At 30.3% G+C, this 144,179-nt stretch overlaps 6 protein-coding genes and 1 long non-coding RNA gene across 11 annotated transcripts; 4 read left to right on the forward strand and 3 right to left on the reverse strand.

The window, feature by feature from the left end:
* Positions 1–217: 217 nt before the first annotated feature.
* LOC119605854 (scoloptoxin SSD14) lies at positions 218–17,261 on the forward strand. The gene is made up of 11 exons (XM_037959177.1): positions 218–360; positions 418–1,433; positions 3,044–3,240; positions 3,296–3,817; positions 4,443–4,642; positions 13,748–13,865; positions 13,929–14,077; positions 14,148–14,355; positions 14,422–15,010; positions 15,073–15,260; positions 17,082–17,261. The coding sequence occupies exons 1-4, from the start codon at positions 288–290 to the stop codon at positions 3,804–3,806; spliced, it is 1,797 nt and encodes a 598-aa protein (XP_037815105.1). The 5' UTR covers positions 218–287; the 3' UTR covers positions 3,807–3,817; positions 4,443–4,642; positions 13,748–13,865; positions 13,929–14,077; positions 14,148–14,355; positions 14,422–15,010; positions 15,073–15,260; positions 17,082–17,261.
* Positions 4,515–17,186, forward strand: LOC119605848 (pickpocket protein 28-like). Its single transcript, XM_037959172.1, has 7 exons — positions 4,515–4,642; positions 13,748–13,865; positions 13,929–14,077; positions 14,148–14,355; positions 14,422–15,010; positions 15,073–15,134; positions 17,082–17,186. The coding sequence occupies exons 1-7, from the start codon at positions 4,515–4,517 to the stop codon at positions 17,184–17,186; spliced, it is 1,359 nt and encodes a 452-aa protein (XP_037815100.1).
* A 274-nt stretch (positions 17,262–17,535) lies between the features above and the next one.
* LOC119605843 (annexin B11) lies at positions 17,536–56,797 on the forward strand. Of its 4 annotated transcripts, none has more exons than XM_037959166.1 (8): positions 17,552–17,886; positions 46,718–46,793; positions 49,474–50,073; positions 53,962–54,102; positions 54,262–54,502; positions 54,569–54,798; positions 56,295–56,504; positions 56,578–56,797. In XM_037959166.1, exons 2-8 carry the CDS (start codon positions 46,782–46,784, stop codon positions 56,713–56,715), a joined length of 1,572 nt encoding a protein of 523 aa, XP_037815094.1. In that variant the 5' UTR covers positions 17,552–17,886; positions 46,718–46,781; the 3' UTR covers positions 56,716–56,797. The 4 variants fall into 4 exon arrangements, with proteins under 4 accessions (XP_037815096.1, XP_037815094.1, XP_037815093.1 ...); XM_037959165.1 differs by lacking the exon at positions 17,552–17,886 and adding an exon at positions 30,085–30,427; XM_037959168.1 differs by lacking the exon at positions 49,474–50,073 and having other exon boundaries at positions 17,536–17,886.
* On the reverse strand, positions 20,840–26,346 carry LOC119605849 (pickpocket protein 28-like). Its single transcript, XM_037959173.1, has 10 exons — positions 26,189–26,346; positions 25,924–26,124; positions 25,749–25,866; positions 25,541–25,689; positions 25,350–25,477; positions 22,118–22,206; positions 21,476–22,061; positions 21,262–21,417; positions 21,103–21,198; positions 20,840–20,859 (listed from the first exon to the last, which is right to left on the reverse strand). Exons 1-10 carry the CDS (start codon positions 26,344–26,346, stop codon positions 20,840–20,842), a joined length of 1,701 nt encoding a protein of 566 aa, XP_037815101.1.
* A 339-nt stretch (positions 56,798–57,136) lies between the features above and the next one.
* On the reverse strand, positions 57,137–74,374 carry LOC119605844 (TNF receptor-associated factor 3). 2 transcript variants are annotated; one of them, XM_037959170.1, is made up of 7 exons: positions 73,722–74,374; positions 61,482–61,892; positions 61,267–61,415; positions 60,932–61,212; positions 57,799–57,914; positions 57,557–57,739; positions 57,137–57,497 (listed from the first exon to the last, which is right to left on the reverse strand). In XM_037959170.1, the coding sequence occupies exons 1-7, from the start codon at positions 73,854–73,856 to the stop codon at positions 57,480–57,482; spliced, it is 1,293 nt and encodes a 430-aa protein (XP_037815098.1). In that variant the 5' UTR covers positions 73,857–74,374; the 3' UTR covers positions 57,137–57,479. The 2 variants fall into 2 exon arrangements, with proteins under 2 accessions (XP_037815098.1, XP_037815097.1); XM_037959169.1 differs by having other exon boundaries at positions 57,138–57,739.
* An 8,253-nt stretch (positions 74,375–82,627) lies between these two features.
* Positions 82,628–86,947, forward strand: LOC119605853. The gene is made up of 4 exons (XR_005231608.1): positions 82,628–82,749; positions 82,842–83,083; positions 86,629–86,709; positions 86,787–86,947. It is a non-coding gene; the product is annotated as an uncharacterized LOC119605853 (long non-coding RNA).
* Positions 86,948–119,419: 32,472 nt separating this feature from the next.
* On the reverse strand, positions 119,420–120,391 carry LOC119605852 (protamine-like). The gene is made up of 4 exons (XM_037959176.1): positions 120,273–120,391; positions 119,994–120,203; positions 119,628–119,832; positions 119,420–119,560 (listed from the first exon to the last, which is right to left on the reverse strand). Exons 1-3 carry the CDS (start codon positions 120,273–120,275, stop codon positions 119,635–119,637), a joined length of 411 nt encoding a protein of 136 aa, XP_037815104.1. The 5' UTR covers positions 120,276–120,391; the 3' UTR covers positions 119,420–119,560; positions 119,628–119,634.
* Between the last annotated feature and the right edge of the window lie 23,788 nt (positions 120,392–144,179).

Consider the following 144,179-nt stretch of genomic DNA (forward strand, 5'->3'; position numbering starts at 1 on the left):
CTATGACAACAACCCCTCAACGCTACAATGTTACCAGACAATAAATTATATTATGATTTCAAAAAGAGTTACTGTTGGTAACTCCGCAACTGCACACATCGGTAATGAATATCCGAAAATCGATTTTCTGTTAAAATACTGGCTCGGTCAACCAATAATAAAAACAAAACAAATACAATTATTTTCACAAATGCGCAGGCTTGGTTTCTTCAAGTGAAGAATACAGAAAAGGTATTTCTTCTTCACTACTAAAAGTTAAACATCGAAATAACAAATTTATTTCTAAAATGTGGTTAAAATTTTTACTGGGTTTAGTTTTAAGTTTAGCTTTTTATGTCTTTAATAATATACAAAAACAAGGTAAGATCTCAATTTATATCCCTCATTAAAATTAAAACATTAACAAAATATTTACAGCTTTTTTGAAAGATGAGCAGAAGAAATTTACCTTCCCCAAATCATCTGCCTTAATACCTCCAAATGTTGAAGTGCCACAACCACCTTCTGGCTCCATTTTACATGTATATGAAAAGGCGGCTGTATGTTCAGATAAAAATATCTGCAGCAATATAGGAAGTGTTATTCTACAACATAAAGGTAATGCCATTGATTCCGCAATTGCCACCCTATTGTGCAATGGTTTGGTTACCATGCAAAGTATGGGCTTAGGAGGTGGTGTTATAATGACATACTACAGACGTCAGGAAAAGAAAGCCATCTCTATAATAGGCAGAGAAAGAGCTCCTTTAAATATTAATTTGGAAAAGTTGAAGTCGCAATATAACGCCTCCACATTTGCTAAATCTGTATATTCCATAGCAGTGCCCGGAGAAGTGGCAGCATATTATGAGGCTCACCACCAATACGGTTCACTACCTTGGTCCTATCTCCTACAACCCACATTGGAGTTATGTTATCAAGGCTATCAACTTACACGTCATCAACGTGATGCTTTATTTTTAAATGAGGAAATGATTAGAAAAGATAAATTGTTAGCTGCAATGTTTGTGGATCCCAAGACTAATTTATTTTATAGAGAAGGTTATCATATAAGTATACCTCAAGAAGTTTGTGCCACTTATAAATTACTGCAAGAAGAAGGTCCTCTAACATTTTACAATGGTACACTGTCGTCTTTAATTGTAAAGGATTTAAGTGAAATGGGTTCTTGGATAAAATTAGAAGATTTAAAGAGTTTTAAAGCGGTTATAAAGGATTCAATTGCCCTGGACTTAGAGCCTTATTATGTGCATCTACCTCCAGCTCCTGCAAGTGGTCATGTTGTGGGTTTTATTATGCAAATTTTGCAGAAGTTTAAGGGTAAATTGTCGTCTGTTAAAGAATTTGGATCCTTGGAAGTTCATCGCATAGTGGAGGCTTTAAAGTTCGGTTTTGTCAAACGTTGGCATTACGATTCTGAGATGGATCAGGAGGTAAGTTGTAAGGATAAATAATAGTTTAGAGAACTGAACTAGAACTGAATTAGAACTGAACTAGAACTGAAGTAGAACTGAACTAGAACTGAACTAGAACTGAACTAGAACTGAACTAGAACTGAACTAGAACTGAACTAGAACTGAACTAGAACTGAACTAGAACTAGAACTGAACTAGAACTGAACTAGAACTGAACTAGAACTGAACTAGAACTGAACTAGAACTGAACTAGAACTGAACTAGAACTGAGCTAGAACTGAACTAGAACTGAACTAGAACTGAACTAGAACTGAACTAGAACTGAACTAGAACTGAACTAGAACTAGAACTGAACTAGAACTGAACTAGAACTGAACTAGAACTGAACTAGAACTAAACTAGAACTGAACTAGAACTGAACTAGAACTAAACTAGAACTGAACTAGAACTAAACTAGAACTGAACTAGAACTGAACTAGAACTAGAACTGAACTAGAACTGAACTAGAACTGAACTAGAACTGAACTTGAACTGAACTAGAACTGAACTAGAACTGAACTAGAACTGAACTAGAACTGAACTAGAACTGAACTAGAACTGAACTAGAACTGAACTAGAACTGAACTAGAACTGAACTAGAACTGAACTAGAACTGAACTAGAACTGAACTAGAACTGAACTAGAACTGAACTAGAACTGAACTAGAACTGAACTAGAACTGAACTAGAACTGAACTAGAACTGAACTAGAACTGAACTAGAACTGAACTAGAACTGAACTAGAACTGAACTGAACTAGAACTGAACTAGAACTGAACTAGAACTGAACTAGAACTAAACTAGAACTGAACTAGAACTACTGAACTAGAACTGAACTAGAACTGAACTAGAACTGAACTAGAACTGAACTAGAAGAACTGAACTAGAACTGAACTAGAACTGAACTAGAACTGAACTAGAACTGAACTAGAACTGAACTAGAACTGAACTAGAACTGAACTAGAACTGAACTAGAACTGAACTAGAACTGAACTAGAACTGAACTAGAACTGAACTAGAACTGAACTAGAACTGAACTAGAACTGAACTAGAACTGAACTAGAACTGAACTAGAACTGAACTAGAACTGAACTAGAACTGAACTAGAACTGAACTAGAACTGAACTAGAACTGAACTAGAACTGAACTAGAACTGAACTAGAACTGAACTAGAACTGAACTAGAACTGAACTAGAACTGAACTAGAAACTGAACTAGAACTGAACTAGAACTGAACTAGAACTGAACTAGAACTGAACTAGAACTGAACTAGAACTGAACTAGAACTGAACTAGAACTGAACTAGAACTGAACTAGAACTGAACTAGAACTGAACTAGAACTGAACTAGAACTGAACTAGAACTGAACTAGAACAGAACTAGAACTGAACTAGAACTGAACTAGAACTGAACTAGAACTGAACAAGAACTGAACTAGAACTGAACTAGAACTAGAACTGAACTGAACTAGAACTGAACTAGAACTAGAACGGAACTAGAACGGAACTAAAACTGAACTAGAACATAACTTGTTCTGAGCCTTATCAAATCCAAAGTGATATTTGTTCCGAATTTATTTTGCCATTGCAGGTGCTGGAAAATCTATTCCATTCAGATTCTATTAAAAACATAACCCTTTTAATAGATGATTTAAAAACATTTGAAGATCCCGAACATTATGGATCTACGGTTAAACTAACACCGACACCGGACCATGGTACCGCCCAAATTTCCGTATTAGCACCAAATGGTGATGCGGTTTCTGCAACCAGCTCAATAAATTATTAGTAAGTAAAAGCTTTTTACCAAAGGTATTTATGAAAACACCTCATTTACTTATAGCTTTGGAAGCGGGCGCATGGGTCCTCGCAGTGGTATACTTTTCAACAATGCCATATCCGATTTTACCATTGAGAATTTTGAAAATTATTTCAATCTACCCAATATTGAGGGCATAAATCAACTTAAAGCACAAAAACAGCCCATGTCTTCCATGGTTCCACTAATTGTTACTCATAAAGAGACGGGAGATGTAAGACTGGTAGTGGGTGCAGCCGGGGGCTCTCGTATTATATCTACTTTAGTGCAAATTTTGATACGAGTACTATGGCAGCAACAAAATATAAAACAAGCTATAGATGAACCACGTTTTCATCATCAGTTGGTGCCAAATATATTAGAATATGAATACGGAGTTTTTCAACAAGTTATAGGAGATTTAGAAGCAAGAGGTCATCAGACGGAAAGAATAAGACGAAAATGTACAGCCGTCTGTGGGGTGGAAAAAGTGGAAGAGGGCGTTGTACTGGCAAATGCTGATTATCGAAAAGAAGGAGGTGTTGATGGGTTTTAATAAGGTACAATGTAAGTGTTCAATTTTTTATAAAATGTTTACCTTTAATGAAAGTATGTATTATATGTAATTAATACATACAATACATTTCCGAGTATAACCGTTTAGAGCCTATAAATAGTGTTTAAATACAGGAAGACACTATTTAGGTTATTCACTTACATATCATTTAATATTTATGTAAATAATAATTATAACACAAGCGTCTTATAAAGTTTCACTAATTAATTAAAATAAACCTTACATAACTTGTATAAAACTCCTAATAAAAGTTAAACTAAACAGTTACTAATAGTTTTCCTTTAATCCTCAATCTTAAAACATTTCCTGAAAAAATGCATCGCAATAATTATATCAACAACTCTAATAAACAGCCAGGAGTTCTATGGCGTCTATTGGTGTACTATAGCGAGATAACTAATGAATTTCTTAGAAATACTGTATTGAATGGTTTAAAATATTTGTCTTTTAAATATTTAACCATATGGGAAAAGTAATTATTAGCATCTGCCGGATCTCCTGATTTCAACATATTTTGTGGCTTTTATAACTAATTCAAACAACCTACAAATCCGACTACTCCTTTAAAGAAATCAATTGCTACATTACTTTATTGATTTTCTTTTTCATTTACAGATTATTATTCCTTGGTTGCTTTATAGCTGCTTTGTATAATTCCCTCAATTTTGCTATAAATATTTGGGACAAATGGCAAACCTCACCGGTAATGACGGTTATGAGTCCTCAAACTTCATTTATAACAACGAACCTTTTCCGGCCATCACCATTTGTAATATGAATCAAGCGCAGTATAGCAAAGTCAAGAATTTCGATGTGTAAGTTCAATAAAATATTGTAAAAATTTTGATAAAAATTATAAAACAACCTCCAACTAAAAGTGAATAGAACTGAACTAGAACTGAACTAGAACTGAACTAGAACTAACTAGAACTGAACTAGAACTGAACTAGAACTGAACTAGAACTGAACTAGAACTGAACTAGAACTGAACTAGAACTGAACTAGAACTGAACTAGAACTGAACTAGAACTGAACTAGAACTGAAACTAGAACTGAACTAGAACTGAACTAGAACTGAACTAGAACTGAACTAGAACTGAACTAGAACTGAACTAGAACTGAACTAGACTGAACTAGAACTGAACTAGAACTGAACTAGAGCTGAACTAGAACTGAACTAGAACTGAACTAGAACTGAACTAGAACTACTGAACTGAACTAGAACTGAACTAGAACTGAACTAGAACTGAACTAGAACTGAACTAGAACTGAACTAGAACTGAACTAGAACTGAACTAGAACTGAAATAGAACTGAAACTAAAACTGAACTAGAACTGAACTAGAACTGAAATAGATCTGAACTAAAACTGAACTAGAACTGAACTAAAACTGAACTGAACTAGAACTGAACAGAACTGAACTAGAACTGAACTGACCTAGAACTGAACTAGAACTGAACTAGAACTGAAATAGATCTGAACTAGAACTGAACTAGACCTGAACTAGAACTAGAACTGAACTAGAACTGAACTAGAACTGAACTAGAACTGGACCAGAACTGAACTAGAACTGAACCAGAACTAGAACTGAACCAGAACTAGAACTGAACTAGAACTGAACTAGAACTGAACTAGAACTGAACTAGAACTGAACTAGAACTGAACTAGAACTGAACTAGAACTGAACTAGAACTGAACTAGAACTGAACTAGAACTGAACTAGAACTGAACTAGAACTGAACTAGAACTGAACTAGAACTGAACTAGAACTGAACTAGAACTGAACTAGAACTGAACTAGAACTGAACTAGAACTGAACTAGAACTGAACTAGAACTGAACTAGAATTGAACTAGAACTGAACTAGAACTGAACTAGAACACAACTGGAACAGAGTTAAAACTGAACTAGATTTTTATGTAAACATTTTCAATAAAATTATAATTTTATTTAAAATTTTTAATAACTCCTCATTTTTTATATGCAACATTTTAGATAAATTTTAATTCAATTTTTCTTTTTATGAAAAATCTGTAATAGTTTTTGTTTAATTATTCCATAATTATAAAAAAAATTTCGATAATATTTATTTTTATTATAATTTACTTTTGTGTATAAAATTATAATCAATGAAATTAATATCTCACCTATTCACCACTTGTTTCCGTTCTGTAAACAATTTAATTTTATATGTGTGTATGTGATATAATTTTTTTATTTCTCTTTTGTAGAGCTTTTGTAAAGATATGTGCTTTATTTCCTCTTTATATTTTTTTCAATGCACATAAAAGCTTATTAAACTTTATATTGCCTCTTTTTATTCTTTTTTCTAAAGCTTTTTCTTAAACCTTTTCTTTACTTGCATTCTTTTTATGTCTTTTTCGCTAGTTCCCTAAACAAGCGACCAACCAACCATACACATTCACATTCACACAAATATTTACACAAACTAACGAATGGCCAAACTAAAGTAACGCAACGAACGGCATAAAATTACATTCGTATTCAACAAAATTTAACTAATTTACTTGAAATTTTTTAACGATATTTTTGCACACGAATATTAAACAACATTTAAACTAAATAATTATGTAAAAATATTTGCAATTTCTTCACTTTTAATAGGACCTTTTAATTAATTAAACGAACGCGAATCACCAAACAACCGAACACTTCAGAAATTTCTAGAAAACTAAAAGCAAAATGCAAGTAATCGTTGTTGTTGTTGTTGTCGTTAGTACTCCGTTGCATAAAGTTATGTGCGTTTGTTGTTATTTTCGAAGAGGGAGTAAGTGGGATAACAATAACGTGCGTGAGTGGATTAAAAAGAAATAGATTAAAAAGAGAGAAGTGTGGGGTGGTATGGGGAGTAGTAAGAAATCTTTATTTAAAAGAGTAAAAGGGTCGTTAGTTTCGTGAAGGAAATGAGAGTGCACATATGCATGTAAGAAAAAGTTGTTAAAATAACAAAAGGAGTTAATTCTTTTTTTTGTGGATAAGAACAAGTGCAGGATAATTGAGTTAATATTTTCTTCCTGTTCATTTCTAATTAAGTTCTAGTTCAGTTCTGGTTCAGTTCTAATTTAGTTCTAGTTCAGTTCTAGTTTAGTTCCAGTTGAGTTCTAGTTTAGTTCTTGTTCAGTTCTAGTTCAGTTCTAGTTCAGTTTAGTTCTAGTGCAGTTCTAGTTCAGTTCTAGTTCAGTTCTAGTTTAGTTCTAGTTCAGTTCTAGTTCAGTTCTAGTTCAGTTCTAGTTCAGTTCTAGTTCAGTTCTAGTTCAGTTCTAGTTCAGTTCTAGTTCAGTTCTAGTTCAGTTCTAGTTCAGTTCTAGTTCAGTTCTAATTCAGTTCTAGTTCAGTTCTAGTTCAGTTCTAGTTCAGTTCTAGTTCAGTTCTAGTTCAGTTCTAGTTCAGTTCTAGTTCAGTTCTAGTTCAGTTCTAGTTCAGTTCTAGTTCAGTTCTAGTTCAGTTCTAGTTCAGTTCTAGTTCAGTTCTGGTTCAGTTCTAGTTCTAGTTCAGTTCTAGTTCAGTTCTAGTTCAGTTCTAGTTCAGTTCTAGTTCAGTTCTAGTTCAGTTCTAGTTCAGTTCTAGTTCAGTTCTAGTTCAGTTCTAGTTCAGTTCTAGTTCAGTTCTAGTTCAGTTCTAGTTCAGTTCTAGTTTCAGTTCTAGTTCAGTTCTAGTTCAGTTCTAGTTCAGTTCTAGTTCAGTTCTAGTTCAGTTCTAGTTCAGTTCTAGTTCAGTTCTAGTTCAGTTCTAGTTCAGTTCTAGCTTCAGTTCTAGTTCAGTTCTAGTTCAGTTCTAGTCAGTTCTAGTTCAGTTCTAGTTCAGTTTCTAGTTCAGTTCTAGTTCAGTTCTAGTTCAGTTCTAGTTCAGTTCTAGTTCAGTTCTAGTTCAGTTCTAGTTCAGTTCTAGTTCAGTTCTAGTCAGTTCTAGTTCAGTTCTAGTTCAGTTCTAGTTCAGTTTCTTCGTTCTAGTTCAGTTCTAGTTCAGTTCTAGTTCAGTTCTAGTTCAGTTCTAGTTCAGTTCTAGTTCAGTTCTAGTTCAGTTCTAGTTCTAGTTCAGTTCTAGTTCAGTTCTAGTTCAGTTCTAGTTCAGTTCTAGTTCAGTTCTAGTTCAGTTCTAGTTCAGTTCTAGTTCAGTTCTAGTTCAGTTCTAGTTCAGTTCTAGTTCAGTTCTAGTTCAGTTCTAGTTCAGTTCTAGTTCAGTTCTAGTTCAGTTCTAGTTCAGTTCTAGTTCAGTTCTAGTTCAGTTCTAGTTCAGTTCTAGTTCAGTTCTAGTTCAGTTCTAGTTCAGTTCTAGTTCAGTTCTAGTTCAGTTCTAGTTCAGTTCTAGTTCAGTTCTAGTTCAGTTCTAGTTCAGTTCTAGTTCAGTTCTAGTTCAGTTCTAGTTCAGTTCTAGTTCAGTTCTAGTTCAGTTCTAGTTCAGTTCTAGTTCAGTTCTAGTTCAGTTCTAGTTCAGTTCTAGTTCAGTTCTAGTTCAGTTCTAGTTCAGTTCTAGTTCAGTTCTAGTTCAGTTCTAGTTCAGTTCTAGTTCAGTTCTAGTTCAGTTCTAGTTCAGTTCTAGTTCAGTTCTAGTTCAGTTCTAGTTCAGTTCTAGTTCAGTTCTAGTTTAGTTCTAGTTCAGTTCTAGTTCAGTTCTAGTTCAGTTCTAGTTCAGTTCTAGTTCAGTTCTAGTTCAGCTCTAGTTCAGTTCCAGTTCTAATTCAGTTCTAGTTCATTTCTAGTTCAGTTCTAGTTCAGTTCTAGTTCAGTTCTAGTTCAGTTCTAGTTCAGTTCTAATTCAGTTCTAGTTCAGTTCTAGTTCAGTTCTAGTTCAGTTCTAGTTCAGTTCTAGTTCAGTTCTAGTTCAGTTCTAGTTCAGTTCTAGTTCAGTTCTAGTTCAGTTCTAGTTCAGTTCTAGTTCAGTTCTAGTTCAGTTCTAGTTCAGTTCTAGTTCAGTTCTAGTTCAGTTCTAGTTCAGTTCTAGTTCAGTTCTAGTTCAGTTCTAGTTCAGTTCTAGTTCAGTTCTAGTTCAGTTCTAGTTCAGTTCTAGTTCTAGTTCAGTTCTAGTTCAGTTCTAGTTGAGTTCTAGTTCAGTTCTAGTTCAGTTCTAGTTCAGTTCTAGTTCAGTTTTAGTTCAGTTCTAGTTCAGTTCTAGTTCTAGTTCAGTTCTAGTTCAGTTCTAGTTCAGTTCTAGTTCATTTCTAGTTCTAGTTCAGTTCTAGTTCATTTCTAGTTCTAGTTCAGTTCTAGTTCAGTTCTAGTTCAGTTCTAGTTCAGTTCTAGTTCAGTTCTAGTTCAGTTCTAGTTCAGTTCTAGTTCAGTTCTAGTTCAGTTCTAGTTCAGTTCTAGTTCAGTTCTAGTTCAGTTCTAGTTCAGTTCTAGTTCAGTTCTAGTTCAGTTCTAGTTCAGGTCTAGTTCAGTTCTAGTTCAGTTCTAGTTCAGTTCTAGTTCAGTTCCAGTTCAGTTCTAGTTCAGTTCTAGTTCAGTTTTAGTTCAGTTCTAGTTCAGTTCTAGTTCAGTTCTAGTTCAGTTTTTTGTTCAGTTCTAGTTCAGTTCTAATTCAGTTCTAGTTCAGTTCTAGTTCAGTTTGTTGTTCAGTTCTAGTTCAGTTTGTTGTTCAGTTCTAGTTCAGTTCTAGTTCAGTTATGGATCAAAAATTAGTTTTAGTAGAATATATACGTAGAATAGAACAAAAAAATTTATAGAAAATTTTCGATGTAAAGAAAAAATTTTAAAAATTATATAAAATTTCTATAAATTTTCTTTACATGATAACTAATTTTTTTAATAATTTATAATATTTATAACACAGAATTATGTATAATTAAAAATAATGTAAAATAAAAGAAATCAACCACTCACCTATTCACCACTTGTTTCCTTTTCTTGTAAACAATTTCATTTTATGTGATTTATTCTAAGAACATTTTTATTTCTCTTTCTCAAACCTTTTTTAGCGATTTGAACTTTATTTCCTCTTTTTATTTTTTCAATGCACATAAAAGCTTTATTAACTTTATTTTGACTCTTTTTGCACTTAAAGCCCTTTCTTAAACCTTTTCGTTACTTTCCTTCTTTTTATTTCTCTTTCGCTATTCCCCTAAACAGGCGACCAACCAACGAACCATACACATTCACACAAACAAACACTTTATATACAAACGAACAAATGGCCAAACTAAAGCAACATAACGAGTATTACCGACCGGCAAAAAATTGCAAATTTTATTCAACAGAATTTAACTAATTTACTTTACATATTTTAACGATATTTTTACACACGAATCTTAAACAGCATTTAAACTAAATAATTATGTAAAAATATTTGCAATTTATTAACTTTTAATAGGATTTATTAATTAATTAAACGAACGCGAATCACCGAACAACCGAACACTTCAGAAATTTAGAGAAAACTAAGCAAAATGCAAGTAATCGTTGTTGTTGTTGTTGTCGTTAGTACTCAGTTGCATAAAGTTATGTGTGTTTGTTGTTATTCTCGAAGAGGGAGTTAGTGGGATAACAAAACCTTGCGTGAGTGGATTAAAAAGAAAGAGATTAAAAAGAGAGAAGTGTGGGGTGGTATGGGGAGTAGTAAGAAATCTTTATTTAAAAGAGTAAAAGGGTCGTTAGTTTCGTGAAGGAAATGAGAGTGCAAATATGCATGTAAGAAAAAGTTGTTAAAATAATAAAAAGAGTTAATTCATTTTTTTTTTTTTTTGGTGGATAAGAACAAGTGCAGGGTAGTTGAATTAATATTTTCTTCCTGTTGAATTCTAATTAAGTTCTAGTTCAGTTCTGGTTCAGTTCTAGTTTAATTCTCGTTCAGTTCTAGTTCAGTTCAGTTCTAGTTCAGTTTTAGTTCAGTTCTAGTTCAGTTCTAGTTCAGTTCTAGTTCAGTTCTAGTGCAGTTCAAGTGCAGTTCAAGTTCAGTTCTAGTTCAGTTCTAGTTCAGTTCTAGTTCAGTTCTAGTTCAGTTCTAGTTCTGTTCTAGTGCAGTTCAAGTTCAGTTCTAGTTCAGTTCTAGTTCAGTTCTAGTTCAGTTCTAGTTCAGTTCTAGTTCAGTTCAAGTTCAGTTCTAGTTCAGTTCCAGTTCAGTTCAAGTTCAGTTCTAGTTCAGTTCTAGTGCAGTTCTAGTTCAGTTCCAGTTCAGTTCTAGTTCAGTTCTAGTTCAGTTCTAGTGCAGTTCTAGTTCAGTTCTAGTTCAGTTCAGTTCTAGTTCAGTTATTGATCAAAAATTTGTTTTAATAGAACAGATATGTAGAATAGAATAAAAAAATGTTATAGAAAATTTTCGATGTAAAGAAAAAAATTTTAAAAATTATATAAAATTTCTATAAATTTTCTTTTCATGATATCTAATTTTTTTATTAAATTATATATAACATATAATTAAAAATAATGTAAAATAAATGAAATCAACAACTCACCTATTCACCACTTGTTTCCTTTTCTTGTTAACAATTTAATTTGATATGTGATTTATTCTAACATTTTTATTTCTCTTTCTCAAAGCTTTTTTTAACGATTTGGACTTTATTTTTTTATTTTTTCAATGCACATAAAAGCTTTTTTAACTTTATTTTGACTCTTTTTGCACTTAAAGCCTTTTATTAAACCTTTTCGTTACTTTCATTCTTTTCATTTCTCTCCAACAATACACATTCACACAAACAAACACTTTATATACAAACGAACAAATGGCCAAACTAAAGCAACATAACGAGTATTACCGACCGGCAAAAACTTGCAAATTTTATTTAACAGAATTTAACTAATTTACTTGAAATTTTTTAACGATATTTTTACACACGAATATTAAACAACATTTAAACTAAATAATTATGTAAAAATATTTGCAATTTCTTCACTTTTGATAGGACCTTTTAATTAATTAAACGAACGCGAATCACCGAACACTTCAGAAATTTCTAGAAAACTAAAAGCAAAGTGCAAATAATCGTTGTTGTTGTTGTCGCTAGTACTCAGTTGCATATAGTTTTGTGTGTTTGTTGTTATTCTCGAAGAGGGAGTAAGTGGGATAACAATAACGTGCGTGAGTGGATTAAAAGGAATGAGATTAAGAAGTGAGTTGTGTGAGGTCATCCCAAAGAGCTTTAGAAAGCTTTATTTAAAAAAAGTAAAAAGTTCGTAAGTTTAGTGAAAGAACTCAAAGTGCAAATATGTATGTATTTATGTATGTTAGAAAAAGTTGTTAAAATAACAAAAGGAGTAAGTTAAATTTTTTGTGGAAACGTAAGAAGTGCAGGAAAGTTTAGTTAATATTTTGATAAAGTTCAATTCAAGTTCAGTTTTATATCGGCTTTAGATCAGTTCTAGTTCAGTTCTAGTTCAGATCTAGTTCAGTTCTAGTTTAGTTCTAGTTCAGTTCTAGTTCAGTTCTAGTTCAGTTCTAGTTCAGTTCTAGTTCAGTTCTAGTTCAGTTCTAGTTCAGTTCTAGTTCAGTTCTAGTTCAGTTCTAGTTCAGTTCTAGTTCAGTTCTAGTTCTAGTTCAGTTCTAGTTCAGTTCTAGTTCAGTTCTAGTTCAGTTCTAGTTCAGTTCTAGTTCAGTTCTAGTTCAGTTCTAGTTCAGTTCTAGTTCAGTTCTAGTTCAGTTCTAGTTCAGTTCTAGTTCAGTTCTAGTTCAGTTCTAGTTCAGTTCTAGTTCAGTTCTAGTTCAGTTCTAGTTCAGTTCTAGTTCAGTTCTAGTTCAGTTCTAGTTCTAGTTCAGTCTAGTTCAGTTCTACTTCAGTTCTAGTTCAGTTCTAGTTCAGTTCTAGTTCAGTTCTAGTTCAGTTCTAGTTCAGTTCTAATTCAGTTCTAATTCAGTTCTAATTCAGTTCTAGTCCAGTTCTAGTTCAGTTCTAGTTCAGTTCTTTTTCAGTTCTAGTTCAGTTCTAGTTCAGTTCTAGTTCAGATCTAGTTGAGTTCTAGTTCAGTTCTAGTTCAGTTCTAGTTCAGTTCTAGTTCAGTTCTAGTTCAGTTCTAGTTCAGTTCTAGTTCAGTTCTAGTTCAGTTCTAGTTCAGTTCTAGTTCAGTTCTAGTTCAGTTCTAGTTCAGTTCTAGTTCAGTTCTAGTTCAGTTCAGTTCTAGTTCAGTTCTAGTTCAGTTCTAGTTCAGTTCTAGTTCAGTTCTAGGTTCAGTTCTAGTTCAGTTCTAGTTCAGTTCTAGTTCAGTTCTAGTTCAGTTCTAGTTCAGTTCTAGTTCAGTTCTAGTTCAGTTCTAGTTCAGTTCTAGTTCAGTTCTAGTTCAGTTCTAGTTCAGTTCTAGTTCAGTTCTAGTTCAGTTCTAGTTCTAGTTCAGTTCTAGTTCAGTTCTAGATCAGTTCTAGTTCAGTTCTAGTTCAGTTCTAATTCAGTTCTAGTTCAGTTTTAGTTCAGTTCTGTTCTAGTTCAGTTCTTGTTTAGTTCTAGTTCAGTTCTAGTGCAGTTCTAGTTCAGTTCTAGTTCAGTTCTTGTTCAGTTCTAGTTCAGTTCTTGTTTAGTTCTAGTTCAGTTCTAGTTCAGTTCTAGTTCAGTTCTAGTTCAGTTCTAGTTCAGTTCTAATTCAGTTCTAATTCAGTTCTAGTTCAGTTCTAGTTCAGTTCTGTTCTAGTTCAGTTCTAGTTCATTTCTAGTTCAGTTCTAGTTCAGTTCTAGTTCAGTTCTAGTTCAGTTCTAGTTCAGTTCTAGTTCAGTTCTAGTTCAGTTCTAGTTCAGTTCTAATTCAGTTCTAGTTCAGTTCTAGTTCAGTTCTAGTTCAGTTCTAGTTCAGTTCTAGTTCAGTTCTAGTTCAGTTCTAGTTCAGTTTTAGTTCTAGTTTTGTTCCAGTTCAAGTCTAGTTTAGTTCAGTTCTATTTCTGTTCTTGTTCAGTTCGGTTTTAGTTTAGTTCTGAAGAATATTTCAACATTTTTAAATTCTTTAAATTTGTTTTAATCCATCTAATTATTTTCTCGCCTTGCAGTCAATCGTTGAATTATGCCATGCTGCAAAAACTATGCTTTCAAGAACTAAATTATTCTTCATTTGCCCACACGAAACCATTCCCTAAAGGCAACAGCTTTTCTAGATTTATTGTTAAGGTAAAATGCACTTAAGAAATTAATAAAAATAAAAATTTCATTATTTTATGCAATCAATTTCAGAATGGTCAACCTTGTGAACATATGGTGGTGTATTGTATATATGGAAACACTAAAAGAGTTTGTACTGACTTATTTCGGGAAGTTCTCTTAGATGAGGGTTTGTGCTGTTCCTTTAATATGGTTCATCCATTTATGCTGTATAAGGGAGAGTAAGCAAGGAAATCTTATAAGAATTTTTAGATCTAATTATTTTTTTTTTGGAATCTCCCATTAATATAGATATTATATGATACAAGATTATACCTCTTTTAATGGTCAGACTATACCTCTAGACTGGAGCCCCGGGAAAGGATATCCCAAAGAATTGCCTAATAGTTATTATCCTCGTGCCTCTTTAGGCGAGGGTATGTCTAATGGTTTGACAATAGTTCTTAATGGAGATATAGATAATTACTATTGTTCTTCAACAAATGGTCCAGGGTTTAAGGTCATTTGAAATTCAGGTGCTAAATATAAACTAGATATAAAATAATGTTTTTATATTTATCCTCAGGTCTCTTTTCACAATCCTATTGATACACCACATGTTAAGGAAACCGGTTTGTCCATTGCCCTGGGTTATCAGACCAATTTTCGTGTAACCTCTTTAAAAGAAGAAGCCGTTGAGGGTCTTCGTACATCTTCTAAACCCAAGGAGCGCCAATGCTACTATAGTGACGAGTATCCCCTGTATTATTTCCGCTATTATACCCGTCGCAATTGCGAAATGGAATGTGATGCCTTCTATATGTTGGAGGAATGTAACTGTATTCCATATCATATGCCTAAATTGTGGCAAAACGTTACCGAATGTAACGTTCGCCACTTCAATTGTGTGGTGGAAGCTGAAAAAGATTTCGTGGATCCTAAACGTTTAAAATGCAAAAGAAATTGTCTGGCCAGTTGTAATGATCTTTCCTATTTTCCAAAAGCTTTCTTTACACCTCTCGATAATGAAGGTTTTCAAGTTAGAAGTCCATTTTTTCGCAATATGTCTAAGGAAAGTCTTAATAATAATTTTGCCATGTTGAAAATCTTTTTCCCACAAAATTATTATCGAGGCAATATCAAAACTCCCTATATGGGTTTAACGGAATTTTTATGTGAGAAAGAGTTTATGTACTTTTTAGATGATTTTGTTTATTTTATGGATTTTCTTTTTCAGCACAAACTGGTGGTATTATGGGTCTTATGATGGGCTTTAGTATTATATCATTGGTGGAGATGGTATATTTTTTTGTTATTAAACCAATAATTTACGCTTGGAGGAAATTTTTCAATAAAAATATCGTAGATGTAATCGAGATAAAACCAGCTGATGATATGGAATATGAAATGCAAGAATATGGAAATGTAAGAAAACTTTTTAATTTAATGTTAAACTCATGAATTTGTCGATGGATAAGTTTTCTATAGAAAATTTGTCGATGGATAAGTTGTCTATAGAAAATTTGTCGATGGATAAGTTTTCTATAGAAAATTTGTCGATGGATAAGTTGTCTATAGAAAATTTGTCGATGGATAAGTTGTCTATAGAAAATTTGTCGATGGATAAGTTTTCTATAGAAAATTTGTCGATGGATAAGTTTTCTATAGAAAATTTGTCGATGGATAAGTTTTCTATAGAAAATTTGTCGATGGATAAGTTTTCTATAGAAAATTTGTCGATGGATAAGTTTTCTATAGAAAATTTGTCGATGGATAAGTTTTCTATAGAAAATTTGTCGATGGATAAGTTTTCTATAGAAAATTTGTCGATGGATAAGTTTTCTATAGAAAATTTGTCGATGGATAAGTTTTCTATAGAAAATTTGTCGATGGATAAGTTTTCTATAGAAAATTTGTCGATGGATAAGTTTTCTATAGAAAATTTGTCGATGGATAAGTTTTCTATAGAAAATTTGTCGATGGATAAGTTTTCTATAGAAAATTTGTCGATGGATAAGTTTTCTATAGAAAATTTGTCGATGGATAAGTTTTCTATAGAAAATTTGTCGATGGATAAGTTTTCTATAGAAAATTTGTCGATGGATAAGTTTTCTATAGAAAATTTGTCGATGGATAAGTTTTCTATAGAAAATTTGTCGATGGATAAGTTTTCTATAGAAAATTTGTCGATGGATAAGTTTTCTATAGAAAATTTATCGATGGATAAGTTTTCTATAGAAAATTTGTCGATGGATAAGTTTTCTATAGAAAATTTGTCGATGGATAAGTTTTCTATAGAAAATTTGTCGATGGATAAGTTTTCTATATAACATTTTTCGATGGATAAGTTTTCTATAGAAAATTTGTCGATGGATAAGTTTTCTATAGAAGATTTGTCGATGGATAAGTTTTCTATAGAAAATTTGTCGATGGATAAGTTTTCTATAGAAAATTTGTCGATGGATAAGTTTTCTATAGAAAATTTGTCGATGGATAAGTTTTCTATAGAAAATTTGTCGATGGCTAAGTTTTCTATAGAAAATTTGTCGTTGGATAAATTTTCTATAGAAAATTCGTAGAACAATAGGTTTTCTATAGAAAATTTGTCAATGGATAAGTTTTCTATAGAAAATTTGTCAATGGATAAGTTTTCTATAGAAAATTTGTCAATGGATAAGTTTTCTATAGAAAATTTGTCGATGGATAAGTTTTCTATAGAAAATTTGTCGATGGATAAGTTTTCTATAGAAAATTTGTCGATGGATAAGTTTTCTATAGAAAATTTGTCGATGGATAAGTTTTCTATAGAAAATTTGTCGATGGATAAGTTTTGTATAGAAAATTTGTCGATGGATAAGTTTTGTATAGAAAATTTGTCGATGGATAAGTTTTCTATAGAAAATTTGTCGATGGATAAGTTTTCTATAGAAAATTTGTCGATGGATAAGTTTTCTATAGAAAATTTGTCGATGGATAAGTTTTCTATAGAAAATTTGTCGATGGATAAGTTTTCTATAGAAAATTTGTAGATGGATTAGTTTTCTATAGAAAATTTGTCGATTGATAAGTTTTCTTTAGAAAATATGCCGATTGAAGAGTTTTCTTTAGTGAAAGTGTCGATTGAAAAGTTAGTTTTGTAAATCGATAAATTTTCTTTATAAAATTTGTGGATCGATAAATTTATAAAACTTATCATTCAATTAATTTTTGTAGAAAACCGAACAAATTTTTTTATTTTTTTTTCAGACCAACTCCAAATATCGCTATCCCGTAGCGCCACCGAATGTTTTATCTGGGACAAAGTTGCCGCCTTATACACAACATTTTGAACATCCAAATTATGTACCCTGAATAGAAATTATTTTTTGTGAAAAACATATGAAACTTAATGGAAATATTAAATAAATAGTGGAAAACTGTAAACATTAAGAAAACATATGAAATTTATTAAAAATTCAGATTATTTAGAAGATAATATCAGGAAAAAAATATTTTTAGTTCAATTATATATACCCCAAATTGCCCCAAAAGAGTACCAATTATATGGCTACTCTCTCACGGAGTGAGATTTTTATGTCAGCTCACGTTTGTATTTCCCCCATCCAAATTTTGTTTGGCCAGTGGCAACATTATCCAACACCAAACAACCTGTTGGATAGCCAGTAGAGTATCTTTTTCTCTCCCCGATATATTTCAATTCAGTCGTGTTTCTATACTTGTTGACGAAACAGCTACAATTTAGCGGCCGGTTTATTGACGTGACGAAAAGTCTATATAAAAAGTATAATTTTTACTTCACAATAAAGTGTGCTTTTGTGTTTTAATTAAAGTCAATTTATCTTTTACTAAAATAAATTTTCCCTAAAGAAAAATAAATAAAAGAAATTAAATATCTTTTCTTAATTGTAAGAAAATAATCTCTAATCCAAGTGAATAAATAGTGCGTATAAATTGTTACGGGCAAAAAGATTAAAATCAAGTGGGTGTTCAAATCTTACGTACATACGTCATACATAGTACATACACTTTCACCATCCAGTATTATTCAAAGGTAATATTATATTTGGAAAACTACCTATTGGGTACTATATGTTGTTGTATGCATTTGGAATGTTAATTTAAACCCAGTCGTGCTTTTTAAAGAGTCATGCAATTATTGGTTAAATCGTATTGAACTTGTGAAACGAGTGGTTTTAGGTAAAAAGCTAATGAAACGAGTAATAACTAATAGTGGTATTCAAGATTTGGAGTATAAATCGACAAATCCACCGACAAATTTTCTATAGAAAACTTATCCAATGACAAATTTTCTATAGAAAACTTATCCAATGACAAATTTTCTATAGAAAACTTATCCAATGACAAATTTTCTATAGAAAACTTATCCAACGACAAATTTTCTATAGAAAACTTATCCAACGACAAATTTTCTATAGAAAACTTATCCAACGACAAATTTTCTATAGAAAACTTATCCAACGACAAATTTTCTATAGAAAACTTATCCAACGACAAATTTTCTATAGAAAACTTATCCAACGACAAATTTTCTATAGAAAACTTATCCATCGACAAATTTTCTATAGAAAACTTATCCAACGACAAACTTTCTATAGAAAACTTATCCAACGACAAATTTTCTATAGAAAACTTATCCATCGACAAATTTTCTATAGAAAACTTATCCATCGACAAATTTTCTATAGAAAACTTATTGATCGTCAAATTTTCTATAGAAAACTTATTGATCGTCAAATTGTCTATAGAAAACTTATTGATCGACAAATTTTCTATAGAAAACTTATCCATCGAGAAATTTTCTATAGAAAACTTATTGATCGTCAAATTTTCTATAGAAAACTTATTAATCGTCAAATTTTCTATAGAAAACTTATTAATCGTCAAATTTTCTATAGAAAACTTATTGATCGACAAATTTTCTATAGAAAACTTATTGACCGACAAATTTTCTAAAGAAAACTTATTGATCGACAAATTTTCTATAGAAAACCTATCCATCGAGAAATTTTCTGTAGAAAACTTATCCATCGACAAATTTTCTACAGAAAACTTATTAATCTACCAATTTTCTTTAGAAAACTTATTGATCGACAAAATTTCTATAGGAAACTTATTGATCGACAAATTTTTTATAGAAAACTTATCCGTCGACAAATTTTCTACAGCAAACTTATTGATCTACCAATTTTCTTTAGATAACTTATACATCGAAAAATTTTCTATAGAAAACTTATTGATCGACAAATTTTCTATAGAAAACTAATCCAACGACAAATTTTTTATAGAAAACTAATCCAACGACAAATTTTCTATAGAAAACTTATCCAACGACAAATTTTCTATAGAAAACTTATCCAACGACAAACTTTCTATAGAAGACTTATCCAACGACAAATTTTCTATAGAAAACTTATCCAACGACAAACTTTCTATAGAAAACTTATCCATCGACAAATTTTCTATAGAAAACTTATTGATCGACAAATTTTCTATAGAAAACTAATCCAACGACAAATTTTTTATAGAAAACTAATCCAACGACAAATTTTCTATAGAAAACTTATCCAACGACAAACTTTCTATAGAAAACTTATCCAACGACAAATTTTCTATAGAAAACTTATCCAACGACAAATTTTCTATAGAAAACTTATCCAACGACAAATTTTCAATAGAAAACTTATCCAACGACAAACTTTCTATAGAAAACTTATCCAACGACAAATTTTCTATAGAAAACTTATCCAACGACAAACTTTCTATAGAAAACTTATCCAACGACAAATTTTCTATAGAAAACTTATCCAACGACAAACTTTCTATAGAAAACTTATCCAACGACAAATTTTCTATAGAAAACTTATCCAACGACAAACTTTCCATAGAAAACTTATCCAAATGTTCTGTAGAAAACATATCCAAATTTTCTATAGAAAAGTTATCCAACGACAAATTTTCTATAGAAAACTTATCCATCGACAAATTTTCTATAGAAAACTTATCCATCGACAAATTTTCTATAGAAAACTTATCCATCGACAAATTTTCTATAGAAAACTTATCCGTCGACAAATTTTCTATAGAAAACTTATCCATCGACAAATTTTCTATAGAAAACTTATCCATCGACAAATTTTCTATAGAAAACTTATCCATCGACAAATTTTCTATAGAAAACTTATCCATCGACAAATTTTCTATAGAAAACTTATCCATCGACAAATTTTCTATAGAAAACTTATCCGTCGACAAATTTTCTATAGAAAACTTATCCGTCGACAAATTTTCTATAGAAAACTTATCCATCGACAAATTTTCTATAGAAAACTTTTCCATCGACAAATTTTCTATAGAAAACTTATCCATCGACAAATTTTCTATAGAAAACTTATCCATCGAAAAATTTTCTATAGAAAACTTATCCATCGACAAATTTTCTATAGAAAACTTATTGATCGACAAATTTTTTATAGAAAACTTATTGATCGACAAATTTTTTATAGACAACTTATCAATCGACAAATTTTCTATAGAAAACTTATTGATCTACCAATTTTCTTTAGAAAACTTATCCATCGACCAATTTTCTATAGAAAACTTATTGAGCGACAAATTTTCTATAGAAAACTTATCCATCTATCGAGAAATTTTCTGTAGAAAACTTATCGATCGTGAAATTTTCTACAGAAATCTTATTGATCGTGAAATTTTCTATAGAAACCTCATCGATAGTTAAATTTTCTACAGAAAACTTATTGATAGTGAAATTAGCTATAAAACAACTCATCGATCGTGAAATTTTCAATAGAAAATTTATCGATCGAGAAATTTGTTATAGAAAACTCATCGATCGTGAAATTTTTTTTTTATGTGTGGGAAAAATATTGTTTTTATTTCTATTTATTATTAACTTTATTGGAATCTTAATGGGATGTGTTTAGAATAATTTTGTCTGAGTATTTTATATTTAATTACTCAATAATTTATGCAATTGCGTTAATGTCTAAAAATATATTTTTTTTAAATTAATAAGATTTGTGTAAATTATAATGCATGTCAAACAGATAGAAGATCTGTTCAGTAACAAAACTACTATAAATTATAACTTGTTGTGAATTGTTTAAAATTGTTAGTGCATTTAAAGCTTTTCCAATGATTTTTTTAATAATAATATAGATTTTTCTTTTAAATCTATATGGTGCTATTAAATTTTGAATTAAATTTTGCTTTTAATATTTGTCATTGCGATATTTTTTCAATTCATTACTATTCCAATTCATAACACGATTGTTTAAGTTTTTGCGGCGTTTAAATAACATTTGTTGATTTAAATTATTTTTTGCTGAAACCTGAAATTTTCATTAAAAAATAATAAAAATCCTTTAAATATTACCACTTTAAAAACTTACTACATTTTGAACATTATCCTTGCTCTCCAACAGCAAAGGATTTCTTCTCTTAAACATATCGAAAAAAGGTTTAAGGAATATAAAGTAAAACATCTCAGCTATAGAAATGACACTGAAACCCACCATTAAACTCATAACACCACCAGTTTGAGCTAATTAAATAAATTATAAAATCAATACTAAAACGATATTTTTTCCAAAAGAACTTACATAAGAATTCCGTAAATCCTGTATAGGGTACCTTAGTATTACCGCGAAAGAAGTTATCTCTATAATATATCTGCACGAGAGCTAAATTCTTATGCATTACTTCCTTAGAAATATTACGAAAAAAGGGATCTTGTAAATTAAAATCTCTAGAGGCCAAAGGTGTTACAAACATATCCGGGTAATAACTTAAATCATGGCAACCCGATAAACAATCTTCTTTACATTTTAAATTACTTGGATCCAAGATCAAACGTTCAGTTTCCACCACACAATCCATTTGATTGAGAAAACAGGTTGTGGCATTGGCATATATTTTCGGCATATGATAGGGTACACAATTGCAACGTCTAAACATTTGTTTTGAATCACACTCCATTTCACAATTACGTCTAGTATAGTACTTAAAATAGAGTAGATTCTTCTCACTCGAAAAGTAACACTGACGATCTTTGGGATTGGTACTGCGTAGCGAAGATAAAGATTCCATGCGTTTGGGATTAATACGTACACGGGTTTGATGACCCAACATTATAGGCAAACCGGTGTCTCTCATGTGGGGAGCATCGACGGGATTGTAGAGTAACATCTAAAAGGTTAAATTTTATTAAAATTATATATGTTTATTAATTCAACAAAAAGTACCTTAAATCCTGGTCCATTTGTTGAAGAACAATAGTACTCATCTAGTTCTGCATTCAACACCACTGTAAGCCCCATTGATACTCCGGAACCTAATGAATATATTTATAATTTGTTTAAAATTCAGTTCTAGTTCAGTGTTTGTTCAGTTCTAGCTCAGTTCTAGGTCAGTTCTAAATAAGTTCTAGCTCAGTTCAATTCAAGTTCAGTTCTAGTTCAGTTCTAGTACAGTTCTAGTTCAGTTCTAGTTCAGTTCTAGTTCAGTTCTAGTTAAGTTCTAGATCAGTTCTAGTTCAGTTCTAGTTCAGTTCTAGTCAGTTCTAGTTCAGTTCTAGTTCAGTTCTAGTTCAGTTCTAGTTCAGTTCTAGTTCAGTTCTAGTTCAGTTCTAGTTCAGTTCTAGTTCAGTTCTAGTTCAGTTCTAGTTCAGTTCTAGTTCAGTTCTAGTCAGTTCTAGTCCAGTTCTAGTTCAGTTTCTAGTTCAGTTCTAGTTCGGTTCTAGTTCGGTTCTAGTTCAGTTCTAGTACAGTTCTAGTTCAGTTCTAGTTCAGTTCTAGTTCAATTCTAGTTCAGTTCTAGTTCAGTTCTAGTTCAGTTCTAGTTCAGTTCTAGTTCAGTTCTAGTTCAGTTCTAGTTCAGTTCTAGTTCAGTTCTAGTTCAGTTCTAGTTCAGTTTTAGTTCAGTTCTAGTTCAGTTCTAGTTCAGTTCTAGTTCAGTTCTAGTTCAGTTCTAGTTCAGTTCTAGTTCAGTTCTAGTTCAGTTCTAGTTCAGTTCTAGTAGTTCAGTTCAGTTCTAGTTCAGTTCTAGTTCAGTTCTAGTTCAGTTCTAGTTCAGTTCTAGTTCAGTTCTAGTTCAGTTCTAGTTCAGTTCTAGTTCAGTTCTAGTTCAGTTCTAGTTCAGTTCTATTCAGTTCTAGTTCAGTTCTAGTTCAGTTCTAGTTCAGTTCTAGTTCAGTTCTAGTTCAGTTCTAGTTCAGTTCTAGTTCAGTTCTAGTTCAGTTCTAGTTCAGTTCTAGTTCAGTTCTATTTCAGTTCTAGTTCAGTTCTAGTTCAGTTCTAGTTCAGTTCTAGTTCAGTTCTAGTTCAGTTCTAGTTCAGTTCTAGTTCAGTTCTAGTTCAGTTCTAGTTCAGTTCTAGTTCAGTTCTAGTTCAGTTCTAGTTCAGTTCTAGTTCAGTTCTAGTTCAGTTCTAGTTCAGTTCTAGTTCAGTTCTAGTTCAGTTCTAGTTCAGTTCTAGTTCAGTTCTAGTTCAGTTCTAGTTCATTTCTAGTTCAGTTCTAGTTCAGTTCTAGTTCAGTTCTAGTTCAGTTCTAGTTCAGTTCTAGTTCAGTTCTAGTTCAATTCTAGTTCAGTTCTAGTTCAGTTCTAGTTCAGTTCTAGTTCAGTTCTAGTTCAGTTCTAGTTCAGTTCTAGTTCAGTTCTAGTTCAGTTCTAGTTCAGTTCTAGTTCAGTTCTAGTTCAGTTCTAGTTCAGTTCTAGTTCAGTTCTAGTTTTAGTTCAGTTCAGTTCTAGTTCTAGTTCAGTTCTAGTTCAGATCTAGTTCAGTTCTAGTTCAGTTCTAGTTCAGTTCTAGTTCAGTTTAGTTCAGTTCTAGTTCAGTTCTAGTTCAGTTCTAGTTCAGTTCTAGTTCAGTTCTAGTTCAGTTCTAGTTCAGTTCTAGTTCAGTTCTAGTTCAGTTCTAGTTCAGTTCTAGTTCAGTTCTAGTTCAGTTCTAGTTCAGTTCTAGTTCAGTTCTAGTTCAGTTCTAGTTCAGTTCTAGTTCAGTTCTAGTTCAGTTCTAGTTCAGTTCTAGTTCAGTTCTAGTTCAGTTCTAGTTCAGTTCTAGTTCAGTTCTAGTTCAGTTCTAGTTCAGTTCTAGTTCAGTTCTAGTTCAGTTCTAGTTCAGTTCTAGTTCAGTTCTAGTTCAGTTCTAGTTCAGTTCTAGTTCAGTTCTAGTTCAGTTCTAGTTCAGTTCTAGTTCAGTTCTAGTTCAGTTCTAGTTCAGTTCTAGTTCAGTTCTAGTTCAGTTCTAGTTCAGTTCTAGTTCAGTTCTAGTTCAGTTCTAGTTCAGTTCTAGTTCAGTTCTAGTTCAGTTCTAGTTCAGTTCTAGTTCAGTTCTAGTTCAGTTCTAGTTCAGTTCTAGTTCAGTTCTAGTTCAGTTCTAGTTCAGTTCTAGTTCAGTTCTAGTTCAGTTCTAGTTCAGTTCTAGTTCAGTTCTAGTTCAGTTCTAGTTCAGTTCTAGTTCAGTTCTAGTTCAGTTCTAGTTCAGTTCTAGTTCAGTTCTAGTTCAGTTCTAGTTCAGTTCTAGTTCTAGTTCAGTTCTAGTTCAGTTCTAGTTCAGTTCTAGTTCAGTTCTAGTTCAGTTCTAGTTCAGTTCTAGTTCAGTTCTAGTTCAGTTCTAGTTCAGTTCTAGTTCAGTTCTAGTTCAGTTCTAGTTCAGTTCTAGTTCAGTTCTAGTTCAGTTCAGTTCAGTTCTAGTTCAGTTCTAGTTTAGTTCTAGTTCAGTTCTAGTTCAGTTCTTGTTCAGTTCTAGTTCAGTTCTAGTTCAGTTCTAGTTCAGTTCTAGTTCAGTTCTAGTTCAGTTCTAGTTCAGTTCTAGTTCAGTTCTAGTTCAGTTCTAGTTCAGTTCTAGTTCAGTTCTAGTTCAGTTCTAGTTCAGTTCTAGTTCAGTTCTAGTTCAGTTCTAGTTCAGTTCTAGTTCAGTTCTAGTTCAGTTCTAGTTCAGTTCCATTTCAGTTCTAGTTGATTTCTAGTTCAGTTCTAGTTTAGTTCTAGTTTAGTTCTAGTTCAGTTCTAGTTCAGTTCTAGTTCAGTTCTAGTTCAGTGCTAGTTCAGTTCTAGTTCAGTTCTAGTTCAGTTCTAGTTCAGTTCTAGTTCAGTTCTAGTTCAGTTCTGGTTTAGTTCTAGTTCAGTTCTAGTTTAGTTCTAGTTCAGTTCTAGTTGACTTCTAGTTCAGTTCTAGTTTAGTTCTAGTTCAGTTCTAGTTCAGTTCTAGTTCAGTTCTAGTTCAGTTCTAGTTCAGTTCTAGTTTAGTTCTAGTTCAGTTCTAGTTCAGTTCTAGTTCAGTTCTAGTTCAGTTCTAGTTCAGTTCTAGTTCAGTTCAGTTCTAGTTGAGTTCTAGTTGAGTTCTAGTTGAGTTCTAGTTGAGTTCTAGTTCAGTTCTAATTCAGTTCTAGTTCAGTTTTAGTTCAGTTCTAGTTCAGTTCTTGTTCAGTTCAGGATCAGTTCTAGTTAAATTCTAGTTCAGTTCTAAATTTTACCTGCGGCTTTTCTGGGATAATAACTTTTTGGTAAATCATCACCATCCTCATAACCATCTTCTAAGTTCCAATTTACCGGAATACTGGTACGACCGTTAGAAGAAGTATAGTCTCGTATAAACTCATATCTATAACAGATACATTTATAGAAGTCGAAATACCTATCAGTAATTTTAAATTAAAATACTCACTCTCCTTTATACAGATAAAATGGATGTAACTGATTAAAGACACAACAAATACCCTCATCTAAGAGAATTTCCCGAAATAGATCGGTACAGGTTTCTTCATTCGGGCCAAATTTGCAATAAATAATCATGTCACTACAACTTTGGGTATTCTGAAATTTTAGAAATGAATTTAAATAATAATAATTGTTTGTTTCTGCCAATATATTACCTTTAAGATAAAACGCACCAAATTATCTCCTTTAAATCGGGGCTTAAAGTCCTTATAGCGTGAATAATTATAATGTTGAAAACAGATCTTCTGCAGCATGGCATAGTCCGGGGTGTCTCTAAAATAGCAATTTAATTATTTATATTTAAAAGCAAATTCGAAAATAACTACTTACGGTTCTATATCATCAACTCTACTGGCTAATGCCTGATTCATATTACAAAATGTTACGGCCGGAAATGGAACATCCTGTATAGAAGTGGCTTTGGAACTCATGCTTATAATAACCGGAGTATTTTGCCATTTTTGTAAAAAATATATAGCCATATATAAGCCAGCAGTAAATACAATAGAAAATGATATCAAATAATAACCCCTTAAAAACATCAAAATTAATTTCTCAAATTTTCAATTCATTTTAAAACTTTTGTACCACTTACCTTTCCCATATATTACGATGTACATCTATTATATATTTTAAGCCATTCAAAGAGGTTTCAATTAAAAATCTTTTCATATTTTCTTTAAAATATGTATGTAGGGGCAGCAGTTTTGACTTTGGTTTATGAATATAAGTTTTATTTGATTTCGCTTCCATTTTGTAGAGAGGTTTCCTATTATATATTTTCTAATCAATTGTTTTACGTTGAATGATTTTTTTTAAAGGATTTAATTGTTATTTATATGACAATGTTCTTAATGGTTAAATAGGGCGTGTTTCAAATTTCATTATATAAAGTATACTTTAATGATAGTTTTCTTCATCATTTAATGCTAATTAAAAATCGAACATTTACTTCCTTGAATATAATTAAATTCAACAGGAATCATATGCTAAAGGTTAAAAACATAAGGATATCATTGTCAGTACCACTAGATATGTCAGTGTGAATAAAAGAAGAAATTGACATGAGCCGAACAAGAACTAAAAAAAACACTACAATAGAACTGAACTAGAAATTAATTAGAACTAAACTAGAACTTAATTAAAACTGAACTAGAACTAAACTAGAACTGAACTAGAATTGAAATAGAACTGAACTAGAACTGAACTAGAACTGAATTAGAACTGAACTAGAACTGAACTAAAACTGAACTAAAACTGAACTAAAACTGAACTAGAACTGAACTAGAACCGAACTAGAACCGAACTAGAACTGAACTAGAAGTGAACTAGAACTGAACTAGAACTGAACTGGAACTGAACTAGAACTGAACTAGAACTGAACTAGAACTGAACTAGAACTGAACTAGAACTGAACTAGAACTGAACTAGAACTGAACTAGAACTGAACTAGAACTGAACTAGAACTGAACTAGAACTGAACTAGAACTGAACTAGAACTGAACTATGAACTAGAACTGAACTAGAACTGAACTAGAACTGAACTAGAACTGAACTAGAACTGAACTAGAACTGAACTAGAACTGAACTAAAACTAATCTAGAACTAGAACTGAACTAGAACTGATCTAGAACTGGACTAGAACTGAACTATAACTGAACTAGAACTGAACTAGAACTGAACTAGAACTGAACTAGAACTGAACTAGAACTGAACTAGAACTGAACTAGAACTGAACTAGAACTGAACTAGAACTGAACTAGAACTGACTAGAACTGAACTAGAACTGAACTAGAACTGAACTAGAACTGAACTAGAACTGAACTAGAACTGAACTAGAACTGAACTAGAACTGAACTAGAACTGAACTAGAACTGAACTAGAACTGAACTAAGAACTGAACTAGAACTGAATGAACTGAACTAGAACTGAACTAGAACTGAACTAGAACTGAACTAGAACTGAACTAGAACTGAACTAGAACTGAACTAGAAACTGAACTAGAACTGAACTAGAACTGAACTAGAACTAGAACTAGAACTGAACTAGAACTGAACTAGAACTGAACTAGAACTGAACTAGAAACTGAACTAGAACTGAACTAGAACTGAACTAGAACTGAACTAGAACTAACTAGAAACTGAACTAGAACTGAACTAGAACTGAACTAGAACTGACTAGAACTGAATAGAACTGAACTAGAACTGAACTAGAACTGAACTAGAACTGAACTAGAACTGAACTAGAACTGAACTAGAACTGACTAGAACTGAACTAGAACTGAACTAGAACTGAACTAGAACTGAACTAGAACTGAACTAGAACTGAAACTAGAACTGAACTAGAACTGAACTAGAACTGAACTAGAACTGAACTAGAACTGAACTAGAACTGAACTAGAACTGAACTAGAACTAAACTAGAACTGAACTAGAACTGAACTAGAACTGAACTAGAACAGAACTAGAACTGAACTAGAACTGAACTAGAACTGAACTAGAACTGAACTAGAACTGAACTAGAACTGAACTAGAACTGAACTAGAACTAAACTAGAACTGAACTAGAACTGAACTAGAACTGAACTAGAACTGAACTAGAACTGAACTAGAACTGAACTAGAACTGAACTAGAACTGAACTAGAACTGAACTAGAATTGAACTAGAACTGAACTAGAACTGAACTAGAACTGAACTAGAACTGAACTAGAACTGAACTAGAACTGAACTAGAACTGAACTAGAACTGAACTAGAACTGAACTAGAACTGAACTAGAACTGAACTAGAACTAGAACTGAACTAGAACTGAACTAGAACTGAACTAGAACTGAACTAGAACTGAACTAGAACTGAACTAGAACTGAACTAGAACTGAACTAGAACTGAACTAGAACTGAACTAGAACTTAACTAGAACTGAACTAGAACTGAACTAGAACTGAACTAGAACTGAACTAGAACTGAACTAGAACTGAACTAGAATTGAACTAGAACTGAACTAGAACTGAACTAGAACTGAACTAGAACTGAACTAGAACTGAACTGAACTGAACTAGAACTGAACTAGAACTTAACTAGAACTGAACTAGAACTGAACTAGAACTGAACTAGAACTGAACTAGAACTGAACTAGAACTGAACTAGAATTGAACTAGAACTGAACTAGAACTGAACTAGAACTGAACTAGAACTGAACTAGAACTGAACTAGAACTGAACTAGAACTGAACTAGAACTGAACTAGAACTGAACTAGAACTGAACTAGAACTGAACTAGAACTGAACTAGAACTGAACTAGAACTGAACTAGAACTGAACTAGAACTGAACTAGAACTGAACTAGAACTGAACTAGAACTGAACTAGAACTGAACTAGAACTGAACTAGAACTGAACTAGAACTGAACTAGAACTGAACCAGAACTGAACTAGAACTGAACTAGAACTGAACTAGAACTGAACTAGAACTGAACTAGAACTGAACTAGAACTGAACTAGAACTGAACTAGAACTAAACTAGAACTGAACTAGAACTGAACTAGAACTGAACTAGAACTGAACTAGAACTGAACTAGAACTGAACTAGAACTGAACTAGAACTGAACTAGAACTGAACTAGAACTGAACTAGAACTGAACTAGAACTGAACTAGAACTGAACTAGAACTGAACTAGAACTGAACTAGAACTGAACTGAACTGAACTAGAACTGATATAGAACTGAACTAGAACTGAACTAGAACTGAACAAGAACTGAACCAGAACTGAACTAGAACTGAACTAGAACTGAACTAGAACTGAACTAGAACTGAACTAGAACTGAACTAGAACTGAACTAGAACTGAACTAGAACTGAACTAGAACTGATATAGAACTGAACTAGAACTGAACTAGAACTGAACTAGAACTGAACTAGAACTGACTAGAACTGAACTAGAACTGAACTAGAACTGAACTAGAACTGAACTGGAACTGAACTAGAACTGAACTAGAACTAGAACTGAACTAGATCTGAACTAGAACTGAACTAAAACTGAACTAGAATGGAAAATTGTTTGTAAAAAATTCTGCATGGATGGGAAAAATAATAAAGTGTAAAAAATATTAATTTTGAATATTTTAAGTATTAATTTTTGAAAAAAACACGTCATGGTGTAGGGTATAAAATCTTCGGCACGGTCGAATATAGAACGCTTACTTGTTATTTACAGCATTTCTATTTAATGTTTGAACAAATGCCATTACGAATACTTTTGTTTTGAAATTGTCAAGTACTACTTTAATTTACAAACCCTGTTATGCTAATATACAACTCTTCATACTAACACAATACTAAATAGAAAGACAAACAAACAAACAATAACAACAAAAGAGATCATTGAGCTGTCTCTCCTCTCTCAAACAAACAAGCAACAACAAATTCATTCAACTATATAAAATCCCCAACCCAACCAAGTAAATCAAGAAAAAACAAGCTTTTTTTCAAATATTATTCAGTTGGCTTTTGCTCTTTGAATTGTACGTTTCGTGTTTTATTACGAGTACTTTTTTTACGCATTTTTTTTTGTGTAAGAGATAAAAAAAACCGGTAAACAAGTAAATAATATAAAAGATAAAAGAAAATAAGTGAAGTGAATAAAATAAATTAAACTAAAAGATTTATATTTACATATATATATCGCCAGTCTATTGTTAAATAATTACCCAGTAAATTCTACACGAAAAGTGTGAAAATTTTCAAAAGTGTAGCAGAAAAAAAAAGATAAAGAAAAATTTGTTTAGAAAAGTATAAAAATAAATTTTTCCATTAAAAAAAAACAAAAGCAACAACAAGTGCCAGTAAGTTGTATTGTTTCTTTTTTTCTATATAGAACGAAAAAATACGGGTTTTTATGGATTCTTTTCATTTTTGTTCTTTTTGGTTTATTTTACGTTTAATATGTTTACCCTGATAAATTATATATTTTTCATACAACTGACTTGAACTTTATGTTTGTTGTTTCATTATCTAGACAAAAGATTTTATTTTATAATAAATTCCTTTGTTAACTGGAACCATAAACAATCAAACTTTTAATAAACATGTGCAATTTTGAAAAAATTGAAAAATTCCAATACATATTAAGAAATTATACATAAATTTCAACATATTACGTCTGTATAAATTAACTACGTTGTACTACGTGTGTGTGTCTGTCTGTTATTCATAATATGGGTATGGGTACAATATGAATTGGTACACAGCCAATCTAATATCCATTTCTGTCTGTATACATATTATGAGTCATCATTTAATATTTATACTTCTGATGACAGTTAATCAAACATGCGAATTATACTCATACTACAGTTAGGAGTAATTAGTGGATGTCTAATATTACCGAGTTGTCCAATATGTAGGATTTAAGGTGATTTTTGTTAAACCCTTTTTGGTAGGAGAAAAAAGCAGTGTCTTAAAGCTCAGTTAGTTTTCACGTTCTGTTCCTTGACGGATCAGCTGATTCGTGTTTTTCATACAAAATCACAACGACAGCCTCAGGGACAATCTAACGACTTACACAGGTTTCCGTAAGCAAAATACAAATCAGCTGATTTATAACGAAACGAAACGTAGTTGGTTAACGTGATAGTTTATTGCAAACCCTAATAGGTCGTTAAGTGGTCTGGACCCAGTTAGTTCACCAAGGTTATATGTTCCCAGGAATTGATTTCTCTTAAAAGCTAGGGCAGTATTTCGAATTGCTTTACGTGAATCACTGTCTTGAGGCCAAACTTTATGTTAATCTTTATCAACCACAGGGTGAGGGAATCAACACAGATCCCTAAGCTAGTGGCAATTTTTATACTCACCATCAAAAAATATGTTTTTATCATTCCGTTTGTAACACATTGAAATATTCGTCTAAGAGCCATAAAAGTATATATATTCTGGGTCGATCTAGCCATGTCGATCCGTCTGTCTGCTAAAAAAACGATAGAGTCCAAATGGAAGTAGCTAGCGAGCTGAAATCTTACATAGATACTTCTAGTTCATGCATTTTGTTTGGTATTGAAAATGGGCGATATCGGTCCATGATTTCGCCTAGCCTCCACAAAAGGCCTCCTTCAGAAAATGACTTTGTCGCTCATAACTGGCTAAGTGAAACATCAATAGTGGTGAAATTCAGCATAAACATGTTTTATGGGGACTTCAATATCTTTGTAAAATTTTATAAGGATAGGACCATAATTGACCCTACCCCCATATAAAGTTCCCTTCAGTTAATTACTTCAACGCTCATAACTGTCTAAAATAAACATCTATAGCGGTGAAATTCGGCACAAACATGTTTTATGGGAACTTTAATCCCTTTGTAAACTGTTATAAGAATAGGACCATAATTGACCCTACCCCCTTTCAGAAAATGACTTTAATGCTCATATCTTACCTTAAGAAGCATATAAAGCAATAGAATTCGACATAAAAAAAAAAAGATTTATAGAAACAAAAATAATTTTCTTAAATTTTATGAGGATGGGTCAATAATTGACCCTAGCCCCCATATTAGGTCCTCTTCAGAAAATTACTTTAACGCTAATTACTGACTCAAAAATGTGAGTACAGTGGTAAAATTCTACATAAACAAGTTTTGTGCGAGCTAAAAGCTCTCTATCAAATTTTATAACGATCGGTTCTTAATAGACCCTTTCCCCCATATAAGGTCCTTTTCAGAAAATAACTATAACGCTCATTACTGGCTTAAAACTGCGAGTATAGCTATGAAATTTGACATAAACAAGTTTCATATGAGCCAAAGCCTCTCTACTAAATTTTATGAGGATCAGTCTATAATTGACCCTACCGCCATATAAGGTCCCTTTCAGAAAATGACTTTGACGCTCATTACTGACTCAAAATGCGATTACAGCAGTAAAATTCTATATAAACAAGTTTTGCAGAAAGCTCTTTATCAAATTTTATGAGGATCGGTCTATAATTAAGCCCACCCTTCATATAAGGTCACCCTCAGAAAGTGACTGTAACGCTCAAATACGACTACAGCGATGAAATTTCACATGAACAAGTTTTGTGTGAAACCACAGTAAAAAATGGCACCCCCAATAATCTTTACAAGATATAGTCTGAAACTCTACCCTGCGGGCCATCAATTCCCATGGTATCAGGTAAGATAAGCTCTCTAGTTCGACTGTGAATCAAATGATTCTAATTAATGGATAATTAACTAGATACTGGGAGCTTCTTTTTCCCCCATGGACAGCAATAATATTATACTGAGAGAAGATTCTTTAAGATAATATGCTAAGGCTCCTGCCTTAGATAGAAACCGCTATTGTCATTGGAACTGCATTGAAATTAGTTGACCTAAAGCCCAAGCCGACTGCATCCATTGTTCAGTTATTACTGTAACAAAATGCTTCATCTATTTAATACCAGATATGAATCTCCAGTTTGCAACCAACCAGGAGTATAGACTCTATACAAGTCTATCTGAACATCTGGTTTCTGATTCAACAGAGAGATAAATCTATTGCTATGGGTTGACTTGCAATTGCCTTTAAATGTCAACATTCTAATCTTTAGATTCCATTTTATATCTTATGCCATTGCTACCATAAATTACCCTTGAAGGTATAGGGTACCAGTTGATATATGTGTTTCTTATCGATAATAACTTCAAGATTGGTTCAGTAAGTATCAGATTTGCAAATCTCTTCAAGGATAACGATTGTCGGATTGTAAGGCTATGAATTCTTGGCCGGAATTGATATTTTTAAATTCATTATAAATTTATATTAAAGTTCAAATCGGGTATATAATGTAAGTGGAGGGTACATACGATTCGGCATAGTCAAATATATAATTCTCTCACATGATTCATAAATGATCTTGTTTAATGTGCACCTATAGTTCGATTTCTAAACATTTGTTTAAACAATTTTCAGGGTCAAATTTAGTTGTCTGAATTTGATCGTTACTCTTGTATGAGTATTTTTTAATCTAAAAATAATAAAAACATGCCTACATGTTTTATTAAATTTTTGTTTTATTTCTCCAGTTGTGGAATTTTTTTCTATTTATAATATTTCCTGATTATTATTGTTATTGTACTTCCCCATCATACTTCCCTCTCTATAGAGATGATTGATGTTTCGTGTTTGTCAGTAATTTGTAGTAGAGAGACGACTAATTATCGTATGAGTTTGAAATTTATTTACTTTTGTAATTTACAAACAATTCAGAGAAAGAATGCTATATATTTCCCCAGTTTAAAAATAAATGTATTGAAATTTTATAAAATTAAGGGTTATTGTGACTAAACTTGATCGAAATAAAATTGGGAGTAAATTATCTTTAGGGCTTAAAGTTTATTTTAAATCGCTAGAACTATTACAGGATCAAGCACCTAGATGAAGTCTTACCGCGACCATCGCATCGATCGGATTTATGTGTGTATGTAAGATATTAAGTTACAAACTGTTCGATCATTATTACGGAGGGAGAGAGAGACCTAGCTGAACGAAATGTTCACATCTTGAAGTCAGCTTATCGTCATAGATCACTTCTCGACCAAATTGTAGGCCATGAAAGTAAATCTCAAACTGTGCAGTTTGATCATGTTTAATTACTTGATCGGAATCTAGTATAAACTAAGAGATTAAATCTTAAACCGTAAAACTCGATCATGATTAGAAAGAAGAGAGAGAGAAATGATATACAGCTCTAGCTAAACAAAATTTAAACACCTTCAAATATGGATGAGACAAATATTCTTGATCATATCATAAACCACGAAAGTTAATCTAATATGATTGATCATGATAAAAGATCAAAATTGTATATTTCTTCGGCTCTAGCATGTAACGATCGGACTTCACTGTGTTGAACACAAAATTTACAAATCTTGGAATAGCTGCAGATCACTTCATGATCCGATTGTGAGTAAATCTCGAAAGCTTGGTTATGATTTAGAAGAGAGAAATTAAATAAAAATTGTCTCTTTCTTCGGCTGTAGCTTATCATGAATAAGAAATCATGGTCGGGCGGGTGGGAGAGTAAAATTTTCACATATTAGAAATGGACGCAAATCTTATCATGATCGTATTGTATGCCACGAATGTACCCAAATCTTAAACTGTGAAGCTTGATCATGTTTTTGAAGAGACGATCACTTGTAATTGTTTGATCGTAAAGTCGCGGAAGTATATCACAAACTGGAACATTTTTTCTTCGGCTCTTTATTAACAAAACATGATCTTGGAATAGTTGTAGATCACTTCTTGATCGGATTGTAAGCCACGATAGTACATCTCAAACTTTGAAGCTTAATCATGGTTAAGGAGAGGAAAATGGAGCAAAATTTTCTCTTTCTTCAGCCTTTGCTTAACATGATTAAGAAATCATGATCGGGCTTGACGGTGGAAGAGGAAAATTAACATATATTGGAAATGGTCGCAGATCTTATCATGATTGGATTGTATGACACGGAAGTAAATCTTAAACTGTGAAGCTTGATCGTGCTTATAGAGATGATCTCTTTTAACATATTCGAATTGTGATGAACTAATAGAACACTTCTAGATCGGTTTGAAAGCCAAAATTTTAAAATTGATCATTGTTAAGGTGAGAGGAAATGAAGCAAAACTCTCTCTTTCTTCAGCCTTATCTGATCAAGATCTGGCTTTATGGTGGGAGAGGGAAATGGAGGTGAGCTAATCGTAGCAGATCTTTTCTTGATCGGATTGAAAGCCAAGAAAGAAAATTTCGAACTATGATTTTAATTTTAAACTTTAAACATTCAACTCCTGCTATTTCATAACAAAATATCTAGTACTTAAAACTGTTTAATTTAGTGTCTATTGCACAAACTAATTAATTAGATCATCCTACCACGCTTTATTAAAATCACAGACGTTCACAAATCATTAAACACAACACGAGTGCTGAAAAAAATCTTTAAGTAGCTTCAAAAAAGAAATAAAGTTTAAAAGAAAATCCATAAGATTACATCATCATCATCATCTGTACTTCATGTGTACACTCTTACTTGGTTTTATATTATTTCACAACAACGACGTCACAAGGTCTGTCTCTGTCTCTGTCCCCAAAACAAAGTTTCTTATTCATAAATTCTTTACTTCTTCAAAGATATAAACAAAGGTGTGTAAAGTAAACTTTTCAGACCTTTTTTTTTTTGCTCTCAAGTACAATGAACAAATACCACGTCATATTTTTGTCAGGTTTATGAGAATTTCGGCTGACAGACTTAATAATTAAGACACGTCATGTTATTTTTTTAACAATTTTTATTAAGACTAAAAATCTTTCCTTCTCATAGTTTATTTATTTATTTATACTCGGTAGTTTTAATTTTATTAAAAACATTCATGACGTTTTGTAATTTCTTTTTTTTTTTTTGTTTATATTTATACAGTTTGTATCCATTATTTGGTTCATATTACTCACGATTTGTGTCTGGTTTTTATAAAATTTGTTTCGGTTGCTTTGTTTTCTTAAATACTAAAAATTATGATGTCAGGAAGGGAAATGCTGTGGCACTTAAGCAATTCTACAAACTTTTCATCACTCTATTCTTTTCAAAGAAAATTTACGAAAATTTTTTTTTTTATAGAAAATTTACGAAAAATTTTCTTTTTTTTTTATCATTCTATAGAAAATTTACGATAAATTTTCTTTATACAGGAAATTTACGATATACTTTCTTTCTAAAGAAAATTTACGATAAATTTATGATAAATTTTCAATATAAAGACAATTTATCGTAAATTTTATGATAAATTTTATATATAAAGAAAATTTCTCGTAAATTTTCTATAAAAAGAAAATTCATCGTAAATAGACTACACTATAGACTAGACTATAGACTAGACTATAGACTACACTATAGACTAGACTATAGACTAGACTATAGACTAGACTATAAACTAGACTACAGACTAGACTATAGACTAGACTATAGACTAGACTATAGACTAGACTATAGACTAGACTATAGACTAGACTATAGACTAGACTATAGACTAGACTATAGACTAGACTATAGACTAGACTATAGACTAGACTATAGACTAGACTATAGACTAGACTATAGACTAGACTATAGACTAGACTATAGACTAGACTATAGACTAGACTATAGACTAGACTATAGACTAGACTATAGACTAGACTATAGACTAGACTATAGACTAGACTATAGACTAGACTATAGACTAGACTATAGACTAGACTATAGACTAGACTATAGAACTAGACTATAGACTAGACTATAGACTAGACTATAGACTAGACTATAGACTAGACTATAGACTAGACTATAGACTAGACTATAGACTAGACTATAGACTAGACTATAGACTATAGACTAGACTAGACTATAGACTAGACTAGACTATAGACTAGACTAGACTATAGACTAGACTAGACTGTAGACTAGATTAGACTAGACTATAGACTAGACTATAGACTAGACTATAGACTAGACTATAGACAGACTATAGACTAGACAAGACTATAGACTAGACTAGACTAGACTATATAGACTAGACTATAGACTAGACTATAGACTAGACTATAGACTAGACTAGACTATAGACTAGACTATAGACTAGACTATAGACTAGACTATAGACTAGACTATAGACTAGACTATAGACTAGACTATAGACTAGACTATAGACTAGACTATAGACTAGACTATAGACTAGACTATAGACTAGACTATAGACTAGACTATAGACTAGACTATAGACTAGACTATAGACTAGACTATAGACTAGACTATAGACTAGACTATAGACTAGACTATAGACTAGACTATAGACTAGACTATAGACTAGACTATAGACTAGACTAGACTAGACTATAGACTAGACTATAGACTAGACTATAGACTAGACTATAGACTAGACTATAGACTAGACTATAGACTAGACTATAGACTAGACTATAGACTAGACTATAGACTAGACTATAGACTAGACTATAGACTAGACTATAGACTATAGACTAGACTATAGACTAGACTATAGACTAGACTATAGACTAGACTATAGACTAGACTATAGACTAGACTATAGACTAGACTATAGACTAGACTATAGACTAGACTATAGACTAGACTATAGACTAGACTATAGACTAGACTATAGACTAGACTATAGACTAGACTATAGACTAGTCTATGGTTTAGTCTCCAATCTATATTCTAGTCTACAGTCTAGTATATAGTCTAGTTTATAGTTTAAGCTATAGTCTAGTCTATCTACCATAAATTTTCTTTATATAGAAAATTTACAATAAATTTTCTTTCTATAGAAAATTTACGATACATTTTCTTTTTATAGAAAATTTGCGATAAATTTTTTAATTTTCTATAGAAAATTTACGATAAATTTTCTTTCTATAGAAAATTTACGATAAATTTTCTTTCTATAGAAAATTTACGATAAATTTTCTTTCTATAGAAAATTTACGATAAATTTTCTTTCTATAGAAAATTTACGATAAATTTTCTTTCTATAGAAAATTTACGATAAATTTTCTTTCTATAGAAAATTTACGATAAATTTTCTTTCTATAGAAAATTTACGATAAATTTTCTTTCTATAGAAAATTTACGATAAATTTTCTTTCTATAGGAAATTTACGATAAATTTCTTTCTATAGAAAATTTACGATAAATTTTCTTTCTATAGAAAATTTACGATAAATTTTCTTTCTATAGAAAATTTACGATAAATTTTCTTTCTATAGAAAATTTACGATAAATTTTCTTTCTATACAAAATTTACGATAAATTTTCTTTCTATAGAAAATTTACGATAAATTTTCTTTCTATAGAAAATTTACGATAAATTTTCTTTCAATAGAAAATTTACGATAAATTTTCTTTCTATAGAAAATTTACGATAAATTTTCTTTCTATAGAAAATTTACGATAAATTTTCTTTCTATAGAAAATTTACGATAAATTTTCTTTCTATAGAAAATTTACGATAAATTTTCTTTCTATAGAAAATTTACGATAAATTTTCTTTCTATAGAAAATTTACGATAAATTTTCTTTCTATAGAAAATTTACGATAAATTTTCTTTCTATAGAAAATTTACGATAAATTTTCTTTCTATAGAAAATTTACGATAAATTTTCTTTCTATAGAAAATTTACGATAAATTTTCTTTCTATAGAAAATTTACGATAAATTTTCTTTCTATAGAAAATTTACGATAAATTTTCTTTCTATAGAAAATTTACGATAAATTTTCTTTCTATAGAAAATTTACGATAAATTTTCTTTCTATAGGAAATTTACGATAAATTTCTTTCTATAGAAAATTTACGATAAATTTTCTTTCTATAGAAAATTTACGATAAATTTTCTTTCTATAGAAAATTTACGATAAATTTTCTTTCTATAGAAAATTTACGATAAATTTTCTTTCTATAGAAAATTTACGATAAATTTTCTTTCTATAGAAAATTTACGATAAATTTTTTTTCTATAGAAAATTTACGATAAATTTTCTTTCTATAGAAAATTTACGATAAATTTTCTTACTATAGAAAATTTACGATCAATTTTCTTTCTATAGAAAATTTACAATCAATTTTCTTTCTATAGAAAATTTACGATCAATTTTCTTTCTATAGAAAATTTACGATCAATTTTCTTTCTATAGAAAATTTACGATCAATTTTCTTTCTATAGAAAATTTACGATAAATTTTCCTTTTATAGAAAATTTACGATAAATTTTCCTTTTATAGAAAATTTACGATAAATTTTCCTTTTATAGAAAATTTACGATAAATTTTCTTTTTATAGAAAATTTGCTATATAAAGAAAATTTACGATAAATTTTCTTTATATAGAAAATTTTATAGAAATTTCAAATAAATATCTTTATTTTTAAAAAATGCTGAAAAGAGTCTATATAATTAATTACTCATTCTATTAAATAAATTTAGGTTTAATTATTATGTTTTTCTCTTAATACGCATCAGCTATGATGAAATTAAGAAAATGTTTATTTACACTTTAATGAATCACATTCACTTAATACCGCTACAAGACCGTTACATCTTTTCATGAAATTTAACGGCTGTCATAGCATATTTTTATCTCACCTCTCTAATGATTGTTGTTCATCTCGGCACAATGATTGCTCTACAAGTTTAAATCTATTTAGTATTAATTTTCTTGTTATTTTTATTAGCAACAATAAATAAAAATTTCTAAGAATTGCATAGAAGCAGCAGCAGACATTTAGTGGCAAATATTTTGAAATGGTTTCTGGGTGTTTAACTGAATTAGTTGTTCTCAACTTGTGTGTTTTTCTTAAAATTTTTCAAAAAAAAATTACAAAAAAAATATTTAGCACAAAAAACAAACACATGTTGCTTAATATTTTGCCAAAATGTCTAAATTAAAAAAAAAAAAAACACATCAAAATTAATCTTTACAGCAATAAAATAATTTTTTGTTGATTTTGATCGCAATTATTTTAATTGATCTGTTTCTTGTTTTCTGCAATAAATTGTAAAAGCTATCGTATAACAAGTTTTTAAAATTTTTTTTCTAGTTGTTAGAGAGTTTTGTTGAGTTTAATTGTTGCGTTTGAGATTTCCTGTTGTTTTCTATAAATTTCAAAAAGATAGTTATTGAAAATTTTATGTAGAAAGGAAAATCTATTGAAAACTTTCTATAGAAAAGAAAATTTATTTAATATTTTCTATATAAAAGAAAATTTATCGTAAATTTTCTATAAAAAGAAAATATAGTCTAGTCTATAGTCTAGTCTATAGTCTAGTCTATAGTCTAGTCTATAGTCTAGTCTATAGTCTAGTCTATAGTCTAGTCTATAGTCTAGTCTATAGTCTAGTCTATAGTCTAGTCTAGTCTAGTCTAGTCTTCTATAGTCTAGTCTATAGTCTAGTCTATAGTCTAGTCTATAGTCTAGTCTATAGTCTAGTCTATAGTCTAGTCTATAGTCTAGTCTATAGTCTAGTCTATAGTCTAGTCTATAGTCTAGTCTATAGTCTAGTCTATAGTCTAGTCTATAGTCTAGTCTATAGTCTAGTCTATAGTCTAGTCTATAGTCTAGTCTATAGTCTAGTCTATAGTCTAGTCTATAGTCTAGTCTATAGTCTAGTCTATAGTCTAGTCTATAGTCTAGTCTATAGTCTAGTCTATAGTCTAGTCTATAGTCTAGTCTATAGTCTAGTCTATAGTCTAGTCTATAGTCTAGTCTATAGTCTAGTCTATAGTCTAGTCTATAGTCTAGTCTATAGTCTAGTCTATAGTCTAGTCCAGCGGTTCCCACCGTTTTTTACTTCGCGGACCCCTTGAGGAATTTATTTAATTTCACGGACCCCCATACATATTTTGATATCTTATTGTTATAAATAACACTGTGATACGAAAGTGAAGAAAAATAAAATGCAGGCGTTCTCATATACCAATTCTATTTCGTTATAGTCCATAGAGTACGAATATATTTTTAGTTTTCCCCTATCACTTCGTTAACTTACTTTTTAAGAGCAAAAGATGCGAAAATGAGCCATTTTTGAAGTTTTAAATTTGAAAAATCATAAGTTTAGTAGTTTTCATCCGATTTTCAAATCCGATATTTTTTTAATGATACAAGTGTCTTTTAATCCAAAAAAAGAAATCCAAAATTTATGGTCAAATGTCCGAGTTACGGTCGTTTAAGTAAAAAAACTCACACTTTTTTAAAAAATTTTAATTTTCATCATGCTCTACTTTGACCATGAGGCAGTGAGTTCATCTTTTATTACTTTCCTGAAGAATCACATAAAGGAAGGTTTCTAAAACTTGTTATTTCATAAAAATCTATGAAAAACTGGATGATTTATGTCAATTTTTCTAATAGCATGTTTCTCGAATTTTTGGTTTTCTCCATACAAATTAATTTTTGTATAAAAATGTTATACCTTATATAGGGGGTCCTCATAAAATTTGGTAGACAGGATTTGGTTCGTATTAAATTTATTTGTGTCGAATTTCATCGCTACACTCGTATTTTTAAGCCATTAATGAGCGTTAAAGTCATTTTCTGAAGGGGACCTTATATGGGGGGTAGGGTCAATCATGGACCGATCCTCATAAAATTTGGAAGACAGAATTTGGTTCGTATTAAATTTATTTGTGTCGAATTTCATCGCTACACTCGTATTTTTAAGCCATTAATGAGCGTTAAAGTCATTTTCTGAAGGGGACCTTATATGGGGGGTTGGGTCAATTATGGACCGATCCTCATAAAATTTTGCATAGTGATTGTGGATCATAAGAAACTTACTTACGTCGAACTTCATCGCTATATTCGTATTTTTAAACAAGTTATGGCTGTTAAAGCTGCTTTTCGAGGGGCCACTTGTATGGGGGCTATCCGAAAACGTGACCGATATTGCCCATTTTCAATACCAAACAAACCTTACCTATAAGAAATATTTATGTGAAATTTCAACCCTCTAGCTCTTTCCATTGGGACGCTATCGTGCTTTCAACAGACAGACAGACAGACGGACGGACAGACGGACAGACATGGCTAGATCGTCTTAGAATTTAATGTGGACCCAGAATATATATACTTTTGTGGGTCTATGACCAATATTTCGATGTGTTACAAACGGAATGACAAAATCAATATACCCCCCATCTTTTTTGATGGTGGGTATAAAAATTGTGAAAAAAGTGTGAGTTTTTTTACTTAAATGGCCGTAACCAAGACATTAATCATAAATTTTGGATTTATTTTTTTGGGTTGAAAGACAACACTTGTATCTTTAAAACAAAATATCCAATTTGAAAATCGGTTGCAAACTACCAAACATATATTTTTTTTAAAGTTAAAACTTCAAAAATAGCTCTTTTTCACAACTTTTGCTCTTAAAAAGGAACTAAACGAAGTGATCGGGAAAAATTAAAAATAAATTCCTACTCTATGGACTATAACAAAATGGAATTGGTATATGAGAACCCCTGCATTTTTTTGCTGTATCACTGTGTAATTGTTCGTCCGAAAATTGTCTTAGTCCTGGTCCATAAATTCCCGTACATTGAGAACATTTAGTATTTCGGAGATGTTTTCAATTTCATGGTTTTAAATATAGAATGACTTCTAACATGATGTTTAATTTTATGATCGTGAGAGCTTTCATGTTCATTTCTCGTCAAGGTAGAGAAAAGGTTTCTTTAACAAGTATTGTCGACATGTGCTTAAAGAGTCATGTTTCTAAATTTTTTTGCGATTGCATAGGAGTGAGCTGAGTATGTAAGCTAAGTTTTCGGGAAAATATGTGAAAGTTAGACTTCTTCGATGTTGTTGCGGAATGCGTTACCCACATAAAATATGATCTGAACTCTTTGCGAATGTACTGTGAATTTGGATCTTAAATTTGAATTTTAAAATACCTACGAAAAATATAGTTTTGACTATTTACGCAAAACGCTATGAATTTTCTGATGTTGATTTAATAATATTGGACAACAAAATGAAGTTAAAATCTGTGTATCACGTTGGAATGGAATATTTATATTTAAAATTAACTAGATTAACACTTTTGCTTACAATTTAAAAAAATATTATGAAATGTGACCTAACTTCATATTCCGGGATACCACTATCAGTATTTAATTCTAAGGCAAATCATTATCCGTCTGCTATAAAAACATTTATTTCGATACATATATATTTATAAAAATTACAAATCACGTAATACTTTACTTTATAAAAGTGAAACAATAAATTTGTAGGGCCTAGCTTCATCCTGATAAACGACCGAAACAATAAAATTCAAAGAGTCACCAACAAATCTGGGATTATTGAATAAAAATTGTGTATTTTAGTATTTATGAAAAATTTGGAGATATTTTTAATATTTTGTAACATATAGAGAATATTTTTTATTCATGATTTTTTCGTTCGTCTCGCGGACCCCCTAGGATTTTGCTACGGACCACTAGGGGTCCGCGGACCCCCTTTTGGGAACCGTTGGACTAGACTATAGACTAGACTATAGACTAGACTATAGACTAGACTATAGACTAGACTATAGACTAGACTATAGACTAGACTAGACTATAGACTAGACTATAGACTAGACTAGACTATAGACTAGACTATAGACTAGACTATAGACTAAACTATAGATTAGACTATAGACTAGACTATAGACTAGACTATAGAGTAGACTATAGACTAGACTATTGACTAGACTATAGACTAGACTATAGACTAGACTATAGACTAGACTATAGACTAGACTATAGACTAGACTATAGACTAGACTATAGACTAGACTAGACTAGACTATAGACTAGACTATAGACTAGACTATAGACTAGACTATAGACTAGACTATAGACTAGACTATAGACTAGACTATAGACTAGGACTATAGACTAGACTATAGACTAGACTAGACTAGACTATAGACTAGACTATAGACTAGACTATAGACTAGACTATAGACTAGACTATAGACTAGACTATAGACTAGACTATAGACTAGACTATAGACTAGACTATAGACTAGACTATAGACTAGACTATAGACTAGACTATAGACTAGACTATAGACTAGACTATAGACTAGACTATAGACTAGACTATAGACTAGACTATAGACTAGACTATAGACTAGACTATAGACTAGACTATAGACTAGACTATAGACTAGACTATAGACTAGACTATAGACTAGACTATAGACTAGACTATAGACTAGACTATAGACTAGACTATAGACTTAGCTATAGCTAGTCTATAGTCTAGTCTATAGTCTAGTCTATAGTCTAGTCTATAGTCTAGTCTATAGTCTAGTCTATAGTCTAGTCTATAGTCTAGTCTATAGTCTAGTCTATAGTCTAGTCTATAGTCTAGTCTATAGTCTAGTCTATAGTCTAGTCTATAGTCTAGTCTATAGTCTAGTCTATAGTCTAGTCTATAGTCTAGTCTATAGTCTAGTCTATAGTCTAGTCTATAGTCTAGTCTATAGTCTAGTCTATAGTCTAGTCTATAGTCTAGTCTATAGTCTAGTCTATAGTCTAGTCTATAGTCTAGTCTATAGTCTAGTCTATAGTCTAGTCTATAGTCTAGTCTATAGTCTAGTCTATAGTCTAGTCTATAGTCTAGTCTATAGTCTAGTCTATAGTCTAGTCTATAGTCTAGTCTATAGTCTAGTCTATAGTCTAGTCTATAGTCTAGTCTATAGTCTAGTCTATAGTCTAGTCTATAGTCTAGTCTATAGTCTAGTCTATAGTCTAGTCTATAGTCTAGTCTATAGTCTAGTCAATAGTCTAGTCTATAGTCTACTCTATAGTCTAGTCTATAGTCTATAGTCTAGTCTATAGTCTAGTCTATAGTCTAGAGTATAGTCTAGTCTATAGTCTAGTCTATAGTCTAGTCTATAGTCTAGTCTATAATCTAGTCTATAGTCTAGTCTATAGTCTAGTCTAGTCTATAGTCTAGTCTATAGTCTAATCTATAGTTTAGTCTATAGTCTAGTCTATAGTCTAGTCTATAGTCTAATCTATAGTTTAGTCTATAGTCTAGTCTATAGTCTAGTCTATAGTCTAGTCTAGTCTATAGTCTAGTCTATAGTCTAGTCTAGTCTATAGTCTAGTCTATAGTCTAGTCTATAGTCTAGTCTATAGTCTAGTCTATAGTCTAGTCTATAGTCTAGTCTATAGTCTAGTCTATAGTCTAGTCTATAGTCTAGTCTAGTCTATAGTCTAGTCTAGTCTATAGTCTAGTCTATAGTCTAGTCTATAGTCTACTCTATAGTCTAGTCTATAGTCTAGTCTATAGTCTAGTCTATAGTCTAGTCTATAGTCTGGTCTATAGTCTAGTCTATAGTCTAGTCTATAGTCTAGTCTATAGTCTAGCCTATAGTCTAGTCTATAGTCTAGCCTATAGTCTAGTCTATAGTCGTGTCTATAGTCTAGTCTATAGTCTTGTCTATAGTCTAGTCTATAGTCTTGTCTATAGTCTAGTCTATAGTCTAGTCTATAGTCTAGTCTATAGTCTAGTCTATAGTCTAGTCTATAGTCTAGTCTATAGTCTAGTCTATAGTCTAGTCCATAGTCTAGTCTATAGTCTAGTCTATAGTCTAGTTTATAGTCTAGTTTATAGTCTAGTCTATAGCTAGTTTATAGTCTAGTTTTTAGTCTAATCTATAGTCTAATCTATGGCCTAATATTTAGTCTTTACCTATCGAAAGAAAATTTATCATAAATTTTCTATAAAAAGAAAATTTATATTAAGTTTTCTATAGAAAGTTATGAATATAAACAATGATTTAGTTCCAATTTGAAAGTACAAGTTGAATATGACATTTTTCTAGGAGCTATACTTCCCCTTAGTTTAGCACGCCAGAAACAAGTTCATTGATATTTATTGCAAAAATGTGCACTTAAACGAAAAAAAAAACTTGTTAGTTTTTTTTATACCACCATAAACTATATACAATTTACCGTTTTTTTCTATGTCCACATTTCACAATTTTCCTTCAATATTTGCTTTGACTTTGTCAATAAAAATGGCATGACGTCACTGCATATTTGTGCTACGAACGACATATCGAAATATCTATAAAATACGTTTGAATGCAGACAAGTGTGTATCGCAAAAATTGAGATACAAATTGGTGTGTGTCTTTAACAAAGTATATAGTGTATATTGCGGTAAAATTGATGAACAAAGAGGGCTGGGGGTGTAGAAAAAGACACAAGTGTGCCAAAATATAGAATGTGAATAAACTACAAAACATTAGGGGTATTAAGGTTAGAGAAAAAATGTTTAATTTAAAAAAAAATTTAAAACTAAAAATTAGGGAATTTTAAATAAAATTAAAAATAGAAAATTTTTTAAAATAGCAGGGGAAAATTTGCTTAGTTTTCTCTATAAACTGTGATTACCCTCATGTTTTATTGTTTAAATTTTTAAATAGAAATTGATAAGATATTTTTTTTAGAAACTCAACTTGTTTTGTTTTATCAATACAAAATAATTTAAAAGCAATTTATTAGTTTACAATTAAAATACTTAAAGAAATATTTATTTTGTTTATTTTTATCATTGCAGATTTTAAAAGAATTAACTCTTTGCTAAAAGCCTTATTTTTACTGCGAAAAACTACAACTACAAAATGTATCCATTTGTAAGTATTTTTTAAATGTTAAAAAAAATTTTTAATAAATTTTCAAAAATTATTTTAAAAAGCATGTGTGTGTTATTTTTACTAACAAATTTTTGTTTGAAATTTTTTAAATCTAAAAATGATAAAATGTTAATATTTTCATTTTATTAAAAACACCTTTCTAAATATTTATTTTCTAAACGCATGTCGGTTTTGTTTATTTTATTGTTATAAACCAAACGTTAATGTACTCAATTTTATTTTTAAATTATTTAATTTATAATGAAAATATTTAAGTTATTTTATTTCTAATGCGGTTTTGTTAAAAATATCAAAATTATGATGTGGTGTGGCAAAGTGGCTGATAAATGTTTTATACACTTGAAATTGCTAATCAGTAATTATGGAATATTTTATTATATTTTAATATTATTTATTTATACATAATTCTAAAATGAAACGTATTTAAACAGTTTTGAATCATCTCAGTTTATTGCATGCATTTTAAAAATAGGTCATTGTGGGTTAAACCGATACATATTCATATATCAACCTTAAGAACTTGTAAAACCCTGCTGAAATTTTTGGCAGAATTCGTTCAGGCATCGATATAGTATTATGTCTGTCAGAAAATGCTGAAAGTGTTATATTCGTTATATTCTAACCAGTAATAAGCTTTAACGCCATTTTTGGAAGGGGTCTTATATGGGAGATTGGGTCAATTATCGACCGATATTTATAAGATCTGTTGGAGTGATTTTGCTTCGTATAAAACTTGTTTATGTCGAATTTTAACACTGTACTCGTATTATTAAGCCTGTAATGAGCATTAAAGTAATTTTCCGAAGGGGACCTTATATGGGGGGTTGGGTCCGTTATAAACCTATCCTAATCAAATTCGATAGATAGATTGTCTTTCATATAAAACATCTTTATATCGAACTTCGTCGGTGTATTCGAATTTTTAAGCCAAAAATAAGCCTTTAAACAATTTTTTAAAGATGATCTTATACGGTGATAGGGTCAATTATGCACCGATCGCCATAAAATATAGAAGAAAGTTTTTTGTTCGTATAGAACCGGTTTGTGGCGAATTGCATCGTTGTACTTGAATCTTTAAAAAGAGATATGAAAGTTAAAACTGGTTTTCGGAGGCCACTATGGGAACTATGCAGAAACTTTGAGCAATATTGTTCATTTTCGAAAACCTTACTTATAAGAGATATTTTCAACTGTCTACCTCTTTCGATTCGGACCCTATTATCATGTTTTCAACAGACAGACGGACGGATATGGCTAAATCGTCTCAGAGTTTTATAAGGACCCAGAATATATTCAGTTTTGTGGGTCTGTGACCAATAGTTAGTTAGTTAGTTAGTTAGTTAGTTAGTAGTTAGTTAGTTAGTTAGTTAGTTAGTTAGTTAGTTAGTTAGTTAGTTAGTTAGTTAGTTAGTTAGTTAGTTAGTTAGTTAGTTAGTTAGTTAGTTAGTTAGTTAGTTAGTTAGTTAGTTAGTTAGTTAGTTAGTTAGTTAGTTAGTTAGTTAGTTAGTTAGTTAGTTAGTTAGTTAGTTAGTTAGTTAGTTAGTTAGTTAGTTAGTTAGTTAGTTAGTTAGTTAGTTAGTTAGTTAGTTAGTTAGTTAGTTAGTAGTTAGTTAGTTAGTTAGTTAGTTAGTTAGTTAGTTAGTTAGTTAGTTAGTTAGTTAGTTAGTTAGTTAGTTAGTTAGTTAGTTAGTTAGTTAGTTAGTTAGTTAGTTAGTTAGTTAGTTAGTTAGTTAGTTAGTTAGTTAGTTAGTTAGTTAGTTAGTTAGTTAGTTAGTTAGTTAGTTAGTTAGTTAGTTAGTTAGTTAGTTAGTTAGTTAGTTAGTTAGTTAGTTAGTTAGTTAGTTAGTTAGTTAGTTAGTTAGTTAGTTAGTTAGTTAGTTAGTTAGTTAGTTAGTTAGTTAGTTAGTTAGTTAGTTAGTTAGTTAGTTAGTTAGTTGAACAGTTAGAGGTTGCTGAGTTCTTCTATATTGTTATTGTCCTATATAGTCTCAGCCGACACTGCTAAGTTCCACAATGACCTACCGAGCATTAGTGTCCGCCTTTTATCAATACACTTTAGCAGTTCCACTTCCTTTCTAACCTAGAATTAGACTAAGTGCTTCCGATAGCCGTTTCGTTCTCCCTCTCTCTCTTTCCTTTTATCCTCTTATCTCTTTGCTTTCAACAGAAAAGAATCACGTTGGCACATTTTGATCTATGACTGGAGTTTTACCTAATCAGATAAATCCCATTTTTGAACCTAATCTTTCGATTCCCTTTTAAATAGTTAGTGCTTTTAAAAACTGCATTAACGGGGCCAGATCATTTTCGTTTTCTCATAAGTACGATTCGTTGATGCTGTCAAGCCCTCAGAAACTTTTTGTAATTGCAGTGACACCTATTGAGTCTTAGAAGTGCCTTCGGTAATATTTCCTTTTCATAGTTATAGAAATAATTATTTCAATTCTTACTACATCCTTACCTCCTTCATTTTATTTAAGTCAACAATCATATTGCCACTTCAGATCAAACATCACACTTTTCGGAATATTTTAGTGTCAGCTTATTGTGTTATTCCTTACAATAATATTTTTTTGCTGTATTTACGATTTCTTACTTTCTAAACAACTAAACTTAACGAAACTTGTGATTGTTTGGATATTCTTCTTGTTATTTATAGGGATCCGGTATGCCACAACCACACGCCACATCTACAGGTTATAATACGAATAATCAACATAGCGGTATGCCAGCTGGTGTGCCATTCGGTGCTGGCTGGATAGCACCAACACAGCATCCACATCAGCAACAGCAACAACAACAATCGAATGTACACTATCAAACAAATTCAGCACCCTATCCTACACATAATTCTGCTCCATATCCCACACACAATGGTGCTGGTGGAGCTCCTTATCCCACTGCATCACCTTATCCTCATACTGCACCCTATCCCTCTAATCAACCACCTTATCCACCAAGTGGTAATCAAGGTGCTCCCTATCCTGGTTCATCTTATCCTCACAATCCACAACAGGCTGCATATCCTTCGGTAGCCCCCTCATCATCATCACAATCATCACACTATCATAATCCACAATATGCTACTCCCATTAATACATCGAATCATCCAACATCGTATAATCCACAACATGGTTATACACCCATACGTACTTCAGGTGGCCTCGAATCACCAGCTGGCAATATTCAACACTGTTTTGAAGAATTGGCTCAAAGACAAGGTCATCCCATACATCATCATCCTATGCCACGCAAAGAGGTTAGTTAGTCAGACACCTAGCTAAAGCTAAAAAAGTCATTAGTTAGGGTTTCAGGGGCCTCATTTTGTAAAACCCAAATTTAGTTTAAAAAAGATTAGTTTCGATATTCTAAGTTTTACCAAATAAGGCTCTTCAATTTCGATGATCGTTTCGAAATTATTCTAAAAATTGTATACATTAATTTATAAAAATATTTCAATATTGATTTATTATATCAAAGTTGGGGTTTTCATCGGAATTTTTATATGATGATGATAGTTATGTTGAAATTTCTGAAAAACAATATTATGCTGTTAATGATAATAATGATCTAACGGATGAGGATGTATGTATTTAACTCCATTGTTTCTATATTTTGTAAAAAAAATGCTTGAAACTATGAAAAACTTTATAAAAATGAATTTGCTTGCTTATGAATTTGCCTGCTAGTTTTTAAATTTATAATTTAATATAATTGTACTATAATTATATTGTACTAAAAAGTCCATTACCGCTGCAATTATTTTATAGTCATAGTCATGTGTATAAACTAATTTTTTACGGGCGGAAATGGACAACCTTTAATGAATGGTGGGAGGAAATGTGTATTAATTATTTTATTAAGATTTTTTTTGTATTTTCTGTTACTGGTTAAATTTGTTGACTATTTTAAGATGAAATTATGTGATTAATGAAACATTCTTTAAGACTACTCTATAATCTAGTCTCGACTATAAACTAGACTAGGAAATGGGATAAAGTAGACTATAAACTGGACTATACACAAGACAATAGAATTGACTATAGACTAAACTAGACTATAGACTAGACTATAGACTAGACTATAGACTAGACTAGACTAGACTATAGACTAGACTATAGACTAGACTATAGACTAGACTATAGACTAGACTATAGACTAGACTATAGACTAGACTATCGACTAGACTATCGACTAGACTATAGACTAGACTATAGACTAGACTATAGACTAGACTATAGACTAGACTATAGACTAGACTATAGACTAGACTATAGACTAGACTATAGACTAGACTATAGACTAGACTATAGACTAGACTATAGACTAGACTAGACTATAGACTAGACTATAGACTAGACTATAGACTAGACTATAGACTAGACTATAGACTAGACTATAGACTGACATAGACTAGACTATAGACTAGACTATAGACTAGACTAAGACTAGACTATAGACTAGACTATAGACTAGACTATAGACTAGACTATAGACTAGACTATAGACTAGACTAGATAGACTAGACTATAGACTAGACTATAGACTAGACTATAGACTAGACTATAGACTAGACTATAGACTAGACTATAGATAGACTATAGACTAGACTATAGACTAGACTATAGACTAGACTATAGACTAGACTATAGACTACTAGACTATAGACTAGACTATAGACTAGACTATAGACTAGACTATAGACTAGGACTATAGACTAGACTATAGACTAGACTATAGACTAGACTATAGACTAGACTATAGACTAGACTATAGACTAGACTATAGACTAGACTAGACTAGACTATAGACTAGACTATAGACTAGACTATAGCCTCTTAGACTATATAGACTAGACTATAGACTAGACGATAGACTAGACTATAGACTAGACTATAGACTAGACTATAGACTAGACTATAGACTAGACTATAGACTAGACTATAGACTAGACTATAGACTAGACTATAGACTAGACTATAGACTAGAGCTATAGACTAGACTAGACTAGACTAGACTAGACTATAGACTAGACTATAGACTAGACTATAGACTAGACTATAGACTAGACTATAGACTAGACTAGACTAGACATAGACTAGACCTAGACTAGACTATACTAGACTAGACTAGACTATAGACTAGACTATAGACTAGACTAGACTATAGACTAGACTATAGACTAGACTATAGACTAGACTATAGACTAGACTATAGACTAGACTATAGACTAGACTATAGACTAGACTATAAGACTAGACTATAGACTAGACTATAGACTAGACTATAGACTAGACTATAGACTAGACTATAGACTAGACTATAGACTAGACTATAGACTAGACTATAGACTAGAACTATAGACTAGAACTAGAGACTAGACTATAGACTAGACTATAGACTAACTATAGACTACTAAACTAGACTAGAGACTGAACTATAGACTAGACTATAGACTAGACTATAGACTAGACTATAGACTAGACTATAGACTAGACTATAGACTAGACTATAGACTAGACTATAGACTAGACTATAGACTAGACTATAGACTAGACTATAGACTAGACTATAGACTAGACTATAGACTAGACTATAGACTAGACTATAGACTAGACTATAGACTAGACTATAGACTAGACTATAGACTAGACAATAGACTAGACTATAGACTAGACTATAGACTAGACTATAGACTAGACTATAGACTAGACTATAGACTAGACTATAGACTAGACTATAGACTAGACTATAGACTAGACTATAGATAGACTAGACTAGACTAGACTATAGACTAGACTATAGACTAGACTATAGACTAGACTATAGACTAGACTATAGACTAGACTATAGACTAGACTATAGACTAGACTATAGACTAGACTATAGACTAGACTATAGACTAGACTATAGACTAGACTGTAGACTAGACTATAGACTAGACTATAGACTAGACTATAGACTAGACTATAGACTAGACTATAGACTAGACTATAGACTAGACTATAGACTAGACTATAGACTAGACTATAGACTAGACTATAGACTAGACTATAGACTAGACTATAGACTAGACTATAGACTAGACTATAGACTAGACTATAGATTAGACTATAGACTAGACTAGACTATAGACTAGATTATAGACTAGACTATAGACTAGACTATAGACTAGACTATAGACTAGACTATAGACTAGACTATAGACTAGACTATAGACTAGACTATAGACTAGACTATAGACTAGACTATAGACTAGACTATAGACTAGACTATAGACTAGACTATCGACTAGACTATAGACTAGACTATAGACTAGACTATAGACTAGACTATAGACTAGACTATAGACTAGACTATAGACTAGACTATAGACTAGACTATAGACTAGACTATAGACTAGACTATAGACTAGACTATAGACTAGACTATAGACTAGACTATAGACTAGACTATAGACTAGACTAGAGACTAGACTAGACTATAGACTGGACTATAGACTAGACCATAGACTTGACTATAGACCAGACTATAGACTAGATTGAGAATAAAAAGATTCTTGCACTATATCTATAGCAATAGTAGAACTGCAGCTACTTTTTACTGGATCATTCTAGAAAACCATAGATTCGTAACTCGAAATTTATCGTTCATTCATTAGATCGTAATGTAATAATATAATTAAAATCTTGTCTTATATTATAATTATGTTAATGATGTTGAATACTACTTTCATTTTCTTAGCGGTATAGAAAATGGAGAAGACCGAATTATTAACTTTTGCTGATCTTTTACACAATTTGACTTTCAACTAAATTCATCCATAGTGAGTGTGGATAGAATTTATTTTCAAGTTAATCCCCCAGTATTCAAACTAACTCTATTTTAAATAGCTTTCAATAATAAAGTTATATCCCAAATTTCCTTGAAATTTTCAAAGTACTTGTAGCATAGTTTCCCTGTATATTAATGACGCCAGATCAGATATTATGATTTTAATCAAATTAAGTTATTTTGAAAAATGATTTTCATAATTATCTAATAATTAGTAAACCTCAGTAAAAATTCCCGAGTATTATAAAATGTTATTAAACTTCATTATTTATGGAACATTTTCATTAATGATTTTATCATTTTTATTTTAAAGGGCACACCCACTGTTTTCCCAGCTCAAAATTTTGACCCCGTTAAAGATGCCCATGATTTGCGTAAGGCTATGAAAGGTTTCGGTACCGATGAGGATGCCCTAATCAATATCATATGCAGACGTTCTAACGAACAAAGACAAGTAAGTGTGAACAATTTAACGTTACAAAAACAATACACTAAAGTTTAGATAAGAACTTAATGGAAAAAAGCTTAATAGAGCTTTTTATACAAAACTATATATAAAAGGTTCTGAACTAAACTAAATATTTCAATTTATTTTCCTACTATTCTCTAATAGGAAATCCAACGTCAATATAAAACACATTTTGGCAAAGACCTTATCGAAGACATCAAATCCGAAACTAGTGGCAATTTTGAAAAGCTTCTTGTGGGACTTTTGCGTCCCATTGTTGATTACTATTGCTGTGAATTGAATGATGCCATGGCTGGTCTGGGTACCGATGAAGATGTATTAATTGAAATTTTATGTACTTTATCGAATCATGAAATTCATACCATTAAAAATCAGTATTTGAGATGTACGTTTTTTGGGGTTTACGAGAAAAATAAGAGTTACATTTTTTAATTGTTGTTGTTTGTTTTAGTATATGGTGCCCATTTGGAGTCTGAACTAAAATCTGAAACTTCTGGCAACTTTAAACGTTTATTGGTCTCTCTTTGCACCGCTGCTCGTGATGAAAGTGGTCACACTGATCAAGCTGCTGCTCAGTCTGATGCTCGTGAATTGCTAAAGGCTGGTGAATTGCGTGTGGGCACTGATGAGAGCATGTTTAATATGATCTTGTGTCAGCGCAATTATCAACAATTGAAATTGGTGAGTATCAGGTTAATATAGTCTGGACTATGGATTATAGTCTGGGCTATATAATATAGTCTGGCCTATAGACTATAGTCAGGACTATAGTCTGCACTATAGTCTGGACGATAGTCTGCACTATAGTCTGCACTGTAGTCTGGACTATAGACTATAGTCTGGACTATAGACTATACTCTCGACTATAGAATATAGTCTGGACTATAGACTATAGTCTAGACTATAGAATATAGTCTGGATTATAGACTATAGTTTGAACTATAAACTATAATCTGGACAATAGACCATAGTCTGGACAATAGACCGTAGTCTGGACTATTGACTATAGTCTGGACTATGGATTATAGTCTGGACTATAGACTATAGTCTGGACTATACTATAGTCTGGACTATAGACTATAGTCTGGACTATAGACTATAGTCTGGACTATAGACTATAGTCTGGACTATAGACTATAGTCTGGACTATAGACTATAGTCTGGACTATAGACTATAGTCTGGACTATAGACTATAGTCTGGACTATAGACTATAGTCTGGACTATAAACTATAGTCTGGACTAGAGACTAAAGTCTGGACTATAGTCTGGACTATAGGTTATAGTCTGGACTATAAACTATAGTATGGACCATAGACTATAGTCTGGACTACAGACTATAGTCTGGACTATAGACTATAGTGTGGACTATAGACTATAGTGTGGTCTATAGACTATAGTCTGGATTGTAGACTATAGACCATAGTGGACTATAGACTATAGTCTGGACTATAGACTATAGTCTGGACTATAGCCTGGACTATAGACTGTAGTTTGGACTATAGACTATAGTCTGGACTATAGACTATAGTCTGGACTATAGACTATAGTCTGGACTATAGACTATTCTGGACTATAGACTGTAGCCTGGACTATAGACTGGACTATAGACCATAGTCTGGACTATAGACTATAGTCTGGACTGTAGCCTGGACTATAGACTGGACTATAGACCATAGTCTGGACTATAGACTATAGTCTGGACTATAGCCTGGACTATAGACTATAGTCTGGACTATAGCCTGGACTATAGACTATAGTCTGGACTATATACTATAGTCTGGACTATATACTATAGTCTGGACTATATACTATAGTCTGGACTATATACTATAGTCTGGACTTTAGACTATAGTCTGGACTATAGACCATAGTCTGGACTATAGACCGTAGTCTGGACTATAGACTATAATCTGGACTATAGACTATAAATTATAGTCTGCACTCTAGACTATTGTCTGGCCTGTAGACTACAGTCTGGCCTATAGACTATACATAGTCTGGCCTATAGACTATAGTCTGCTCTATAGACTATATTCTGGACTATAGTCTGGCCTATAAACTGGACAATAGCTTATAGTTTGGATTTGAGACTATAGTCTGATCTACAGACTACATTACCCTTTTATAACTCTAAGAAAATCTTAAATTAATTCGTTATTGCTCTTTCATTAACAGATTTTCCAAGAATACGAACACATGACTGGTCATTCATTGGAGAAGGCTATTAAGAAAGAATTCTCGGGAGATATTATGGAAGGTCTTATAGCCATTTATCGTTGCTGCACTAATAAGGCTGAATATTTTGCATCACGTTTACACAAAAGTATGGCCGGTATTGGCACCAATGATAAACAATTGATTCGTGTAATTATAACCAGATGCGAGGTAAGTGATCAAACTAATTTCAAAAAATTTAATTAAGAAAAATTAACATATGTTTTTCTTTAAAATATTACAGATCGATATGGCTGATATTAAGGTGGCTTTCGAGCGTATGTACGGCAAGAGTTTGAAGAGTTGGATTAAGGGTGATACCTCGGGTCACTATAAACATGCCTTGTATGCTTTAGTTGGAGAACAACGTTCCAACTCTTAAGTTTTATGCGCGATGAAATAGGGCGAGGAAAACTACAATACAATTTTTTTTTAAATAATATATTTTTTATTAAAAGGAAAAACCAATATAAAGTTAGTTTTTTTTATTATTATACAACTTATTCTCAAAATCGAATATAATTTTAACTTTTTCATCAATTAAATTTGTTCATCAATTACTATTAAAATATGTGTAAAAAATTGTTTAAAACAATTAATAAAAAAAAAGAAAATCTCAAAAATCTTCGACAGAAATTGCATTTAAAATGTCACTAAGAAATTAAAATTATAAAAATTTCAAAATTAAATTTACAAAATTCAATATTTATTAAAAAATTAAATAAAAACTCATTACTATTTTTTGTTAAATTTTGTCATATTTTTGTTTTGTTTCAAATACTGTCCATTACTATTATTATTATTATTATTCCTAAACATTTATATAAATAAAGTAAAAATATTAAAAATATAAATTTAAAAGTATTTTGTAATTTTAATCATAATTTTAACACCTATAAATAAACTTAAACTGTACTTAGGAAATTGCTTTATAAACTGATTTACAAGACCTCGATGTCAAAAGAAATTTGATTTGGAAACATTTCAGTTCAAACAAAACGAAAGAAAAGAAAACACTTTCGAAAGTCCCATTTTCCAAATCGAGGAACTGCAAGTTAATAACTTACTATATAATAAAATCATTGAAAATTTTCTCAATTTTTCAAAATTTTCACTTCCACAAAAATACTATCGTTCTTAACATAATTACGTTGAGACAATACACTGTGGGGTATATGGAAAAATTGTTTAGTTTGTATATAATCATCACTTTTCTTGCGTACATTCACTATTTTAATATAATCCTCTGTTTCTCCTTGATTATAAGTTTGATCACGTATTATTACCTCAGCCTGTAGGCGACAGGGCCACGAGAGTAGAGGATCATATTCTCCGGCTATAACATTTAAACATGCGATCATATTACGTCCCTTCCAAGTGCCCTTGCCATTTAGATAAATATCAAGCTGCAAAAGAGTGCTGTTAACAAGTATAAGGCGAATAAACAAGAGATAGAGTTACTTACTCTTAAAGAATAACCAAATGGTTTATTGGAGAACATGGCACTGTGTAGGATGGTATCATACTGCTTAGCTTCTTCCAGTTTTTTGGAGAAATCTTTTATACGCCATATTAAGTGACCTTCAAAATAAGTAAACAAATTATATAAAGATATATGTAATCTTATTTTTCGAAAAATTTCAATAACAAGATTTTCCAAGATAGATTTAAGACCAGTCTTGCCAATATTTTTCTACAATTTTCCGTTAAACCACAAAAACCGCTAGAAACCGTCAGATTAAGGTTCTTGCAAAATCCACTAGAAAACGTCAAATTTATTAAATATCAGGAAATTTTGTAATTTTCCAAATAAACACAGATGGCTGGAATATAAATCAGACTATAGACTATACTATAGACTTGACTCTAAACTATATACTAGACTTAGACCACGCTAGACTATAGACTAGATTACAGCCTACACTTTAGACTACACTATAAACTAGACTATAGACTAGACTATAGATTACACTATAGACCAGACAATGGACTAGACTATATAATAAACTACAAAATATACTGTAGACTAGACTACAGACTGGACATAATAACTACACTATAGAGTAGACCAAAGACTAGACCATAGACTTGACTATAGACTAGACTTTAGACTTGACTATAGACTAGACTATAGACAGACTTAGACAGACTATAATAGACTAGCCCTTTAGACTCGACTATAGACTAGACTATAGACTATACTATATAGACTAGACTATCTAGACTAGACTAAATAGCTAGACTATAATATCTAGACATAATAGAACTAGACTATAATATCTAGACTATAATAGATTTACTATAATAGACTAGACTATAAATAGACTAGACTATAATAGAAATAGACTATAAATAGACTAGGACTATATAGCCTAAGACTATAATAGACAGACTTAATAGACTAAACTATAGACTAGATATAGACTAGACTATAGACTAGACTATAGACTAGCTATAGACTTAGACTATAGACTGACTATATATAGACTAGACTATAGACTAGACTATAGACTAGACTATAGACTAGACTATAGACTAGACTATAGACTAGACTATAGACTAGACTATAGACTAGACTATAGACTAGACTATAGACTAGACTATAGACTAGACTATAGACTAGACTATAGACTAGACTATAGACTAGACTATAGACTAGACTATAGACTAGACTATAGACTAGACTATAGACTAGACTATAGACTAGACTATAGACTAGACTATAGACTAGACTATAGACTAGACTATAGACTAGACTATAGACTAGACTATAGACTAGACTATAGACTAGACTATAGACTAGACTAGACTATAGACTAGACTATAGACTAGACTAGACTATAGACTAGACTATAGACTAGACTATAGACTAGACTATAGACTAGACTATAGACTAGACTATAGACTATAGACTAGACTATAATAGACTAGACTATAATAGACTAGACTGTAATAGACTAGACTTAATAGACTAGACTATAGACTAGACTATAGACTAACTAGGACTAATAGACTAGACTATAGACTAGACTATAGACTAGACTATAGACTAGACTATAGACTAGACTATAGACTAGACTATAGACTAGACTATAGACTAGACTATAGACTAGACTATAGACTAGACTATAGACTAGACTATAGACTAGACTATAGACTAGACTATAGACTAGACTATAGACTAGACTATAGACTAGACTAGAGACTAGACTATAGACTAGACCTATAGACTAGACTAGACTAGACTATAGACTAGGACTATAGACTAGACTATAGACTAGACATAGACTAGACTATAGACTAGACTACTATAGACTAGACTATAGACTAGACTATAGACTAGACTATAGACTAGACTATAGACTAGACTATAGACTAGACTATAGACTAGACTATAGACTAGACTATAGACTAGACTATAGACTAGACTATACGACTAGACTATAGACTAGACTATAGACTAGACTATAGACTAGACTATAGACTAGACTATAGACTAGACTATAGACTAGACTATAGACTAGACTATAGACTAGGACTATAGACTAGACTATAGACTAGACTATAGACTAGACTATAGACTAGACTATAGACTAGACTATAGACTAGACTATAGACTAGACTATAGACTAGACTATAGACTAGACTATAGACTAGACTATAGACTAGACTATAGACTAGACTATAGACTAGACTATAGAGACTATAGACTAGCTAGACTAGACTATAGACTAGACTATAGACTAGACTATAGACTAGACTATAGACTAGACTATAGACTAGACTATAGACTAGACTATAGACTAGACTATAGACTAGACTATAGACTAGACTATAGACTAGACTATAGACTAGACTATAGACTAGACTATAGACTAGACTATAGACTAGACTATAGACTAGACTATAGACTAGACTATAGACTAGACTATAGACTAGACTATAGACTAGACTATAGACTAGACTATAGACTAGACTATAGACTAGACTATAGACTAGACTATAGACTAGACTATAGACTAGACTATAGACTAGACTATAGACTAGACTATAGACTAGACTATAGACTAGACTATAGACTAGACTATAGACTAGACTATAGACTAGACTATAGACTAGACTATAGACTAGACTATAGACTAGACTATAGACTAGACTATAGACTAGACTATAGACTAGACTATAGACTAGACTATAGACTAGACTATAGACTAGACTAGACTATATACTAGATTATAGACTAGACTATAGACTAGAAAGAATCGAAATTATTTGGAAATAAATCTGGCATTTCTAAACATTTGGGTTCGATCGGGAAAAATTTGGCATTGTCGCAGCCAAAGAGTACTCAAAAGTTTAAGTTTTAAAATTATATAAGAAATTGCCTATTTTTTATCAAAATTGTGATGAGATACCTAAAGTTTTTCCCAGACCCCAGAGGATGTCCAGTTTAGAATGATCTGTAACGGAGTTAAAACTCAACATTGATATATTCTTACAAAGTTAACCGGTAGTATATCGTATTTCCAAGACCGCTGCTTCTTTTAAAGATCCTATCAAAATTACTATAACTTATCAACTACAATCTTTTTCCTCACCTCTTGAATTAATATAACTAGTCAAACGTTGCTGGGTGGCAATATGATTTTCCAAATCGGATACCAGCTGCATTGTATGATGTAAATCACGATCAGTTTTAACCAATAATTTCTCCAATTTATCACAACGTTCCTCTGTTTCACAAACAATATGTTTCATACTTTTCACCTCTAAATCTAGGGCAGCATTTTTGGCAGCATTACCATCATTAGGAGCTAACTTTGTATTTAAGTCCACATTGATTTCTTGTAGAAATTTTTCAATTTCTATAAATTTATCTCTAAAATAAAGAAATAAATCGCTAAAAAGTTTTTGGGAATCTTAAAAAACATACCTATTATTTTTTTCATTCTGCACCACTGTTTCCTCCAATTTCATTATATTGTCATTTAAAAGATTTTGATGTTGTGTTACTTCCAAAGACATTTGATTTATGTGTTTTTCCAGATCATCTATCTCATTTTGAATTTCGGTTTTTAAGGCCTATATTTGCGAGGAAAAGGAATCTATTTAGTTACTTTCAAAATCCATAAACTTCTTCAAACAAACCTGTGTGATGTCATAACAATAACGAAAATCCTGTTGACACTGCTCGACTTCAAAACAGCGCTGAGTGTTTTCCTCTTGCAAACGCTTCTGTAGGGATTTAATATTCTCCTCTGTAGCATGAGTCCATTCATCATGTATTTGATTTTGTTTTCGTAAGTTTCCGACATCTGTGATCAAATGCAAACGCTGGCGTATCTCTTCGTTAAGCACCGATCTCAAAGTGTTTATTTCATTCTCCACCACCTGTACTCGATGATCGACCTGTTGATCTATTCTCTCCAAACTGGCACTTCTACGTTTGGACATTCGAGGACATTCTTTGAGATGGGCTCGCATACGTATGCGTGGCACAAATACATTGCAAGTATTAGGACATTGTTCCAAAACCTGACCACAGTGTATTAGATGTTCCTAGAGGGTATCAGGAAGTTGAGAGAGAGAGAGATAGAGAAAACATAATCACTTCAAGAATTTATAATGTTTATGATGATTATTACATTAAATATTAGTAAATATTTTCAAGTTTATTATTAAACGACAGCAACAAGTGTTTCTGTAAGCGCATATTTTTAAATTCCCCCCTTATCTTATCAAAGGTATGAGTTAGGGAGTTTGCTGATAAAAAACAAACATAATATGTACGTTGTTCTTGTATTTTTATGTTTAAACAAAATGTATACGTTGGCCCTTATGGGGTTTTATTTTTGGCACATTTATGTTATGTATTTAATTTATTGATTAAACATTTTGACATTGAAATATTAAAGAGCTTCGGAACTCATTGACCGTTATTTTTAAGCGAAGGACAGTTTGGACAGTAAATTAATCAAATAGTGACAATAATATATTAATAATATTATATTATAGAAAGTCTTAATTATGGAGTACTTAAATACAATTTGTTAAGAAAGTGATTAAATGTTTGTCAGCTGTTTATAATTGGCATTTCAATATTTTTAGAACTATAGTTTATCTAGAAGTCTATAACTAGATCTGAACTAGACCTGGACTAGAACTGAACTAGAACTGAACAAGAATTGAACTAGAACTGAACTAGAAGTGAACTAGAAGTGAACTAGAACTGAACTAGAACTGAACAAGAACTGAACTAGAACAGAACTAGAAGTGAACTAGAACTGAACTAGAACTGAACTAGAACTGAACTAGAACTGAACTAGAACTGAACTAGAACTGAACTAGAACTGAACTAGAACTGAACTAGAACTGAACTAGAACTGAACTAGAACTGAACTAGAACTGAACTAGAACTGAACTAAAACTGAACTAGAACTGAACTAGAACTGAACTAGAGCTGAACTAGAACTAGAACTGAACTAGAACTGAACTAGAACTGAACTAGAACTGAACTAGAACTGAACTAGAACTGAACTAGAACTGAACTAGAACTGAACTAGAACTGAACTAGAACTAGAACTGAACTAGAACTGAACTAGAACTAGAACTAGAACTGAACTAGAACTGAACTAGAACTGAACTAGAACTAAACTAGAACTGAACTAGAACTGAACTAGAACTGAACTAGAAGTGAACTAGAACTGAACTAGAACTAAACTAAAACAAAACTGAACTAGAACTGAACTAGAACTGAACTAGAACTGAACTAGAACTAGAACTGAACTAGAACTGAACTAGAACTAGAATTGAACTAGAACTGAACTAGAACTGAACTAGAACTGAACTAGAACTGAACTAGAACTGAACTAGAACTGAACTAAAACTGAACTAAAACTGAACTAGAACTGAACTAGAACTGAACTAGAACTGAACTAGAACTGAACTAGAATTGAACTAGAACTGAACTAGAACTGAACTAGAACTGAACTAGAACTGAACTAGAACTGAACTAGAACTGAACTAGAACTGAACTAGAACTGAACTAGAACTGAACTAGAACTGAACTAGAACTGAACTAGAACTGAACTAGAACCGAACTAGAACTGAACTAGAACTGAACTAGAACTGAACAAGAACTGAACTAGAACTAGAACTGAACTAGAACTGAACTAGAACTGAACTAAAACTGAACTAAAACTGAACTAGAACTGAACTAGAACTGAACTAGAACTGAACTAGAACTGAACTAGAACTCAACTAGAACTGAACTAGAACTGAACTAGAACTGAACTAGAACTCAACTAGAACTGAACTAGAACTGAACTAGAACTGAACTAGAACGGAACTAGAACTGAACTAGAACTGAACTAGAACTGAACTAGAACTGAACTAGAACTGAACTAAAACTGAACTAAAACTGAACTAGAACTGAACTAGATCTGAACTAGAACTAGAACTGACTTAAACTGAACTAGAACTGAACTAAAACTGAAGTAGAACTGAACTAGAACTGAACTAGAACTGAACTAGAACTGAACTAGAACTGAACTAGAACTGAACTAGAACTGAACTAGAACTGAACTAGAACTGAACTAGAACTGAACTAGAACTGAACTGAACTAGAACTGGAACTAGAACTGAACTAGAACTGAACTAGAACTGAACTAGAAACTGAACTAGAACTGAACTAGAACTGAACTAGAACTGAACTAGAACTGACTAGAACTGAACTAGAACTGACTAGAACTGAACTAGAACTGAACATAACTGAACTAGAACTGAACTAGAACTGAACTAGAACTGAACTAGAACTGAACTAGAACTGAAACTAGAACTGAAACTAGAACTGAACTAGAACTGAACTAACTAACTAGAACTGAACTAGAACTGAAACTAGAACTGAACTAGGAACTGAACTAGAACGAACTAGAACTGAACTAGAATAACTGAACTAGAACTGAACTAGAACTGAACTAGGAACTAGACTAGAACTGAACTAGAACTGAACTAGAACTGAACTAGAACTGAACTAGAACTGAACTAGAAAGAACTAGAACTAGAACTGAACTAGAACTGAACTAGAACTGAACTAGAACTGACTAGAACTGAACTAGAATGAACTAGAAACTGAACTAGAACTGAACGTAGAACTGAACAGAACTGAAACTAGAAACTGAACTAGAACTGAACTAGAACTGACTAGAACTGAAACTAGAACTCTGAACTAGACTGAACTAGAACTGAACTAGAACTGAACTAGAACTGAACTAGAACTGAACTAGAAACTGAACTAGAACTGAACTAGAACTGAAACTAGAACCTACGAACTGAACTAGAACTGAAACTAGAACTGAACTAGCACTGAACTGACTGAACTAGAACTAGAACTGAACTAGAACTGAACGAGAACTGAACTAGAACATGAACTAAACTAGAACTGACTGAACCTAGAACTGAACTAGAACTGAACTAGAACTGAAACTAGAAACTGGACTAGAACTGAATAGAACTGAACTAGAACTGAAACTAGAACTGGACTAAAACTGAACTTAGAACTAGAACTATAACTGACTACTGAACTAGACTGAACACTAGAACGAACTACGGACTAGACTGAACTAGAACTGAACTAGGACTGAACTAGAACTGAACTAGAACTGAACTAGAACTGAACTAGAACTGAACTAGAACTGAACTAGAACTGAACTAGAACTAGAACTGATCTAGAACTGAACTAGAACTGAACTAGAACTGAACTAGAACTGAACTAGAACTGAACTAGAACTGAACTAGAACTGAACTAGAACTGAACTAGAACTGAACTAGAACTGAACTAGAACTGAACTAGAACTGAACTAGAACTGAACTAGAACTGAACTAGAACTAGAACTGAACTAGAACTGAACTAGAATTGAACCAGAATTGAACTAGAATTGAACTAGAACTGAACTAGAAGTGAACTAGAACTGAACTAGAACTGAACTAGAATTGAACCAGAATTGAACTAGAATTGAACTAGAACTGAACTAGAAGTGAACTAGAACTGAACTAGATCTGAACTAGAACTGAACTAGAACTGAATTAGAACTGAACTAGAACTGAACTAGAACTTAATTAGAATTGAACAGGAAGAAAATATTAACTCAACTATCCTGCATTTGTTCTTTTCCACAAAAAAATAATTAATTTACTCTTTTTGTTATTTTAACAACTTTTTCTTACATGCATATTTGCACTCTCATATCCTTCACGAAACTAACGAACCTTTTACTCTTTTAAATAATGATTTCTTACTACTCCCCATACCACCCCACACTTCTCTCTTTTTAATCTCTTTCTTTTTAATCCACTCACGCACTGTTTTGTTATCCCACTAACTCCCTCTTCGAGAATAACAACAAATACACATAACTTTATGCAACTGAGTACTAAAGACAACAACAACAACAGCGATTACTTGCATTTTGTTTTTAGTTTTCTAGAAATTTCTGAAGTGTTCGGTGATTCGCGTTCGTTTAATTAATTAAAAAGTCCTATTAAAAGTGAATAAATTGCAAATATTTTTACATAATTATTTAGTTTAAATGTTGTTTAATATTCGTGTGTAAAAATAACGTTAAAATATGTCAAGTAAATTAGTTAAATTCTGTTGAATAAAATTTGCAGTTTTTTTGCCGGTCGGTAATACTCGTTATGTTGCTTTAGTTTGGCTATTTGTTCGTTTGTATATAAAGTGTTTGTTTGTGTGAATGTGCATGGTTGGTTGGTTGGTCGCCTGTTTAGGGGAATAGCGAAAGAGAAATAAAAAGAAGGAAAGTAACGAAAAGGTTTAAGAAAAGGCTTTAAAGTTAATAAAGCTTTTATGTGCATTGAAAAAATAATAAGAGGAAATAAAGTCCAAATCGTTAAAAAAAGCTTTGAGAAAGTGAAATAAAAATGTGAGAATAAATCACATATAAAATTAAATTGATTATAAGAAAAGGAAACAAGTGGTGAATAGGTGAGTGGTTGATTTCTTTTATTTTACATTACTTTTAATTATACATAATTGTGTATTATCTATATATGTGTATAAAAATAAATGTGTGTTTGCATGTTTGTTTGTTTGGACTTTATAGACAGCTAAACGGCTGGACGGATTTTTCTGAAATTTTCACAGTGTCTTCCCGTTGTCTGGAAGGAACAATAGGCTACTTTCAAAAAGGAACTATAGGCTACTTCAAAATTTCAAGTGGCCGACGTGCCACGCCTACTTTCAAAATAAGTGTTAAAAGTCGCATATCTCAGAAACTGTAAGAGTTGGAGTCCTCAAATTTTGTATGGATAACTTTGACATCCATAAGAATATTTTTTGATAAAATGGGCCGAATGGCGATAGTGGGCGTGCCATTTTCCATTTGAAGAAAATCTTAAATCAGTATATCTGAGAAAATATAACAGATAGAGTCCTGAAATTTTGTAGGACCCACTTTACGATCAATATGATTATTTAAGGGAAAAGGGGGTGACTAGCAGTAGGGGGCGTGGCACCCACATATGAATTAAATACAAAAATTTGCTTATCTGGGAAACTATTAGAGTTAGAACCTTCAAATTTTGCACGAAGAACTTAGCATCCATGTTAACCTTTTTGTGTAATAAATTGGCGGGCTACCAATGGGGGGCGTTCCTCCTCCCATATGAATAAAATATAAAATAAATGGGCGGACTATCATTAAGGGGTTGGAACCTCCCATATGAAATAAGTAGATAAAATCGTATGTCTGGGGAACTATTAGAGCAAAAATCCTTTGAAGTTAATATGAACATTTGGGTAATGGTATTGGCGGACTTGCAAATTGGAACCTCCCATATGAATTAAATAAAAAATTCATATATCTGAAAAAATATAAGAACTAGAAAATTTTACATGAAAAACTTCGACATTTATGTGAACATTTAGAGAAAAATGGGCGGATTATCAATGGATTCTTGGGATCTCCTATATGAATTAAATACAAAATTTCGTACTTGTGGGAAATTTTTATATTATATAATTTTTTCATAGGTTACATTAAAATCTAAATTAACGTTTGGAAAAATTGGCGAACTTGCAATAATTTGCGTGACATCCCCAAAATGTAAAAATCTATATCTGGAAAACTACTACATTTAGAATCTTCAAAATCGTAAAGTGTTTTTTTATATACATTGATTTTAGGGTAGGAAATCACACTGGGTATAGCTAGTGTATATTATAATTTAATAAAAAAAATTAGTTATCATGTAAAGAAAATTTATAGAAATTTTTATATAATTTTTAAAATATTTTCTTTACATCGAAAATTTTCTATAAAATTTTTTTTTATTTTATTCTACATATCTATTCTATTAAAACAAATCTTTGATCAATAACTGAACTAGAATTGGACTAGAACTGAACTAGAACTGAACTAGAACTGAACTAGAACTGAACTAGAACTGAACTAGAACTGAACTAGAACTGAACTAGAACTGAACTAGAACTGAACTAGAACTGAACTAGAACTGAACTAGAACTGAACTAGAAACTGAACTAGAACTGAACTAGAACTGAACTAGAACTGAACTAGAACTGAACTAGAACTGAACTAGAACTGAACTAGAACTGAACTAGAACTGAACTAGAACTGAACTAGAACTGAACTAGAACTGAACTAGAACTGAACTAGAACTGAACTAGAACTGAACTAGAACTGAACTAGAACTGAACTGAACTAGAACTGAACTAGAACTGACTAGAACTGAACTAGAACTGAACTAGAACTGAACTAGAACTGAACTAGAACTGACTAGAACTGAACTAGAACTGAACTAGAACTAAACTGAACTAGAACTGAACTAGAACTGACTAGAACTGAACTAGAACTGAACTAGAATGAACTAGAACTGAACTAGAACTGAACTAGAACTGAACTAGAACTGAACTAGAACTGAACTAGAACTGAACTAGAACTGAACTAGAACTGAACTAGAACTGAACTAGAACTGAACTAGACTGAACTAGAACTGAACTAGAACTGAACTAGAAACTGAACTAGAACTGAACTAGAACTGAACTAGAACTGAACTAGAACTGAACTAGAACTGAACGAAACTAAACTAGAACTGAACTAGATCTGAACTAGAACTGAACTAGAACTGATCTAAAGCCGATATAAAACTGAACTTGAATTGAACTTTATCAAAATATTAACTAAACTTTCCTGCACTTCTTACGTTTCCACAAAAAATTTAACTTACTCCTTTTGTTATTTTAACAACTTTTTCTAACATACATAAATACATACATATTTGCACTTTGAGTTCTTTCACTAAACTTACGAACTTTTTACTTTTTTTAAATAAAGCTTTCTAAAGCTCTTTGGGATGACCTCACACAACTCACTTCTTAATCTCATTCCTTTTAATCCACTCACGCACGTTATTGTTATCCCACTTACTCCCTCTTCGAGAACAACAACAAACACACAAAACTATATGCAACTGAGTACTAGCGACAACAACAACAACGATTACTTGCACTTTGCTTTTAGTTTTCTAGAAATTTCTGAAGTGTTCGGTTGTTCGGTGATTCGCGTTCGTTTAATTAATTAAAAAGTCCTATTAAAAGTGAATAAATTGCAAATATTTTTACATAATTATTTAGTTTAAATGTTGTTTAATATTCGTGTGTAAAAATAACGTTAAAATATGTCAAGTAAATTAGTTAAATTCTGTTGAATAAAATTTGCAGTTTTTTTGCCGGTCGGTAATACTCGTTATGTTGCTTTAGTTTGGCTATTTGTTCGTTTGTATATAAAGTGTTTGTTTGTGTGAATGTGCATGGTTGGTTGGTTGGTCGCCTGTTTAGGGGAATAGCGAAAGAGAAATAAAAAGAAGGAAAGTAACGAAAAGGTTTAAGAAAAGGCTTTAAAGTTAATAAAGCTTTTATGTGCATTGAAAAAATAATAAGAGGAAATAAAGTCCAAATCGTTAAAAAAAGCTTTGAGAAAGTGAAATAAAAATGTGAGAATAAATCACATATAAAATTAAATTGATTATAAGAAAAGGAAACAAGTGGTGAATAGGTGAGTGGTTGATTTCTTTTATTTTACATTACTTTTAATTATACATAATTGTGTATTATCTATATATGTGTATAAAAATAAATGTGTGTTTGCATGTTTGTTTGTTTGGACTTTATAGACAGCTAAACGGCTGGACGGATTTTTCTGAAATTTTCACAGTGTCTTCCCGTTGTCTGGAAGGAACTATAGGCTACTTTCAAAAAGGAACTATAGGCTACTTCAAAATTTCAAGTGGCCGACGTGCCACGCCTACTTTCAAAATAAGTGTTAAAAGTCGCATATCTCAGAAACTGTAAGAGTTGGAGTCCTCAAATTTTGTATGGATAACTTTGACATCCATAAGAATATTTTTGGATAAAATGGGCCGAATGGCGATAGTGGGCGTGCCATTTTCCATATGAAGAAAATCTTAAATCAGTATATCTGAGAAAATATAACAGATAGAGTACTCAAATTTTGTAGGATCCACTTTAGGATCAATATGATTATTTAAGGAAAAAGGGGGCGTACTAGAAGTAGGGAGCGTGGCACCCCCATATGAATTAAATACAAAAAATTCGCTTATCTGGAAAACTATTAGAGTTAGAACCTTCAAATTTTGCACGAAGAACTGTAGCATCCATGTAAACATTTTGTGTAATAAATTGGCGGACTACCAGTGGGGGGCGTTCCTCTTCCCATATGAATAAAATATACAAAAATTCGTTTATCTGGGATACTAATAGAGCTAGCTTCTTAAAATTTTGCGAGAAGAAATTTAATATTCATCTGAACATTTTGGGGAAAAAGGGCGGACTTTTATCAGGGGGACTTGGAACCCCCATATGAAGTAAATAGAAAAATTCGTATTTAGGATTAGGGCTAAAATCCTAAAATTTTGCAAGAACAACTTTAACATCCATGTAAATAAATTGGCGTTGTCGTTTGACTGAGATATTAATAGACCTAAAATCTTAAAATTTTGCACGACATCCCCAAAATGTAAAAAATGTATATCTGGAAAACTATTACATTTAGAATCTTCAAAATCGTAAAGTATTTTTTTATATACATTGATTTAGGGTAGCAAAGCACACTGGGTATAGCTAGTGTATATTATAATTTAATAAAAAAATTAGCTATCATGTAAAGAAAATTTATAGAAATTTTATATAATTTTTAAAATATTTTCTTTACATCGAAAATTTCCTACAAAAATTTTTCATTCTATTCTACATATCTATTCTATTAAAACAAATTTTGATCAATAACTGAACTAGAACTGAACTAGAACTGAACTAGAACTGAACTAGAACTGAACTAGAACTGAACTGGAACTGAACTAGAACTGAACTAGAACTGAACTAGAACTGAACTAGAACTGAACTAGAACTGAACTAGAACTGAACTAGAACTGAACTAGAACTGAACTAGAACTGAACTAGAACTGAACTAGAACTGAACTAGAACTGAACTAGAACTGAACTAAACTAGAACAGAACTAGAACTGAACTAGAACTAGAACTGAACTAGAACTGAACTAGAACGAACTAGAACTGAACTAGAACTGAACTAGAACTGAACTAGAACTGAACTAGAACTGAACTAGAACTGAACTAGAACTGTACTAGAACTGAACTAGAACTGAACTAGAACTGAACTAGAACTGAACTAGAACTGAACTAGAACTGAACTAGAACTGAACTAGAACTGAACTAGAACTAGAACTAGAACTGTACTAGAACTGTACTAGAACTGAACTAGAACTGAACTAGAACTGAACTAGAACTGAACTAGAACTGAACTAGAACTGAACTAGAACTGAACTAGAACTGAACTAGAACTGAACTAGAACTGAACTAGAACTGAACTAGAACTGAACTAGAACTGAATTGGAACTGATCTAAAGCCGATATAAAACTGAACTAGAACTTAACTGGAATTGAACTTATTTATTATTTATTTAGATATTATTACAATTAAAATTATAATAAATCTTAAAGTTAAAGCACTAGAAAAATAGGCTGTCGGCTGAGGAATTGAACTTTATCAAAATATTAACTAAACTTTCGGTTCCACAAAAAAATTTACTCCTTTTGTTATTTTAACAACTTTTTTCTAACATACATAAATACATACAAATTTGCACTTTCAGTTCTTTCACTAAACTTACGAACTTTTTACTTTTTTTTAAAAATAAAGCTTTCTAAAGCTCTTTGGGATGACCTCTGGCAACTCACTTCTTAATCTCATTCCTTTTAATCCACTCACGCACGTTATTGTTATCCCACTAACTCCCTCTTCGAGAATAACAACAAACACATATAACTTTATGCAACTGAGTACTAGCGACAACAACAACAACGATTACTTGCATTTTGCTTTTAGTTTTCTAGAAATTTCTGAAGTGTTCGGTTGTTCGGTGATTCGTGTTCGTTTAATAAATTAAAAAGTCCTATTAAAAGTTAATAAATTGCAAATATTTTTACATAATTACTTAATTTAAATGTGGTTTAATATTCGTGTGTAAAAATATCGTTAAAATATGTCAAGTAAATTAGTTAAATTCTGTTGAATAAAATTTGCAATTTTTTGTCGGTCGGTAATACTCGTTATGTTGCTTTAGTTTGGCCATTTGTTCGTTTGTATATAAAGTGTTTGTTTGTGTGAATGTGTATTGTTGGTTGGTTGGTCGCCTGTTTAGGGGAATAGCGAAAGAGTAATAAAAAGAATGAATGTAACGAAAAGGTTTAAGAAAAGGCTTTTAAGTTAATAAAGCTTTTATGTGCATTGAAAAATATGAAGAGGAAATAAAGTCCAAATCGTTAAAAAAAAGCTTTGAGAAAGAGAAATAAAAATGTTATTAGAATATATCACATATAAAATTCAATTGTTTGGAAGGAAAGAAAATCAGTGGTGAATAGATGAGTGGTTGATTTCTTTCATTTTACATTATTTTTAATTATGCATAATTCTGTATTATGTAAATTATAATTTAATAAAAAAATTAGTTATCATGAAAAGAAAATTTATAGAAATTTTATATACATAATTTTTAAAATATTTTTTTTACATGGAAAATTTTCTATAAAAATTAAAATTTATAAACAATTTTATACAAACATGGAATTTATTGAAAATTTGCTATGAAAGCTAACATTTATCGAAAATTTTAAATAAAAATAAAAAATTTTCTATTCTATTATATCTATTCTATTAAAACAAATTTTTGTTAAATAACTGAACTAGAACTGAAATAGAACTGAACTAGAACTGAACTAGAACTGAACTAGAACTGAACTAGAACTGAACTAGAACTGAACTAGAACTGAACTAGAACTGAACTAGAACTGAACTAGAACTGAACTAGAACTGAACTAGAACTGAACTAGAACTGAACTAGAACTGAACTAGAACTGAACTAGAACTGAACTAGAACTGAACTAGAACTGAACTAGAACTGAACTAGAACTGAACTAGAACTGAACTAGAACTGAACTAGAACTGAACTAGAACTGAACTAGAACTGAACTAGAACTGAACTAGAACTGAACTAGAACTGAACTAGAACTGAACTAGAACTGAACTAGCACTGAACTAGAACTGAGCTAGAACTGAACTAGAACTGAGCTAGAACTGAACTAGAACTGAAATAGAATTGAATTAGAACTGAACTAGAACTAAACTAGAACTGAACTAGAACTGAATTAGAACTGAACTAGAATTGAACTAGAACTGGACTAGAACTGAACTAGAACTGAACTAGAACTGAACTAGAACTGAACTAGAACTGAACTAGAACTGAACTAGAACTGAACTAGAACTGAACTAGAACTGAACTAGAACTGAACTAGAACTGAACTAGAACTGAACTAGAACTGAACTAGAACTGAACTAGAACTGAACTAGAACTGAACTAGAACTGAACTAGAACTGAACTAGAACTGAACTAGAACTGAACTAGAACTGAACTAGAACTGAACTAGAACTGAACTAGAACTGAACTAGAACTGAACTAGAACTGAACTAGAACTGAACTAGAACTGAACTAGAACTGAACTAGAACTGAACTAGAACTAGAACTGAACTTGAACTGAAATAGTACTGAACTAGGACAGACTTGAACTAGTACAGTACTAGACCTAGAACAAAAATCATTATGCCCTTATCTTTTGTATTAATCTTAATCTTGTAATATTCCTTAATTAAATTAGCAAAACACTATTTTAATTTTATTAAGTTTTCTACATCGATGACTAATAACAATTTTAATGGAGATTACTTATAACACCTGTCGTCATTGTACTTCTTCACTTACCGTAAATGTTTGTGAATCAAACCATTCATTACAAAATAAACAAGAAGATTTTTCGTACTTCACAATTGTTGTTGAACCGGAAGTGGACGGTTGTTGTATTCGTTCACCGTTATTTATGTTCGAACCATTCATCATTAAAGAAACGTTATAAATATAAAATTTTCTTTTAAATCGAGAATAAGTTCTTATTTTATTAGGTATTAGCAAATAAACAAAAAATGGTCAATACAAAATATTGATATCTTATCAGAATATTATTATATTACTATGAGCAAATGTTTTATAATTGGAGTTGTTTATTTGATTTGTTTAAAACACATATCACTAGATAAAGTCTGTGACAAAAAGTTGGCAAAATATATTTTCACAATTTTTTTTTTTTAATAATTTACTTAATTTTTTTCTGTTATATGTTTCTTCAATATGTACCTATGTATTCTTAAAACTTTGATTTGCCTTGATTACACTTTAATTAACTTTTGAATTTCTTGTACACATTCTTGTGCATAATAATGGGTGTAAATGAAGTGTGTATTTCATTAATTGAAAATTCTTTTTTCGTTCTCTCTTGCGTTTTTTAATCAATACAATTTAATAAAATTGACTTTAAATAAAATTCGTAAAAATAACTACTACGACAAGTGCGAGCAAATAGCGACTAAATTCGAAATAAACACAGAAAAAACTAAATGAAATTAATCGGTATCAGTTTATTTTCATATCATTTTCATTGTAACGAACGACAACGATTGCTTTTTCTGTTATCAGTTGCAGAACGAATGAACAATAACAAAAAAAATACACTAAATACTTTCTGTATGAAAATGATAATGGATCCCCAATAATAAAGAGCGCACGATAATAGTAGTCCGAAAGATGTGGCAAAATGAGATCTAAAAGTAGGTGTATGTGAAACCAAAAATTTTAGATAAGAAAAGAGAGCAAGAAATGATTCAAGTCGAAGAGAGAATTTGTCCATTGTGTTGATAAATCGGGGAATATTAATTAACACAGAAAATATTTTGTATGCAAATTTATGCGTACTTTTTTTTAAATATTTTATTGGACCGAAGAGTTTTTCACAATCTACACCTTAAATAAGTAAATTTTTAACTTAAGGTTTCAGTTCTAGTTTAGATCTAGTTCTAGTTCTAGTTATAGTTTAGTTCTAGTTTAGATCTAGTTCAGTTCTAGTTCAGTTCTAGTTCAGTTCTAGTTTAGTTCTAGTCAGTTCTAGTTCAGTTCTAGTTCAGTTCTAGTTCAGTTCTAGTTCAGTTCTAGTTCAGTTCAGTTCATTCTAGTTCATTTCTAGTTCAGTTCAGTTCTGTCTAGTTCAGTTCTAGTTCAGTTCTAGTTCAGTTCTAGTTCAGTTCTAGTTCAGTTCTAGTTCAGTTCTAGTTCAGTTCTAGTTCAGTTCTAGTTCAGTTCTAGTTCAGTTCTAGTTCAGTTCTAGTTCAGTTCTAGTTCAGTTCTAGTTCAGTTCTAGTTCAGTTCTAGTTCAGTTCTAGTTCAGTTCTAGTTCAGTTCTAGTTCAGTTCTAGTTCAGTTCTAGTTCAGTTCTAGTTCAGTTCTAGTTCAGTTCTAGTTCAGTTCTAGTTCAGTTCTAGTTCAGTTCTAGTTCATTCTAGTTCAGTTCTAGTTCAGTTCGAGTTCAGTTCTAGTTCAGTTCTAGTTCAGTTCTAGTTCAGTTCTAGTTCAGTTCTAGTTCAGTTCTAGTTCAGTTCTAGTTCAGCTCTAGTTCAGTTCTAGTTCAGTTCTAGTTCAGTTCTAGTTCAGTTCTAGTTCAGTTCTAGTTCAGTTCTAGTTCAGTTCTAGTTCAGTTCTAGTTCAGTTCTAGTTCAGTTCTAGTTCAATTCTAGTTTAGTTCTAGTTCAGTTCTAGTTCAGTTCTAGTTCAGTTCTAGTTCAGTTCTAGTTCAGTTCTAGTTCAGTTCGAGTTCAGTTCTAGTTCAGTTCTAGTTCAGTTCTAGTTCAGTTCTAGTTCAGTTCTAGTTCAGTTCTAGTTCAGTTCTAGTTCAGTTCTAGTTCAGTTCTAGTTCAGTTCTAGTTCAGTTCTAGTTCAGTTCTAGTTCAGTTCTAGTTCGGTTCTAGTTCAGTTCTAGTTCAGTTCTAGTTCAGTTCTAGTTCAGTTCTATTTCAGTTCTAGTTCAGTTCTAGTTCAGTTCTAGTTCAGTTCTAGTTCAGTTCTAGTTCAGTTCTAGTTCAGTTCAAGTTCAGTTCTAGTTCAGTTCTAGTTCAGTTCTAGTTCAGTTCTAGTACAGTTCTAGTTCAGTTCTAGTTCAGTTCAGTTCTAGTTCAGTTCTAGTTCAGTTCTAGTTCAGTTCTAGTTCAGTTCTAGTTCAGTTCTAGTTCAGTTCTAGTTCAGTTCTAGTTCAGTTCTAGTTCAGTTCTAGTTCAGTTCTAGTTCAGTTCTAGTTCAGTTCTAGTTCAGTTCTAGTTCAGTTCTAGTTCAGTTCTAGTTCAGTTCTAGTTCAGTTCTAGTTCAGTTCTAGTTCAGTTCTAGTTCAGTTCTAGTTCAGTTCTAGTTCAGTTCTAGTTCAGTTCTAGTTCAGTTCTAGTTCAGTTCTAGTTCAGTTCTAGTTCAGTTCTAGTTCAGTTCTAGTTCAGTTCTAGTTCAGTTCTAGTTCAGTTCTAGTTCAGTTCTAGTTCAGTTCTAGTTCAGTTCTAGTTCAGTTCTAGTTCAGTTCTAGTTCAGTTCTAGTTCAGTTCTAGTTCAGTTCTAGTTCAGTTCTAGTTCAGTTCTAGTTCAGTTCTAGTTCTTCTAGTTCAGTTCTAGTTCAGTTCTAGTTCAGTTCTAGTTCAGTTCTAGTTCAGTTCTAGTTCAGTTCTAGTTCAGTTCTAGTTCAGTTCTAGTTCAGTTCTAGTTCAGTTTAGTTCAGTTTAGTTCAGTTCTAGTTCAGTTCTAGTTCAGTTCTAGTTCAGTTCTAGTTCAGTTCTAGTTCAGTTCTAGTTCAGTTCTAGTTCAGTTCTAGTTCAGTTCTAGTTCAGTTCTAGTTCAGTTCTAGTTCAGTTCTAGTTCAGTTCTAGTTCAGTTCTAGTTCAGTTCTAGTTCAGTTCTAGTTCAGTTCTAGTTCAGTTCTAGTTCAGTTCTAGTTCAGTTCTAGTTCAGTTCTAGTTCAGTTCTAGTTCAGTTCTAGTTCAGTTCTAGTTCAGTTCTAGTTCAGTTCTAGTTCAGTTCTAGTTCAGTTCTAGTTCAGTTCTAGTTCAGTTCTAGTTCAGTTCTAGTTCAGTTCTAGTTCAGTTCTAGTTCAGTTCTAGTTCAGTTCTAGTTCAGTTCTAGTTCAGTTCTAGTTCAGTTCTAGTTCAGTTCTAGTTCAGTTCTAGTTCAGTTCTAGTTCAGTTCTAGTTCAGTTCTAGTTCAGTTCTAGTTCAGTTCTAGTTCAGTTCTAGTTCAGTTCTAGTTCAGTTCTAGTTCAGTTCTAGTTCAGTTCTAGTCAGTTCTAGTTCAGTTCTAGTTCAGTTCTAGTTCAGTTCTAGTTCAGTTCTAGTTCAGTTCTAGTTCAGTTCTAGTTCAGTTCTAGTTCAGTTCTAGTTCAGTTCTAGTTCAGTTCTAGTTCAGTTCTAGTTCAGTTCTAGTTCAGTTCTAGTTCAGTTCTAGTTCAGTTCTAGTTCAGTTCTAGTTCAGTTCTAGTTCAGTTCTAGTTAGTTCTAGTTCAGTTCTAGTTCAGTTCTAGTTCAGTTCTAGTCAGTTCTAGTGCAGTTCTAGTTCAGTTCTAGTTCAGTTCTAGTTCAGTTCTAGTCAGTTTCTAGTTCAGTTCTAGTTCAGTTCTAGGTCTGTTCTAGTTGAGTAGTTCAGTTCTAGTTCAGTTCTAGTTCAGTTCTAGTTCAGTTCTAGTTCAGTTCTAGTTCAGTTCTAGTTCAGTTCTAGTTCAGTTCTAGTTCAGTTCTAGTTCAGTTCTAGTTCAGTTCTAGTTCAGTTCTAGTTCAGTTCTAGTTTCAGTTCTAGTTCAGTTCTAGTCAAAATCACCTTTACTATTGTACATAGTATGTTTTGCAATTAAAATCATTTACCAAAGGTAGTAGATAAATATTTAAAGTACAAAAGAAACCATAAAATCAATTTAATTTAATTATTTAACTTTACGACTACCACAAAACAATCGTTCATATAAGAGACATGAGGAAATAAGAAATAAAGCATAAAGGACACAGACGATTACATTTTTTACACAGAATGAATATCGGAAAAGTGTCATGTCTCCAAGGATATGAAAGGAAACATCAAGTGTCGTAGTAGTAAAGCATCCTATTTCTAAAAGACCTACTTTTTTATTCACCATAAATGCATACTTACATATATGTATATACATGCTAGCATACATGTATGTGTAGTAGCAGTTACTCAAACTTAAATTTCACACAAAGACAACACGTCTCCTTCCACCTGCCAAAATCTTGTTAAAATTGTTAAAACTTGAATCATGCATAAAGGTATAAAAAATAAGGATTAAATTGTACCGCAAAGATAATAACAATCTATAAACACAGTCTCATGATACGGGCTGTCTTCACTCATACAAATAAAAGTTTATCAAAAGACACGTATCCTGTCTAGAATAAAAAAACAAGAAAATTTATTAAATCCAATTTATTACTGTTTTCACTTTATTTTGTGTCTTTTAAAACCAGAGAACGTGTGAATTTCCAAAACGGCAAAAACAATGTCATCTTTCGGTTCAGTTTGTATTTATCAAGGATACACGTTGTTGCTATTTCTTGTTTATTCATAGATAAGTCCTTTTAAATTTTTCATGTTTTGTTTTGATTATTTAATTTGAGAGTTTTTCCACAATCCCGCCAAAATTGCTGTAGTATTCGTTGTTTTCGGCTTATGTTGTTTTATACGGCTTTTTAAGAAAGCGATTTGTTTTATTCACTCATATTAGAATATTTGAGTGAGTTTTTTTTTTTTTTGGACTGTTGTTAATTTGCTGACGTACTTTATTTATATGTGTGCGTTTACATAGTATTTGGTACTAAAAGTATAATGTGTAACAACAAAGGAATGTGGAGCGTGAGGGAGCTTTTTAGATGTCATTGACAATGACTTATGCAATTCAAAATTAAAGAGTATATTAAGAGTTGCCAAGAAATTGTTAAATAATGGTGGAAGTCAGAGAAATTATATGATAATACATTCCAGGATATTAATCTTGTTACCTTTGGTTTAGATTGTGTTAGGAGGATGTATTCTACTGTTGTTGGGGAAGACGTTATATAGTGCTCTAAGAAGGTATTATTGTCGGATGTCCAGAAACTCACTTTCCTGGATATAGTTTCTTAAAATTTTTTAGTCATAATTCCTGAGGAATGAAATTCCAGGATATTCATCAATAGACTATAGACTAGACTAGACTAGACTAGACTAGACTATAGACTAGACTATAGACTAGACTATAGACTAGACTATAGACTAGACTATAGACTAGACTATACTAGACTATAGACTAGACTATAGACTAGACTATAGACTAGACTAGACTAGACTATAGACTAGACAATAGACTAGACTAGACTATAGACTATACTATAGACTAGACTATAGACTAGACTATAGACTAGACTATAGACTAGACTGTAGACTAGACTATAGACTAGACTATAGACTAGACTATAGACTAGACTATAGACTAGACTATAGACTAGACTATAGACTAGACTATAGACTAGACTATAGACTAGACTATAGACTAGACTATAGACTAGACTGTAGACTAGACTGTATACTAGACTATAGACTAGACTATAGACTAGACTATACCTATAGACTAGACTATAGACTAGACTATAGACTAGACTATAGACTAGACTATGACTAGACTATAGACTAGACTATAGACTAGACTATAGACTAGACTATAGACTAGACTATAGACTAGACTATAGACTAGACTATAGACTAGACTATAGACTAGACTATAGACCAGACTATAGACTAGACTATAGACTAGACTATAGACTAGACTATAGACGAGACTATAGACTAGACTATAGACGAGACTATAGACTAGACTATAGACTAGACTATAGACTAGACTATAGACTAGACTATAGACTAGACTAGACTAGACTAGACTAGACTATAGACTAGACTATAGACTCTATAGACTAGACTATAATACTAGACTATAGACTAGACTATAGACTAGACTATAGACTAGACTATAGACTAGACTATAGACTAGACTATAGACTAGACTATAGACTAGACTATAGACTAGACTATAGACTAGACTATAGACTAGACTATAGACTAGACTATAGACTAGACTATAGACTAGACTATAGACTAGACTATAGACTAGACTATAGACTAGACTATAGACTAGACTATAGACTAGACTATAGACTAGACTATAGACTAGACTATAGACTAGACTATAGACTAGACTACAGACTAGACTATAGACTAGACTATAGACTAGACTATAGACTAGACTATAGACTAGACTATAGACTAGACTATAGACTAGACTATAGACTAGACTATAGACTAGACCATAGACTAGACTATAGACTAGACTATAGACTAGACTATAGACTAGACTATAGACTAGACTATAGACTAGACTATAGACTAGACTATAGACTAGACTATAGACTAGACTGTAGACTAGACTAGACTGTAGACTAGACTAGACTGTAGACTAGACTGTAGACTAGACTATAGACTAGACTATAGACTAGACTATAGACTAGACTATAGACTAGACTATAGACTAGACTATAGACTAGACCATAGACTAGACTATAGACTAGACTATAGACTAGACTATAGACTAGACTATAGACTAGACTATAGACTAGACTATAGACTAGACTATAGACTAGACTATAGACTAGACTATAGACTAGACTATAGACTAGACTATAGACTAGACTATAGACTAGACTATAGACTAGACTATAGACTAGACTATAGACTAGACTATAGACTAGACTATAGACTAGACTATAGACTAGACTATAGACTAGACTATAGACTAGACTATAGACTAGACTATAGACTAGACTATAGACTAGACTATAGACTAGACTATAGACTAAACTATAGACTAGACTATAGACTAGACTATAGACTAGACTATAGACTAGACTATAGACTAGACTATAGACTAGACTATAGACTAGACTAGACTAGACTATAGACTAGACTATAGACTAGACTATAGACTAGACTATAGACTAGACTGTAGACTAGACTATAAACTAGACTATAGACTAGACTATAGACTAGACTGTAGACTAGACTATAGACTAGACTATAGACTAGACTATAGACTAGACTATAGACTAGACTATAGACTAGACTATAGACTAGACTATAGACTAGACTATAGATTAGACTATAGACTAGACTATAGACTAGACTATAGACTAGACTATAGACTAGACTATAGACTAGACTATAGACTAGACTATAGACTAGACTATAGACTAGACTATAGACTAGACTATAGACTAGACTATAGACTAGACTATAGACTAGACTATAGACTAGACTATAGACTAGACTATAGACTAGACTGTAGACTAGACTAGACTGTAGACTAGACTAGACTGTAGACTAGACTAGACTGTAGACTAGACTAGACTGTAGACTAGACTAGACTGTAGACTAGACTGTAGACTAGACTATAGACTAGACTATAGACTAGACTATAGACTAGACTATAGACTAGACTATAGACTAGACTATAGACTAGACTATAGACTAGACTATAGACTAGACTATAGACTAGACTATAGACTAGACTATAGACTAGACTATAGACTAGACTAGACTATAGACTAGACTAGACTATAGACTAGACTAGACTATAGACTAGACTATAGACTAGACTATAGACTAGACTATAGACTAGACTATAGACTAGACTATAGACTAGACTATAGACTAGACTATAGACTAGACTATAGACTAGACTATAGACTAGACTATAGACTAGACTATAGACTAGACTATAGACTAGACTATAGACTAGACTATAGACTAGACTATAGACTAGACTATAGACTAGACTATAGACTAGACTATAGACTAGACTATAGACTAGACTATAGACTAGACTATAGACTAGACTATAGACTAGACTATAGACTAGACTATAGACTAGACTATAGACTAGACTATAGACTAGACTATAGACTAGACTATAGACTAGACTATAGACTAGACTATAGACTAGACTATAGACTAGACTATAGACTAGACTATAGACTAGACTATAGACTAGACTATAGACTAGACTATAGACTAGACTATAGACTAGACTATAGACTAGACTATAGACTAGACTATAGACTAGACTATAGACTAGACTATAGACTAGACTATAGACTAGACTATAGACTAGACTATAGACTAGACTATAGACTAGACTATAGACTAGACTATAGACTAGACTAGACTATAAGCTAGACTATTACTCCTAAACTTTGACATTAGGAGTAGTATTACTATCACCAACTTTGCAAGTTTCATCAGATATTGGCAATCCATTTAGTACCAAAACCAAAAAAGCTTTTACCAAACACATGCTACTTGTGCTAAAGCTTTCATACATTAACACCAACAACACAAATGTGTGTAAACAATATTTAGAGTTTACGAGTTGTAGTAGCGGGATTTGTGAGCATAAAAACACAAACAAAATGCACGTGTACAGTTACAACGCCAGCAATAATAACAAAAACAACATATGTAAAATATAGAGAAATGAATATTACACAAAATTGTAAATAAACACATACACTATTACAGTCAGGATGAAAAACATGCATACACAACTACATTTAAATAAACTTTAAGCAAGGAATATGTACGTGTTAGAAGAAGAACAAGAACAAGAATATAATATTATTTTATTTAAGCAAAGGATTTCGAAACAAACAACTCAGTTTCGAGTGAGACTTTGCCGCGTACGCGTTTCCACAGAAACAACGAAACGGTTAAATACAAAACGGATATAAAAAGTTTTTTTTTTTCAAACTTTTTTTGTTTATTTACAAATGTTGTTTATATGTATGTATGTAGCATGGCAAGAGTGCAATAAAGAATTAAAAAAATTGAAATATGTTTATTTTGTTTGTTTCATGTCTTGTACTAAATAAAATAAAGATTAAAGTGTTAGAATAAAGATTAAATTCAAGAAAAAAGTAATATAGTATTACTACAACACAAATGTGTATGTATGTGTGTGTGGGAATAACCTCAGTAAACAAAGGATTTTCTAAGTTTTTTAATGGAAATAAAGGCAGGCTTGTAATCGAAATAAATAAAAGTTTTGTTTTTATGTTTAGATGTGAATGTTTCCGTAAAAAGTTATGTCTATGATGAGATGAGTGCCTGAATGTGTGTGTGTATGTTTATCCTTTAACTTTTTTTGTATATTCTATTTAAGATTTCTGTTACATTTTATTCACTACAGTAGCGCAAAACCAAATATAATGAATAAATTATTAAAATATAAATTTATGTTTCGTAACATAAAAATATAAAATGTAATAAAATATTACAACATGTAATCCCCAAAGGTGTTTGTGTGTGTGTGTATGTGCTAGAGTATAAGTGCATAAAATTGTTGTTGTTTGTAAGGTAATTTAAGTTTTTCCTACTTCTTTTGTATAATAAATGCGGTTTTAATAATAATTTTGAGGAGGAGAATTATGGCACAGTGGGGCGAGGTATTAAAAAAAGTGAAAACCCGAAAAATAAAAAAATTATTATAAAAACTAATGAAAATGAAACGAGATAATATAAAAAATAAATTTAAAATTAAAAAATAAGTATAAAAAATGTGGTTTAGCTATAGTTGGTAAAAATTCCCTCCTAATCTCATAGCTTCTCAACAGAAAGACGACTGAACTTAACTAGATAGTCGTAGAATATAACACGGACTCAGTATATATCTAAATATATATGTAGTTTTAGATGATTTTAGATCTCTAGCTCTTCCCTTGTACGCTATTTCGTGATTTCAATAGTCAGACGGACGGACATGGATACAACGTCTTAGAATACAAAAATAACCCAGACTATATGAATATATAGGAAATGATAAAATCATTATATAGTTTGAAGAGAATTTTTTGTTTAATCCTATGACTTAGTACGTACGAAGGAGCCAAATGGGTGGCCTTCTCAAAATAGATCACCGTAAGCACTTTTTTCAAAGTATCGCCAAAAATTCTTTCATGATCCGAATAAATATAAAAATTTTATAGTTCAAAAGATCTAGAAAATGGAACCAAAATAATATTTGGTTGATTGATTGAGGGGGGCACTGAGCAAAGCGACCTGTCGTAAGATCTTTTGTAAAGCCTTTTTGTTTACCATTGGAGGTTAAGTCCTCGTATGAGTCTTAAGGTCCTAAGGTCGTTGAGAGATTAAATATTTCATTTGGCAATCAAAATCAGCCTCCAGGAATACTAGAGCTTATAATGGTAGACAGTCACAATGTACATGTTCGGAGGTTTCATTTTGTAATCCACAGAGTCTGCATAACCTTGGATCATTGTTGCCAATAATATGCTGCTGATATTTATGATCTCAGTGTCTGAAATAAAGTCTCGTTAGAATTCTTAGGTCACTCTGGTTAAGCGACAATAACTTTAGTTTTTGTCAGCGTTATAAAACTTTTTTTCTGTCATGGTATTGACTCCCAGTGGCGAAGAAATTCGGATTCAACAGAACAATTTTTTTCCCTAACTTATCCTTTTCGGAAACCAAGGCCCAGCAAATTCCCAAAACGGTACTTAAATGTGCGACTTCTTTGAGTACTTGTCTTGACCTTAACCTTAATTCACGTGGTGTTTTTTAACCAAAGAGTGAACACACACGAAGCAAAAGTTTATACATGTCGGAAACTGGTCCATGTATAAGCGCATGGCTCTCTGGCTATTCAATTGCAGACCATTGCAATCTCTTTGTGGTACATCTGATAATCTTAAGACGAAATTTTAAGCAATATACACACATTCACATTGCTGAGATGGCTGGTCAGCAGAAATGTATTTCGTAGAAGAAAGTGTAATCTCCATTAATAGCTTTCTTTCTCAAGGGGTCACTGTATGATAGGTCAGGTATACCCTTCATTCCGACCCGATATATAAACTGGGTCTTTATTGATAGCGAAGTCATATAACCTATGTGTGTTTGCCTGTCCATACGTGTCTATGTTAAAATCAATTTTCTGAAAGCCTCTGATATCTGTTGAGTCCAAGTTTTCAATAACTCTATTAGTCATACTTTCAAGAAGTTTCCTTTTTAAAATTAGCAATAGCGGTCCTCAAATAATGGAGATATTAACAAAATTCAGAAACAAACCATGGAAATATAAGATTTTTTCATTCTTTTCATTCCACAAATTTTATCAAAGGTCTCTTTTGAGGATTATTAGAATCGGTTAGAAATTTCATATACACCCCATACATATTCCCCGAAAATGTATTTATTTTAAATAAGTTCTTCTGAAATAACGTTATGAAATTTTTGCGCATAAAAATTTAATACCAAAAGCTTTCATTTCCAAAAATCAGTAAAACGATCTTAAATAATAATCATATCGGGAAAAAATAGTGGGCGTGGCATCTCCCAAATAAAGGAAATGTTAAATTAGTATATCTGAGAAAATATAAGAGCTAGAATTTGTGGAGGCATTTTTGGAGGCACTTAATAATCAACATGCATATTTAGGACAAAACATGAGCGGACTATCAATAGGGGGCGTGGCACCTTCCATATAAATTAAATATTCAAATTAATTTATCTGGAAAACTATTGGAGGTGGAATCTTAAAATCTTACCTAAAGGCCTTTAACATCCATGAGAATATTTAGGAGAAAAATGGGCGATCTTTCGTAAGGAGGTCTTGGTAACTCCCATACGGATTGAGTATAAAAATTCGTATATCTGAAAAACTATTAGAGCTAATATTTTAAAATGTTGAACGAACTTTTTTGAAAACCCTGTTATTAAAATTTAGATAATAAATTAACGGACTAGATTTAACCTCTACCACGCCCCTAAGCACATAAGTTTGTTTGCATGGACTTTATAGACTTATAAACGGATGGACCGATTTAATGAAATCTTCACATTGTCTTCCTCTATGCCTGAATGGAACTATAGGCTTCTTTCACTACCAAATTTCATTCGGGCGAGTTGCCAAAGCCCCAACATCCATATATAGGAGGCCTAGTTATAGTAGGCGTGGCACCTTCTATATAAAGATAATTTAAAATTAGTTTATTTGGGAAAATATGACAGCTAGAGTCCTCAATTTCTTTCGGGACTACATAAGTATCTTCATGAATATTTAGAACAATAAAACTCGCATATCTGGGAAACAATAAGAGCTGGAATATTAAAATGTGACCGAAGGTCTTTGACATCCAAGTGAACATTTGGAAGGAAAAATGGGTGGACTTTCATTAGAGGGCTTCAAATCTACTACTGGAGTTAAAATCCTCAATTTTTGTAGGAAGAAATTTGACATTCATGTGTACATATGGGTAATAAATTGGCGGAGGAGCAATAGGGAGGGTCGCATCTCCCATATGAATTAAATACAAAAATTCGTTTCTGTTGGAAACTTTCATTTATTTTAGAATATTTTTTTTTTACCATTGCCCCATAGTGATCCCAAAGCTCAAACATATGTACATTAAATTATTAATATTATTAAAGTTAATACCTGTACAATACCTTTCACATATCAAATTACATTTTAATTTATTAGAATTTTAATGAGAACAAAACACACAAAAAAACATTTGTTTTTGGGGCTTTTAAAGTTGAAAAAAAGAGAATCATGTTTTTTATAAATATAAAACAAAAAAAAAAAAAAAAACTTAAAAAAAAGGATAATCATACACACAACATTTACGGTGTTAATCATTTAAAGCGTAAATTGTTTCATTCATCAAGTTCCTGTCTGTTGGATCTACGGATTATTTTGTGATAAAAACGGAAGTGATTTGTTACGGTATATTTTCCTTATTCTAACACGTTTCGTTGTTTGATTGTTGTGTTCACTTTTTTTTTTTTGTTTGTGAAATAAAGGAAACATATTTTCGCTGCTGCTCTCCAAACGGAAGTTAACGATTTTAGCAACAAAAATTCTGGAGAAAAAAAACAGAAACATTTTGCAACATGTTCAAAATCATTTTTTATTCAGTGACTTGCAAATAATTGTAATTGTGTTTTTTTTTTCGCTTTAAGTGCTCAAGGTAAGTGAAGTCTTGTTTTATTGTGAAAAAAAGCAAAACTTTTCTTTAAATTAGAAAATTTCTGTGTTAAAACTCGAGAGGGTAAAAACAACAAAACACGCTGAATGATGATGTGTTTTGAGGCCATTTTAAAAATTAAATTATGAAATATACTTTTTTTCGTTATGACAGAAGGTTTGAAGTTTGTTTAAGTTTGGTGTAAATTAAAATTTGATAAATTTTTGATGATTTAAAAAAATAAATTTTAAATAACGAAATTTTAAGTATTTTTGGATACAGACTAGAATTTAACTAGAACTAAACTAGAACTGAACTAAAACTGAACTAGAACTGAACTAGAACTGAACTAGAACTGAACTAGAACTGAACTAGAACTGAACTAGACTGAACTAGAACTGAACTAGAACTGAACTAGAACTGAACTAGAACTGAACTAGAACTGAACTAGAACTGAACTAGAACTGAACTAGAACTGAACTAGAACTGAACTAGAACTGAACTAGAACTGAACTAGAACTGAACTAGAACTGAACTAGAACTGAACTAGAACTGAACTAGAACTGAACTAGAACTGAACTAGAACTGACTAGAACTGAACTAGAACTGAACTAGAACTGAACTAGAACTGAACTAGAACTGAACTAGAACTGAACTAGAACTGAACTAGAACTGAACTAGAACTGAACTAGAACTGAACTAGAACTGAACTAGAACTGAACTAGAACTGAACTAGAACTGAACTAGAACTGAACTAGAACTGAACTAGAACTGAACTAGAACTGAACTAGAACTGAACTAGAACTGAACTAGAACTGAACTAGAACTGAACTAGAACTGAACTAGAACTGAACTAGAACTGAACTAGAACTGAACTAGAACTGAACTAGAACTGAACTAGAACTGAACTAGAACTGAACTAGAACTGAACTAGAACTGAACTAGAACTGAACTAGAACTGAACTAGAACTGAACTAGAACTGAACTAGAACTGAACTAGAACTGAACTAGAACTGAACTAGAACTGAACTAGAACTGAACTAGAACTGAACTAGAACTGAACTAGAACTGAACTAGAACTGAACTAGAACTGAACTAGAACTGAACTAGAACTGAACTAGAACTGAACTAGAACTAGAACTAGAACTGAACTAGAACTGAACTAGAACTGAACTAGAACTGAACTAGAACTAGAACTGAACTAGAACTAGAACTGAACTAGAACTAGAACTGAACTAGAACTAGAACTGAACTAGAACTAGAACTGAACTAGAACTGAACTAAAACTGAACTAGAACTGAACTAGAACCAGTGATGCCAAGTGTAGGGATTTTTCCCTTTTTGTAGGGATTTTTTTAAAAAATTTCACGTGTAGGGAAAAAGGGAAAGATTTCTTACTATTGTCAAGTTGTAGGGATTTTCTCAATTTCATAGTTTTTATCAACTAAAAATATACTCTTTCATGTATTAAACTTTAAAATTAAAAATGAAATCAATTTTAAGTGTATCGTTAGTAAAAATTCCGCTTGTAATTTCTACTATATGTGTACCTATGTACATATCGCTACAAGCCTGGCATAATCCAAAATTCGGGTTTCTTGAACTGAGGTCTAAAAAATATGCGACATACTAAAATCTTTCATATAGATTTATCAAATTTCTAATATGTCTATTATTTTCGATGTGAAAACGATTTTTTGTAAACGTAAAAACTAAAACCCACGTTTTCGTGAATATTAGATAACTAAAAATTTAATTTCAATTTAGATGAGAAACATATTAAACTCAACAATCTGAATTTGGATTTTTAAAATCCCTTGATTTGTTTAAAAGTTATTAAAGAAAATAGTTAAATGTCATTAAATATTCTTACCCTTTTTTCTTGAAACTACTTTTTTGGATTATGCCAATCCTGTAGGGCGATATATTCTGACTCCTTATAGATAGAGTAGTCGGGGGCTTAATGCAGTAACTCAGGATTGAAAAAAATAATTTCATGTTCTGAAAATTTATAAAAGTAAACCGCAAAAAGTAAACGCAAAAGTAAACCTTATTTAAAATAATTATATTAAATTTTATGAAATTTTTTGTTGGGGGCACATAAAATAAATTTTTAACATCGAATATATATATATATATATATATATATATATATATATATATATATATATATATATATATATAGTTATATATATATATATATATATATATATAAAACTAAAATATTAGCTGTTTTATAATATACATATATATGTATATTATAAAACAGCTAATATTTTAGTTTTTTATGTTATTTTTGTATTTTTTTAAGATAAACTTGGAAAAAATGGAAAAAAGTAGTGTAGGGAAAAATGTAGGGAAAATAAAAAGTGGGTGTAGGGAAAAAAGGGATTTTTTCTCATAAGCGTAGGGATTTCTGAAAAAAATCTCCTGGCATCACTGACTAGAACTGAACTAGAACTGAACTAGAACTGAACTAGAACTGAACTAGAACTGAACTAGAACTGAACTAGAACTGAACTAGAACTAGAACTGAACTAGAACTAGAACTGAACTAGAACTAGAACTGAACTAGAACTAGAACTGAACTAGAACTGAACTAGAAACTAGAACTGAACTAGAACTGAACTAGAACTGAACTAGAACTGAACTAGAACTGAACTAGAACTGAACTAGAACTGAACTAGAACTGAACTAGAACTGAACTAGAACTGAACTAGAACTGAACTAGAACTGAACTAGAACTGAACTAGAACTGAACTAGAACTGAACTAGAACTGAACTAGAACTGAACTAGAACTGAACTAGAACTGAACTAGAACTGAACTAGAACTGAACTAGAACTGAACTAGAACTGAACTAGAACTGAACTAGAACTGAACTAGAACTGAACTAGAACTGAACTAGAACTGAACTAGAACTGAACTAGAAACTGAACTAGAACTGAACTAGAACTGAACTAGAACTGAACTAGAACTGAACTAGAACTGAACTAGAACTGAACTAGAACTGAACTAGAACTGAACTAGAACTGAACTAGAACTGAACTAGAACTGAACTAGAACTGAACTAGAACTGAACTAGAACTGAACTAGAACTGAACTAGAACTGAACTAGAACTGAACTAGAACTGAACTAGAACTGAACTAGAACTGAACTAGAACTGAACTAGAACTGAACTAGAACTGAACTAGAACTGAACTAGAACTGAACTAGAACTGAACTAGAACTGAACTAGAACTGAACTAGAACTGAACTAGAACTGAACTAGAACTGAACTAGAACTGAACTAGAACTGAACTAGAACTGAACTAGAACTGAACTAGAACTGAACTAGAACTGAACTAGAACTAGAACTGAACTAGAACTGAACTAGAACTGAACTAGAACTGAACTAGAACTGAACTAGAACTGAACTAGAACTGAACTAGAACAAAGACTGCTTTTACAGTACCATGTAATTGAAAATTACCCCGGCTTAAACGAAAGTGTATCATTTCAACTAACACATTAATAAACAGCCTTCATAATAAAAAGTAAACATAAAAAGTTTTTATTCTCACATATTTCTTTTATAATTAGCAACATCATTATCGCCATCATTTAGACTTTGACAGCGAAAATTGAAAGAAAATACAGAAACTTACTTGAGGCAAACTAAGGCTACGTCTTGTCTTAATGCAAGAGAAACTAAAAGAAAAACAATTTCAAGGAAATGTTGATGAAGGTTTTCCACGATGCCTCCATATTACGTTTTCCACTCAACAGTTAATTGCAAAATATTAAACTTAAATAAAGTTTTGTACAATTTTAATGTTTTTTAAAATTGTTTAAAATAAAACTGCGACAAACATAGAGATATGGAAATAAAAAGAAACTAAAGTTGAGTAAAAGAAATTTTCTTTTAACGTTAACAATTTTGATTAAAAGGCATCGTAAAAAACTAACAGAAAGTTAAAGTAAAGTCTATAAAATGTATCTTCTAAAAAAAAGGAAGATTCTTTAAGTTTCTTTGAGCTATAAAATAAATTTTATATAATAAACCAAAAATTTGTACAAAATAAAGGTGGTGTAATCATAAAAAGATAGAAGCGAAATATAATAATATAAATGATAAAATGTTAACACCAGGTAACTAACATAAATTTTCCAAAATGACATAGTAAGGACGATTAACCTTATTTAGAAATAAACGATTATAATTTGTTGTCTTTAGATTTTGAGCGAAAATTATTGTTAGTTATAAGGTGTCAAAATTTTATCAACAGTTTACTGAAAATATTACCCGAATGTGACGACATAACAAGCAAAGATCATTAAAGATTCAAATGTCTCTTAAGGACACACTTCATTTCTTGTGTTCTCATAAAATTTAATCATTCATTTATTCAGTAATTCTTTTCTTTCTTAGATATTACGTCCTTTTCATAAAATATTTTGTTGGCAGAGTTGATTCACTTCCTTTTCCTTGCTTTGTTCTTGTGGGAAAGATTTTTATCAGAATGTTAAGAAGCCAGTAATCGAGATAAAATTTGTGTTAAACTTTTTAGGCTTTTGTTATAAGTGTGTAATAAAACTGAATTACTTGGAATTATTCATTATTTAATGTTTTTAAAATTACAGTAAACATATTCTCAAATTTCTTTAAAATTTAACTAAAAATTTTAAATAAATTTCCATCTTTTAGGGAGTTTTCGTTAAATTTGCCTTTAAAAAACGATTTTGTGATAAATTTCCTTTTTATAGGAAATTTTCCATAAATTTCCTTTTTATAGGAAATTTTTAATAAATTTCCGTTTTATAGGAAATTTTTAATAAATTTCCTTTCTATAGGAAATTTTTAATAAATTTTCATTTTATAGGAAATTTTTAATAAATTTTCATTTTATAGGAAATTTTCGATAAATTTCTTTTTTATAGGAAATTTTCGATAAATTTCTTTTTTATAGGAAATTTTCGATAAATTTCTTTTTTATAGGAAATTTTCGATAAATTTCTTTTTTATAGGAAATTTTCGATAAATTTCTTTTTTATAGGATATTTTCGATAAATTTCTTTTTTATAGGAAATTTTCGATAAATTTTCTTTATATAGAAAATTTTCGATAAATTTTCTTTTTATAGAAAATTTTCGATAAATTTTCTTTTTATAGAAAATTTTCGATAAATTTTCTTTTTATAGAAAATTTTCGATAAATTTTCTTTTTATAGAAAATTTTCGATAAATTTTCTTTTTATAGAAAATTTTCGATAAATTTTCTTTTTATAGAAAATTTTCGATAAATTTTCTTTTTATAGAAAATTTTCGATAAATTTTCTTTTTATAGAAAATTTTCGATAAATTTTCTTTTTATAGAAAATTTTCGATAAATTTTCTTTTTATAGAAAATTTTCGATAAATTTTCTTTTTATAGAAAATTTTCGATAAATTTTCTTTTTATAGAAAATTTTCGATAAATTTTCTTTTTATAGAAAATTTTCGACAAATTTTCTTTTTATAGAAAATTTTCGATAAATTTTCTTTTTATAGAAAATTTTCGATAAATTTTCTTTTTATAGAAAATTTTCGATAAATTTTCTTTTTATAGAAAATTTTCGATAAATTTTCTTTTTATAGAAAATTTTCGATAAATTTTCTTTTTATAGAAAATTTTCGATAAATTTTCTTTTTATAGAAATTTTCGATAAATTTTCTTTTTATAGAAAATTTTCGATAAATTTTCTTTTTATAGAAAATTTTCGATAAATTTTCTTTTTATAGAAAATTCTCGATAAATTTTCTTTTTATAGAAAATTTTCGATAAATTTTCTTTTTATAGAAAATTTTCGATAAATTTTCTTTTTATAGAAAATTTTCGATAAATTTTCTTTTTATAGAAAATTTTCGATAAATTTTCTTTTTATAGAAAATTTTCTATAAATTTTCTTTTTATAGAAAATTTTCTATAAATTTCCTTTTTATAGAAAATTTTCTATAAATTTCCTTTTTATAGGAAATTATCAATAAATTTCCTTTTTATAGGAAATTTTCAATAAATTTCCTTTTTATAGGAAATTTTCAATAAATTTCCTTTTATAGGAAATTTTCAATAAATTTCCTTTTTATAGGAAATTTTCAATAAATTTCCTTTTTATAGGAAATTTTCAATAAATTTCCTTTTTATAGGAAATTTTCAATAAATTTTCTTTTTATAGGAAATTTTCAATAAATTTCCTTTTTATAGGAAATTTTCAATAAATTTCCTTTTTATAGGAAATTTTCCATAAATTTCATTTTGATAGGAAATTTTCCATAAATTTCCTTTTGATAGGAAATTTTCCATTAATTCCCTTTTTATAGGAAATTTTCCGTAATAAATTTTCGATAAATTTCCTTTTTATAGGAAATTATCAATAAATTTCCTTTTTATAGGAAATTTTTCATAAATTTCCTTTTTATAGGAAATTTTCAATAAATTTCCTTTTTATAGGAAATTTTCAATAAATTTCCTTTTTATAGGAAATTTTCAATAAATTTCCTTTTTATAGGAAATTTTCCATAAATTTCCTTTTTATAGGAAATTTTCCATAAATTTCATTTTGATAGGAAATTTTCCATAAATTTCATTTTGATAGGAAATTTTCCATAAATTTCATTTTGATAGGAAATTTTCCATAAATTTCCTTTTGATAGGAAATTTTCCATTAATTCCCTTTTTATAGGAAATTTTCCATTAATTCCCTTTTTATAGGAAATTTTCCATAAATATCATTTTTATAGGAAATTTTCCATAAATTTCCTTTTTATAGGAAATTTTTCATAAATTTCCTTTTTATAGGAAATTTTCCATAAATTTCCTCTTTATAGGAAATTTTCCATTAATTTCCTTTTTATAGGAAATTTTCCATTAATTTCCTTTTTATAGGAAATTTTCCATAAATTTCCTTTTTATAGGAAATTTTCCATAAATTTCCTTTTTATAGGAAATTTTCCATAAATTTCCTTTTTATAGGAAATTTTCCATAAATTTCCTTTTGATAGGAAATTTTCGATAAATTTTCATTTTATAGGAAATTTTCCATAAATTTTCTTTTTATAGGAAATTTTCCATAAATTTTCTTTTTATAGGACATTTTCGATAAATTTTCTTTTTATAGGAAATTTTTGATAAATTTTCTTTTTATAGGAAATTTTCGATAAATTTTCTTTTTATAGGAAATTTTCGATAAATTTTCTTTTTATAGGAAATTTTCGATAAATTTTCTTTTTATAGGAAATTTTCGATAAATTTTCTTTTGATAGGAAATTTTAGATAAATTTTCTTTTGATAGGAAATTTTCGATAAATTTTCTTTTGATAGGAAATTTTAGATAAATTTTCTTTTGATAGGAAATTTTAGATAAATTTTCTTTTGATAGGAAATTTTAGATAAATTTTCTTTTGATAGGAAATTTTAGATAAATTTTCTTTTATAGGAAATTTTCGATAAATTTTCTTTTTATAGGAAATTTTCGATAAATTTTGTTTTTATAGGAAATTTTCGATAAATTTTCTTTTTATAGGAAATTTTCGATAAATTTTCTTTTTATAGGAAATTTTCGATAAATTTTCTTTTTATAGGAAATTTTCGATAAATTTTCTTTTTATAGGAAATTTTCGATAAATTTTGTTTTTATAGGAAATTTTCGATAAATTTTCTTTTTATAGGAAATTTTCGATAAATTTTCTTTTATAGGAAATTTTCGATAAATTTTCTTTTTATAGGAAATTTTCGATAAATTTTCTTTTTATAGGAAATTTTCGATAAATTTTCTTTTTATAGGAAATTTTCGATAAATTTTCTTTTTATAGGAAATTTTCGATAAATTTTCTTTTTATAGGAAATTTTCGATAAATTTTCTTTTTATAGGAAATTTTCGATAAATTTTCTTTTTATAGAAATTTTTCGATAAATTTTCTTTTTATAGAAATTTTTCGATAAATTTTCTTTTTATAGGAAATTTTCGATAAATTCTTTTTATAGGAAATTTTCGATAAATTTTCTTTTTATAGGAAATTTTCGATAAATTTTCTTTTTATAGGACACTAGCTATACCCAGTGTGCTTTGCTACCCTAAAAGGAATATGTATAAATTAATACCAGATTTATTATATGTTACATATGAAAGCAAATTCATTGCAAATTCAAGCAAATTATTGCAAGTTCGCCAGTTTCTATCTATCGCCAATTTCTATCTTTCTATAAAAAATTTGAATAATATATGAGTTTCCAAGATGCACGAAATTTTGTATTTAATTCATATATGTTATGCCAAGCCACCCATTGAAAGTCCGCCCGTTATGCTCTAAATGTTCACGTGAATTTCAAAGTTCTCCATGTAAAATTTGAAGATTCTAGCTCTAATAGTTTCTCAGATATGCGAATTTAATTCATGTGGGGGCTTCAAGCTCCCCGAATGAAAGTCCGCCCTTTTTCCACCGAAATATTCAGATGAATATTAAAATAATTTGTTCAAAATTTGAAGAATCTAGTTCTATTAGTTTCCCAGTTAAACGAAATTTTGTATTTAATTCATATGGGAGGTACCAAGTACCCCATTGGAAGTCCGCCCGTTATACTCTAAATGTTCAAATGAATGTCAAAATTCTTCAAGTAAAATTTAAAGATTCTAGCTCTAATAGTTTCTCAGATATACGAATTTTTCTATTTTATTTTCTATTTTTGTATTTAATTAATATGGGAGGTGCCGCTCCCCTCATGGGTAGTCCGCCAATTTATTACCCAAAATGTTTACATGGATGTTAAAGTTCTTCGTGCTAAATTTTAAGAATTTAGTTCTATTAGTTTTCCAGATAAACGAATTTTTGTATTTAATTTATATGGGAGGTACCACGCTCCCTAATGCTAGTCCGCCTACTTTTTGTCCTAAATGATCATATTGACACTAAAGTGCCTCCGACAAAATTTGAGGACTCTAACTGTTATATTATCTCAAATATACGGATTTTATATTTTCTTAATGTGGGCGTGGCTTATCGCCCACTTGAAATTTCGAAATAAAAAGTAGCCTATTACCTATTCCAGACATGCAGGAATACGCTGTGAAAATTTCAAGAAAATCGGTTCAGCCGTTTAGTAGTCTATAATGTTCAAACATACAAACATATAAACATATAAACATATAAACATATAAACATACAAACATACAAACATACAAACATACAAACATACAAACATACAAACATACAAACATACAAACATACAAACATACAAACATATAAACATATAAACCATCAAACAAACACACTTTCATTTTTATATATATAGATATTTTATAAATTTTCGGTTTTTATAAGAAATATTTTATAAATTTTCGGTTTTTATAGGAAATATTTTATAAATTTTCTTCTTTTAGAAAATTTTCGATAAATTTTCCATAAATTTCCTTTTTATTTGAAAATCTTAAAACATGTTTTTGTGTTACGGACCCTTATATTCTTCTATACAAATAATTATTACAAAATTCTATTCATAAAAGCCAAGAGGTATACTAAGCTATTCATCCAAAATCCACAGGAAAATAAAATGAATTGAAATATAATGTTGAAATTCTTCATAATCATAACAAGCATATCTATAGTCTTCTCCTCCTCGTCGTCTAACACCAGGTGTTTCTTACGCCTCTAATAACAAACTCAAGAAGACATTTTCAAATGTATCCTCCCGCACAGCTTGATACTGTTGAATTGCATGAGAAATTTCTTGGTACTAGAAAACACAGCATCTTTTTTACACAGAATTTCGATGAAAAAAAAACATATTTTTTGTAACTTTTTATTTAAGTTCCTTTTTTCCATTGCCTAAATCACTAGCGCAGAGGTTTTATGGAAAAGCAAACTAAATACAAGGGAAATTTTTCAAATACCAGCCTTAGTTCATCATTTATACATATAGGGAGATTTTTTTTTTTAATTTTTACCAAACAAAGAAAATAAAGCAAACAAACCAGTAAATTTTAACAACAATGGGTAGAACCGTATACACCGTACTCTAGAGAGTACTTTATGTTTCATTCTTCCTTTGTCCACATAGTCACAGTTTTATTTGTACATGTATATTCACTCAAATCGTTACATAAGTATGCATGACTGACTGACTGACTGGCTTACAAACTTGTCCCGATGGGTCAAGTAGTGGATGAGTGAGTGAATTTTAATTTCAGTGAAAGAACAAATGAAATAGGATTTGAAAAAAAAAACACTTTTTCCAGTTAACAATTTGTTTCAGTTTATCTACAGTGGGAAATAATTACAAGAGTAACTGCAGAATTATTGTGAATTAAAAAAATTGAGAAAATTTTCCATAAATTTCTTTTTTGTAGGAAATTTTCCATAAACTTCCTTTTTATAGGAAATTTTCAATAAATTTCCTTTTTAGAGGAAATTTTCCATAAATTTCCTTTTTTTAGGAAATTTTCCATAAATATCCTTTTTATAGGAAATTTTCCATTAATTCCCTTTTTATAGGAAATTTTCCATAAATTTCCATTTTATAGGAAATTTTTCATAAATTTCTTTTTTATAGGAAATTTTCCATAAATTTCTTTTTTATGGGAAATTTTACATAAGTTTCCTTTGTATAGGAAATTTTCCATAAATTTCCTTTTTGGCAGAAATTTTCCATTAATATCCTTTTTATAGGAAATTTTCCATAAATTTCCTTTTTATAGGTAATTTCTCATAAATTTATTTTTTATAGGAAATTTTCCATAAATTTCCTTCTTATAGGAAATTTTCCATAAACTTCATTTTTATATTAAATTTTCTATAAACTTCCTTTTTATAGGAAATTTTCCATAAATTTCCTTTTTATAGGAAATTTTCCATAAATTTCCTTTTTATGGGAAATTTTACATAAGTTTCCTTTGTATAGGAAATTTTACATAAGTTTCCTTTGTATAGGAAATTTTCCATAAATTTCCTTTTTATAGGATCAATAAAATGGGTCCACTATATAGGTGAATCTTTCGATAGCAAACTGTATACACTAGCTGTATGCTTTGACATCGAATAACATAGATACTGATACTCTTATCCAATCCTTAGACCAGTCTTATGTTGACCGTTTGGGTAACCACGATAACCACGATACTTCTAGAAGGAAAGACTTAAATTACTGAACAAGGCCTTGATCTGGGCTCAAAAAATTTCTAAGTATATATACTTAGGTGTAATTCTTCACCGGAAATTAAGATGGAGGCACATTGGTGCTAGTCGCTATGTAGGAGAACCATAGGCATGAAATGGGGCCTTAGTCCTACTATAAAACATTGGCTTTATAAAAGTATAATTAGACCAATTCGAGCTTATGATTCAATAATCTGGTGGACTTCTTTGGACCAAACTACTACAGGCAGTTCAACGTACATGCTACTTGGGTATAAGTGGTGCCATGAGCACTATGTCAACTAAGGCTCTGGAAACGATGCTAGATATTCCAATCATTGAAATATATATAAGATATGAGGATGCTCAAATCTTTAGGCGAACTGACCAAAACCGGTTATAGGACACATCATCAATGTATACTGGACAGATTAGAAGGCTATAGAGAATCTTCGGACTTGTCCGATTGCACACCAGACACAAAATAAGTCGGGAACTTTGAAACACTTATCTCAGATAGATTATCATGATCAAGTGGAACATTAGAGCAAATATCCTTAGGAATCTGTTGCTACACGAATGGCTCTAAATTGGAAGACAACCGTTTACTTAATACTAGGTTCCAGGCAGAAGTCTGAGCAATAACGGAATGCGTAAATTGGATAAATTGGCACCTACAGAGGTCAACATATTTACCGACTGCCAGGGAGATATAAGATTATAAAGTTAAATCGAAGACAGTATTGGATTGTAAGAAAACTTTAACAGAATACTCTCGCAGAGGTAAGACTGACATCATATGGGTACCAGGCCACTCGGGTATAGTCGGCAACGAAAGGGTGAATGTTTTAGTTGAATTAGAATTAGAATAATGTAACGGTGGGTAGAACCACAAATATCCTATGGAGTGATCCTAGCGAGAGCAGGTTAGTATGAGGGTATACAAAATTGGACAAGTGGATTCAGACGACTGCAGAACATGTGAAGAGGACAAGTTTCCTTTTTATGGGATATTTTTGCTATTTTTAAAGGACATTTTTGATAAGTTTCCTTTTTAAAGGATATTTTCTAGAAATTTCTTTTTAAAAAAATTTATGGATAAATTTCCTTTTTATAGGAAATTTCTGATTAATTTTTCTATTTATAGAAAAATTTCGATAAATTACAGTTTTCTACAAATATTCCATTGTTCTTTAATTATTTCCCTTACTGTACTTGTACTTGTTTTTCAGCACTGTCCCATTTGTTTTAAATTATTTAATTTTGTGTTTTGTTTATATTGTGTTGGCGAAACTGGTGTGTATCAAAATTTGCCTAAAACAAGAATAGACATGTACCAGTGTGTATTCAGTGTAATTAATTCAACATTTTTCAAGTGTGCGGGTTACACTCACACCTACATACAAAAACACTCATACATATACATACATATTCATATGTATGTGCTTTCATTTTAAATTTGGAAAATAGAAAATAAATAATATTTTTTAGCCCCGTATTCATAAAGATATGAATTGTTTAGTTTAGGTTTAACACACATTTTTTGTTATAAAATTCCTCTAATAAACCATCAACAAGTTTATTAAGCAGTTATGAATATGGTGTTAAATATTTTAGTATTTAGAACATTTATTTATTTCTGCTTAATTTCTTGTTCATGTTTATTTATTATTCAAGTTAAATGAGTTTGATTTAATTATTTTTATTTTATTGCCCAATAATATTGAATAATTGAATTAAATTGGGAATAAATTCTTAAATCAGAATAAAGGTATTGGAATAAAATGTTTATTTTTGGGTTCGAAATAATTGTAGTTAAATAAAACTAAATTGTATTAATGACCAAAATGATCCAAAAGTCAATGTTATCTTTTATTTTAAACAAATATGATTGATGTACATAGTTGCCTTTACTCCCTCATTATGTTATGAACTAAATTATTTTCAATATAAGTTTTTATCTTCTTATAACAAAAAACGATCTAGAAACTATACTTTACTCACGTTCCATAAAAAAACGTTTATTAAATTTATGCCTAATTGTTTGTATCAATTCTTTAATTGAACTATTATCAACAAACAATTTTCTCTCCTCTACTAAAAATTTAAGAAAGATGGTAAAATCATCAAGATTATATAAAATAAACTCTTAATAGTTATCTATACATTAACTACGTGAACATTATGCGACTAAATAAATTAAAGTCTTATTTTTAGGTCTACTCCCACTTGTACACGTTATAAAAATAAAATAACATAATAATACTATAAAATTGTCTTTTATTATCCTTAAAACAATTGTGGGCATTAAGAAGTGAAGCAACAATAAACGGTAATAAACTGATAACAATCACGCAAATGAAACCCCAAAACTAAACCTAAAACTAACCACAGTACACATATCAGGATATTTGTTTCATTGTTATTTTATTCACAAATGACAAAATGTGTTATTGAGGTAACTAACTTAATTTAAACGAACTAACTACACATACATACATTCATTCATACATACAAATGTATGCACATACAGATGTAAGTAGTTGCCAGAAAGGATCCTTGGGAAAGGTTATGTCTTACATATTGAAATGTACTAGTATATCTAAAATAATCTTAAATGATTACTATACTAAATACCATATAATAAAAGTAATAAGTACTCACTCTTGCTTCTACTTAAACTGACCCAGAAGTTTAGAGGCTAACAGGTGTACCCTTTCTTCTAATTTGGTATTGTTTATGGTTAGTATTGTAATCAAGACTATAGACTAGACTATAGACTAGACTATAGACTAAACTATAGACTAAACTATAGACTAAACTATAGACTAGACTATATATTAGACTACAGACTAGACTATAGACTAGACTATGGACTAGACTATGGACTAGACTATGGACTAGACTGTAGACTAGACTACAGACCAGACTATGGACTAGACTATGGACTAGACTATGGACTAGACTATGGACTAGACTATAGACTAGACTATAGACTAGACTGTAGACTAGACTATAGACTAGACTATAGACTAGACTATAGACTAGACTATAGACTAGACTATAGACTAGACTATAGACAAGACTATAGACTAGACTATATACTAGACTATAGACTAGACTATAGACTAGACTATACATTAGACTATAGACTAGACTATAGACTAGACTATAGACTAGACTATAGACTAGACTATAGACTAGACTATAGACTAGACTATAGACTAGACTATAGACTAGACTATAGACTAGACTATAGACTAGACTATAGACTAGACTATAGACTAGACTATAGACTAGACTATAGACTAGACCATAGACTAGACTATAGACTAGACTATAGACTAGACTATAGACTAGACTATAGACTAGACTATAGACTAGACTATAGACTAGACTATAGACTAGACTATAGACTAGACCATAGACTAGACTATAGACTAGACTATAGACTAGACTATAGACTAGACTATAGACTAGACTATAGACTAGACTATAGACTAGACTATAGACTAGACTATAGACTAGACTATAGACTAGACTATAGACTAGACTATAGACTAGACTATAGACTAGACCATAGACTAGACTATAGACTAGACTATAGACTAGACTATAGACTAGACTATAGACTAGACTAGACTAGACTATAGACTAGACTATAGACTAGACTATAGACTAGACTATAGACTAGACTATAGACTAGACTATAGACTAGACTATAGACTAGACTATAGACTAGACTATAGACTAGACTATAGACTAGACTATAGACTAGACTATAGACTAGACTATAGACTAGACTATAGACTAGACTATAGACTAGACTATAGACTAGACTATAGACTAGACTATAGACTAGACTATAGACTAGACTATAGACTAGACTATAGACTAGACTATAGACTAGACTATACATTAGACTATAGACTAGACTATAGACTAGACTATACATTAGACTATAGACTAGACTATAGACTAGACTATAGACTAGACTATAGACTAGACTAGACTAGACTATAGACTAGACTATAGACTAGACTATAGACTAGACTAGACTAGACTAGACCATAGACTAGACTATAGACTAGACTATAGACTAGACTATAGACTAGACTATAGACAGACTATAGACTAGACTATAGACTAGACTATAGACTAGACTATAGACTAGACTATAGACTAGACTATAGACTAGACTATAGACTAGACTATAGACTAGACTATAGACTAGACTATAGACTAGACTATAGACTAGACTATTTTACTAGACTAGACTATAGACTAGACTATAGACTAGACTATAGACTAGACTATAGACTAGACTAGACTAGTTATAGAGATATATTGGGGTATCTTTTTGGATGTGGGCCCTTCCATGGGAAGTGTAATTGTTAGTTAGTTAGTTAGTTGGTTAGTTAGTTAGTTAGTTAGTTAGTTAGTTAGTTAGTTAGTTAGTTAGTTAGTTAGTTAGTAGTTAGTTAGTAGTAGTTAGTTAGTTAGTTAGTTAGTTAGTTAGTTAGTTAGTTAGTTAGTTAGTTAGTTAGTTAGTTAGTTAGTTAGTTAGTTAGTTAGTTAGTTAGTTAGTTAGTTAGTTAGTTAGTTAGTTAGTTAGTTAGTTAGTTAGTTAGTTAGTTAGTTAGTTAGTTAGTTAGTTAGTTAGTTAGTTAGTTAGTTAGTTAGTAGTTAGTTAGTTAGTTAGTTAGTTAGTTAGTTAGTTAGTTAGTTAGTTAGTTAGTTAGTTAGTTAGTTAGTTAGTTAGTTAGTTAGTTAGTTAGTTAGTTAGTTAGTTAGTTAGTTAGTAGTTAGTTAGTTAGTTAGTTAGTTAGTTAGTTAGTTAGTTAGTTAGTTAGTTAGTTAGTTAGTTAGTTAGTTAGTTAGTAGTTAGTTAGTTAGTTAGTTAGTTAGTTAGTTAGTTAGTTAGTTAGTTAGTTAGTTAGTAGTTAGTTAGTTAGTTAGTTAGTTAGTTAGTTAGTTAGTTAGTTAGTTAGTTAGTTAGTTAGTTAGTTAGTTAGTTAGTTAGTTAGTTAGTTAGTTAGTTAGTTAGTTAGTTAGTTAGTTAGTTAGTTAGTTAGTTAGTTAGTTAGTTAGTTAGTTAGTTAGTTAGTTAGTTAGTTAGTTAGTTAGTTAGTTAGTTAGTTAGTTAGTTAGTTAGTTAGTTAGTTAGTTAGTTAGTTAGTTAGTTAGTTAGTTAGTTAGTTAGTTAGTTAGTTAGTTAGTTAGTTAGTTAGTAGTTAGTTAGTTAGTTAGTTAGTTAGTTAGTTAGTTAGTTAGTTAGTTAGTTAGTTAGTTAGTTAGTTAGTTAGTTAGTTAGTTAGTTAGTTAGTTAGTTAGTTAGTTAGTTAGTTAGTTAGTTAGTTAGTTAGTAGTTAGTTAGTTAGTTAGTTAGTTAGTTAGTTAGTTAGTTAGTTAGTTAGTTAGTTAGTTAGTTAGTTAGTTAGTTAGTTAGTTAGTTAGTTAGTTAGTTAGTTAGTTAGTTAGTTAGTTAGTTAGTTAGTTAGTTAGTTAGTTAGTTAGTTAGTTAGTTAGTTAGTAGTTAGTTAGTTAGTTAGTTAGTTAGTTAGTTAGTTAGTTAGTTAGTTAGTTAGTTAGTTAGTTAGTTAGTTAGTTAGTTAGTTAGTTAGTTAGTTAGTTAGTTAGTTAGTTAGTTAGTTAGTTAGTTAGTTAGTTAGTTAGTTAGTTAGTTAGTTAGTTAGTTAGTTAGTTAGTTAGTTAGTTAGTTAGTTAGTTAGTTAGTTAGTTAGTTAGTTAGTTAGTTAGTTAGTTAGTTAGTTAGTTAGTTAGTTAGTTAGTAGTTAGTTAGTTAGTTAGTTAGTTAGTTAGTTAGTTAGTTAGTTAGTTAGTTAGTTAGTTAGTTAGTTAGTTAGTTAGTTAGTTAGTTAGTTAGTTAGTTAGTTAGTTAGTTAGTTAGTTAGTTAGTTAGTTAGTTAGTTAGTTAGTTAGTTAGTTAGTTAGTTAGTTAGTTAGTTAGTTAGTTAGTTAGTTAGTTAGTTAGTTAGTAGTTAGTTAGTTAGTTAGTTAGTTAGTTAGTTAGTTAGTTAGTTAGTTAGTTAGTTAGTTAGTTAGTTAGTTAGTTAGTTAGTTAAGTAGTTAGTTAGTTAGTTAGTTAGTTAGTTAGTTAGTTAGTTAGTTAGTTAGTTAGTAGTTAGTTTGTTAGTTAGTTGCACTCTACACAAATCACTCCAATAACCTTATTAATCAATTTCTTTGTGTTTGAATAATTTTCCGAAGTTGACCTCATATGGAAACTATGACTCCTTTGGACCAATGAGGGAAGAATGGGATGATTTACATACGTATATAAGGATTTTTATCAATACAGCTTTATTTATCAATGCAATATATGTTTAAGTAATTTTCCAAAGTGGACTTCATATGGGATATATTTTAAGATATTAGGCCCAAGCCAGTGGAAAAAGTCCACGGCTAGCAATGCTTATGTACATACATACATACATACATACATACACTCTCATATTTTGAAAACTACAGACTCAACAATAAAATAATCTTTGACACAATGACTGGACTTAAGCAATAATTCTGTTAAAAAAAGAAATAAAACTACTAACGTTAGCAATATTGTAGATAGTTACAACAAAGCAAATACATATTTATGTGTATGTTGTAAGTGCCATAAAAGGATAAGAGGTATTAAAAACGATTAACAACCTACTCTGACATTTGTAGTGCTTTGAATTAAAAAAAATACCTTTTACATTATTATGTTATTGTAAACGAGTGTGTTAAAAAACTAAATACTTACATCTAAAAGGGATAATCTTCTTATGGTTGGACTTGCTAAAAAAAGTTAAGACTACTTTAAATTGTGGTAAACTCGCTGCTGAGTATAATATTCTGAATAGTTTCCTTTAGCTTTCTTTATTTTGTGGTATTAAGTACTAGAAAAGTATAAGTATTAGAAAAATAAATAAAATAAATGAAAACAAGCACTAGGGCTTTAATATATTTTAAGACAAATTGTACTCCTACTGGGAGGGTAATAAAATTGATTTCATTTTCTGCTAAATACAATAATATTGTCCGGTAAATATACTCTACAAATACAAGGATGTTAGAGATAATCATATTGCTGATTAAGCCATGTCCGTCCGTCTGTGTGTCCATGTAAACGTTGTTATCAATATACAGGTAGCAATTTGCTTTATTATTTGACGACATTTTATAGACTGATCTATAATCAAATCTATAGATTGATTAACTAATTAAGACTGATATAGGTATATTCAAACATACAAACTGATCTATATTCAAGATTATTGAGAGATCTATATTCAAAACTATAAACTTATCTATAGTCAAGACCATGAACAGATTTACATATATTTGAGACTATAGCCAAGACAAGATCCTTAGTCAATACTTTAGGCTGATCTCTAGCTATAACTAAATACTGATTTCTAGTCAAGATTATAGACTGATCTCTTCTCAAGACTATAGACTGATCTCTTCCCCAGAATACAGATTGATCTATAGTCAAGACCATAGACTGATCTCTAGTCAAGACTATATACTGATCTTTAGTTAAGACTAAAGACTGATCTCTCCTCAAGACCATAGATTGATTTATAGTCAAGACTATAGACTTATCTCTCCTCAATACTATGTTTTGATCTATAGTCAAGACTATAGACTTATCTCTAGTCAGGAGTAGAGACAGATCTTCAATCTAGACTATTGACTGATTTTTGTCAAGACCATAGAGTGATCTATAATCAACATTATAGACTGATCTAAAGTCAAGACTATAGACTTAAATATCATCAAGACTATAAATTGTTCTGTAGTAAATACTAAACACTGATCTCCCCTCAAGACTATATACTGATCTCTAGACAAGACTATATACTGATCTCTAGCCAAGACTATAGATTGATCTCTAGTCAAGACTATAGACTGACTATAGACTGATCTTTAGTTAAGACTGAAGACTGATCTATCCTCATGATTATAGATTGATCTCTAGTCACTGATTGATTTTTGGCTATAGAGAGATCTATAATCAATAATATAGACTGATCTATAGTCAAGACTATAGAAAGATCTCTCGTCAAGACTATAGACTGATTTATCATCAAGACTATAGATTGATCTCTAGTTAATACTACACTGAACTCTCCTCAAGACTATTTACTGATCTCTAGTCAAATTATGTACTGATCTCTCCTCTAGACTATAGATTGATCTCTAGTCAAGACCATAGATTGATCTATAATCAAGACTGATATCTCGTCAAGATTATAGACTGATTTCTCCTTAAGACTATAGACGGATATTTAGTCAAGACTATAGACTGATCTTTAGTCAAGACTATAGACTGATCTTTAGTTAAGACTAAAGACTGATCTCTCCTTAAGACTTTAGATTGATCTCTAGTCAAGACTATCGCCTTATCTCTCCTCAATACCATAGATTGATCTCTAGTCAAGACTAAAGACTCATCTCTAGGTGGGAGTATAGACAGATCTCCAATCTAGACCATTGACTGATTTTTGTCAAGACTATAGAGTGACCTATAATCAAGACTATAGACTGATCTATAGTCAAAACTATAAGCGGATCTCTCGTCAAGACTATAGACTGATCTATCATCAAGACTATAGATTGATCTCTAGTTAATACTATACACTGATCTCTCCTCAAGACTGATCTCTAAACAAGACTATATAGTGATCTCTAGCCAATACTATATACTGATCTCTCTTCAAGACTATAGATTGATCTGACTGACTGACTGACTGATCTCTCTTCAAGACTATAGATTGATCTCTAGTTAATACTATAGACTGATCTCTCCTCAAGACTAAAGATTGATCTCTCCTCAAGACTACTGATATCTCGTCAAGATTATAGACGGATATCTAGTCAAGACTTTAGACTGATCTCTATTCAAGACTAATACTGATCTCTAGATAAGACTATAGCCTGATCTCTCGTCAAGACTGTAGGCTGATCTCTAGTTAAGCCTATAGACTGATCTGCAGTCAAAACTATAGACTGATCTCTCATTAAGACTATAGGCTAATACATAGATAATACTGCAGACTGATCGATAGTCTAAACTATAGACTGATCTACTATATTCAAACACATAAAAAAAATTCTTAAATTTGAAAATTCGTCAAATTCTCTAGAGTCCTGCTTACTACAACAAATTCCATTAAAAAATTTTCCACATAAATCCTTAAGCATATTTTTTGTTTCCTCATAAACCTTAAAAAAACATTTCCTATTAAATAAACAATATACTAATACCCACAACACCTACACACTGTAGTTAAAATAAGACCTTAAAAACGAAACAAAGTTTTTTTTATATTAAAGTCACGTGGGACCTTTCCATAGACAATATTGGTATTTTATGCTTAAATTTAAGTTAATAATTTTGTAGATTTTTTTTTACATAACACAAGTGGTTACGAGGACAAAAATATTTAGTACAAAATTTTTTTGCAAAGTACTTTATATTAAAATACTTTTAAAAAGTATGAAAAAATAAAAATATTTTATAAGAAAAATAAAACAAATTATTTATAGATCCAGCTGTGTTAATAAGAGAGTTTTTATATGGTAAAAAATAAAAAATCTTGGGAATAAAAGTAATCAAATAAATACTCTCAACAAGTCCTAAGGGATTTTTGATACAAATCTAAACTAAATGTTCTGTCAATAAAACTCAAATCAAATTTATTTATTATTTTATGAAAATATTAAAAATAATTTAGTTTAGAAAATTTATGAGATTAATATTTGCTAAAGGAAAACGATATAATATTGCCTAGACGTGACCAAAATTTCCATAACTTAATAGTGGCTTCTAGGCTTATTAGGATGACACAAAATTTTTGGTACTTTTTAGGGAAAAATATATTATTTTAACATAACAAATTATGTATAAATTTTGTCGATACCATTTTCAGTATTAACCACCCTAATTTCCTTGTAAAATTAAATACCATCACGTATGATTAATATTTTCCTTTATTTATCACTCATACGTTTAGTCAATGTTAAGGTCATTGAGTATTTATGCTCTAATTATAAATAAATATTACTTAAATGCTGCGAGCATTATTTCCACTTGGCCTAGTATTTATAATCAATCATAATTTTTCCATAGGAGGAGTAATATCGAATACATAGTCACTTACAAAATACCATCAATCAATAGACATATGCTATTACTTTGCAAAACGTTCGAAATTATTTAACAAACTACATACATACAGTTGAAATATAAAATTTATCAATTATCATACTCCCCTTTGCAGAAGTTAAACGCAGCAGTTTCCAACTAAAAACATCTATAACACACATAAATCCGCTCAAATTATTTTGAAATATTTTAACAAATTTCAAATGAAATTTTCTCACTAAAAAATGCAGTGTGGTTAGCACTTCATAAGATTAATATTTAATTATCAATAAAACTCAAACGTACAACAGCTTATACAATATCTGCACATCATTAAATTGAATTTTAATATGTGGTTGAATATTTTATTTGACAAAATATTTACATAAATAGATTTGCACATTAATGAAACATGTGAAAAGTAGACCAAGTTAAGTTTAAGATATAGTAATACAAAAGATCCGTAGCTACAAAGTGATATGTAGTCCAACTTAGAGGCTGATCTATAGTCAAGACTACGGACTTATCTATAGTCAAGACTATAGACTGATCTATAGTTATGACTATAGACTGATCTATAGTTATGACTATAGACTGATCTACAGTCAAGACTATAGACTGATCTACAGTCAAGACTATGACTGATCTTTAGGCAAGACTATAGACTGATCTATAGTCAAGACTATAGACTGATCACGACTATAGCCTGATCTATAGTCAAGACTATAGACTGATCTATAGTCAAGACTATAGACTGATCTATAGTCAAGACTATAGACTAATCAATAGTCAAGACTACAGACTGATCTATAGTCGAGACTATAGACCGATCTATAATCAAGACTATAGATTGATCTATAGTCAAGACTATAGACTGATCTATAGTTAAGACTATAGACTAATCTATAGTCAAGACTATAGACTGATCTAGAGTCAAGACTATAGACTGATCTATAGTCAAGACTATAGACTGATCTATAGTCAAGACTATAGACTGATCAATAGTCAAGACTATAGACTGATCTATAGTCAAGACAATGAACCGATCTATAGTCAAGTCTATAGACAAATCTATAGTCAACGCTATAGACTGATGTATATTCAAGACTATAGTATGATCTATAGTCAAGACTATAGACTGATCTACAGCCAAGACTATAGACTGATCTATAGTCAAGACTATAGACTGATCTATAGTCAAGACTATAGACTGATCTACAGTCAAGACTATAGACTGATCTATAGTCGAGACTATAGACTATAGTTTGATCTATAGTTAAGACTATAGACTGATCTACAGTCAAGACTATAGACTGATCTAGAGTCAAGACTATAGACTGATCTATAGTCAAGACTATAGACTGATCTATAGTCAAGACTATAGACTGATCAATAGTCAAGACTATAGACTGATCTATAGTCAAGACAATGAACCGATCTATAGTCAAGTCTATAGACAAATCTATAGTCAACGCTATAGACTGATGTATATTCAAGACTATAGTATGATCTATAGTCAAGACTATAGACTGATCTACAGCCAAGACTATAGACTGATCTATAGTCAAGACTATAGACTGATCTATAGTCAAGACTATAGACTGATCTATAGTCAAGACTGTAGACTGATATATAGTCAAGACTATAGACCGATCAATAGTCAAGACTATAGGCTGATCTATAGTCAAGACTATTGACTGATCTATAGCCAAGACTATAGACTGATCTATAGTCAAGACTATAGACTGATCAATAGTCAAGACTATAGACTGATCTATAGTCAAGACAATGAACCGATCTATAGTCAAGTCTATAGACAAATCTATAGTCAACGCTATAGACTGATGTATATTCAAGACTATAGTATGATCTATAGTCAAGACTATAGACTGATCTACAGCCAAGACTATAGACGGATCTATAGCCAAGACTATAAACTGATCTATAGTCAAGACTATAGATTGATCTATAGTCAAGACTATAGGCTGATCCATAGTCAAGACTATAGACTGATCTATAGTAAAGATTAAAGACTGATCTATAGTCAAGACTATAAACTGATCTATTGTCAAGACCATAGACAAGATTTCTAGGCAATACTATAGTCTGACCTATAGCCATGACTATTGACTGTTTTACAAACTGATAGATAGTGAAGACTATAAACTGACCTACAGTAAAGACGACTTATACATACTTATATAGTCACAGCTATGGACTAGTATATATTCTCGTTAATACACCGATCTTTAATCAAGACTATAGACTGATCTATTGTCCATTATATAGACAGATATATAGTTTAGGCTAATGAGTATTGTTAAGTTCGGACTATATAGTGATAGAAGACCTCATTTTCATCCGCCATTACAACTTTTTTCGATCCAATCAGATTTATAGTCCAATCTAGAGAACGTCCTCTTGCCCAGACTAAAGAAAGGTAAGTTTTTCCAATTTAATACATTATTTAGTGTTTGTTAATTTTAGATACATATTAACTTATAACACTTTCCAAATAAACGGTCTAAAATTAAAGTCAAATTTAAAATTTACATAAATTCTCAGCTGTATTGCCATGCCTATGAGCTGGTATTTTGTGTCATTAAACAATGTTTAATACCCAAAGGATTAATATGTTTTTGATAGATTTAAAGGTGTAGAATAATATATATATATATATATTTTTTTTTTTTTGCTTAGATAAACATTTTTTTTTTAATTTTTTGTAAAAGTAAAATGACGTATATAAAGTAATTATATTTGAAAAATATGTATGATGAACAATGATTGTAAAGAAAAATTGTTGCAAATTGTTTCATATAAAAATTGTTTTGGAGCGATAACAGTTTTAAGACAAATTTAGCCACTTTTGACTATCACTACACACACATACATTCATATAATACATATATGTATATGTGTATATGTTTTGGAAAACTTTCATGAAAAATTGTGAAATTTCGCTTTTTATCTCTCGCTATTATTTGCACAACCCTGGCGTATGATTAATATTATTTGCAATAATATTCATACTCATGGTCTGTTGGTATTTGTATTGCTATTAAATATTAATCATACGTAGTGTAACCCATGTTTAAACACTTATACAGTTTTACAGTTAATATTAATTAATATTACTGTTTAATAAAGAGAATATACAAATAAATAAAAAAGTAAACAATTTAACAGTTTTAAATACAGTTTCTTTGAGTTCTAAGTAAATATGTATGCTGAAGAAGATATGAGTGTAAAACCAAAATAAATATTAAGAAAATAAATGAAATGCAAATATTTATTAAAGTTTTAATTTATCTTTAAGTGTTAACTAAAGGATTTTAGTTCGTTTTACAAAAACATTAAGGGAAAAGATAGTAGAACTATTATCCTAAATACATAAAATAAATAACTTTAAGATAATTATTTTGAAATCTACAGACAGTAATTATTATTTGTAAATATTTTTAAAATTGAAAAATAACCTTCCTTCATAAAATGCTTACAAAGAGACAATTGTTATTTCCTACTCAACCTTTTCACTAAATTCTCAGAAACTTTTCAATAATTGCCAAAGCTTATTAACTTTGTCTAGTTTATTTGCATACAAATTGTAATTTTTTTAATTTCCTTTCCGAAAACAAATTCTTATTTCTTTTCAATTTACATGTTAATTGTTTACATTCAGTGACATCAAGTATTTCGTATACATTTATTATTATCAATACTAAACAAAGACTTTTGTGCATACATACACACATACTTTTTGTACATACATCCACACATACACTCATTATCTATGCAGTTTTGTCTTTGAAAATTAAAATTTTCAGACAAAAGTATCTCCTGGATTCCTTTTGTATGATAATAATTCTAATTCTATTCATTTACTTTGTATAGATATTTGAAATTTTTTTTTAAAATCAATGTGTCATTTACCGAAATTTAATAACAAAATTAAAGTAGAAATTTGTTCCTAAAAGTATAAATATGGTAATTAAATAAGAACATAATTAAGTTAATAGACAAATGACTAAAATTGGAAGAAATACAAAGTTAATAAGAAGATTTGTTTTATTAATTTACACAAAGTTTTTAAGCGAAGAGGACAGTTGATTAAATTAAAAAAATCTTTCTTCGAAAGTTTTAATATAGAAAGCCTTTCAAAAGATTTTCTATAGAAAACTTTACCAGCGAAAGATTTTCCAAAGAAAACTTATTCATCGTAAAACTTTCTATAGAAAACTCTTCTATCCAAAGATTTCTTTGGAAGAAAGATTTTCCGTAGAAAACTCTTTCAATAGAAAATCTTTCGCTGATAAAGTTTTCTATAGAAAATCTTTCGAAGATAAAGTTTTCTATAGAAAATCTTTCGCTGATAAAGTTTTCTATAGAAAATCTTTCGCTGATAAAGTTTTCTATAGAAAATCTTTCGAAGATAAAGTTTTCTATAGAAAATCTTTCGCTGATAAAGTTTTCTATACAAAATCTTTCGCTGATAAAGTTTTCTATACAAAATCTTTCGCTGATAAAGTTTTCTATACAAAATCTTTCGCTTATAAAGTTTTCTATAGAAAAACTTTCGCTGATAAAGTTTTCTATAGAAAATCTTCGCTGATAAAGTTTTCTATAGAAAATCTTTCGCTGATAAAGTTTTCTATAGAAAATCTTTCCCTGATAAAATTTTCTATAGAAAATCTTTCGCTGATAAAATTTTCTATAGAAAATCTTTCGCTGATAAAATTTTCTATAGAAAATCTTTCGCTGATAAAATTTTCTATAGAAAATCTTTCGCTGATAAAATTTTCTATAGAAAATCTTTCGAAGATAAAGTTTTCTATAGAAAATCTTTCGAAGATAAAGTTTTCTATAGAAAATCTTTCGAAGATAAAGTTTTCTATAGAAAATCTTTCGAAGATAAAGTTTTCTATAGAAAATCTTTCGAAGATAAAGTTTTCTATAGAAAATCTTTCGATGATAAAGTTTTCTATAGAAAATCTTTCGCTGATAAAGTATTCCATAGAAAATCTTTCGCTGATAAAGTATTCCATAGAAAATCTTTCGCTGATAAAGTATTCTATAGAAAATCTTTCGTTGATAAAGTTTTATATAGAAAATCTTTCGCTGATAAAGTTTTCTATAGAAAATCTTTCGAAGATAAAGTTTTCTATAGAAAATCTTTCGAAGATAAAGTTTTCTATAGAAAATCTTTCGAAGATAAAGTTTTCTATAGAAAATCTTTCGAAGATAAAGTTTTCTATAGAAAATCTTTCGATGATAAAGTTTTCTTTAGAAAATCTTTCGCTGATAAAATTTTCTTTAGAAAATCTTTCGCTGATAAAGTATTCCATAGAAAATCTTTCGCTGATAAAGTATTCCATAGAAAATCTTTCGCTGATAAAGTATTCCATAGAAAATCTTTCGCTGATAAAGTTTTATATAGAAAATCTTTCGCTGATAAAGTTTTCTATAGAAAATCTTTCGCTGATAAAGTTTTCTATAGAAAATCTTTTGCTGATAAAGTTTTCTATAGAAAATCTTTCGCTGATAAAGTTTTCTATAGAAAATCTTTCGCTGATAAAGTTTTCTATAGAAAATCTTTCGCTGATAAAGTTTTCTATAGAAAATCTTTCGCTGATAAAGTTTTCTATAGAAAATCTTTCGCTGATAAAGTTTTCTATAGAAAATCTTTCGCTGATAAAGTTTTCTATAGAAAATCTTTCGCTGATAAAGTTTTCTATAGAAAATTTTTTGTCAAAAGAAAAAGAAAATTTTATCAGCGAAAGATTTTCTATAGAAAACTTTATCTCAGCGAAAGATTTTCTATAGAAAACTTTATCCTCGAAAGATTTTCTACAGAAAACTTTATCCTCGAAAGATTTTCTATAGAAAACTTTATCTTGGAAAGATTTTCTATAGAAAACTTTATCCTGAAAATATTTTCTACAGAAAACTTTATCCTGGAAAGATTTTCTTTAGAAAACTTTATTCTGAAAATATTTTCCATAGAAGGCCCTACTGTCTAAAGATTTTCTTATAGAAAATCTTTATTACTAAATTCAAATTATCTCTTTCGCTAGTTCAAGCTTTTATATAAAGCTTTAAGCTTTCTCAAACTTTAATTTATCCATCATGAAAAATCTTTTAAAAGTCCCTAACAAAAACCAGAAATTTAATTTATTTTCAATATTTAAACTAAATTACCTGTATTGCTTATCTTAGTATTCAAAATATGTTTTGTTCCTTATGCCCTTCTGCTTGTAATCTTCATAAATGTCCTTTTAAATAAGAGAGAAACGAAGTATCTAAGAATTTATGACCACAATCTGAATATAAATATCTGTTTAGTTTAGCAAAAGTACGTGACACTTTTAACTAACAAACAATACTACTAGACCCAGGAATTACTGCTATTTTTATATTCTTAAAGAAATTTTAGAATAAATTATCTTTTTTAAATAAACAAAAAAGAAAATATTTCTTAAAAAATTCCTTTACACACAAATTATATTGTTATCTTGTTAGACAAATAGCCAATGTTTAGTTAAACAATTTACTCAAATAATTTATTTGTTATTTAAATAAGAAAAGTTAATTAATTATTTTATATTGTTTTCGAATTGCCTTTAAACCATAATGTATAGAAATTCATTTGGCAGTTTTATTTTAATTTCAATTATTATCATACTTTAAATTATATTAATGAGAGCTTTTTAAATTGTATGCCACAATCATTATTATCATTTGTTTTTATGACAATGTTTACTCTACCAGGGTCACGCTGTGGCCACTTTGCAATTATATAGTGGCACAAAGAATTTATAGTACAGAGTTTAATTTTTCAAATTTCAACGAATTTTTCTTGAATTTTTTAAATGAAAAAGCATTTAATATTTGTCAGACTTTAAACTCACAGCGGTTTGTTTAATATTTATTAAAAATTCATTAACTTTTCTTGTTTAAACAATAATGAAACCATTGTTTAAATAAAGAGACTTTTGATACTGATACATAAATGTCCTTTGTATCCTTGTGTGCTTTTATAAACTAACAGAATCGTGTTGAGAAATAATCATACTATTCATAGAGCCCTGCAGTTCAGTGTAGCTTAAGCTTTCCTATACAGAAAATTGTTAGAACTAGCTTAAGCTTTCCTGTAGTTTAAACTTTCCAAATAAACGAAATTTCGATTTCTAGCTCAAGCTTTCCCATTTAAGCAAGCTTTCATATAAAAGCAAGCTTTCTTATAAAAGCTAGCTTTCTTATAAAAGCAAGCTTTCTTATAAAAGCAAACTTTCTTATAAAAGCAAGCTTTCTTATAAAGGCAAGCTTTCTTATAAAAGCAAGCTTTCTTATAAAAGCAAGCTTTCTTATAAAAGCAAACTTTCTTATAAAAGCAAGCTTTCTTATAAAAGCAAGCGTTCATATAAAAGCAAGCTTTCATATAAAAGCAAGCTTTCTTATAAAAGCAAGATTTCTTATAAAAGCAAGCTTTCTTATAAAAGCAAGCTTTCTTATAAAAGCAAGCTTTCTTATAAAAGCAAGCTTTCTTATAAAAGCAAGCTTTCTTATAAAAGCAAACTTTCTTATAAAAGCAAACTTTCTTATAAAAGCAAGCTTTCATATAAAAGCAAGCTTTTATATGAAAGCAATCTTTACCGATAGCTTAAGCTTTTTATAAACGAAATCTCAAGAACTGTTTTTCGCTAGCTCAAGTTTTCCAGACTTTACTTTAAATACATGTTAGTCTACCATTAACTTAAGCTTTTTCTTGCTAATCAAGTTTTTCTATAAAGAAACTCTCTATTGCTAGCTCAAACATTTCTATAAATGAAACTCTCCATCACTAGTTTAAGCTATACATCCATTGGCCCTCTCCAGAACTACTGGGTTAAACAAACAAAAAAGTATATTTACTTGTAACCGAAGGCAGAAACAATATTGGAATACATTTAGCAAATATTGTGAAAACGATAAACGAGAAAAATGAAAAACAAATTGAAAAAATGACTCAAATAGCACCAGTTTAAATATGAGAGCAAAAGTCTCATAAAATAAAAGAAATAATTGTGAAAGTATGTGATATGGTATAAGAAGGAAAGAAAAAACACAAATAGAGGAATGTATGGTCCTTTAACAGTTAAACGTTCACAGCTTTTATAAAGAAAAAGTTGAAACTCGATAGGAAAGCTCAAGTTTTTTTTCAATTGCAGAAACATTTAATAATGTTTCAGTAGAGACGGGCTTAATTATTTACCATAGGTATTATTGAAAAGAAAAGCTTAATGTTCACTTAAACTTTATGCTTTTAAACTCGATAAAGTCCAAGTCTTTTTTATTTGCGGAAATATTTTATAATGTTTACTATAATAATTTACTATAGCTTTTCTTATTGAGAAAGCTTTTATCTTTACTTGCGGAGAAAGCTTTAAGCTTTTCTATAGGGAAAATGTTTACTACAACTTTAAGCTTTCTATAATATATATTTGCTAAACTTTTGGCAAATATGTCATGAAAAGTTTAATCGCTTAATAATGATGGACAATTTTAATCGTTTCATAAACCGCTTTTATTTAGAAAGTTTGATCTTTAGGCTAAGCTTTTTTATCATAAGATAAAGCTGCCAACAACATTACTAAACAAATATCACAACATGGAACATATTAGACCAAAATGGCCAACCGTTATTAAAAACAGCTAGATACTAGTGATTGAAAGTGAATTTTCACTTTTAAGTGATTTTCTGAAGGCGACTTTGTACGGAGCCTAAAGTAAAATGAAAAGCGGTCTGAAAAAATCACATCCAAAATTGTGATGTGCAGCAAGCCCACAAGGTCTACAGATTTCTTATAAATATAATGCATATCGTTAGTTAGTTAGTTAGTTAGTTAGTTAGTTGGTAGTTAGTTAGTTAGTTAGTTAGTTAGTTAGTTAGTTAGTTAGTTAGTTAGTTAGTTAGTTAGTTAGTTAGTTAGTTAGTTAGTTAGTTAGTTAGTTAGTTAGTTAGTTAGTTAGTTAGTTAGTTAGTAGTTAGTGTAGTTAGTTAGTTAGTTAGTTAGTTAGTTAGTAGTTAGTTAGTTAGTTAGTTAGTTAGTTAGTAGTTAGTTAGTTAGTTAGTTAGGTTAGTTAGTTAGTTAGTTAGTTAGTTAGTTAGTTAGTTAGTTAGTTAGTAGTTAGTAGTTAGTTAGTTAGTTAGTTAGTTAGTTAGTTAGTTAGTTAGTTAGTTAGTTAGTTATAGTAGTTAGTTAGTTATTAGTAGTTAGTTAGTTAGTTAGTTTAGTTAGTTAGTTAGTTAGTTAGTTAGTTAGTTAGTTAGTTAGTTAGTTAGTAGTTAGTTAGTTAGTTAGTAGTTAGTTAGTTAGTTAGTTAGTTAGTAGTTGAGTTAGTTAGTAGTTAGTTAGTTAGTTAGTTAGTTAGTTAGTTAGTAGTTAGTTAGTAGTAGTTAGTTAGTTAGTTAGTTAGTTAGTTAGTTAGTTAGTAGTTAGTTAGTTAGTTAGTTAGTTAGTAGTTAGTTAGTTAGTTAGTTAGTTAGTTAGTTAGTTAGTTAGTTAGTTTCTTAGTTAGTTAGTAAGTTAGCTAGTGAGTAGTTAGTTAGTTAGTTAGTAAGCTAGTTAGTTAGTTAGTCAGTTAGTTAGTAGTTAGTTAGTTAGTTAGTTAGTAGGAGTTAGTTAGTTAGTTAGTTAGTTAGTAGTTAGTTAGTTGTTAGTCTTAGTTAGTTAGTAAGTTAGCTAGTGAGTTAGTTAGTTAGTTAGTTAGTAAGCTAGTTAGTTAGTTAGTCAGTTAGTTAGTTAGTTAGTTAGTTTTAGTTAGTAGTTAGTAGTTAGTTAGTTAGTAGTTAGTTAGTTAGTAGTTAGTTAGTTAGTAGTTAGTTAGTTTAGTTAGTTAGTTAGTAGTTAGTTAGTTAGTTAGTTAGTAGTAGTTAGTTAGTTAGTAGTTAGTAGTTAGTTAGTTAGTTAGTTAGGTAGTTAGTTAGTTAGTTAGTTAGTTAGTAGTTAGTTAGTTAGTTAGTTAGTTAGTTAGTTAGTAGTTAGTTAGTTAGTTAGTTAGTTAGTTAGTTAGTTAGTTAGTTAGTTAGTTAGTTAGTTAGTTAGTTAGTTAGTAGTTAGTTAGTTAGTTAGTTAGTTAGTTAGTTAGTTAGTTAGTTAGTTAGTTAGTTAGTTAGTTAGTTAGTTAGTTAGTTAGTTAGTTAGTTAGTTAGTTAGTAGTTAGTTAGTTAGTTAGTTAGTTAGTTAGTTAGTTAGTTAGTTAGTTAGTAGTTAGTTAGTTAGTTAGTTAGTTAGTTAGTTAGTTAGTTAGTTAGTTAGTTAGTTAGTTAGTTAGTTAGTTAGTTAGTTAGTTAGTTAGTTAGTTAGTTAGTTAGTTAGTTAGTTAGTTAGTTAGTTAGTTAGTTAGTTAGTTAGTTAGTTAGTTAGTTAGTTCGTTAGTTAGTTAGTTAGTTAGTCTAGTTAGTTAGTTAGTTAGTTAGTTAGTTATGTTAGTTAGTAGTTCGTTAGTTAGTTAGTAGTTCGTTAGTTCGTTAGTTAGTTTAGTTAGTTCGTTAGTTAGTAGTAGTTAGTTAGGTTAGTTAGTTCGTTAGTTAGTTAGTTTAGTTAGTTAGTTAGTTAGTTATTGTTAGTTAGTTAGTCAGTTAGTTAGTAGTTAGTTAGTAGTAGTTAGTTAGTTAGTTAGTTCGTCTAGTTAGTTAGTTAGTAGTTAGTTAGTTAGTAGTTAGTTAGTTAGTTAGTGTTAGTAAGTTAGTTAGTAGTAGTTAGTTAGTTAGTTAGTTAGTTAGTTAGTTAGTTCGTTAGTTAGTTAGTTAGTTAGTTAGTTAGTTAGTTAGTAGTTAGTTCGTTAGTTAGTTAGTTAGTAGTTAGTTAGTTAGTTAGTTAGTTAGTTAGTTAGTTAGTAGTTAGTTCGTTAGTTAGTTAGTTAGTTAGTTAGTTAGTTAGTTAGTTAGGTTAGTTAGTTAGTTAGTTAGTTAGTTAGTTAGTTAGTTAGTTAGTTAGTTAGTTAGTTAGTTAGTAGTTAGTTAGTTAGTTAGTTAGTTAGTTAGTTAGTTAGTTAGTTAGTTAGTAGTTAGTTAGTTAGTTAGTTAGTTAGTTAGTTAGTTAGTAGTTAGTTAGTTAGTTAGTTAGTTAGTTAGTTAGTTAGAGTTGATTCCCGTTAAAAAGCATGATTTAATTAACTACGGATGATCTAGTTCGAAAATTTTATTATTTCAAAATAATTCTGTTAACAAACATCACTAATTCTTCGGACAACTTAATAACAAATACAATTTGTCTTTAACACACGCGTCTTCGACCTCGACTTCCACTTCTACTACGACGTCTGGCCTATAGAAAGGAAAAGTGATACATTTAGCTTTGATTACTTTACATTTAAGAAAAGTGTTAGACTTACCAAACGGTTATACTTTTCTTTTTTCTTCTTCCGAAAGCTTTAACCATTGTTGAGCGCCACGTCTTATGGTTTCCGTAGGTGACATTCCACAACATTGTTTACGATAATCACGTAAAAAGTTTAAATAACCATTATTGGTTACAGGACCGGGCCGCATGCAACGTTTGGCACTTGAGCCACGACGGCGGCGGCGACGAGGTTTACTCTAAAGATAATGAAAGAGCAATAGAATAGATGGACAGACTATTGTTTACTGTTCATGTTATAAGTAAATTGTGTATATAGTGCAAATATTACAATGTATAGAGAAATATCTCTGTGGTCTAAACAAGCTGTGGGACAAAACAGATTTGATATATAACTTACCATCCTATTATACTTTTCCTTCTCCTTTTCCGACAACTTATTCCATTGTTGGGCCCCACGTATTATGGTTTCTTGAGGGGTCATGCCACAGCATGCTTTCCGATATTCTCTAAGGAAGTTTAGATAACCATTTTTGGTTATAGGACCCGGTCGCATACAGCGCTTTCCTCTGCCACTACCACTGCGAGATCGACTACGTCCACGTATACTCTATAGTCCGAAAAATAAATGTCTATAAATGCTAGCGAACCACTAAGACCTACAATAATATAAATTTACCATAATTTCGTTTCAAATTTAAATAATTTAAAGATTTCACACTAAATTTAATTCCACTAATTTAAATTTTTAAACTTAAAATTTTATTGTTTTAAAAAAGTAATTAAAAATTTGTCAATTGAAAAATTTTAACAGATATTCAAATGCTAAAGTGAAAAAAATTATAAATTGACAAATTCATTATGAAAGAATAGTTAGGTATTTTAAGTTTATAACTTCGTTTGTAACAGAAAAGTCTATAAATCATTTTATCCGCTACTTTTCCTTAATACTTTTAAACAAACATTTCAATTAATTAAAAACTCTTAAATACAGCTTTTAATCTCCATGCTAACCGACATTACCTCAATTAGGACAATTAATCTATTCAAGTAATTAAGTATTCTACACGTCAACAATAACTAAATAGTAAAAGTTTTAAAAACATTTCGCTCCCTAAACCCCTCATAACCAGTTTTTATAAATTGACTTTTAACCTTTTTCTATTGTATTATTTAGTTCGCAACTGTTGCAATTGTTTACTCTGCAACAACTACAACTAATTGTTCATTAAAATTGTGTTGTTATTCGTAAATCGATATTTGGTATGAATTACCAATTTAATCTGTGCATTAGTTGTGTTTTGTTACGTTTTAAATATTTAAATTGATGACGATAAATTTGTAAATTGTATGTTTGGGGATTATATTCACTCAAGAGAGAATAACAATAAATGTATTTTTAGATAATGGATAAAAAAAAATGTATTGTTAATGTTAAATTATAGGAAAATGAAGGCATATAGTAAATGTATACATATTAAGTAAACTCAATTGTTTGAAAGCTATTTAATAACTTAAATGGATACTCATATAATAAAAGCTTTTAAAATTACTTTTTTTAAAGTATTATTTGTAAAATAGCTATTTTTAAGCTTTTTTGTTAAAAGCTTTGTTTATTTCTTAAATAACTTTTTGTAGTAAGAATTTTTAAGCTTTTTTGTAAAGAGAGTTTTAAAATTTTAATTTAAAAAACTTTCTAAAGCTTTTTTGTATAAAGTATTAAAAAAGCAGTTTTTTAAACACTTTTCATAAAAGCTTTTTATAAAGGGCTTTTTATTTTATTAAAGTTTTTTTTATTTTTAAATAAAAACATTTTTTAAGCTTTTTTAGTTTAAAATTTTTAATATAGTATTCTAATTTAAAGACATTTTTTGCAAAAAGCTATTGTAAAGCATTTTATAAAAGGTGATTGAAAGTGTTTTTGCAGAAAGCTTTTATAAAGCATTTTGTAAAAGGCGTTTGAAAGCTGTTTTGCTGTAAAAATTCTTATGTAATAGACTTTGTATAACAAAAAGTTTTTCTATAGTTTTTTTTTTTTTTTTTGTTTTTCAAAAGGCTTTATGTAGTAATTGTAAAAAGTTATTTTGAAAAAATGTGTTTTAACATTTTTATTTAAAAGCTTTTTGAAAGACCTTTTGTAAAACGCTTTTTTTAAAGCTAAAAATTTTTAAATATACAAATTTTTTTTTAAATTTTTTAATTCTGTTGGTAAACAATTTTTCAATGCTGTTTCAAGCTTTTTTGTAAAAAGCAGTTTTTTCAAAGTTTTTTGTAAAAGCAAATTTTAACTTTTAAGAAAAAAGCTATTTTTAAACTTCTTTGTAGAAAGCTATTTTTAAGCTTTTAGTAAGGAGTCATTTTTAAGGTTTTTTTGGAAAAAGTTATTTTTAAGTTTTTTTTTTTGGATAAAATGATTTTTAAACTTAAAAGTAAAAAGCAATTTTTAAGTATTATTTGTAAAGCTTTTTTGTTAAAAGCTATTTTTAAGACTTTTTGCGAAAGTTTTTTTAAGCTTTTTTGTAGAATGTTATTTTTAAGCTTTTTTGTAAAAAGCTATTTTTAAAGCTTTTTTGTAAAAAAATGTGTTTTAAGCTTTTTTGTAAAAAGCTATGTCAAGGATTTAAAAAGAATTAACCATTTTTTAAAAAGCTATTTTAAAAGCTTTTTTTTAAAAGCTATGTTAAGGCTTTAAAAAGAATTAAGCTTTTTTATAAAAAGCTATTTTTAACTTTTTATTGAAAATTAATTTTTAAGCCTTTTTGTAAGAAGTTTTTTTAAGCCTTTTTATAAAAAGCTATTTTTAAGCTTTTTTGTAAAAATGTATTTTTAAGCCTTTTTTTTAGAAAAAGCTATTTTAAAGCTTTTGTGGAAAAAGCTAAAACTTATATATTTAATCATTTATATGAGAAGCTGTTTCTAGGCTTTTTTGTAAAATGCTGTTGTTGGCTTTTTTAGACATTTTTTAAAAGTTTTTTATTAATGTCTTTTTTAAAAGCTGTTTTATTTATTTTTTATAAAAAGCAAATATTAAATATTTTTGCAAAAAAGATAAAAAACTTTTATGAATATTTTTGTTTTAATATATTTTATAAACATTAATTTTAATATTTTTGAAGTTTTTTTTTAAAGCTTTTTTGTAAAAAAAAATTAAGCTTTTTTGTATTTAAGTTTTTTTTTTAAGAAAAAAACTAAAAATGGATTTTTTTAAGCTTTCATATGAAAATGTAATTATTAGGATCTGTTGCAGTCCTTTTTCTAAAAAATAGCTTTAGGTGTAAAAAGCTATTTGGAAGCTTATTGTAAAAAGTTATTTTGAAGTTTCTTTTTTTGATAATTTTTGTAAAAAAAAACTTTCAAATTTTTGTTGTAAGAAACCTTTTTACAGCTTTCATGTAAAAACTTATATTAAGCTTTTGTGTACAAAAGTTTTGTTTAAGCTTTTTGTGACGAAACATTTATGTTTGACATTATGTTTTAATGTAAATATGTATGTAGCTCTATACAAAGCTCGTATATTAAAGCTTTTTTAAGCTTTTTTATTAAAAACTTTTGGAAAGAAGCTTTTTTTATGAAAATGAATAGCCTCTTTCTTCTCTTCAGAACTTTTGAGTTAAAATGTTTATAAAGTCTTTGTTTTTTGTACAATGAGTCGTCCTTCCGTCTGTATATACATATGTCTGTCCTTCCTTCCATTTGTTCGTCCGTCCATCCCTTGAAAAAAATTTTGGGCTCATACAATAGGGCTAAAACTTTTCACAAATATTCTATATTAACAAGGCGAAATTCGGATAACATTTTACTGTTACATTCTTTTAGATAGCTTTTAATAGCGTAGAGATTAAAGAAATTTAATAAAAACTGCTTTTTCTCTTCGAGCCATTAAATTTCCAACCCTTACCTCTAATTAGTATTATTAATCCATTTTATTCATTGGCCGGCATTCAATTTGCATACATTTACCAAAAAAAGAAAGGCAATAAAATAAAAGAATAAAAACCTTTTTCTGGCCTTAAACGAATCAAAATAAATATCAATTTTTGTTTAACCACAATGAAATAAAACACCATAAAACCACAAATACATACATATGTTTTCCTTGTGGCATGTAGGAGTATATAAATCATTTCAATTTGTTGCAATAACGTTGTTTCTTAAAAAAAAAATTATATATAAAAATTTAAACTGACAGTCAATGTTAAAATAAAAGTTACGTTTTTTTTTTTTCAAATAAATGGTCAATGGTAGGATTATTTTTGTGCAGTTTTTAAACTAATAACAGTGGATACTATGAATAAAAGTTGAAAATAATCTTGGATTTATAATTTCTAATAACATTGCTGTTTGATTTGTGATATATTTTTTTACAAAATATAATTTTGAAATGTTATTTTAATGTTTTTGTTCTTTTACCTTGATATGCTGCTTTATTTGTTACAAAAGAAAAAGTTTTACACATGTCGGCTTTAATTTCAATATGAGCAAATGAATATATTATTTTTCAACACTATTCATATTTATGTCCATCAACTGCTAGACCAAGGAAAAAATATGTATATGCATATATCTCAATATACGAGTATTAAATTCACATACATTTTGTTGAAAATTTATTCATGTGTTAAAATTTGCCGAGGAGGGGGTAAAATAAGAAAAAAATCTCTGTTAAAGAATATCGATTTTGTAAAAAAACACTGAAACTACATATTGTTTATAAATATTTGTACAATAGAGTTAACCGAGAAATATATATTTTTTGAAAAACTTTTGCTAAAATGAGTTTCAAATTTTTCAGTTCGTGATCGTATAAGCTTTTGGAACGAAAATAACATTCGTTATTCTTTCGATAACGAATGCTACAAACTCAAGCACTAGTAAAATGAATAGAATAATCTGATGACTATTTTTGAAACTTTAGATCTTACAAAACTTCTTCTCAGCAAATCCAAATAATGTAGACAATTAAAGCTTTTTCTAATATAAAAGATTAATTTTGCAAAACAATTTTCTAATTAATAGGGTTTCCCGTACACCACCTTTTTGTAGAAATACCACTCATACCGAACCAAAAATACAATTTTTTATATTTCTCTTATTTAAAACATTAATACACAACGAGTGTGAGTTATTTCTACATAAAAAAGCCCGTACCTTGGGTCACCCTATTGTATTGTACATATTTTTATTTATATTTATCCACTAACATATTTACAAATAAATTGTAAATTAAAAAAAATGTATGCTTTATGGCAAAAGAAAAAAATATATACATGCAAACCATGGCATGAGTAAATGTGTACAAATATATAAAATGGATATTAATATGAGTTGTGTGCACTAAAATAGAATTGCAAAATGCACATACATATTTATAAATTATCATACATTCATGACCTCTACGTTGAGGATGGACACTATAATTTTTGCAATATTTCTAGACTTCTGGGTCTAGAAGTGGAATCTAAAGCGAATTCTCTGAGTAATCGATTTGTATATAGTCTAGTCTATAGTCTACAGTCTAGTCTATAGTCTTTTTTTACAGTGGTGGTGGAAACCTTCTATAGGTCCCATTGGGTATGTCGGATTCCTACCGACTAACACCACCTCCATCGTCAACCCACACTCCGCGGAACTGCCAGGTATTACTTCGCGGGGCGGCCAGCTTATTTCGCTGATCTACCTATTTTTACTGGCGTTGTGACAGTGCCACTCTTACTTGCTTCCGAAGCGGTTCTTCTTTTCTTAGGGATACGTTAACATAAATAATGAAGGAATTCACTTCTTTCTACTTGGACCGTTAACACTTCTTTCGCTCTCCTACAGCTTACTAGCAGAGCTTCTGTTTTGTGTTCTGCTAGTTTCAGGTTTGATTTTTCCAGCCATATCTAAATGGATCTAATTGCTTCGTTTGCATATAGCTGTACTTCTTCCAGATTTCGAGCTTGGACTACTACTGCAACACTGTCAGCAAAGCCTATAATTTTTACCTCTTCCGGAACATTGAGCCTAAAAACGCTATCTTACATGATGTTCCATAGTAGCTTACCTAGGACCGATCCTTGCCGAACGCCAGCACGGACAGTGGGACTCGATACCACTGTCCGTCTCGTAACACAGGGTTCTGTCTGAAAAGTAAACTTTAACCGTTTTTATGAGATACTCCGGAATATTTAGTTTGCGCAGTGCGGTTATTATATTACACCATTCAGCCGAGTTAAAGCCATTCTTAATGTCCAATGTTATTATCGCGGTCTAGTAGTTTACAGTGTAGTCTATAGTCTATAGTCTCGTCTATAGTCTAGTCTATAGTCTAGTCTATAGTCTAGTCTATAGTCTAGTCTATAGTCTAGTCTATAGTCTAGTCTATAGTCTAGTCTATAGTCTAGTCTATAGTCTAGTCTATAGTCTAGTCTATAGTCTAGTCTATAGTCTAGTCTATAGTCTAGTCTATAGTCTAGTCTATAGTCTAGTCTATAGTCTAGTCTATAGTCTAGTCTATAGTCTAGTCTATAGTCTAGTCTATAGTCTAGTCTTAGTCTAGTCTATAGTCTAGTCTATAGTCTAGTCTATAGTCTAGTCTATAGTCTAGTCTATAGTCTAGTCTTAGTCTAGTCTATAGTCTAGTCTATAGTCTAGTCTATAGTCTAGTCTATCGTCTAGTCTCATAGTCTAGTCTATAGTCTAGTCTGTAGTCTAGTCTATAGTCTAGTCTATAGTCTAGTCTATAGTCTAGTCTATAGTCTAGTCTATAGTCTAGTCTATAGTCTAGTCTAGTCTATAGTCTAGTCTATAGTCTAGTCTATAGTCTAGTCTATAGTCTAGTCTATAGTCTAGTCTATAGTCTAGTCTATAGTCTAGTCTATAGTCTAGTCTATAGTCTAGTCTATAGTCTAGTCTATAGTCTAGTCTATAGTCTAGTCTATAGTCTAGTCTATAGTCTAGTCTATAGTCTAGTCTATAGTCTAGTCTATAGTCTAGTCTATAGTCTAGTCTATAGTCTAGTCTATAGTCTAGTCTATAGTCTAGTCTATAGTCTAGTCTATAGTCTAGTCTATAGTCTAGTCTATAGTCTAGTCTATAGTCTAGTCTATAGTCTAGTCTATAGTCTAGGTCTATAGTCTAGTCTAGTCTATAGTCTAGTCTATAGTCTAGTCTATAGTCTAGTCTATAGTCTAGTCTATAGTCTATCTTAGTCTAGTCTATAGTCTAGTCTATAGTCTAGTCTATAGTCTAGTCTATAGTTTCTAGTTCTATAGTCTAGTCTATAGTCTAGTCTTATAGTCCTAGTCTATAGTCTAGTCTATAGTCTAGTCTATAGTCTAGTCTATAGTCTAGTCTATAGTCTAGTCTATAGTCTAGTCTATAGTCTAGTCTATAGTCTAGTCTATAGTCAGTATAGTCTAGGTCTATAGTCTAGTCTATAGTATAGTCTATAGTCTAGTCTATAGTCTAGTCTATAGTCTAGTCTATAGTCTAGTCTATAGTCTAGTCTTATAGTCTAGTCTATAGTCTAGTCTATAGTCTAGTCTATAGTCTAGTCTATAGTCTAGTCTATAGTCTAGTCTATAGTCTAGTCTATAGTCTAGTCTAAGTCTAGTCTATAGTCTAGTCTATAGTCTAGTCTATAGTCTAGTCTATAGTCTAGTCTATAGTCTAGTCTATAGTCTAGTCTATAGTCTAGTCTATAGTCTAGTCTATAGTCTAGTCTATAGTCTAGTCTATAGTCTAGTCTATAGTCTAGTTTATAGTCTAGTCTATAGTCTAGTCTATAGTCTAGTCTATAGTCTAGTCTATAGTCTAGTCTATAGTCTAGTCTATAGTCTAGTCTATAGTCTAGTCTAGTCTATAGTCTATAGTCTAGTCTATAGTCTAGTCTATAGTCTAGTCTATAGTCTAGTCTATAGTCTAGTCTATAGTCTATAGTCTAGTCTATAGTCTAGTTTATTTTCTAGTCTATTTTCTAGTCTATTTTCTAGTCTATAGTCTAGTCTATAGTCTAGTCTATAGTCTAGTCTATAGCCTAGTCTATAGTCTAGTCTATAGTCTAGTCTATAGTCTAGTTTATAGTCTAGTCTATAGTCTAGTCTATAGTCTAGTCTATAGTCTAGTCTATAGTCTAGTCTATAGTCTAGTCTATAGTCTAGTCTATAGTCTTGTCTATAGTCTAGTCTATAGTCTAGTCTATAGTCTAGTCTATAGTCTAGTCTATAGTCTAGTCTATAGTCTAGTCTATAGTCTAGTCTATAGTCTAGTCTATAGTCTTGTCTATAGTCTAGTCTATAGTCTAGTCTATAGTCTAGTCTATAGTCTAGTCTATAGTCTAGTCTATAGTCTAGTCTATAGTCTAGTCTATAGTCTAGTCTATAGTCTAGTCTATAGTCTAGTCTATAGTCTAGTCTATAGTCTAGTCTATAGTCTAGTCTATAGTCTAGTCTATAGTCTAGTCTATAGTCTAGTCTATAGTCTAGTCTATGGCCTAGTCTAGCTTATAGTCTAGTCTGTAGTCTAGTCTATAGTCGAGTCTATAGTCTAGCCTATAGCCTAGTCTATTTTCTAGTCTATAGTCTAGCCTATAGCCTAGTCTATTTTCTAGTCTATAGTCTAGCCTATAGCCTAGTCTATTTTCTAGTCTATTGTCTAGTCTATACTCTAGTAGATACTCTAGTCTATACTCTAGACTATACTCTAGTCAATAGACTAGCCTTGTTTATTGAACCTGGACTTAGAGGATCCTTACGAAAGTTGCGCTCCTCCAGAATGTGTCTTAAACCTTTCGTGAGCCGTAGAGTATCATTTTTGCCTTATATTTTATTATAGAAATACACATGTAAATTATTAAAATATGTACATATGTATGTATGTGTATAAATGTAACATTTTCATGCCACTTTCATGGTTATAAATTTGCTTTTCCACCAAACAGTTTTTATGTGTTTTTTTTTTAAATAACACAACGTGTTAAAATGTTTGGCATGTTTTATTTATTTTCTTGTTAAATAAATACTTTAATAAACTACACCTACATACTTACATACACATCCATGGATGTGGACACGGTCCTGTAGTTTAAACGGACCAACGGTAAGACCATGGACTTTCTAATACAAAATTTCGATAACAAACTCACTCTTACTTTAAATTACTCCTTGTGAGACTAGATCAAGTGATTACTTTAAAGGTTTAAAGTAACTACTTACTAAATTACTTGGGGATACTAAAGTATTGTATTACAAAGAGAAGTGATGTGTCCAACAAAACACAAATTTTTAGAACAACTAAATGTAGTGCTTCATATAAAACTACTGGAGGCTTTAACAACCCGTACACACACTTTCATTTAAGCGGATGTACATAAATACATATGAACATGTGTATAGCATACATGTATAAATAGCTTATTTTCACTAACATGTACATGAGCGGTCTCATAATCGACATTTGAGTGTTGGGTAAATTTAAAGTCTTCCGGTTTGTGGTGTTTAATATGAAGGATTTGCATTAAAGGATTCATTTGACTGACATTAATGGATATAATGGACATGTTGGTCAGAGATTGTGCAATATCACACGTACGTATGATTAAAATTATAACAGATTTGAAGGTTTTCTGGTGAAATTGATGGAATGAATGTGTTATGAAATAGGTACTTTTTTGGACCATTCAGCATTAATATATGTACAATATAATGCTGTGCTTTTGAGTTAATTTGCGTTCCTTCAAAATAAAGTTTTTTGGATGATTTATAAATTACTTTTAGGAAGGCAAAAGATTCATATTTTTCGGCCCTTCAATGATTTAGTTATAAAACCATCCTCCTGCTTATTAATTAAAAAAAATGTACTCCATAATTTCTAACATCATACAAACCCAGCAAAAACTTGCATTGAAAAGTAATTAGTCACAATTACTTACCACACTCACTTATAAATAAGTACTTAAATAAGTAATCGTGTTTGTTAGTTCGTGGTCGTACTCAACAACAACACCATTGCTTAGTTATTTACACGTATGTATATGATTATATGTAAGTGATTATTAAAGTATTTAAAAGTAATGCATGCGATAAGTAGTTGCCTATGAGTAAGTAAGTTGTTGTATAAGTACATGACATTACCAAAGTTTTTGCTGGGTACATGTATACGTACGTGCTACCACAAAAAAGGGTCCAACTATAAATAAATTAACGTTACCTCGATTGAAAAAACATGTATTATCCTTTTTTACAAAACCCTTTTTTATAGTTAACAAGATTTTATCTCGGAACGAGTACAATTCATTAAAAAAAAGTGTATAACCATGCCAACAATACATTGCATGTTACACTTTAATTAGTTCTACTTTAAAAAATCCTTTTGTTTTTGAAACATTTAAACAAGAAATTTTGCTGCAAAAAATAAATCTAAAATATATGTATTTTAATTTTCAATAATAAACCACAATCTGATCCCCCTTCTGCAAACTTATTTATTCTTCATTAAAAGTTAAACCATCATTAACACACTTGAACGAGTACAGGTAGCGAGTAGAATTGGCATACAGAAAACTTTTGCACTTGACCGAAATGGTTGTGAAGGACACTCTACGAAATGTTTAACAAAGGTCAATGTAGTAGGCTAGGAAAAGTTTGTGATTAAATTTGGATTAAACTCTATTGAATACTATGATATGTAAGATAATATTAGTAGTATATGAGTATGTGTATGTATGAGTATACTGGAACGTTGAAAATTCCAGTACATACAACCATGAAACTTACTTTTCCTCATCTCCATATTTCTATTCCTATAGGAACATAGCCCTAGTATAGGCCAGGACATTATATCATACGTCCGTGTGGATCTAGGTATTTCTGAACTATTCTGCCTTTTTGGGTAAAACACATCGACATTTTATTCATAGACCCCATAAATCTTGTAATATTCTAATTGGATCTACCTATGTTCTTTCGTCTGTCTATTGTTGGCAAATTAGCCTCCACTAATCCACTACTAATTCATCAAAAATATTATGTATATTAGGCCCTATACGAATGCACCCATTTTTGGGTAAGGATCGGAAATCGTCATAAAGGATGTTTTTTAAGCCCGATAGAACTTAACTGATAAATGAACTGTCGCACTGGTCTTATGATCAGATCTCATAAACTCTTTGATTAACTTTGGGAATCAGTCATCAGTCATTAACATTGTAAATCAGTCATCAATCTACTCTATGAGACAATATGTTTTGGCTTAAAGGTTTTCTAGATAAACAAATCCCCAAAAGACCTTATCGAGTCCTTTATATCGCAATAAATGTACAGTTTGGGGCAGTTTACACGCACATGACAACATCGGTCCACAGTTTTTCAAATAATGAAGCTTAAATTGACGTTGCGGTCCATGATCAATCCTTTTTTTGATATGCAGTCATAGATTTATTGAAATCAAAATTTCGCCATAACTTGATTTCGAGATTTCTTTCTGGAAACATAAAGGAACTACTCACCTTTATGTTCCATTAAACATTCGAAGTGAAGTGTGTTGTGATGTGAACCATATCCCAAATGAATCGATCGATATAAATAGTAGTCGAACAGGGAAACTTCATAATCCCTTTTTTTCTTAATAGTTGTGGATGAGCGTTGTCATAATGGCCTCTTTTTCTGGGTGTTTTTCAGCCAATATTCCCTTCAAACGAAACAGTTGCATTCGTTTCAGATTCCCTGTAATGGTCTAGGCAGATTTCACCAAATGGAGGCCTCAAAGTCCCGTTCCTAGCCTTCTCCTCTTTCGTTCGGCCTGTATTATTAATATAAAGTGACCCTCCACGGCTACTTGCCGAACGACCTGTGAATGGTCTCCTCCCAAATGTCCCTTTTAAATTCCCTTGGCCTCTTCAGTAGGGGATGTTATCTTATCAGCCTAACTGTTAAGAAGCTCGTCGTCAGACAGAGATAAATTCCCCAACTAGTTTCACCAAAGGAGTCACTTGATACCTCCAGAAGACCCTCCACGTTTAAGTCGTTCAGGGCCTGACCTTCATGCTCAACAATTCTGGCATGGAGGTTAGTAAGGATAATTTCACCGTCCCCCCATATACTGTCCAACTTCATAACATCATCCTCGTTGACCTATTAGGTCGACCCCTTCTGTCGGTAACCTACTATTATCGTTAGTTGTTTGTATATTTGGTTTCACAATTTTGAATCCCACGAGAATGCATGTAAAGACAGACGATTCGAGCAGTGACGGCGTACGTAGACTAGGCAACTAGCATACAACCGCGCTTTGCCATGACGCTGAGGGTAGCTGTTAGCAACTATCCTCTTTATGCACTGGCTAGCCATCCAGGCCCTCGGCACTGCTACCACTCACCTTGAGCTTAAAAGTGCCTATATAACGCTATGCCTAATGGAAAAGCCCTTGCTGCACAAAGAGCGAGCCAAATTAGAAAGCAAAGCGCATCATCTATGTCATGATAGAAGGAAGGAAGATTCGAAGACATATACCACACTCACTATATTGACAAGATGACTAACCTTTAGTTATACACTTTTTTAAAACCATAGTTTCCCACGGCTAGATGCCGAAGCATTAGTCATAGTAGGCTATAGTCACGAAGTGTACTTAAGGCCTCGCATCATGATGGCGACGTAACGATTTGGTGCAAATTTTTATGGTTTTGCTGATCCAAAACGTTTTCAAAATGCTGTCATCTTCAATTCGTATTGTTTCCAGTTTCTCTATTTTTGCATGAATCCTGCTTATCCAAAACGCGTTTAAACTGCTGTTTGAGCAGCTCCCTTTGATTTGGCAATCTCTTTCTGAGTTTGTCTACAATCATCGTGGAGTAACCTAATGTCCAAAATATACTATTATAAAGAATTGAGTTGTGCTGAATCTGAACTTATATATTACATCGTGTCCTTAAGTTTGAAAAACACACCATTTATGGACAAAGACTGAAGTTTTTGCTCACTTCGGAAATTTAAGGTCAGATTTGGTTTCTGTGCGGAACCATTCTTTTTTCAAATTTTATTGATCTTTATTGTTATTGATCTTCAAACTTGCAAATAATGCGTTTGACGAAAACAAGTCTACTGGGATCAAGTTGCACGACTTTGGTGGCTAGTTCACCTCCATGACCGATAACCATACCTTCTAATTGTTCGTGTTGGATGTCTATTGTTGCTTTAAATTTTCACCCCTCTTTGAAATCTTCTTATATATTTCGCGGATTTCCTCGCCTATCGCTCACTTACTTGCTTCTGAAAGCTGTTTCTAATTCCTGTAGGTTGATTAACCATAACTATATAAAATTTGACCATTTTTAGATATTTGATAGATCTTTCCCAGCTAAAATCTTTATTACAAAGTAAGGGCTTAACATGCTAAAATTGACTTACACAATAGCATTTTAAGTCATTACTTTAACAAGGGAGGTAAGTACTTGTCACACTTTTTTACAGGTGGAAAATTAAAGAAGTACTTACCACGATCGCTTGCTAATAAGGCATTGAGTATGAAGTTTAAATATTGATACGTACACTGCATTTTAAGTCATTACTTTAAGACAGTGACGACACTTTCTTATAGATGGGGAGTTAAAGAAGTGCTTACCGCGATCGATTGCTAATAAGGTGTTTAGTAAGTAGTTTAAATTTTGATACGTCCACTGTGTCTATTAACAGCTCTCACACGAAAATATCATTTTTTCCTGTTGTGTAAAAAATAAAACTCGAAAAGACAAAGTCAAGACTTAGAAAAAAGTACTTATATATGCAGTTATTCGTAAGTCATTACTAGACTCCTTCTATGTAATACAGATGGTATGTAGTAATCTTTGAAAAGCAAGTCATGTTTTGGTTACTTAAATTTTACTGTAATTTCACCCATTGTGCAATATTTACAAGTATTATAAACTAAATGAAAAATTGAATTGCAGTTATTAACCAAAATACCAAAATACATTTTAAAATAAGCTGACACGCAACACAATCAGGTTATTTAACTGGAAACTTTATAAAAAAAAATTTTGAAAAAAATCCAATATACAATGAAATCTCGATAACCTGGATATCTGGGAACGATCTCAAAATGAATGATAGAGAAATATGGCAAACATATCAAATAAAATCACAATTATAAAGAAATATATTCAAAATACCAGCAAGCCTATTAATACCAAGCTATTGCAGGTCCAAATTATCGAGATTCAAATGTATTTTACATTTCCATTTTAATATTCCTGTACAATCTGTGTTCTGCGTCATCATGGTGTTGCAAATTGTGGTATTCCTACAAAAAAAAAAGTTTTGTATTGTTTTCCTTTCACATTGTTGTAACATTTTAAATTACTTTTTTTTTAAATATTTTTACTCCCCACAAACCTGATGCCGACTACCCCTCTCCCTACCCCATCTAAATAAATACAATTTGCTTTTGATATTAAAATTGTTTCTTCATGCCACTTGCATCATACTGTACGTTATGTATGTAAATAATTGCTGCAACATTAAAAGAAATAATATGTTTAGTAAGCATAGAATAAATGTGCGTTCAGTAACCTTGCAACAATCAGTAGGTGTTCAATTAGTCGCAACAACACAGCAAATAAAAAAATCAATAGAGTGTGACTTTAAGTGCGTCTAAAAGGTTTGTAATTATTTTCAGAATTAATGTATGTTGTGCGTTTACAAAGAATCTCTCCCACTCTACAAAAAATTAAATTTTATTTTTGCGTTTTCGTTTTTCATAAAAAAGGGTAAAGGAGAAAAGTTTAAAAACTTATTTATGCCGAACAGAAAGTGTGTGCCCAACTGTGAAATTGTTTTGATTAAGGATTAAATAATCCTTAAAATTATGCCCAGATAAGCAAGTTAAAATAAAAAACTTTATTTTTCCCACAAAAACGAATTTAAACACATAAAAACAACTACAGGAAATAAGCATAACATTATAGCTGACCTTGGTCGAATTTCAGGTCTTTTAATACCCAGTCTACTTATAGACTACAGAGCAGTTTATAGACTTGACTACGAACTAGTTTAAAGGCATGATTTCAAACCAGTCTATACTTGACTACAGACAAGAATATAGACTACACTAACTAGACAATATTCTTTAGACTGACTACACATAGACTCAGAATAGTACTACAGACTAGTCTATAGACTAGATTACAGATTGCACATTATCTTTACTGAACAGAAAATACTATAACTACCGACTAGTTTAAAGACAAGACTACGGAGTAGTTTTAGTCTAGATTACAGACCGGTCTACAAAATTGGCTAGACACCATCCTATAGACTAGACTGTAAAATAGTCTACCTAATGGACTATTATGTCTATCTAATAGACTACTATGTCTTACTATAGTCTCGAGATACAGACTTAGATAAGGACTGGAGAACAGAGTATTATTTAGAATATATTACATACTATAGACAATTATGCACTGTAGACTAATCTACACCACAGACTAATATATGTAGTTACACTGCAGATTACTCTATAGATTAGACTTTAGATTGCAATTTAAAGACCAGAATATTGACTGGTACATACACATCTATGGACTAGACTAAAAACTAGTCTATAGACTGGGCTACAAAAGTATATATACTGGACTACAAACTAGTATATAGACTACACTATATAGACTATAGGCAAGACTATAGGTTATACTATAGACTAGACTATAGACTAGTCTGCAAACTAGCCTATAGACTCGACTACAAACTAGATAACAGATTAGCCTACAAACTAGACAACAGACTAGACTACAAACTAGCCGATAGACCAGACTACAAACCAGTCTATAAACCAGAATACAATCTAGTCTATAGTCTAAACTACAAACTAATCTATAGACTAGACTACAATCTAGTCTATAGTCTAAACTACAATCTAGTCTATAGACTAGACTACAATCTAGGCTATAGTCTAGACCACAATCTAGTCTATAGTCTAGACTACAAATTAGCCTATAGACTAGAATACAATCTAGTCTATAGACTAGAATACAAACTAGTCTATAGACTAGAATACAAACTAGTCTATAGACTAGAATATAGACTAGACTATATAGACTATAGGCAAGACTATAGGTTATACTATAGACTAGACTATAGACTACTCTGCAAACTAGCCTATAGACTAGACTACAAACTAGACAACAGACTAGACTACAAACTAGCCTATAGACCAGACTACAAACCAGTCTATAAACCAGAATACAATCTAGTCTATAGAATAGACTACAAACTAGTCTGTAGACTCGACTGCAAACTAGTCTATAGACTAGACTATTAACTAGTCTATAGACTAGACTACTAACTTGTCTATAGACTAGACCACAAACTAGTCTATAGACTAGACTACAAACTAGTCTTTAAACTTGACTATAAACTAGTATATAGACTAGACTACAAACTTGTCTGTAGACTACACTATAAACTAGTATATAGACTAGACTACTAACTAGACTATAGACTAGACCACAAACTAGGCTATATACTAAGCTGCAAACTAGTCTATAGACTAGACTAAAAACCAGTCTTTAGGCAAGACTACTAACTAGACTATAGACTAGACCACAAACGAATCTATAGTCTAGAACACTAAGTAGTCTATAAACTAAAAAAGTAATCTGCAAAGTAACGATTGCAGTCTAGTTAGTTAAATAGTTAGTTAGTTAGTTGGTTGGTTGGTTAGTTAGTTATTAGTTTAGTTAGTTAGTTAGTTAGTTAGTTAGTTTAGTAGTTAGTTAGTTAGTTAGTTAGTTTAGTTAGTTAGTTAGTTAGTTAGTTTTTTTCGTTAGTAGTTAGTTAGTTAGTTAGTTAGTTAGTTAGTTAGTTAGTTAGTTAGTTTAGTTTAGTTAGTTAGGTAGTTAGTTTAGTTAGTAGTTAGTTAGTTAGTTAGTTAGTTAGTTAGTTAGTTAGTTAGTTAGTTCGTTATTAGTTAGATTAGTTAGTTAGTTAGTTAGTTAGTTGTAGTTGTAGTTAGTTAGTAGTTAGTTAGTTAGTTAGTTAGTAGTTAGTTAGTTAGTTAGTTAGTTAGTTAGTTAGTAGTGTTAGTAGTTAGTTAGTTAGTAGTTAGTTAGTAGTTAGTTTTTTAGTTAGTTAGTTAGTTAGTTAGTTAGTTAGTTAGTTAGTTAGTTAGTTAGTTAGTTAGTTAGTAGTTAGTTAGTTAGTTAGTTAGTAGTTTAGTTAGTTAGTTAGTTAGTTAGTTAGTTAGTTAGTTAGTAGTTAGTTAGTAGTTAGTTAGTTAGTTAGTTAGTTAGTTAGTTAGTTAGTTAGTTAGTAGTTAGTTAGTTAGTTAGTTAGTTAGTTAGTTAGTTAGTTAGAGTTAGGTAGTTAGTTAGTTAGTTAGTAGTTAGTAGTTAGTTAGTTAGTTAGTTAGTGTTAGTTAGTTAGTTAGTTAGTTAGTTAGTTAGTTAGTAGTTAGAGTTAGTTAGTTAGTTAGTAGTTAGTTAGTAGTTAGTTAGTTAGTTAGTTAGTTAGTTAGTTAGTTAGTTAGTTAGTTAGTTAGTTAGTTAGTTAGTTAGTTAGTTAGTTAGTTAGTTAGTTAGTTAGTTAGTTAGTTAGTTAGGTTAGTTAGTAGTTAGTTAGTTAGTAGTTAGTTAGTTAGTTAGTTAGTTAGTTAGTTAGTTAGTTAGTTAGTTAGTTAGTTAGTTAGTTAGTTAGTTAGTTAGTTAGTTAGTTAGTTAGTTAGTTAGTTAGTTAGTTAGTTAGTTAGTTAGTTAGTTAGTTAGTTAGTTAGTTAGTTAGTTAGTTAGTTAGTTAGTTAGTTAGTTAGTTAGTTAGTTAGTTAGTAGTTAGTTAGTTAGTTAGTTAGTTAGTTAGTTAGTTAGTTAGTTAGTTAGTTAGTTAGTTAGTTAGTAGTTAGTTAGTTAGTTAGTTAGTAGTTTAGTTAGTTAGTTAGTTAGTTAGTTAGTTAGTTAGTTAGTTAGTTAGTTAGTTAGTTAGTAGTTAGTAGTTAGTTAGTTAGTTAGTTAGTTAGTTAGTTAGTTAGTTAGTTAGTTAGTTAGTTAGTTAGTTAGTTAGTTAGTTAGTTAGTTAGTTAGTTAGTTAGTTAGTTAGTTAGTTAGTTAGTTAGTTAGTTAGTTAGTAGTTAGTTAGTTAGTAGTTAGTTAGTAGTTAGTTAGTTAGTTAGTTAGTTAGTTAGTTAGTTAGTTAGTTAGTTAGTTAGTTAGTAGTTAGTTAGTTAGTTAGTTAGTTAGTTAGTAGTTAGTTAGTTAGTTAGTTAGTTAGTTAGTAGTTAGTTAGTTAGTAGTTAGTGTAGTAGTTAGTTAGTTAGTTAGTTAGTTAGTAGTTAGTTAGTTAGTAGTTAGTTAGTGTTAGTTAGTTAGTTAGTAGTTAGTTAGTTAGTTAGTAGTTAGTTAGTTAGTTAGTTAGTTAGTTAGTTAGTTAGTTAGGTTAGTTAGTTAGTGTTAGTTAGTTAGTTAGTTAGTTAGTTAGTAGTTAGTTAGGTAGTTAGTTAGTAGTAGTTAGTTAGTTAGTTAGTTAGTTAGTGTAGTTAGTTAGTTAGTTAGTTAGTTAGTTAGTTAGTTAGTTAGTTAGTAGTTAGTTTAGTTAGTTAGTTAGTTAGTTAGTTAGTTAGTTAGTTAGTTAGTTAGTTAGTTAGTTAGTTAGTTAGTTAGTTAGTTAGTTAGTTAGTTAGTTAGTAGTTAGTTAGTTAGTTAGTTAGTTAGTTAGTTAGTTAGTTAGTTAGTTAGTTAGTTAGTTAGTTAGTTAGTTAGTTAGTTAGTAGTTAGTTAGTTAGTTAGTTTAGTTAGTTAGTTAGTTAGTTAGTTAGTTAGTTAGTTAGTTAGTTAGTTAGGTAGTTAGTTAGTTAGTTAGTAGTTAGTTAGTTAGTTAGTTAGTTAGTTAGTTAGTTAGTTAGTTAGTAGTAGTTAGTTAGTTAGTTAGTTAGTTAGTAGTTAGGTAGTTAGTAGTTAGTTAGTTAGTTAGTTAGTTAGTTAGTTAGTTAGTTAGTTAGTTAGTTTAGTTAGTTAGTTAGTTAGTTAGTTAGTTAGTTAGTAGTTAGGTTAGTTAGTTAGTTAGTAGTTAGTAGTAGTAGTTAGTTAGTTAGTTAGTTAGTTAGTTAGTTAGTTAGTTAGTTAGTTAGTTAGTTAGTTAGTTAGTTAGTTTAGTTAGTTAGTTAGTTATTTAGTTAGTGTTAGTTAGTTAGTTAGTTAGTTAGTTAGTTAGTTAGTTAGTTAGTTAGTTAGTTAGTTAGTTAGTTAGTTAGTTAGTTAGTTAGTTAGTAGTTAGTTAGTTAGTTAGTTAGTTAGTAGTTAGTTAGTTAGTAGTTAGTTAGTTAGTTAGTTAGTTAGTAGTTAGTTAGTTAGTTAGTTAGTTAGTTAGTTAGTTAGTTAGTTAGTTAGTTAGTTAGTTAGTTAGTTGTTCGTTAGTTAGTTAGTTAGTTAGTTAGTAGTTAGTTAGTTAGTTAGTTAGTTAGTTTAGTTAGTTAGTTAGTTAGTTCGTTAGTTAGTTTAGTTAGTTAGTTAGTTGTTAGTTAGTTAGTTAGTTAGTTAGTTAGTTAGTTAGTAGTTAGTTAGTAGTTAGTTAGTTAGTTAGTTAGTTAGTTAGTTAGTAGTTAGTTAGTAGTTAGTTAGTTAGTTAGTTAGTTAGCTTAGTTAGTTAGTTAGTTAGTAGTTAGTAGTTAGCAATCTACTAGTTCAGGTGTAGGGTTCACAGATTGATTAACTTTTAATTACATTCCACCCAAAAAATAACTTGTTTCCTTTGAAAGGGTCAGTTCCTCGTATAATAATTTTCCCTACAATAAATTCTTCCCCTCTTGCGTTATCGATTGATTGAATTAAATTTCAATTACAGTTACTTAACCATACATTTGCTTTTATCTTTACATCTCGACAATGGAAATCCCATTAATCAAACTGATTTTTTTCGTCGACAGTAAAAATCTAAAAATAAATAACGCATTGCTGGTATTTGTACTAAAAAGGATTTTGGCCGAAAAAAAGCACAGCTTAAAAGAATAATAAACCTAAAAAGTTATTCACTTCTCCTTTTACATTGTTAGTTGTTTAATGCTTTCATTCACAATGCTTAAACAAAAGACTGAAATGCAAAATTAGGGGTTTTTTGTGAAAACTTGTAAAGGGAATTTTATTGAAATAGGATTAAAAAAATAAATTTTAGTTGCTAAAAACAAAATTAAATTTAAAAAGCTGTAAATCTCTTTCGCATACAATTCAAAAAATGGCAAGCTGCCAGATGTTGTATGTAGTTGTTGTGTAGTAGCGCGAATTGCAAAATCTGTCAGTGTGGTGGGATAGGTGTTAGGTGTTTATACTGATGTTTGTTACTCCTGAAAATAATGGTGCTACATCACAAAGTAAATATAGTTTGTTGCTAACTTATCGAAATTAACTTCAGTTATATCCTGCTGATTCCCATTGTGTTTACTTAGAGTTAATATATGTATATGTATGTGTGTGTACATAAACTCGTATTACGTTAAATTTAAAGTAAACAAATTACTTGATTCATAAATATTTGAAAATCATAAATTTCCCAAATAAATTAATTGTCGATATGATATTTAGAAACATACATATTTTCTCATGCAAATATTTTTCTTTTTTAATTTAAAAATAATCGAATAGAAATTCATAAATCTTTTAGAACTAAAATTAAATTCATATAAAATACATTTATCATTTGTGCAACAATTTAATGGGTTTTTGTGTTTTAAAAATACATATTTGCTCTGCCTTAAAAAAAGTCATCTATTGCATATTAGTTTATTGTGGTGGCAAAGACAGACAGACATTTATGGATATGAATGTAAGAGTCCATATGCATACATCCATACATATACGTATGTATGTATGGTTTAAGTTAAAAGGATACTAAAGCCATTAAAAGGAACAAATGTCCTTTTTGAAAGCTTTTAAGAAAATTACTTTAAAAAAAGCAATTATATAGACATTTTTGACAATGATTTGATCATTCATTTGTTCCACATAAAATATGTTAGTTTAAATTAAAATTGTTAGTTATGCCCTTTTCACTTTAAACATTTCTTCATAATACTAAAATATTTGATGTCATTTTATGAGAGATACAACAAGTTTACTAGTACATATCGTTTTCATATGAACACATTGAAATATTCAAAATGATTTATGTATACAGAGGCAGTCCTTAGAATAATTGCTCTTCAATGTGGAATTTCATTTAATTAACAATAATAAATGAACAACATTTTCCAGGAATAAAAAAATTAAAATAACATTTTAACTTGATTACACAAATCAAGAATGTTAAAGGACTAAATTGAAACTAATCAAATAATGGGTAAAATGAAGATTTTTAATAAAAGGAATTCTATATAAAAAAATTTTATTAAGAGAGGAATTTTTCCACAAAAAATTTCCAAATAATTTCTATTAAAAGACAAATTGTTCGAATAATTTTCTATAAATAGAGAAATCTTCCGACAATTTCTATAAAAAGAGAAAATTTCCGATAATTTTCTGTAAAAAGATACATTTTTTGAAATTATTCTATAAAAAGTGATCATTTTCTATTACAAAGAGAAAATTTCCGAAAATTTTTATTAAAATGAAGAAAATGACCCAAAATTTTCTATTAAAAAGAGAAATTTTCCAAAAATTTTCTATTGAAAAGTGAAATTTTTCATTGAAAAGAGAAATATTTAAAAAATTTTTTATTAAAAGAGAAATTCTCTATTAAAAAGGAAAATTTTCTGTTAAAAAGAAAAATTTGTCGAAAATTTTCTATTGAAAAGAGAAATTTTCCGAAAATTTTCTATTGAAAAAAAGACATTTTCCGAAAGTTTTTATTGAAAAGAGAAATTTACCGAAAGTTTTCTATTGAAAAGAGAAACTTTCCGAAAATGTTCTATTGAAAAGAGAAATTTTCCGAAAATGTTCTATTGAAAAGAGAAATTTTCCGAAAAATGTTCTATTGAAAAGAGAAATTTTCCGAAAATGTTCTATTGAAAAGAGAAATTTTCCGAAAATGTTCTATTGAAAAGAAACATATTCCAAAAGAAGAAAAGAAAAATTTTCCGAAAAATTTCTATTGAAAAGATACATTTTGCGAAAATTTTCTATTGAAAGATACATTTTGCGAAAATTTTCTATTGAAAAGAGACATTTTCCGAAAATTTCTATTGAAAGGAAACATTTTCCGAAATTTTTCTATTGAAAAGAGACATTTTCCGAAAATTTTCCATTGAAAAGAGACATTTCCGAAAATTTTCCATTGAAAAGAGAAATTTTCCGAAAATTTTCCATTGAAAAGAGAAATTTTCCGAAAATTTTCCATTGAAAAGAGAAATTTTCCGAAAATTTTCCATTGAAAAGAGAAATTTTCCGAAAATTTTCTATTAAAAAGAGAAATTTTCCGAAAATTTTCTATTGAAAGGAGACATTTTCCGAAAATTTTCTATTGAAAAGAGACATATTCCAAAAATTTTTCTTTTGAAAAGAGAAATTTTCTGAAAAATTTTGAAAATTGAAAAGATACATTTTCCGAAAAATTTCTATTAAAAAGATAAATTTTCCGAAAATTTTCTATTAAAAAGATAAATTTTCCGAAAATTTTCTATTTAAAAGATAAATTTTCCGAAAATTTTCTATTAAAAAGAGAAATTTTCCGAAAATTTTCTATTTAAAAAGATAAATTTTTCGAAAATTTTTTATTATTTTATTTAAAAAGAGAAATTTTCCGAAAAATTTCTATTGAAAAGAGAAATTTTCCGAAAAATTTCTATTGAAAAGAGGAAAGAGAGAAAAATTTCTATTGAAAGAAAAATTTCTATTGAAAAGAGAAATTTTCCGAAAAATTTCTATTGAAAAGAGAAATTTTCCGAAAATTTTCTATTGAAAAGAGAAATTTTCCGAAAAATTTCTATTGAAAAGAGAAAATTTCCGAAAAATTTCTATTGAAAAGAGAAATTTTCCGAAAATTTCTATAGAAAAGAAATATTTTCCGAAAAATGTCTATTGAAAAGAGAAATTTTCCGAAAAATTTCTATTGAAAGAGACATTTTCCGAAAAATTTCTATAGAAAAGAAATATTTTCCGAAAAATTTCTATTGAAAAGAGAAATTTTCCGAAAAATTTCTCTTGAAAAGAGACATTTTCCAAAAATTTTCTCTTGAAAAGAGAAATTTTCCAAAAATTTTCTATTGAAAAGAGAAATTTTCCGAAAAATTTCTATTGAAAAGAGAAATTTTCCAAAAATTCTCTATAGAGGAAAATTGTTCATAATTAGAAGAAAATTTCTGAAAATTTTCTTTACAGAGAATATTTTTTTTTTAAAAATTCTATTATTCTGTTGTAGAACTAAATGTAATTCTGTCATAGAAAGCCGTTAGCAAATTTTCTGCACTTTACAGTTCATTTAAAATTTTCAATCAGAATGTTCTTATTATTTAATACTACAAATACAAATGATTTATAAACACTAAAATAATTCAGAATAAAAATAATCTTATTTATGTTTACCTGGTCTGTTCAATATAATCAAGACACAAAAAAATGCTAAAATATTTTTAATACAAGATACCCATAGTATTTAACTAATATATAATATTTTCTATCTATTTTCAGTTGAAATTTTGTTGCAATATTCTTAAGGAAGACAAGAACAACAATCTACTTTAGTGGTAAAAAGAAACCAACAACCAAGAAAAGAACCAAATGTAATCTTTGTAAAAAAGTGAAAAAATAAAAATTCTTATTTTTTAACAATAACACCATTAAATGGAATCAAATCAAATAAGCAATATTTTACACCAAATTCAATCAACCAAAAAATAACAAAGTTATTTCAACTATAAATAAATACGAAGCAAAAGATTGAAAAGATCTTAAAACAACTTCTAACATATAAGAAGAAAATTTAAATAAAATTTTATAAAAATATTTATTTAAACTACTAAAAAAGCATAGACAAATATTAGCAATAATAAGAATATATAAAATATATAAAAGGGAATCTCATAAAGATACAACAGCCACAAAATGTCTTTGACCATAAAACTGATACGTTTCGAAGTGCCCAAGGCCAAAACAAATTTAATAGGACGTGTGGAATTTAGGGGTAAGTTAAACAGAAGACTTTAAAAGAAATAAATAATAAAATAATAAATAAAATTTTCCGAAATTTTTCTACAATAAATACACATTTTTTATACAAAAGAGAAATTTTCCGAAAATTTACTATAAAAACGAGAAATTTTCCGAAAATTTTTTTATGAAAAGAGAATTTTCTAAATATTTTCTATTAAAATCAGATATTTTCCGAAAATTTGACGCCAATTTGCTATAAAACGAGAAATTTTCCGAATATTCTCTAAAAAAAACAGAAATTTTCCTAATATTTTCTATAAAAACGAGAAATTTTTGAAAATTTTATATGAAAAGAGAATTTTCCGAAAATTTTCTAATGAAAACAGAATTTTTCCGAAAATTTTCTATAAAAAAGAGAATTTTTCCGGAAATTTTTTATTAAAAAAACGAAATTTTCCGGAAATTTTCTATTACATACAGAAATTTTCCGAAAATATTCTATTACAAAACAAATTTCAATTAAAAACATAAATTTTCCGAAAATTT

Source organism: Lucilia sericata, unplaced genomic scaffold (assembly GCF_015586225.1).
Source record: "Lucilia sericata isolate MDLA Ls3-8-SP2 unplaced genomic scaffold, ASM1558622v1 Contig000526F_arrow, whole genome shotgun sequence".
Lineage (NCBI taxonomy): Eukaryota > Metazoa > Arthropoda > Insecta > Diptera > Calliphoridae > Lucilia > Lucilia sericata.

Bases quoted from the DNA above. Each gene is read 5' to 3' on its own strand.
- LOC119605852 (XM_037959176.1), bottom strand. The intron at 119,833-119,993 runs GTAAGTTATATA...CATTATCTTTAG, and splicing joins AGGAAAAGTATAATAGGATG to AGTAAACCTCGTCGCCGCCG.
- LOC119605849 (XM_037959173.1), bottom strand. From the start codon at position 26,346: ATGGAAGCGAAATCAAATAAAACTTATATTCATAAACCAAAGTCAAAA. The intron at 25,478-25,540 runs GTGAGTATTTTA...TATCTGTTATAG, and splicing joins TTTTATCTGTATAAAGGAGA to ATATGAGTTTATACGAGACT. The intron at 20,860-21,102 runs GCAATGACAAAT...ATATATTTTTAG, and splicing joins TAATGAATTGAAAAAATATC to ACATTAACGCAATTGCATAA.
- LOC119605854 (XM_037959177.1), top strand. From the start codon at position 288: ATGTGGTTAAAATTTTTACTGGGTTTAGTTTTAAGTTTAGCTTTTTAT. The intron at 361-417 runs GTAAGATCTCAA...AAATATTTACAG, and splicing joins TAATAATATACAAAAACAAG to CTTTTTTGAAAGATGAGCAG. The intron at 1,434-3,043 runs GTAAGTTGTAAG...TTGCCATTGCAG, and splicing joins ATTCTGAGATGGATCAGGAG to GTGCTGGAAAATCTATTCCA.
- LOC119605844 (XM_037959169.1), bottom strand. From the start codon at position 73,856: ATGATGAATGGTTCGAACATAAATAACGGTGAACGAATACAACAACCG. The intron at 57,915-60,931 runs GTGAGGAAAAAG...CTTATTTTGAAG, and splicing joins TAGTTATATTAATTCAAGAG to GTCACTTAATATGGCGTATA. The intron at 57,740-57,798 runs GTAAGTAACTCT...ACTCTTTTGCAG, and splicing joins CATTTGGTTATTCTTTAAGA to CTTGATATTTATCTAAATGG.
- LOC119605843 (XM_037959166.1), top strand. The intron at 54,503-54,568 runs GTACGTTTTTTG...TGTTTGTTTTAG, and splicing joins TAAAAATCAGTATTTGAGAT to TATATGGTGCCCATTTGGAG. The intron at 54,799-56,294 runs GTGAGTATCAGG...TTTCATTAACAG, and splicing joins ATTATCAACAATTGAAATTG to ATTTTCCAAGAATACGAACA.
- LOC119605848 (XM_037959172.1), top strand. From the start codon at position 4,515: ATGGCAAACCTCACCGGTAATGACGGTTATGAGTCCTCAAACTTCATT. The intron at 13,866-13,928 runs GTAAAATGCACT...AATCAATTTCAG, and splicing joins TTTCTAGATTTATTGTTAAG to AATGGTCAACCTTGTGAACA. The intron at 15,011-15,072 runs GTGAGAAAGAGT...TTTCTTTTTCAG, and splicing joins GGGTTTAACGGAATTTTTAT to CACAAACTGGTGGTATTATG.